Source organism: Bufo gargarizans, chromosome 1, assembly GCF_014858855.1.
Source record: "Bufo gargarizans isolate SCDJY-AF-19 chromosome 1, ASM1485885v1, whole genome shotgun sequence".
NCBI classification, from domain to species: Eukaryota; Metazoa; Chordata; class Amphibia; order Anura; family Bufonidae; genus Bufo; species Bufo gargarizans.
Window position 1 is genome coordinate 378,654,781 of NC_058080.1, and position 104,600 is coordinate 378,759,380.

At 43.2% G+C, this 104,600-nt stretch overlaps 1 protein-coding gene across 4 annotated transcripts; it reads left to right on the forward strand.

The window, feature by feature from the left end:
• Window positions 1-388: 388 nt before the first annotated feature.
• On the forward strand, window positions 389-104,193 carry USE1 (unconventional SNARE in the ER 1). 4 transcript variants are annotated; one of them, XM_044285097.1, is made up of 8 exons: window positions 389-550; window positions 4,814-4,863; window positions 38,068-38,149; window positions 86,457-86,609; window positions 93,325-93,343; window positions 95,953-95,983; window positions 103,652-103,814; window positions 103,939-104,193. In XM_044285097.1, the coding sequence occupies exons 1-8, from the start codon at window positions 449-451 to the stop codon at window positions 104,119-104,121; spliced, it is 783 nt and encodes a 260-aa protein (XP_044141032.1). In that variant the 5' UTR covers window positions 389-448; the 3' UTR covers window positions 104,122-104,193. The 4 variants fall into 4 exon arrangements, with proteins under 4 accessions (XP_044141032.1, XP_044141041.1, XP_044141051.1 ...); XM_044285106.1 differs by having other exon boundaries at window positions 38,071-38,149; XM_044285116.1 differs by having other exon boundaries at window positions 434-502.
• The last annotated feature ends 407 nt before the right edge of the window (window positions 104,194-104,600 follow it).

A 104,600-nucleotide genomic window follows, 5' to 3' on the forward strand; every position in this document is an offset into this window, starting at 1 on the left:
GAGTGGCTTGCCATACACCGCTTACAATACATCTGTTCTGACAATATTGCACACATGCATATTCGAACCCCTGAGCAGTGCAAATATGTACGATACCAGTATGTCAAATTTCACAGTAAAGTAACTGCAAATGACAATCTACAAAGCAGAGTTTATTGTGGCTCATGAGCAGCCTAACAATAAGAGTGATGCGTTTTCGGTGCGGAAAAAAAAACACTGTAGGGATCTTTTGACATCGTACACTCAAACGTAAAATCCTAAACCTAGAGTGTACAGGCTCCTGGGAGGATGTCACGTGGAGCGAATCGGTCACGTCCTAAAGCGTATGACGTCACCTGTGCGTCCTGAGGAGTTCCACTTGAATAATACTGCCTCCTCCAAGATGGCGTACCCGTCAGGATATGATGTGGCTTTCCCTGCGTCTCTACTTCCGGCACAGCTCATAGCCATGGCGAAGTCCAGGCTGGAGCTGAATTTTGTGCGGCTTCTGTCTCGGTGTGAGGTAATGGCATCTGAACGGAGAGAGCAGGGAGAATGGAGGCTGGAGAAGGTGAGAGGGGCTATGCTGGGATGTACTGCAGTGTGCCACCTTGTCCCTTCCCTCTCTCCGTAGTACGTGTTCGGGCATGGATGATCAATCCATGTGTATGTGGTACCCTCAGCTGTAGGCATGGTAACACTGTCATCTCAGTATTGGAATAAAGCGTATTTAAGGCAACTTTCTAAGACCTGTGCTTGCTGTCAGCGAGAACAATTAGTGGTAGTTCCAGCCATGGACATCAGACATAAATCTTGAATTTAAAAGTGAATAAAAGAATAAAAAAAAGTAAGAGTTTTGTTAAGATCTAAAATGTCCCCTTTATCCACAGGATCGACCGTAATAGCTGATCTGTGGGGGTCGGACTGCTATGAATCCCAGCAGTCTCAATAACTGGGGGTCCTGTTACCCCCCCCCCCCAATGAATCAAGCAGGGGGTCCAACATGTATGTCCCTTTGTCTTTGAGAGCAAAGCAGTCCTATAGAGACTAGAGTGGTGGCTGGCATGTGTGACCTGCTTCTTCATGGTTGTGGAGGTCCTAGCGGATGGACCCCCACTAATCAGTGGGATAAGTGTAGAACTCTGCACAGCCCCTTTAAAAGACAAGGGGAGAGATTTAATAACACTGTCCTAAAGTTAGGGTAAAACTGGCCCAGTCAGGTAGAAGCTGCGTCAGATTTCTCGTAGTGGCCCATGCAGTATGATAACTCCCACATGCGACTAGATATTAGACGTTTTTCTGTATGCCGCCACTTGGCTGGCTTACACCAATATTAGTGCATGCCTTTCATAAGTATGGGGGACTGGCCATAGACCCTACAGGAGTGCAGACCAGAGCCCCCCTCATGGCCGCCAGACACGTACATAGAGGTCTGATGCTCTTAATGTTGGAGCATCAGGTACTTATAAACCTGACTAACTGAATTCAACTGTACCGCAATCCTCAGGGCGGTGATACAGGTGAATACTGTGGAGAGGGTGACATTTTGTACAGCACTGTGGTAAGTTTATGATGGAATTCTCATTATGAAGGACATATTTGTATCAATTTATAGGGTACTGCTATACTGAGTAGATACCTGTGGTTTTCAGTACAAAGGAAGATCGTGTGGCATTGCTTTCAGAACTTTATCCTTAGCTAGCTCTCTGGAAAATAAAAGAAATAGGCAGCATGACTACACCCACTTAAAGGGATTCTGTCAGTCAAAAAAATAAGGTGCCCAAGGGGATGTCAATGGATGCAAGGTGCCAGCCGCACCCGCCGCCGTTCGTCCCCAGCGCCGCCTTTCCAGACTTCTGCGCTTGCGCACAGGGCTCTGCCTGATGCGCCCGTGCGGACTTCTCCATTTGGTTTCATACAGCGAAATGCGCATGCGCCGTCGCTTCGCTCAACACCGGTATGCGCAAGATCTTACAGCAGGAGGGAGGGAGAGCGAGAGGCGGCACAGAGGATTAGGAGGCGGCGCAGAAGTCTGGAAAGGCGGCGATGGGCATGAACGGCGGCGGGTGCGGCCGGCACCTTGCATCCCTTGACATCCCCTTGGGCACCTTATTTCTTTGAGTGACAGGTTAGTAATAGCTGTTTTTTTTTAGCAAAATAAGCCTACAGATGACATTTATGAGCCCACATTAGGAATCTTGAAGATGCCCTGAACATCAGCATATTTTTATCTGACGGGTGAAACCTGGTGACAGAATCCCTTTAAAGGGGATGTCGCATCTTACTAAAGGCAAGATGATACTAAATTCTGTCCAACGCTAGCCCAGAACCGGCGGAGTGGGCCGGTGCCATGAAAAAAAGCATAGCTTGCCATGCTACGCTGTTTTGCCTAGTTCCTGCGCACTGCAATGGGGGCTAGGGGAACAGTAAAGCGCTGACCCACTCTATTTCCAGGCCACCTAGTGGACAGGGTTTAGTCTCCTCTCACCTTAGCAATGGAGAGATGAGAAAACCCCTTGGTCTTGGGCACGTGACTCTTGGTAGGTTTCTGGAGGAGGTTTTTCAGCCAAAGCCAGAAGTGGATTTTTAAGGAACTGAAAGTATAAAGGAAGGATTTCTACTTCCCCTTCCTGCTGGATCCAGTTCTGCCTTAAATTTCTGCTACGGATTTGCCTTGGTGCATGTTGTGGATCAGTGGATTTAACCCCATTGAAAATCACAACAATAATATGATCTGTCAATAGTTTGGGTTTTTGGTTTGTTTTCTGTGGCGGGGGTTCCCATTAAAATTGATGGGATGCTTGACCTGTCAGGAAGATGATTTTTGGTACCCCATCTGATGTTGTATATGATTAGGGTATTCACTGAGAATAAACAAAGGAATGTTGTATGCACAACTACATAGTGTACCAATTCCCAGAAAACGTGCGCTTTATCTTAAAGGGGTTAGGCTACTTTCCGATCTGGGGCACTGAGATCCAGCTGCCAGTTCTGGCAGAGAGTGCTGGGCATCGACCGGACACAAACCGCAGCATGTCTGGCCAATTCTCAGAATTTTTGCTGGAGTACTGCCGGATCTCGTTGGACCTCATATTTTATGGGGCCGTCAGGCATTCCATTTGAGATCCGGAGAATTCCGGCAGGCTGTTTCAGGAGAGAGCAATACATGCCGCAGATGGGAAAGTATCCTGATGCTGTCTTCAGCCCTATGGAAGAAAAACTGTTTAGGCTACTTTCACATTTTTGTTTTTTCTGGATCCGTCATTGATCTGCATAAACGCTTCCGTTACAATAATACAACCGCATGCATCCATCATTGAAAGTCAATGTGGGACGGATCCATTTTCTATTGTCAGAGAAAACAGTTCTTTTATTATATTTCTAAAATACCCCTTTGTTCTGGCGCTGTGTCCGCTGTTCTTTGGTGCCTCATATGTTAATTTCGACCATCAGAACAGGGAGGAGGAGACGCCAGGGTTTCTCAATGGGCGTCTCCTTCTCCCTGGCTGTAGTGCGGTCCAGTCGCAGCCGGGGAGAAAACACAGCTCACCTACTCCCTGGCTCTCCGCTGCGATTGGATCGTGATGAAGTTAGGAAGCGCAGCATCTCCTTTCCCAGTAGAAGTCAATGGGAAAATTGACTTCTTTTGTTTCTGAGATAGACCTGACAAAGTTGTGATGATTGCACCTGATTTGCGGCTGCTGATCACATGGGGTATACAGTTGAGTAGCCGCTTGCGTAGTATATGTTACGTGATTTACTCATCCCCTTAGCTTTTGCTTAATCCTTCTACTTCTGCACAGGCGCTGCATGCACAGATAAGGCAGCAGAAGCTCCTACAAACCTACACATTTTTTAGAAAGTTTGGGGCTGCTTACCTTGCTGATACATCTGGCTTTGGTCTCATTAACTCTTGAGTATTGATCAGAATTATTTTTTTCAATTTTCTTAAAGTAAATTTTTTATTTTTTTTTATCAGGATTTGGTTCCTTTTTAAGCACCCTTGCATGTGGTACCTAATGAAAGCATCGTAGTCTCATGCTTCCTGATGCTCCCTGGCTCCATTTTAATCCAGCCAGGGTACAGACGTGGTGATGTGCACCTCTGAAGCCAATGATGGGCCTCAGCAGTGACCTTTCCCAAAGTGGCATGTGGTCCAGCAGTGATGTACCGTTTGGGAACGTGTCCCTACTGGCGTTAGTCATTTGTTGCGGCGACACACTTCACCTCAACCAGAAGTTAACATTCCAGGGCCGGGTGATCACCAAACAGAGCCAGGGTGACAGACTGGAGCGGTGTGGAGCAGGTGAGTAATCTTTCATTAGGTACCACACACTAAGGAGGTTAATAAAAAAAAAAATAAAAAAAGGGACCAAATCCTGGAAAACAGCCAGAAATGGGAGTGGATCCTAAACACAGAAAAAAATATTGGAAATGTTAAAATTTCTTATTTTTTTTTATTTTTTTTATCCACTGCTGATCTTGGGTGAAAAAAAATAATCTGATAAAACATACTGAACACAGAAGTGGGAATGAGACCCAGTTAACCTTTTCTAAGTGGAAAAGTGGATCTCTGCATGATTATTTACTTGGTGCCTGCAGCCACCACTAGGGGGAGTACAGTGTACATGATTTTTTTTATATTTACCAGTGAATTCTATGGAAGTTGCCATAAAATATTTCGACTATTCGTTATTGATTACTTGAAGTTGTGAACTGTCCCTATAAAATATAGCTTTACTGTTTGTATTGCTGTGATAGTACAAACGGGGGTCATAAATATGAGAGCTGCCAAATACAATAATCCGTTTTTCTCCCCACTTCTTTCTCGCAGTTTGTTGGAGCACTGGAAGAAATGCTTACTTCAATTAAAAAAGACGGCAGGTAATTTTTTTTTCTATGTCATTTGTTTCATTTGATTTCACAGCTCAATGAATTGATGGGCTTTTACACTATTGTATACCCGGATGGCTATTCTTGATATGTTTCTTCTATATATGCTTTTTTTATGAAATCAATAAAAGTATTGAATAAGAACGAACTGGGCTCCAGGTATGTGTCAGTTGTAATTTATGTACAGGTATTTATTTGTATGTTATTTGACCAGTGTTGTCTCAAGATGGGGCAAACCCTATCAGATCATAGGAATTTCAATGAAGATAGTCTGCTGTCCTGTTACAAGGGTTTTCTGAGAGATGTTTTACTGATGATCTATCTGACATCCGGGACTCCCGCCAATTAGCCGTTTAATGAGGGATCGGTGCTCTCAGAGGCGCCATGGCCTACTTTCAGCTTACGAAGCACAGCGTCGTACATTGTATAGCGGCTGCGCTTGGTGTCGCAGCTCAGTCCCATCCACTTCAATGTGGCTGAACTGATGAACGTGGCCTAGGGAAAGCTGAGAAAAGGCTGCGGCGGTCACAGGAGGGCCAGTGCCTTCTCAAACAGCTGATCAGCAGAGGTCTTGTGTGGGTGGAACCCCCACCGATTAGATATCCTCTTGTATCAGTTAAGAAAATATTAAAGGGGTTGTCTTAAAGAGCACCTGTCACCAGGATTTTGTGTATAGAGCTGAGGCCATGGGTTGCTAGATGGCCGCTAGCACATCCGCAATACCCAGCCCCCATAGCTCTGTGTGCTTTTATTTTAAAAAAAAACGGATTTGATACATATGCAAATTAACCTGAGATGAGTCCTGTCCCTGACTCATCTCACGTACAGGACTCGTCTCAGGTTAATTTGCATATGTATCAAATCCGTTTTTTTACACAATAAAAGCACACAGAGCTATGGGGGCTGGGTATTGCGGATGTGCTAGCGGCCATCTAGCAACCCATGTCCTCAGCTCTATACACAAAATCCTGGTGACAGGTTCCCTTTAAGCCTCATGTTAAACCATGTTATAAGGGAAAATAATAAAATCTACACAACACCGAATCCAAACCCAAACTTCTGTGAAGAAGTTCAGATCTGGGTACCAAACATGCAATTTTTTCTCACGCGCGTGCAAAACTCATTAAAACGCTTTGCACTCACTTGTAAAAATCGTGCATTTTCCCGCGATACCCCCCCATCCTATCCAGCTCTCACACGTGACGCCTGTGTGAAAGAGGCCTTACTTCAGCAAGTGGCATTTATCATGTAGAGAAAGTTAATACAAGGCAGTTACTAATGTACTGTGATTGTCCATATTGCCTCCTTTGCTGGCTGGATTTTCCATCACGTTATACACTGCTTGTTTCCATAGTTACGTCCACCCTGCAAAGCATCAGCAGCGGATCAGTGCCATGGGTGTTGCTGACAATAATATGTATGGGGGCAGAATGGAGGGCAGCTACAAGAGTAACCTGGTATTGCCTGCAGCTCATTGCGAGGGCTATTTTAGTAAAGTAAAAGTACCTTATTTTTAAGGTAATGCGGTTCTCTCAAATGTTTTCTCCTTAGTAATTAGGCTACTTGCCAACACAACTTTGTGAAGTTTTTATATCAGGATATTGCAGGAGACTTATCAAAACTGGTGTAAAGGGAAACAGTCAGATTCTACCTTTCATTTTCCTCTGGTTGCTATGGGCAACTAACCCATTTTTCCTTTACACCAGTTTTGATAAATCTCCCCTATTGTGTTTAAGTAAAATATACTAGCACATTTCTAACAAATAGGTTACACGTGACTGGTTTTAATTGATTACAGGCAAAATATTAACTTGCTTTTGAGTTGTTTTTTATATCCCTCTTTATTTGGAGAATTCCCATGCCCACAACAGCCCCAGTTCTACTTTTAAAGGGAGTCTTTCACGTAGATTCACCCTATTAACCTAATAAGTGTGTTATGTCCACAGCATCCCCCCTATGAAAACTGTGCTTACCGTTTGTTCCTTGCTATCATCGTTCTGCAGAAAAACACTTTTAATCCACATGCAAATGAGGCTGTGAAGGTGCCCAGGGGCGGCGTTACAACGGCCGGTGCCCAGGCCCCTGGGTCCTTTTCATACAAAGCCACTCCCCCTCCGCCCGCCCTTAGTCTCTGCTTTAACCTCCCTCCTCCCACCCGTAATCCCGTGCATGCAATGAACGCGATATCGGCGCGTGTGCATTGAATGAGCGCAGTCGGGCCGGGGCATCACAGTTTACCGTGCGCATGCGTGATGCTCCGGCCTGACTGTGCTCATTCAATGCGCACGTGCCGATATCTCGTTCATCGGCGCATGCGCGGGATTACGGACGGGGGGAGGGAGGTTAGAGCAGAGACTAAGGACGGGCAGACGCGGCAGAGGGGGAGTGGCTGGGCACCTTCACAGCCTCATTTGCATGTGGATTAAATGTTTTTCTGCAGAACAATGTTGGCAAGGAACAAACGGTAAGCACAGTTTTAATAGGGGTGGTGCCGTGGACATAACACTGTTATTAGGTTAATAGGGTGAATCTGTGTGAAAGACTCACTTGGACCGCCTAACACAGATCTGCGGTCCGGAGGCGGCAGCTGTGCGCTCAACGACGCATCGGCGCGTCATCTCGCGATTGCCGAGATTTCCTGTGAACGCGCGCACACAGGCACTGAAGGTAAGCGAGTGGATCTCCAGCCTGCCAGCGGCGATCGTTCGCTGGCAGGCTGGAGATGTTTTTTTTTTTTTTTTAACCCCTAACAGGTATATTAGACGCTGTTTTGATAACAGCGTCTAATATACCTGCTACCTGGTCCTCTGGTGGTCCATTTTGTTTGGATCGACCACCAGAGGACACAGGTAGCTGTGTAAAGTAGCACCAAACACCACCTACACTACACTACACCCCCCTGTCACTTATTAACCCCTTATGAACCCCTGATCACTTCATATAGACTCCCTGATCACCCCCCCGTCATTGATCGCCCCCCTTTCATTGATCACCCCCCTGTAAGGCTCCATTCAGACGTCCGTATGATTTTTACGGATCCATGGATACATGGATCGGATCCGCAAAACACATACGGACGTCTGAATCGAGCCTTACAGGGGGGTGATCAATGACAAGGGGGTGATCACGCATATAGACTTCCTGATCACTTCCCTGTCATTGATCACCCCCCTGTAAGGCTCCATTCAGACGTCCGTATGATTTTTACGGATACATGGATCGGATCCGCAAAACGTATACGGACGTCTGAATGGAGCCTTACAGGGGGGTGATCACCCATATAGACTTCCTGATCACCCATATAGACTTCCTGATCACCCCCCTGTAAGGCTCCATTCAGACGTCCGTATGCGTTTTGCGGATCCAATCCATGTATCCGTGGATCCGTAAAAATCATACAGACGTCTGAATGGAGCTTTACAGGGGGGTGATCAATGACAGGGTTGATCACCCCATATAGACTCCCTGATCACCCCCCTGTCATTGATCACCCCCTGTAAGGCTGCATTCAGACCTTTTTTTTGGCCCAAGTTAGCGGAATTTTTATTTATTTTTTCTCTCCCCTTACTAAGTCTCATATTCTACTAACTTGTGTCAAAAAATAAAATCTCACATGAACTCACCATACCCCTCAGGGGCGTAACTAGAGGTGAGTGGGCCCCACAGCAAATTTTTGTATGGGCCCCCCCCTGCCTCAATGGGGCTGTGTACATGATCAGTGATTTCCACGCATGACTTGTGCGTTGCATAAAAATCGCAGCATGCTCTATATTCTGCGTTTTTCACGTAGCGCAGGCACCACAGAAGTGAATGGGGCTGCTTGAAAATTGCATTGCATCCGCAAGCATTGTGGATGTAATGCGATTTTCACGGATGGTTGCTAGGAGATGATAGGGACCCGAACTTTATTATTTTCCCTTATAACATGGTTATAAGGGAAAATAATAGCATTCTTAATACAGAATGCTAAGTAACATGTGGCTTGAGGGGTTAAAAAATAATAAAATAATTAATTATTCACCTCATCCACTTGATCGCACAGCCCGGCTCGTCTTCTTTCAGGACCTGGCAGGAAAAGTACCTTTGGTGACGTCACCGCGCTCACAACGTGGTGAGTGTGGTGACGTCGGAGCAGGTCCTGCTGAATGAAGATAGAAATCTTCTATCTTCATTCAGCAGGACCTGCGCCGACGTCACCATGCTCACCACCAGGTTGCAAGGAGATATTGTTTGTAAACTTTTTTAGTTTTTTATCATGTGCATGAAAAACGCATCAAAACGCATTGCACCTGCGCAGAAAAAACTGAACGCAATCTTAGACAAAACTGACTGAACTTTCTTGAAAAATGGTGCGAGTTTCACTGAATGCACCCTGAACGCATCTGGAGCCAACCCGTATTGTTTGTGTGAAAGGGGCCAGCCATTCCCGTATTGATGACCGCATATGCGGATCAGCAATAAATGGGCACCCTTCCGTGTGCATTCCGCATCACGGATGCGGACTTTTTCACTTTAATGGGTCCGCAAATCCAGAGATGCAGAAGGGTGCGAAACGGAATCACGGAACGGAACACTATGTAAGCACTACGCAGGGCTTCCGTGGGGTTCCATTCCGCACTTCCGTTCCACCAAAAGATAGAACATTTCCTTTTTGCAGAATTGTGCTTTCCTGGGTAATATACCCGGAGGGGTGAACATGACATCACACTACACTGTATGTACAGTATGACCCCTGCTGTAGCATAGGCGCCCATTCTATGTATTGCTGCAGGGCTGACATCGACTGTAGTCTGTCCCCATGGTCTGAGCCCCTGGTAACCAGTCGAGTAGCTAGAAATGACTGGGCCCCACAGCAAATTTTTAAACGGGTAGGCAGGCGTCATACAGTGGCTTTTGATTCTTTAACATACATGTGTTTTTACTGGACTATGACGTACACGATACAAAAATGCAGTACTCCACGTTCTTGTATTCTGCACAATCCGGTAAAAAAAAATAATATTTTTTTTTACAATGAAACTCTATGGTGAACGGATGTCACTGTCATGGCATCAGTATGAGGCATCCGAATATGTTTTTTTGTATACGTTAAACGGATGGGAAAAACGTGATGTGAACCCAGCCTTAACCACTTCAGCCCCGCTAGGTGAAACCCCCTTCATGACCAGGCCACTTTTTACACTTCGGCACTACACTCCTTTCACCGTTTATCGCTCGGTCATGCAACTTACCACCCAAATGAATTTTACCTCCTTTTCTTCTCACTAATAGAGCTTTCATTTGGTGGTATTTTATTGCTGCTGACATTTTTACTTTTTTTGTTATTAATCAAAATGTAACGATTTTTCTGCAAAAAAATGACATTTTTCACTTTCAGCTGTGAAATCTTGCAAAAAAAACGACATCCATATATAAATTTTTCGCTAAATTTATAGTTCTACATGTCTTTGATTAAAAAAAAAATGTTTGGGCAAAAAAAAAAATGGTTTGGGTAAAAGTTATAGCATTTACAAACTATGGTACAAATATGTGAATTTCCGCTTTTTGAAACGGCTCTGATTTTCTGAGCACCTGTCATGTTTCCTGAGGTTCTACAATGCCCAAACAGTAGAAAACCCCCACAAATGACCCCATTTCGGAAAGTAGACACCCTAAGGTATTCGCTGATGGGCATAGTGAGTTCATAGAACTTTTTATTTTTTGTCACAAGTTAGCGGAAAATGATGATTTTTTTCTTTTTTTTTTTTTCTTACAAAGTCTCATATTGCACTAACTTGCGACAAAAAATAAAAAATTCTAGGAACTCACCATGCCCCTCACAGAATACCTTGGGGTGTCTTCTTTCCAAAATGGGGTCACTTGTGGGGTAGTTATACTGCCCTGGCAATTTAGGGGCCCAAATGTGTGAGAAGAACTTTGCAATCAAAATGTGTAAGAAATGACCGGTGAAATCCGAAAGGTGCACTTTGGAATATGCGCCCCTTTGCCCACCATGGCAGCAAAAAAGTGTCACACATGTGGTATCGCCGTACTCAGGAGAAGTTGGGCAATGTGTTTTGGGGTGTCATTTTACATATACCCATGCTGGGTGAGAGAAATATCTTGGCAAAAGACAACTTTTCCCATTTTTTTATACAAAGTTGGCATTTGACCAAGATATTTTTCTCACCCAGCATGGGTATATGTAAAATGACACCCCAAAACACATTCCCCAACTTCTCCTGAGTACGGCGATACCACATGTGTGACACTTTATTGCAGCCTAGGTGGGCAAAGGGGCGCATATTCCAAAGTGCACCTTTCGGATTTCACCGGTCATTTTTTACAGATTTTGATTGCAAAGTACTTCTCACACATATGGGCCCCTAAATTGCCAGGGCAGTATAACTACGCCACAAGTGACCCCATTTTGGAAAGAAGACATCCCAAGGTATTCCGTGAGGGGCACTGCGAGTTCCTAGAATTTTTTATTTTTTGTCACAAGTTAGCGGAAAATGATTTTTTTTATTTTTTATTTTTTTCTCTTTTTTCCTTACAAAGTCTCATATTCCACTAACTTGCGACAAAAAATTCTAGGAACTCGCCATGCCCCTCACGGAATACCTTGGGGTGTCTTCTTTCCAAAATGGGGTCACTTGTGGCGTAGTTATACTGCCCTGGCAATTTAGGGGCCCATATGTGTGAGAAGTACTTTGCAATCAAAATCTGTAAAAAATGACCGGTGAAATCCGAAAGGTGCACTTTGGAATATGCGCCCCTTTGCCCACCTTGGCATCAAAAAAGTGTCACACATCTGGTATCGCCGTACTCAGGAGAAGTTGGGGAATGTGTTTTGGGGTGTCATTTTACATATACCCATGCTGGGTGAGAGAAATATCTTGGCAAACGACAACTTTTCCCATTTTTATATACAAAGTTGGCATTTGACCAAGATATTTTTCTCACCCAGCATGGGTATATGTAATGACACCCCAAAACACATTCCCCAACTTCTCCTGAGTACGGCGATACCAGATGTGTCACACTTTTTTGCTGCCAAGGTGGGCAAAGGGGCACATATTCCTTTTAGGAGGGCATTTTTAGACATTTGGATCCCAGACTTCTTCTCACGCTTTAGGGCCCCTAAAAAGCCAGGGCAGTATAAATACCCCACATGTGACCCCACTTTAGAAAGAAGACACCCCAAGGTATCCAATGAGGGGCCTGGCAAGTTCATAGAATTTTTTTTTTTTCGCATAAGTTAGCGGAAATTGATTTTTTTTTTTGTTTTTTCTCACAAAGTCTCACTTTCCGCTAACTTAGGACAAAAATTTCAATCTTTCATGGACTCAATATGCCCCTCAGCAAATACCTTGGGGTGTCTTCTTTCCAAAATGGGGTCAGTTGTGGGGTGTTTGTACTGCCCTGGCATTTGAGGGTCTCCGCAATCATTACATGTATGGCCAGCATTAGGAGTTTCTGCTATCCTCCTTATATTAAGCATACAGGTAATGAGATTTTTTTTTCCGTTCAGCCTCTGGGCTGAAAGAAAAAAATGAACGGCACAGATTTCTTCATTCGCATCGATCAATGTGGATGAAAAAATCTCTGCCAAAAAAAAAAAATGGAGGGGAAAGGCGTCTGCCAGGACATAGGAGCTCCGCCCTACATCCATACCCACTTAGCTCGTATGCCCTGGCAAACCAGATTTCTCCATTCGCATCAATCGATGTGGATGAATAAATCATTGCCGGGATTTTTTTTAATATATATATATATATATATATATATATATATATGTACAAAGTGCTTGCCAAAGCATAGGAACGCCGCCTCCTCCTCAGCTCGTATGCCTCGGCAAACGTATCTGTCACTGCAGAGGAGAAAATCCCGTCTTGCAGCGCCGCATACACCGACTTGCGTGTAATCTGACAGCAGCGCAATGCTTCTGTCAGAATGCACATCGGTGCTGCAGCTGGTCGATCGGTTGGTCCACCTGGAAGGTAAAAAAACAAAAAAAAAAGAAAAAACCAGGCCACAACGCAATAATTTTATTAACTTTGGAACAGAACATGTAACTTTAACTTTTGGAACTAAACATTAACCTGTTTGCTTACCTGTTTTTTTTTTTTTTTGTTTTTTTACCTTTATAGAACAAACCTCTCCTTCCCCATGGGACAATGTGCAAAGCGCAAATCGCCCAAAGATGTGGCGAAGTGCGTTATGCACTTTGTCCCATGTGAAAGGAGACGTTTGCAGCAGCTGTGAGTGAATGGGCCCTAATAGCCCTGTGTGCCTATCCTGGTGAGATGATCCCTATGCTAATAGTGTACCTGTGAGTGGTACTTCCGGAAACACTCTCCAAAGCATAGGGCAGGGTGGTCCGGACAGTCAGGACAGAAATAGCGGGTGTCACTCCTTATTCCACTCCTGCTACAGACACGACATTTTTTTCGGGGTGGCGGTCGGTTTGAGGTACCAGCAACGACACTGGGGAAGTGTCGCTCGTGTAGACGGCTAACTACACTGGTGGATGGGGCCACGGAACCTCCTGGATACAGGAGGTTCGCGATGATCTCTTCCTGAAATTTGAGGAAGGATCCAGTTCTCCCAGCCTTACTGTAGAGAACAAAACTATTGTACAGAGCCAATTGAATTAAATATACAGACACCTTCTTATACCAGCGTCTGGTGCGTCGGGAAACTAAATACGGAGACAACATCTGGTCATTGAAGTCGACCCCTCCCATGTGGAGGTTATAGTCGTGGACTGAGAGGGGCTTTTCAATGACACGGGTTGCTCGCTCAATTTGTATTGTCGTGTCTGCGTGAATGGAGGAGAGCATGTAAACGTCACGCTTGTCTCTCCATTTCACCGCGAGCAGTTCTTCGTTACACAGTGCGGCCCTCTGCCCCCTTGCAAGACGGGTGCTAACGAGCCGTTGGGGGAAGCCCGCGCAACTAGTTCGCGCGGTACCACAGGCGCCAATCCGTTCTAGAAACAAATGCCTAAAGAGGGCCACACTTGTGTAGAAATTGTCCACTTAAAGATGGTACCCCTTGCCGAATAAGGGTGACACCAAGTCCCAAACTGTCTTCCCACTGCTCCCCAGGTAGTCAGGGCAACCGACCGGCTCCAGGGTCTGATCTTTTCCCTCATAGACCCGAAATTTGTGGGTATAGCCTGTGGCCCTTTCACAGAGCTTATACAATTTGACCCCATACCGGGCGCGCTTGCTTGGGATGTATTGTTTGAAGCCAAGGCGCCCGGTAAAATGTATAAGGGACTCGTCTACGCAGATGTTTTGCTCTGGGGTATAAATATCTGCAAATTTCAGGTTGAAATGGTCTATGAGGGGCCGAATTTTGTGGAGCCGGTCAAAAGCAGGGTGGCCCCTGGGATGGGAGGTGCTGTTATCACTAAAGTGCAGGAAACGCAGGATGGTCTCAAATCGTGTCCTGGACATAGCAGCAGAGAACATGGGCATGTGATGAATTGGGTTCGTGGACCAATATGACCGCAATTCATGCTTTTTTGTCAGGCCCATGTTGAGGAGGAGGCCCAGAAAAGTTTTAATTTCGGAAACTTGGACTGGTTTCCACCGGAAAGGCTGGGCATAAGAGTTTCCCGGGTTAGCGGTTATAAATTGTGTGGCATATCTGTTTGTTTCGGCCACAACTAAGTCTAAAAGCTCCGCAGTCAAGAACAGCTCAAAAAATCCCAGGGCCGAACCGATCTGAGCTGTCTCAACCCGAACTCCAGACTGGGCAGTGAAAGGGAAAACTACGGGTGCGGCTGAAGTTGGGGACTGCCAATCAGGGTTTGCCAGCACCTCTGGGATTCTAGGGGCTCTACGGGCACGTCTTTGCGGTGGCTGTGACGGGGTCACTACTGCACGTGCCACCGTACCAGCTTCAACTGCCCTTCTGGTGCTCGCTACTTCACCAGGTTGTACGGCAGTGCTGGTACTAGGTCCAGGAAGGGCTGGGCTGCTGGTGTATGCCTCACCACGTAATCCGACAGCACCAGCCCCACTCTGCTGCTCTTGAAGCGGATCCTGCGCAACCTGCGGTCTAGCGACACGGGGCCGGGTACGCCTGCTGCTATCAGGGACCTCAACCTCCTCGTCCGAACTTTGGGTCAGAGAGCCACTGCTTTCTACAGGTTCGTATTCTGACCCGCTGGATTCATCAGATGAGGGTTCCCACTCCTCATCCGACTGGGTCAGAAGCCTGTAGGCCTCTTCAGAGGAATACCCCCTGTTAGACATGTGGGCAACTAAATTTAGGGGTATTCCCTGAGACTACCGAAGAAAAAAAAGCAAGCCTGTCTTACAAAGGGGAGGCTAGCGAAGTACCGGAGGCCGCTGCGGTTGATAAAAAATATCAAAACTGATTTTTTTATCGCCGCAGTGCGTGTAAAGTGAATGTGCAGTGATCAAAAAAATAAAAAAATTTTGTCACTGCGGTGGGGCGGGCGTGGGCGAACGCACGTGTGGGCGACCGATCAGGCCTGATCGGGCAAACACTGCGTTTTGGGTGGAGGGCGAACTAAAGTGACACTAGTACTATTATAGATCTGACCGTGATCAGTTTTGATCACTTTCAGATACTATAAAAGTACAAATGCTGATTAGCGATACGCTAATCAGCGAATAACGGACTGCGGTGCGGTGGGCTGGGCGCTAACTGATCGCTAACTACCTAACCAAGGGACCTAAACTATACCTAAAACCTAACGGTCAATACCAGTGAAAAAAAAAAAAAGTGACAGTTTGCACTGATCACTTTTTTTCCTTTTCACTAGTGATTGACAGGGGCAAGAAGGGGTGATCAAAGGGTTAATTGGGTGCTGGGAGGTGATCTGGGGGCTAAGTGTACTGTAGTGGGTACTCACAGTGATGATGTGCTCCTCTGCTCCTCTCCTGGAACCAACCGACCAAAAGAAGGAGCAGAGGAGCACAGCAGCCATATAACCCCATCATATTTACTAATATGTGGGGTTAAATGGCTGCTGATTGGATTTTTTGAAAATCATCAACCTGCCAGCCAATGATCGTGGCCGGCAGGTTGATGACGAACTTCTTCTTTGAATTTTGCCGGCCCGCGATGCGCATGCGCGGGCCGGCATACCCGGAAATCTCGCGAGAGGACGCACCGGCGCGTCCACTCAGAAGAGCACGACCGCCGCGAAGACGCAATCCTGCGTACGGCGGTCGTGAGGAAGTTAAAGGGGTTGTCTGGGTTCAGAGCTGAACCCGGACAGCCCTCCATTTTCACCCCGGCAGCGCCCCTGACATGAGCATCGCAGCAGTTCATGCTCTGATGCTCTCCTTTGCCCTGCGCTAAATTGTGCAGGGCAAAGGCATTTTTTGGAGATCTGGTGACGTACCGGGGCTCTCCATGGGGCTGCCAGGAACCCCGGTGACGTCACTGGCACTGATGGGCTGGACTTAGCTCTGCCCTAGCCAGTAAAACGGCTAGGGCAGAGCGAAAGCCCGCCCCTCAGAGCCGGTGACGTCACCGAACACACTGCCGGGCGGAAACAAAAGAGCCCGTGCCCTGCGCGATTTAGCACAGAGCAAAGGAGTGCATCGGAGCATAAGATGCTCCGATGCTAGCCTCAGGGGGGCTGTCTGGGTGAAAATAAGGATATGTCCGGGTTCAGCTCTGAACCCGGACAACCCCTTTAAATGTTGGACAAAAATGTGATGTGAACTAGTGGTGCATTGTACAGTTGTGGAAAAAAACCATACTCGCCTGCTCCACGCCGCTCCGTGATCTTCCAGTCCCCATTCTGGCCTCATACTGGTGTCCCCAAGCTGCACTAGGGCGCCCAGAGGAGTGTGGCATCAGATGGATAGGGGGCCTAGAGGGCAGGGCATCAGATAAGTAGGGGGCCCACAGGACAGAACTGGGGGGGGTGGGGGGCTTCTGAAAGGACAGCAGATGAATGCAGCTGGGGAGGCTACATGAGATGCAGGACAGCTAGGGTTGACAGGCATAAGCCTGGAATGTATGGGCTCCTGATAGTGACACAGCATCTTCATTCTGCAGCACTTCCAGTGTCACTATTCAGTCTCCCCTCTCCCTCCTATTACTGCCGACTACAGAGCAGTCTCTGTAGCAGGAGCTGGGCTGTACTAATAGTTAGGAGAGGGAGGGGAGACAGGATCTCCCTGTAGCACACTGTCCTGAGCCCTGGCTGCACTATTAAGCAGCCAGGCTCCTCTATTAATGGTCTGTGCTGATGGGCGGGGCTTAGCTCCCTGCTCTGCTCCGAGGATATTCCAAGCAGCAGTGAAGTGAGTGTAGAGGGGGTGTGGCCAGTCTGTTTACTACTGCTCCGGGCCCCTTGTCAGCCCGGGCCCCGAAGCAGCTGCTTCCCCTGCTTCCCTGGTAGGTACGCCACTGATACCCCTCACGGAATCCAAATGCATAACATTTTTTAGACATTTATATTCCAGACTTCTTCTCACGCTTTCGGGCCCCTAAAATGCCAGGGCAGTATAAATACCCCACATGTGACCCCATTTCGTAAAGAAGACACCCCAAGGTATTCCATGAGGGGCATATTGAGTCCATGAAAGATTGAAATTTTTGTCCCAAGTTAGCGGAAAGGGAGACTTTGTGAGAAAAATAAAAATAAAAATCAATTTCCGCTAACTTGTGCCCAAAAAAAAAAATTCTATGAACTCGCCATGCCCCTCATTGAATACCTTGGGGTGTCTTCTTTCCAAAATGGGGTCACATGTGGGGTATTTATACTGCCCTGGATTTTTAGGGGCCCGAAAGCGTGAGAAGAAGTCTGGGATCCAAATGTCTAAAAATGCCCTCCTAAAAGGAATTTGGGCCGCTTTGCGCATCTAGGCTGCAAAAAAGTGTCACACATCTGGTATCGCCGTACTCAGGAGAAGTTGGGCAATGTGTCATTTTACATATACCCATGTGTGGGTGAGAGGGCATGGCGAGTTCCTAGAATTTTTTATTTTTTGTCACAAGTTAGCGGAAAATGTGGATTTTTTTTTTTTGATTTTATTTTTATTAATTTTTTTCTTACAAAGTCTCATATTCCAGTAACTTGTGACAAAAAAAAAATAATTCTAGGAACTTGCCATGCCCCTCACGGAATACCTTGGGGTGTCTTCTTTCCAAAATGGGGGTAGTTATACTGCCCTGGCAATTTAGGGGCCCTAATGTGTGGTAAGTAGTTTGAAATCAAAATCTGTAAAAAATGGCTGGTGAAATCCTAAAGGTGCTCTTTGGAATGTGTGCCCCTTTGCCCACCTAGGCTGCAAAAAAGTGTCACACATCTGGTATCGCTGTACTCAGGAGAAGTTGGGGAATGTGTTTTGGGGTGTCATTTTACATATACCCATGCTGGGTGAGAAAAATATCTTGGCAAAAGACAACATTTCCCTTTTTTTTTTTAATACAAAGTTGGCATTTGACCAAGATATTTATCTCACCCAGCATGGGTATATGTAAAATGACACCCCAAAACACATTACCCAACTTCTCCTCCTGAGTACGGCGATACCAGATGTGTGACACTTTTTTGCAGCCTAGGTGGGCAAAGGGGCACACATTCCAAAGAGCACCTTTCGGATTTCACCGGTCATTTTTTACAGATTTTGATTGCAAACTACTTCTCATGCATATGGGCCCCTTAAATGCCAGGGCAGTATAACTACCCCACAAGTGACCCCATTTTGGAAAGAAGACACCTCAGGGTATTCCGTGAGGGGCATGGCGAGTTCCTAGATTTTATTTTTTTTTTTTCACAAGTTAGTGGAATATGAGACTTTGTAAGAAAAAAATAAAATAAAAAATAAATCATAATTTTCCGCTAACTTGTGACAAAAAATAAAAAGTTCTATGAACTCACTATGCCCATCAGTGAATACCTTAGGGTGTCTACTTTCCGAAATGGGGTCATTTGTGGGGTGTTTGTACTGTCTGGGCAGAACCTCAGGAAACATGACAGGTGCTCAGAAAGTCAGAGCTGTTTCAAAAAGCGGAAATTCACATTTTTGTACCATAGTTTGTAAATGCTATAACTTTTACCCAAACATTTTTTTTTAATCAAAGACATGTAGAACAATAAATTTAGTGAAAAATTTATATATGGATGTCGTTTTTTTTGCAAAATTTTACAACTTAAAGTGAAAAATGACATTTTTTTGGCCAAAAAAATCGTTAAATTTCGATTAATAACAAAAAAAGTAAAAATGTCAGCAGCAATGAAATACCACCAAAGGAAAGCTTTATTAGTGAGAAGAAAAGGAGGTAAAATTCATTTGGGTGGTAAGTTGCATGACCGAGCAATAAACGGTGAAAGTAGTGTAGTGCAGAAGTGTAAAAAGTGGCCTGGTCATTAAGGGGGTTTTAGCTAGCGGGGTTGAAGTGGTTAAAGAGAACCTGTCACCACGAAATACGGTGCAATTTGCAGGCAGCATGTGCAAGTGTGAATGCAGAGATGGCTATCAGTCTCTGTTAAGATGGCTTCCATGTACAACTAACTCAGAAAAGGCAGAGACTTAAAGGTTTTTTTCAGGATTTTGGTACTGATGACCTATCCTCAGCGCTGGTGCCTTCTCAAACAGCTGATTGGTGGGGTCCCCAATGTCTGACCCTAGCAATCAGATACACATAACCTATCCTGAGGATAGGTCATCAGTATCAAAATCCTGGGAAAACTTTAAAACAGTTGTCTGGGCTATAGATATTGATAACATTTACTCGGGATAGGTCTTCAATATCAGACTGGAGGGGGTCTGACTTGCGGCGAGTGATGTATCCTCTTCAGTGTCTATTTGCACACCCTCTTGTGGGGGCAGTGCAGGGTTATTACTGCTTCCTCTCCTGTTCAGTTGAATGGGAAGAACAGCTGTAACTAGAAAAGCTACAATTTCTGGGGAAGTTGTGTGAAGTGTTCTTGCCTCCACCAGTAGTCTACAACTGGAGTGGGCGGAGTAACTGGGTGGAGTGGCTTGAGTAACTGTGGGAAGGTTGGAGTAACTGTGGAAAAGTTTGACTGGGCAGAGTAACTTTATGGAATGGCTAGAGTAACTGTGGAGTGTTTGGAGTGAGTAAAGATAGTAAACAGTACACTAACCAATTGATTGATCAAATTTATAAAGTGCACATGGCAAGCTTGATAGAGTGAGAAATGCATTTCAATTTATATAGCACATTTAATTGCAATGTTGTTGCCCAAATTGCTTCACAGTTACATGAAAACATACATTTATAAAAACATTAGCAGCCGATTTATGTAGGTGGGCTTGAAAATGAGGAAATGGTGGCAGTTTAGAAATCATGTCCTGATTTTTCAGCTCACACTCTAGCTTTTGTCACTCTGCTGGCTGCTCACACACCTGGGTTCCTATGGCAACTCACTCTACAGCAAGGGCAGAGAAGAGCGGTTAAAAGCAAACTGCTCCACCTTACTCACTTCACTGGCGATTTCCATCTTCAAACGGTTGCAGTTTAAAAATATATAAATCCTACAAAGAAGAGCTTAATATTGTGAGAATCGCAAAACCCAGACCTACATTTTGATGCATACAAGTATGTCTCTGAAATATTAAAAATGAAGGCACAGTAGCGGTTTAGAAATTGCCCTTCAAATTTGAGGTGGCTATAGTGGAGTTTCAATGAAACAATGGGCGGCGTGAGTTGCAAACAAATGGTCATATTGTGAAAACTACCAGGAGTATGGCTTAGCCGTGGACATTTTTAGTGGCAGCAGGGATAGCTGAAAGTTTTTATATAAGATTTGTGTAGGTGGCCTTGAAAATGAGGGCGTGGTGGCAGTTTTGAAATCATGTCCTGATTTTTCAGCTCACACTCTAGATTTTGTCAGCTCCCACTCTAGTTTTGAACATTCCGCCATTCATTCCTATGGGACCAATTTCACCACAAAAACGCTGCTATTTCGTGAACCATTCAGCGAAACGTTCCAAAAAGTAATAGCTCACCAATCTGGAACAATCCACACATTTCGGTTTATAACGGTCTATGTAGTGTAAAAAGGAGGAGTTAGGGTGGTAAATTTGGCTATAATAATAAGAATATATATGTGAGATGCCACGCATAAACACTTAATTACCCTGCACTGCCGCTATAGTGGAGACGGTGTGCAGGTAAACCTATATATTTTAATTTTTTTTAAAGCGGTTTTCTTATGTAGTGTCATTTTTTGCGGGGTGAGGTGACTTTTTCTTGGTACCATTTTGTTTGATATACACCTTTTTGATCGCTTGGTGTTGCACTTTTTGTAATGTTAGGTGACAAAAATGGCTTTTTTTTTTACACAGTTTTTAAAAAAAAATTATGGTGTTTATCGGACAGGGTCGATCATGTGGTATATTTATAGAGACGGTCGTTACGGACGCTGTGATAACTAATGTGTGTTTTTTTTTTTTTTCCTTTTTTTATAGGAAAACGCAATTAATTTTTTTCAATTTAACATTTTTATTTATTTTTACTTTTATTATTTTCACATTTCTATTTTTTTTATCAAGTCCCTCTTGAATCTTGAAGATCCAGTGGGGCTGATGGCTGTACTATACTTTACAATGCTCTTGAATTGCAAAGTATAATAATATCAGATGCCCTGTAGGTGGCAACACTGGACGCTTTTGCAGCGCAGCAGCTCCTATGGTGGAGAGAGGGAGCCCCCTCCCTCTATTAACCCCATGGATGTCGCAGCATCTAAGGGGTTACAGCAGAATGTCATACAGCTGACACTCACTGCTGATGGCTCAGGAATGGAACCGCCGCCATCAAACAGCAGGGGGACTGCATCAGAGGCAGGGGGCAGTGCTGACTGGGGAAAGGGAGGGGTATGGCCAGCATTGAGGGAGGAAGCACAAATGGGGGCAGGAGGAATGTATGGGAAGGGGGCGGACCGCATCAGTGCAGGCTGCATGAATGTGGATGGGAGCGGGGGGAACTGCATCAGGGGCAGGCGGGGGGCTTGGAGGTGCACAGATCAGGGGGCACGAGGATACTACCTGATTTCAGGCTCTGATCTGCAGAGCGCAGATCAGAGCCTGGAACAGGCATTTTTTCACTGCCGCGATCCGATTGGTTAGTCTGCATAGACTAATTTGCTGCGCTTGGATTAAAGAGCTGCTTGACGTTTATACACGTGGTAGCTGCATGGGGCATGTGTAAATATCACGTACAGTTGCAGTAAAAAGTATGTGAACCCTTTGGAATAATATGGATTTCTGCACAAATTGGTCATAAAATGTGATCTGATCTTCATCTAAGTCACAACAATAGACAATCACAGTCTGCCTAAACTAATAAAACACAAATAATTAAATGTTACCATGTTTTTATTGAACACACCATGTAAACATTCACAGTGCAGGTGGAAAAGGTATGTGAACCCCTAAACTAATGACATCTCCAAGAGCTAATTGGAGTGAGGTCAGCCAACTGGAGTCCAGTCAATGAGATGAGATTGGAGGTGTTGGTTACAGCTGCCCTGCCCTATAAAAAACACACACCAGTTTAGGTTTGCTTTTCACAAGAAGCGTTGCCTGATGTAAATGATGACTCACACAAAAGAGCTCTCAGAAGACTTATGATTAAGAATTGTTGACTTGCATAAAGCTAGAAAGGGTTATAAAAGTATCTCCAAAAGCCTTGCTGTTCATCAGTCCACGGTAAGACAAATTGTCTATAAATGGAGAAAGTTCAGCACTGCTGCTACTCTCCTTAGGAATGGCCGTCCTGTAAAGATGACTGCAAGAGCACAGCGTAGACTGCTCAATGAGGTGAAGAAGAATCCTAGAGTGTCAGCTAAAGACTTACAAAAGTCTCTGGCATATGCTAACATCCCTGTTAGCGAATCTACGATACGTAAAACACTAAACAAGAATGGATTTCATGGGAGGATACCACAGAGGAAGCCACTGCTGTCCAAAAACAACAACATTGCTGCACGTTTACAGTTTGCACAAGAGCACCTGGATGTTCCACAGCAGTACTGGCAAAATATTCTGTGGACAGATGAAACAAAAGTTGAGTTGTTTGGAAGAAACACACAACACTATGTGTGGAGAAAAAGAGGCACAGCACACCAACATCAAAACCTCATCCCAACTGTGAAGTATGGTGGTGGGGGCATCATGGTTTGGGGCTGCTTTGCTGCATCAGGGCCTGGATGGATTGCTATCATCAAAGGGAAAATTAATTCCCAAGTTTATCAAGACATTTTTCAGGAGAACTTAAGGCCATCTATCCACCAGCTGAAGCTCAACAGAAGATAGGTGTTGCAACAGGACAGCAACCCAAAGCATAGAAGTAAATCATCAACAGAATGGCCTAAACAGAAAAAAATACGCCTTCTGGAGTGGCCCAGTCAGAGTTCTGACCTCAACCCGATTGAGATGCTGTGGCATGACCTCAAGAAAACGATTCACACCAGACATCCCAAGAATATTGCTGAACTGAAACAGTTCTGGAAAGAGAAATGGTCAAGAATTGCTCCTGACCGTTGTGCACGTCTGATCTGCAACTACAGGAAACGTTTGGTTGAAGTTATTAAATCCAAGGGTTCACATACATTTTCCACCTGCACTGTGAATGTTTACATAGTGTGTTCAATAAAAACATGGTAACATTTAATTATTTTTGTGTTATTAGATTAAGCAGACTGATTGTCTATTGTTGTGACATAGATGAAGATCAGAAAACATTTTATGACCAATTTGTGCAGAAATCCTTATCATTCCAAAGGGTTCTGTCGTGCATACTTTTTCTTGCAACTGTATATAAATGGATTGCAGTCGGGAAGGGGTTAATCTGCTCAGCTCCTGCTGCAGATTGCACTGCATTTCCTGGTGACAAGTTCTCTAGGTTCTTTAGGTCGCGGTCTAGTTTGGTACTTAAAGCAAATCTGTCACCAGCGAACTACCTATAAAACTGCTTTGCACACTCTTGGCATTCTCGTGATGAGCTTCAAGAGGTATTCACCTGAAATGGTCTTCCAACAGTCTTGAAGGAGTTCCCAGAGATGCTCTTGTTGGCCCTTTTGCCCTTTTCCCAGAAGAGCACTTGTTGGCCCTTTTGCCTTCACTCTGCGGTCCAGCTCACCCCAAACCATCTCGATTGGGTTAAGGTCCGGTGACTGTGGAGGCCAAGTCATCTGGCGCAGCACCCCATCACTCTCCTTCATGGTCAAATAGCCCTTACACAGCCTGGTGGTGTGTTTGGGGTCATTGTCCTGTTGAAAAATAAATAATGGTCCAACTAAACGCAAACCGGATGGAATAGCATGCCGCTGCAAGATGCTGTGGTAGACATGCTGGTTCAGTATGCCTTCAATTTTGAATAAATCCCCAACAGTGTCACCAGCAAAGCACCCCAACACCATCACACCTCCTCCTCCATGCTTCACGGTGGCAACCAGGCATGTAGAGTCCATCCGTTCACCTTTTCTGCGTCGCACAAAGACACGGTGGTTGGAACCAAACATCTCAAATTTGGACTCATCAGACCAAAGCACAGATTTACACTGGTCTAATGTCCATTCCTTGTGTTCTTTAGCCCAAATAAGTCTCTTCTGAATTAATAGACTGTTTTCCTTTATAAAAACTCATCAGACATCCTGCCATCAGTCCCCAACACCCTTCGTTCTCCCCTGTGCGATCAGCCCAAGTGCATCAGTCCCCCCCCCAGGGCCGTCGGCTCCCCTATCCCCCAGGGCCGTCGGCTCCCCTATCCCCCAGGGCCGTCGGCTCCCCTATCCCCCATCCGAAGTCGATTTGCATAAAACTTTGTTTCAATACTGTACAGAGCGGGAGCTCCATACAGTATTAGAATGTATTTGCTCCGATGAGCTTGTTATTACCTCGCAAAGTCTTGCGAGACTTTGGGTAATAACTTAAAATATTAATTTCTACTGTAAAAACCCGAGTTCGGTAAAAGGTTTCTTACAGTAGAAATTAATTTCTGAAGTTATTACCCGAAGTCTTGTGAGAATTCACGAAATAATAACTTTGGCTCTTATGAGCTAATACATTCTAACAAAGTTTTATGCAAATCTCATCCCTAGATATATGGGGGTCAAAATATGGTCTAAATAATGTAATACAAAAGAATTGCCCCCCCCCCCCCAAAAGAAAATTAAATATATACATTTTTTAAAACTTAAAATTTGTTATGCACACGTTAAATAAAAAATAAAATACAGTATCTCACAAGTGAGCACATCTGTCACATTTTTGTAAATATTTTATTATATCTTTTCATGGGACAACAATGAACATATGACACTTTGACACAATGTAAAGTAGTCAGTGTACAGCTTGTAAAACAGTGTAAATCTGGTGTGCCCTCAAAATAACTCAACTCGCAGCCATAAAAGTCTAAACCACTGCCAACAAAAGTGAGTTCACCCCTAAGTGTCAACATGCAACAAGAATAAATGGGAGTGAGACAAAACATTTTTTGAGCATTCAATTAATTGAAAATAACGATTAAACTGAAACAGGCTGTTTTTCAGCTGATCCAAATTTTAGGACCACATAGAAACATAGAAACATAGAATGTGTCGGCAGATGAGAACCATTTGGCCCATCTAGTCTGCCCAATAAGATTCCTTTAAAAGGCCAAATCTGTGCAAAGATGTGGATTTATTGTCATTTTCTGTCAGGTAGTCACACGTTGTGAAGGCAAAAAAACTCCCTTTTTGAACGTGGTCGGGTTGTTGAACTGCATAAGCAGGGTCTCTCACAGCGCGCCATCGCTGCTGAGGTGGGACGCAGTAAGACAGTCATTTGGAATTTCTTAAATTCTTAAATGATCCTGAGGGTTATGGAACAAAAAAGTCAAGTGTAAGACCCCAAAAAATGTCATCAGCACAGAGCCGGAGGATCCAATTGGCTGTCCGTCAAGACACTGGACGATCCTCGACCCAAATTAAGGCTCTTACTGGTGCTGACTACAGCCCCATAACCATCAGACGGCATCTGAGACTGAAGGGCTTCAAAAACAAAAAACTTCTTCAAAGACCTCATCCCCTTGAACGCCACAGAACTGCTGTTTTGGACTTTGCAAGAGAGCACCAAACGGGACATTTAAAGGTGGAAGAAAGTTTTATTCTCTGATGAGAAAAAATGTAACCTTGATGGTCCTGATGGTTTCCAACGTTACTGGCATGACAAGCAGATCCCACCTGAGATGTTTTCTATGCGCCACAGTGGAAGGGGCGCACAGTGGAGGGGTGCTTTTTCCTTCAGTGGAACAATGGAGCTTCAGGAAGTGCAGGGGCGTCAAACGGCCGCAGGCTATGTCCAGATGTTGCAGAGAGCATTCTTCATGACTAAGGACCCTCGTCTGTGTGGTAACGACTGGGTTTTTCAACAGGACATCACTCTTTTGGCCCATCCTGCGTGTTCCCCTGATCTAAATCCATACGGGGGGGGGGGGCCTCACATACATTGTCGGCTCCAGAAGGATGACTCATCCACATGAACGAGCACGCAAGGACTGAGCTCTCAGGGTGAGTCATGAGGAGGCGTGGCCGGCCTTCACTCAACTGCCGGAGCCAAACCAGGAAGTTATCAGGACATTTACTGCTGGTAAGATTGAAAAAGCAAAGTGGGACAACCCCTTTAAGATCCAGCCATGCTAAATATGATATGTTTTGCCATTTTTCAAGTGGTGTTGAACTTTTGATCAGGACTGTATGTCTATTTTGAAAAGGCAACCTCTGAATATGATGCTGAGCACGTGTACTATACTTCTTTCGTCGACCATAATAAGGGCCTGTTCTGATTGGAACCTGTCTTGTTAAACCACTGTATGGTCTTGGTCACGGTGCTGCAGCTCAGTTTCAGGGTGTTGGCAATCTGCTTATGGCAAACATTGAGACCTTGTAAGGCTCCTTTCACACCTGCGTTAGGTGCGGACCCGTCTGGTATCTGCACAGATGGATCCGCACCTATAATGCAAACGCTTGTATCCATTCACGGATCAGTTTGCATTACCATGAAAAAAATAAAAATGATGGATATATATATATATATATATATATATATATATCTATATCTATCTTTTTTTTTTTTTGTTCATGATAATGCAAACGGATTCGTTTTGACTTACACTGAAAGTCAATGGGAGGCGGATCCATTTTCAATTGCACCATATTGTGTCAGTAAAAACGTATCCGTTCCCATTGACTTACATTGTAAGTCAGGACGGATCTGTTTGGCTCCGCATCGTCAGGCTGCAAGCAGCATTTTGGTGTCCGCCTCCAGAGCGGAATGGAGGCTGAACGGAGGCAAACTGATGCATTCTGAACGGATCCTTATCCATTCAGAATGCATTGGGGCTAAACTGATCCGTTTTGGACCGCTTGTGAGAGCTATGAAACTTTACAGTTTACTATGGCTGCTGAAATGCAGGGGAAGAAAAAAACGAAAGCATTTTGCTGACCGTTAAGGGGTTAAAGCTGTACCCCGATGTTTACTATTTTGAGTGGATTAAGTACAAAGGTTCCATTAATTTCTCATATTGTGTATGCATGAAAATGTCCTTGTAAATCCATCCTTCCTAGATACCGCTCACATAGGGCCACTATTGTCTAGCTTTATTTATCTGGAAATAAAAGCCTTGTTTTGGTGTAATATTACGTCTCCAAGAGCCATAGGCTTGACTTTTATATGGGCTACAGGAAGAATGGTAAAAATAGAACAAATAATGGTTTCCTGAGCAACAGGGGGCAAATATACAGCACTGATATTGACGTATTTAAGTGCGTTTAAAAACGGTTCCTGCTTCCTATTGTTCACGCAATTAATTGAGAGGGTGGAGTAAGAAGATTGGGGTCGCTGATTAGGTGTGCCTCCAAGTCATTCGTCGACTGTTCTAAAATGGAATTATCGGTTACATCTTCGTATGCAGAAAAACTGGTTTTTATTTTAACCGTTTATTACCGTAACAAGAACACATCCAAGAAAACATTATGAATAGGGAATGGTTCAAAGGTTATCATAAGCGGAAAGTGGATTTGAGCAAGTTCTAGTAAATGTGACTGCAGCAGTCGTCTCAGAAATGGCGTGTAAATAGCTTATGTCCTTACAGACTGTCCTGGAACAGGATTTCCCTTCTGTTTATTCTCATGATACAAGTGTGTCACAGTTACCAGGATGCCGTCTGCTGCTAGGTGGAAAGGAAAAAGAAAACGTGCGCTTCTGGCTTTTACCCCCACCTTTTCTATTCTTTGCTCCATGTCGGTATTCCTTGTAGCCACATGCTCAAATTTTTATCAACGTTATAACCATTTCTAATGAATGGGGCTTTCTGACCTCTGGATAGGTCATCTAGTACCTGGACCCCTGACGATCAGCTGTTCGAGAAGGCAGTGGTGCTTGCAGTAGCGCTGCGGCCTTCTCACAGCTTTTTCTAGGCCAATGACGTCACATGGCCTAGGCACAGCTAAGCCCCATTCAAGTGAATGTGGCTGAGCTGCGATGCCACGCACAGCCACTATACAATGTACAACATTGTGCTTGGTGAGCTGTGAGAAGGCTGTGGCACTCACAGGAGCGCTGGTGTCTTGAAACAACTGATCGGCGATCAGATACTGGTGACCTATCCTCCCCATGGTAGTACAGCTGCATTGACGTTAATCACCAGCTACAGCAGTGACATGTCACCGACGCAGCACATCACTGGGTCACCACTGCGTTTAATGATTGGATACAGCAGTCACTTGGTGCCCATCAACAGAATGTTGATGCCAGAGCATTGCAGAGCTGCGAAAGCAGACGAGGAGCAATGGAGCCAGAACCCAGCGGCCAGAACCAGGTAAGTATGAACCCTCTGAAGTCTTTTATATATGAGCCCTTCTTTGAGATGACTTGAACGACTTCCTTATCCATTAAACTTGTAAGTCCATTTATTTTATTAGAGGATGCCAGTACTGCCTCCCAGAGCTGATATTTTGAGTTATACTGATCTTCAGTTATACTGAGTTAGGGTCCATTCACACGACCGTATTATTTGTTTCCGTGTCCGATCCGTTCCGTATTTTGCGGCATAAAATCGGCCCCGTTCATTCCTATGGGTGAGTTAAATTAGCGGACAACATTCAGTATGTTGTCCGCCACCGTGTTTCCGATTTTATCCACCACAAAAATATGAAGCATGTCCTATTATTGTCCGTAGAAATCGGTCCGCTCCCCCATAGAAGTTAATGGATCCGCAAATATCGGATGACATACGGAATGGTTTCCGTATGTCATCCGATTTTTGCGGATCCGTTTCCGTTTTTTTATTTAAATATTTTAATGAAGGCTCTGCCCTCAGGGTTTTTTTTTATACTCATCCGTTTTTTGTGGACCGTTTTTTGTGGATGACATACGGAAGCCACTCTTCCATTTTTTGCGGACATGCGGATCCGTTATTTGCGGATCCGCAAAACGGAACGGATTACATACGGTCGTGTGAATGTAGCCTTATACTGATCTTCAGTTATACTGAGTTAGGCCTCATGCACACGACAGTTTATTTTCACGGTCCGCAAAAACGGGGTCCGTAGGTCCGTGATCCGTGACCGTTTTTTCGTCCGTGGGTCTTCCTTGATTTTTGGAGGATCCACGGACATGAAAAAAAAGTCGTTTTGGTGTCCGCCTGGCCGTGCGGAGCCAAACGGATCCGTCCTGAATTACAATGCAAGTCAATGGGGACGGATCCGTTTGACATTGACACAATATGGTGCAATTGCAAACGGATCCGTCCCCATTGACTTTCAATGTAAAGTCAGGAGTCCCTTTACTTTCACACTTGCGTTCATATAATGCAGACGGTGGCTCCGTTCAGAGCGGATCCGTCTGCATTATATTGTTAAAACATTTCTAAGTGTGAAAGTAGCCTCAGACGGATCCGTCCAGACTTTACATTGAAAGTCAATGGGGGACGGATCCGTTTGAAAATTGAGCCACAGTGTGTCATCTTCAAACGGATCCGTCCCCATTGACTTACATTGTAAGTCTGGACGGATCCGCTTGCCTCCGCACGGCCAGGCGGACACCCGAACATAACTTGAAGCGTCCCCATCACCATGGGAACGCCTCTATGTTAGAATATACTGTCGGATATGAGCTACATCGTGAAACTCAGATCCGACAGTATATTCTAACACAGAGGCGTTCCCATGGTGATGGGGACGCTTCAGGTTAGAATATACTGAAAAACTGTGTACATGACTGCCCCCTGCTGCCTGGCAGCACTCGATCTCTTACAGGGGGCCGTGATCAGCACAATTAACTCCTCAGGTGCCGCACCTGAAGGGGTTAATTGTACTATCATATCAGGGCTGCCAGGCAGCAGGGGGCAGACCCCCCCCCCCCCAGTTTGAATATCATTGGTGGCCAGTGCGGCCTGCCCCCTCCCTCCCTCTATTGTAATAAATCGTTGGTGGCACAGTGTGCGCCCCCCCCTCCCTCCCTCTATTGTAATAAATCGTTGGTGGCACAGTGTGCGCCCACCATCGGCCCCCCCTCCCTCTATAGCAGTAACAACATTGGTGGCAGTGTGCGGCCTCCCATCTCTCCCCCCCCCCCCCCCCGATCATTGGTGGCAGCGTAGTTCCAATCGGAGTCCCAGTTTAATCGCTGGGGCTCCGATCGGTAACCATGGCAACCAGGAAGCTACTGCAGCCCTGGTTGCCATGGTTACTTAGCAATAGTAGAAGATTCATACTTACCTGCTTGCTGCTGCGATGTCTGTGACCGGCCGGGAGCTCCTCCTACTGGTAAGTGACAGTTCTTTAGCAATGCGCCGCACAGACCTGTCACTTACCAGTAGGTGGAGCTCCCGGCCGGACACGAACATCGCAGCAGCAAGCAGGTAACTATGAATCTTCTACTATTGCTAAGTAACCATGGCAACCAGTACTGCAGTAGCGTCCTGGTTGCCATGGTTACCGATCAGAGCCCCAGCGATTAAACTGGGACTCCGATCGGAACTCCGCTGCCACCAATGATGGGGGGGGGGGGGGGGGAGATGGGAGGCCGCACACTGGCCACCAATGTTGTTACTGCTATAGAGGGAGGGGGGGCGCACACTGTGCCACCAACGATTTATTACAATCGAGAGAGGGAGGGGGGGGCCGATGGGGGCGCACACTGGGCCACCAATGATTTATTACAATAGAGGGAGGGATGGGGGGCGCACACTGGGCCACCAACGATTTATTACAATAGAGGGAGGGGGGGGGCCGCACTGGCCACCAATGATATTCAAACTGGGGAGGGGGGGTCTGCCCCCTGCTGCCTGGCAGCCCTGATCTCTTACAGGGGGATATGATAGTACAATTAACTCCTTCAGGTGCCGCACCTGAAGGGGTTAATTGTGCTGATCACGGCCACCTGTAAGAGATCGGGTGCTGCCAGGCAGCAGGGGGCAGTCTTGTACACAGTTTGTAGTGTATTCTAACTAGAAGCGTCCCCATCACCATGGGAACGCCTCTATGTTAGAATATACTGTCGGATATGAGTTTTCACGAAGTGAAAACAGATCTGAAAAAGCTTTTATGCAGACGGATCTTCGGATCCGTCTGTATGAAAGCAACCTACGGCCACGGATCACTGACACGGATGCCAATCTTGTGTGCATCCGTGTTCTTTCACGGACCCATTGACTTGAATGGGTCCGTGAACCGTTGTCCGTCAAAAAAATAGGACAGGTCATATTTTTTTGACGGACAGGATACACGGATCACGGCCTCGGCTGCAAAACGGTGCATTTTCAGATTTTTCCACGGACCCATTGAAAGTCAATGGGTCCGCGAAAAAAAACTGAAAACGGCACAACGGCCACGGATGCACACTGATCTTCCATTTATAGAGGTTGTCCGAGATCAAAATTATTTTTTTTTTAAACTGTTAACTCACTATTACTAGCAGAGTCAAGGTTCCCCAGATGTATTTAGGTAGTTTTTACACTGCTGCATGGCTCCTACGGTCCCCAACAGATTGTTGACATAGTTGTTTATCTGTCTGATGACTTCCTGCCACACTGCTCTGTGGGTCCCAGCGCAGTGCTGCATCTCCCGGTTTCTACAGTCTAACATCTTGTCCCTGCACCCGCCCCCCTCATACCTATTCAGCCTCCTGCACATCGTCCACTCCTCCATCTATCCGCCCCCCCTCATAGAAATCTGCATGACCGGTGATGTCACCGGACCGGAGGGGCGTGGCTTAGCGCTATGTCGGGCAGCCTAGTTACCATCCCTTCCACTCTGCATAATTACTTAGGCTGCCTGTGACGTCACCGGGGCTCCCTGAGCATCTGGAAGAAGAGGCTGCAATCGCCTGCAAGGGACCCGGTACGTCACCGAGTCTAAGAAAACCATCACTTCTGGCTAATAATTTCATATATGAAAACTGGGCTTCAGAAATATCTGTGAAGTGTAGGGCATGCATGTATGTAATATGTATGTCACTATAGTACTATTGCAACCATGTCCCCAATCCCGGACAACCCCTTTAAGAATGCTCCACAGGTTCTCAGTAGGAGTGAGGTCAGAAGATGATGATGTTCGCCATGATTTCATCTCCTTTTATGCCCATAGAAGCCAAGGAGTCAGTGGTGTTTTTGCAGCACAGTTTACTACATTGTTTTGCAGGAAAATGTTTCAGAAGGCATGATTCTTCTTTATACACCATGGCAGAAAATTCTCATTTAGGAACGCCACATCATTCAGCATTCATTTAAACACCCTCAGGGATTCTAAAGGGGCATACTATCTCACTTCCCAATACTCCAGCCCAAATCATTACTATGCTACCACCTTGCTGACACTGAAATATTGTAGGAACAAGGTGGCCATTCAACAGGGATCCAGAACTATCTGGACCATTCATTGTAGCATGGCATTCATTGGTGGATAAAACTGTTTGAAACTTAGACTTCATGTATTTTGCAGCCCGCTACAATTGCTTCTCTTTGTGAGCTTTGGTTAGGGGTGGCCCTACTGCAGGTTTACGCACAACTGCCAGCCTGTGGCGGATCCTTCATCGAGAGGTTTGTGACACTCCGGAGACACCAGCAGCTTTAATACGTGTTTGCTGCTCATCAATCGTATTTTTACAGTTGCCCTTTTAATAAGATTCATTTATCTGACAGAAACCTTCCTTAATAAGCATTTATCAGAACGTATTCGCCTGTGCTGTTCACTCGCATATCTTTTCACAGTTCGATGAGCTCTTTAGTTTTCGTGAAATAGAAATTGTTTTCATGCCTTTTGCAAATCATCAAACTATTTCGCACTTTTCTTCTTTAGAAAGATAGTGTGACTTGCGTGGGGCCCAGGAACAATCTCTTTTAATTGGGTTGTCACAGTTCAGCAAGTGACATTTATCACGTAGACAAAGTTAATACGAGGCACTTACTAATTGTGATTGTCCTTATTGCCTCCTTTGCTCGCTGGATTCATTTTTCTATCACGTTATACACTGCTCGTTTCCATGGTTATGACCTACCTGCAATCCATCAGTGGTGGCCGTGCTTGCACCCTATAGAAAAAAAAAACGCTTGCCTATGTGAGCTTCCATGGTCCCGGCCACCAGAGAGACCGGCACTTTTTCCTATAGTGTACAAGCACGGCCACCACTGATGGATTGCAGAGTGGACATAATCATAGAAACAAGCAGTGTATAATGTGATGGAAAAACAAATCCAGCCAGCAAAAGAAGCAATATGGAAAATAACAATACATTAGTAAGTGTCTTGTATTAACTTTCTGTACATGATAAATGCCAGTTGCTAAATAACTTTCCCTTTAATCGAGATCACATGACAATCTAATTAACAAACCTGTCTGAGATTGATACTTTATTTTGAAAACTAAATGCTCATCTTACTAAAATTCTGTTGATATTTCACTTGCATCCTGGACAGTCCTTTAGATTACTTTTGGTTTGATTTGCTTGATAGGCCCTGAAAAAGAGCTATAATCTATTTGTCTGTGTACCACCTTCTGCCTTTTTCCTGAATCCTGACTTCATGCCACCTGACTTGACCCATGCCTGTTCACTGTACAGACCATGAGCCACCTTCCCTGACCTTTTGGATTGTTGTTTTTAATGGATTTGCATGAACTCTGCTTGTCCTGACCTTGGCCTGTTTTCTAACTATAAGTATTGCCTGATCGCCCAAGGCCCGGGACTGGTTTCTTTCACCTCAGTGGGTTAGCAGCTAACCACACCAGGGCTATTCCAAGAGGTAGCGGCCTGGTGGCTTCCTCTGCAGTAAAGGCCATCTCCCTGTATAGGGATTAAAGGGTGAAAACGAGGGAACCGCCCGGATAAGACCTTCAGTGCCTGCCCAGAGTCAAACCGGTTGGTTAGTACAGTGGGTCCACTCTCGCCTCCAACAGATTACACAGGCCATGGATCCCGCTGACCCACCTAGGTTGATTTTACCCATGATATGGCAGGAGCTGGCTCTACAGTTTTACCGCCATGAGCGGCTGCTGGATTTGGTGTACGATATGTCCACCTTTGCCTCAGCAGCAGTTTCACCTCTGCCTCAAGTTTTGTCTGCTGGGTTGGGGGATCTGGTTTAGGCCTCTTTCACACTTGCGTTGTCCGGATCCGGCGTGTACTCCACTTGCCGGAATTACACGCCGGATCCGGAAAAACACAAGTGTACTGAAAGCATTTGAAGAGTGATCCGTCTTCAAAATGCTTTCAGTGTTACTATGGCACCCAGGACGCTATTAAAGTCCTGGTTGCCATAGTAGGAGCGGGGGAGCGGTATACTTACAGTCCGCGCAGCTCCCGGGGCGCTCCAGAGTGACGTCAGAGCGCCCCATGCGCATGGATGACGTGCCATGCGATCATGTGATCCATGCGCTTGGGGCGCCCTGACGTCACTCTGGAGCGCCTCGGGAGCCGCACGGATGGTAAGTATACTGCTCCCCCGCTCCCCTTTACCATGGCTGCCAGGACTTTAGCGTCTTGGCAGCCATGGTAACCATTGAGAAAAAGCTAAACGTCGCATCCGGCAATGCGCCGAAACGACGTTTAGCTTAAGGCCGGATCCGGATCAATGCCTTTCAATGGGCATTAATTCCGGATCCGGCCTTGCGGCAAGTCTTCAGGATTTTTGGCCGGAGCAAAAAGCGCAGCATGCTGCGGTATTTTCTCCGGCCAAAAAACGTTCCGTTCCGGAACTGAAGACATCCTGATGCATCCTGGACGGATTTCACTCCATTCAGAATGCATTAGGATAATCCTGATCAGGATTCTTCCGGCATAGAGCCTCGACGATGGAACTCTATGCCGGAAGAAAAGAACGCAAGTGTAAAAGAGCCCTAACTCCTGTCGCTGCCAACTTGCTATCATTGAGATCTCAAGCTGTGTCATGAATTCCTCAACCAGGGCAGTATTCATTTTGAACTGCAGGACACTGGTTTATTCTGACCGGGCCAAGGTGGGATTTGTGATTTTGCTCCTGTCTGGCGAGTACCTCACCTGGGTTAATCCATTATGGGAGAGAGAGGATCTTGTGACCAGTAATCTAAATTAGTTTCTAACCACCTTCTGCACAGAAAAACCCAGACGTACCTCTTTTGCCATCTTCTCCCTTTTGGAATTTCACCAGGGCAATCTTTCTGTTGGGCAGTATGCCATACAATTTCATATCCTGTGCTCTGAGGTGACCTGGAACAATGATGCTTTGGTGACAGCATTCTGGGAGGGCATGTCAACTCATATTAAGGATGAACTGGTGTGTCATGAAGTCCTGGCTACTTGGGAGGGTTTAATCTCCCTTTCTGTAGGCATTGGTCTCCGGTACCAGGAACGTGCCAAGGAAGCAGTCTATAAGGGAAGTCCAGTTGATGCCTTGTTTCCTAAGATCTGATTCCTTCTTCTACCTCTTCTTCGCCTACACCAGAACCCATACAAGTGTCTAGATTCAAGTAGGCAATTCAATATTTTATGCCTGTATTTTGGTGCCAAGGGACGCTATGGTTGCACTTGTCCTCACAAGGCGGAGTTCCTGTGTCTAGGGACCATAGGAGAGATGACCCTAGGTAAAGACCAGCTCTCTCCAAACTTGAATTTACCTGTATCTTTGTCTTGTGTAGTTGCACAACTTACTATTCAGGCTTTCCTAGACTCTACAGAAAGCTTCCTGCATCAGGCCTTGGTAAACCAGTACTGTATAACCATTTAGTGCCTGGAGAAACCCTCGATGGTGAAATGTCTCAGTGTGAGACCATTCAGTATGTCACTGAGCACTTGCAGCCTCAAGTAGGCGTGCTGCATTCAGATAAAACTTTCCTGTTTGTTCTGCCTGTGTCAACTTGTTCACATCTGCTGGGACTGCCTTAGTTCCTGGCTGTGACGCTCTCCGATTTGATTGGATCGCGGCACAGCCAGGGAGAAGGAGACACCCATTGAGAAACCCTGGCTTCTCCTCCTCCCTGTTCCGATGCTCAGTATTTACATACTAAGCGCAAAATCTTCAGGAAGGCACAGCGGGGCGAAGGAGCAATGTTTACAAAAAAAAGGGTGGCAGCATCAGCCTCAAGTACAGATATTTAGCTCCTATAAGTAAAACAGATGAAAGGTCCTCTTTAACATCCAGATACAAGTCGCACCTTCATTACACTCTCTCAACAACATCCAAGATACCTCATAATATTGCACATATGTTCCGGTGAGCGATATATTGCATACACACAACCACTTCATAAAATCCAAAGTTTAACAGAAAAATGTATCATTCATCATCTGACCACCTCCCCTCCAGGAGGAGATCAGGAGTGATGTCCGTCTTGGCATCCCTCATGTTCCTGTATAACTTTGGATTTTATGTAGTAATAAAGACTTTGAAGGTTATTCACCTGTGGTTGAGTATGGAATATATTACTTACTGCAATATACGTACAATATTATGAGGTATCTTGGATATGCAAGTCTTTGTTTTTGAGAGACTATTAGTGCCGGGTGGAGTTCTTGGTGCGGACTTGTGGTTCATTCAGATGGCTGACTGCCACTTTAATATACCTTAATTACACTCTCCTGTCTCTGCCTGGACCATTTCCAGGTGCTTAGAACAAGGAAATTTGGTGTCAAAGCGCCCGTTACATTGTCCTACCGTTGACAACTAGCCACCATTACCTCAGTTTTGTCAAACTGGATCTGGATCATCTTTAGCGACTAATTCAGGTTCTGTTTGGGATCTGACGAGGGTTGTTTGGCAGGATTTCCATCTGCCATTTTTCAGAAGGATAAAGCTCCCCCACACACACCTGGGGTTTCCAAAGAATGTCTCCTCCAGACTGCAACACTTTCTTGGTCACCAGATTTATCGCTAATCGAGCATTTGTTTGACCAACTGAGATCTCAGATTTGGCATCCTTCCGTTGTGCAGTATCTACAGGCCCAGCTGCAACATATGTGGTCAAATGTGCTGTGCCACATGATACCATACAGAAGCACTATGCCGCTATGCCCAAACATGTCTCATAATGTATCCTGGCTAGAGACAGCCCAACCAGAGCTTCCTTTCATTCTTCCTAACATTCTTTAGGTCTAATATTGTAACTACTTAAGTAAATAATTTCATTCACATATAAATGTTCATCTAATTCCAAGAAACTCCTTTTTGGTCTATTGCGTATACATACATAAAAGGAGTATATGTACCTTCTTTTGGTGTGTTGAGTATACATCCGTATGTGTGTGTGCGTATATGTATATAAGATAATGAGCTGAGGTCTGCGATGACATTCATTTCACTACATAGGGCTCAGGCACATGCGTTGTACTAGGACCGTACTAAACATGCGTCATCCAACAGTGACAACCTCGTAGTCTTCCGAGCAGCATCAGTAGATGTCCATGCCAATGCTCTGTCAATTGATGAGGCCCGAAAGTGAGAAGACCTCTTAACAGGAAGAACATTAATTGCCTGGAAAGGAGCTCAAGTGACTGGACTGCAGTCAGAGGAATCTGACATGGCAGAGGGCACGTATGGTCATTTTAGATTTTGGTATACAAAACCCCTTTAATCTCTGTTATGCACAACAGGACTACGAGTATTCTTTTCCAAAATTTAGAGGTTGCATGGAGGAAAATAGACTCATGCTGTTATAATGTGGATTAGGCTGGGAGTTGAATTTTTTTCATGCAGAATTGTAAAATATGTAAAAATTGTTTTTTTTTTCAGCAGCAAGCCTTCTCCTGAACTACTGATTGAATACTGCAGAAAAGTAGACTTCCTGAAGGGTCTGTTAGAAGCTGAAAAATTGGTAAGATCTGTAACTGGGGCTGTATGAAATGTGGTGTTAATTTCCGTTTTTTGTTTAACACGTTAAGAACCTAGGACGAGTATACTCGTCCTGGAGCACTGATACTTAGCGCTCCAGGACGAGTATACTCGTCCTGGCATTAAACTTTCACCATGGTGACAGCGCTGAGTGCCGGCTGTTACACACAGCCAGGCACCCAGGGTCAATGCCGAGGGGGGGTTCTGTGACCCCCCCCCCCGTATCGGCGATCGCTGAAAACCTCAGGTCAATTCAGACCTGCGGTTTGCAGCACTTTCTGTAGTTTCTAATCCCTGCGGTCCCTGACCACGGAGATCAGAAACTTTAAAATGGCCAAACTAAAATATTTTTAACCCTAACCCCCCCCCCCCCCCCCCGTACCCCTGAATGATTTTATGTCGGCGGGGTGCAAGGGGGGGCGGTTTGCGGGCGGTACGGATCTGTTCAGACAAAGTGTAAGTAAAACACTATATAGTGTATTGTACTGTATTATACAGACATCAGACCAACTGGATCTTCAAGAACCAAGTGGGTCTGGGTCAAAAAAAGTTAAAAAAAAAAAAAAAATGTGAAAAAAGTAAAGATGAAAAAAAACACATTTATCACTGAATAAAAATTTTAAAAATAAAATACACTACACATATTAGGTATCGCCGCGTCCGTAACGACCTAATCTATAAAACGGTCATGTTACTTTCCCCGCACGGTGAACGCCAAAAAAATAAAAGCTATCAGGAAATTTAAATTTTGCCCACCTTACTTCCCAAAAAAGGTAATAAAAGTGATGAAAAAAGTCGCATGTACGCCGAAATAGTACCAATCAAACAGTCACCTCATCCCGCAAAAAAATTGCCCCTACATGAGACAATGGCCCAAAAAATAAAAACTATAGGGACACTATAACATGATTTTTTCTTTTGTTTCAAAAATATTATTGTGTAAAACTTAAATAAAAAAAGTATACATATTAGGTATCGCCACGTCCGTATCGACCAGCTCTATAATATCACATGACCTAACCCCTCAGATGAACACCGTAAAAAATAAAAACTGTGCTAGATAAAAAAAAATTGTCACCTTACATCACAAAAAGTGTAATAGCATGCGATCAAAGAGTAATATGCATCCCAAAATAGTGCCAATCAAACCGTCATCTCATTCCGCAAAAATCATACCCTATCCAAGATAATCGCCCACAAACTGAAAAAACTATGGCTCTTAGACTATGGAAACACTAAAACATGATTTCTTTTTTGTTTCAAAAATGAAATCCTTGTGTAAAACTTACATAAATAAAAAAAATGTATACATATTGGATATCGCTGCGTCCGTGACAACCTGCTCTATAAAAATACCACATGATCTAACCTGTCAGATGAATGTTGTAAATAACAAAAAAAAAGTGCCAAAAAAGCTATTTCTTGTTACCTTGCCTTACAAAAAGTGTAATATAGAGCAACCAAAAATCATATGTACCCTAAACTAGTACCAACAAAACTTCCACCCTATCCTGTAGTTTCTAAAATGGGGTCACTTTTTTGGAGTTTCTACTCTAGGGGTGAATCAGGGGGGCTTCAAATGGGACATGGTGTCCAAAAAAACTGTCTTGCAAAATCTGCCTTCCAAAAACCGTATGGCATTCCTTTCCTTCTGCGCCCTGCCATGTGCCTGTACAGCAGTTTACGACCACATATGGGGTGTTTCTGTAAACTACAGAATCAGGGCCATAAATAATGAGTTTTGTTTGGCTGTTAACCCTTGCTTTGTAACTGGAAAAAAAATAGTAAAATGGAAAATTTGCCCAAAAATTTAAATTCTGAAATTTCATCTCTATTTGCCAATAACTCTCGTGGAACACCTAATGGGTTAACAACGTTTGTATTTCAAGATTTGCTTCTAAACTTCTAAGCCTTGTAACATCCCCACAAAATAAAATGTCATTCCCAAAATGATCCAAACATGAAGTAGACATATGGGAAATGTAAAGTAATAACTATTTTTGTAGGTATTACTGTGTATTATAGAAGTAGAGAAATTGAAACTTGGAAACTTGCAATTTTTTAAAACATTTTGGGTAATTTTGGTATTTTTTTTATAAATAAAAATTTATTTATTTTTTACATTTTACCAGTGTCATGAAGTACAATATGTGCCGAAAAAACAATCTCGGAATGCCCTGGATAAGTCAGTGTTTTAAAGATATCACCACATAAAGTGACACTGGTCAGATTTGCAAAAAATGGCCTGGTCCTTAACCCTTTCATGAGCAAGGGTCATTGATGCCCCAGTGTCCAGGTCAAAATTTAAAAATCTGACATGTGTCACTTTATGTGGTAATAGCTTTGGAACACTTTTACTTATCCACGCCATTCTGAGATTGTTTTCTCGTGACACATTGTACTTCATGATAGTCATATATTTGAGTCAATATATTTCACCTTTTATTTATGAAAAAATCCCAAATTTACAAAAAAATTAAAAAATTCACAATTTTCCAAATGTCAATTTCTCTGCTTCTAAAACAGAAAGTCATACCTAATAAAATATTTATTACTTAACATTCCCCATGTGTCTACTTTATGTTGGCATCATTTTGGAAATGTCATTTTAATTTTTTTAGGACGTTAGAAGGCTTAGAAGTTTAGAAGCTATTTTTACAATCTGTTGGTTAGGATACATGCCAGTTCGTTTGCCAAATAAAAATATGCCAGGGTATATCCAATAACCAGTGGTGATAGTTTATTCACATGTACCCTTTTTAGCACATTCATAAAATGGATGTAGTATTTTTTTTTATTGTATACTTCATTAAACAGAACATGATAAATATAATTGAACTGTCTGTCCAACTTTGCACTTTTTGCAGTAAGATTTTAGTTTTTAGTTTTTTTCTTCATTTTTTAACCAAAGAAAAAGTTTATATAAATTAAAAAGAAGCCTGGTATTTTGAGCCAAAATGATAGTGAGAAACTTCACTGTATGAGTAATAAGAAGTGACAAATAAAAACTTAGCCTATGGGGTGGACATTTGAAAGAATTTATAATGGATACCTTATATTAAAAGATAGAGGGGGATGAGAAAAAATATATTTATTCTAGGTTTACAGTTCTATAAAAGGAAGCTGTCACGTTAAAGTATAACTGTCGTATATATATTTTTTTGGAGTATTGGATTGTGGTGATTAATATCTCCTTGGTGGCCCTATTTAACCGCCTCCGGACCGCCTAACGCAGATGTGCGGTCCGGAGGCGGCAGCCCTGCGCAGAGTGACGCATATACGCGTCATCTCGCGAGGGCTGAGATTTCCTGTGAACGCGCGCACACAGGAAAAGAAGGTAAGCGAGTGGATCTCCAGCCTGCCAGCGGCGATCGCTCGCTGGCAGGCTGGAGATGTGATTTTTTTTTTTAACCCCTAACAGGTATATTAGACGCTGTTTTGATAACAGCGTCTAATATACCTGCTACCTGGTCCTCTGGTGGTCCCTTTTGTTAGGATCGACCACCAGAGGACACAGGTAGCTCAGTAAAGTCGCACCAAACACCACACTACACCCCCCCCCCCTGTCACTTATTAACCCCTTATGAACCCCTGATCACCCATGATCACCCCATATAAACTCCCTGATCACCCCCCTGTCATTGATCACCCCCCTGTCAGGCTCCGTTCAGACGTCCGTATGATTTTTACGGATCCACGGATACATGGATCGGATCCGCAAAACACATGCGGACGTCTGAATGGAGCCTTACAGGGGGGTGATCAATGACAGGCGGGTGATCACCCATATACACTCCCTGATCACCCCCTGTCATTGATCACCCCCCTGTAAGGCTCCATTCAGACGTCCGCATGTGTTTTGCGGAACCGATCCATGTATCCATGTATCCGTAAAAATCATACAGACGTCTGAATGGAGCCTTACCAGGGGGGTGATCACCCATATACACTCCCTGATCACCCCCTGTCATTGATCACCCCCCTGTAAGGCTCCATTCAGACGTCCGCATGTGTTTTGCGGATCCGATCCATGGATCCGTAAAAATCATACGGACGTCTGAATGGAGCCTTACCAGGGGGGTGATCAATGACAGGGGGGTGATCACCCATATACACTCCCTGATCACCCCCTGTCATTGATCACCCCCCTGTAAGGCTCCATTCAGACGTCCGCATGTGTTTTGCGGATCCGATCCATGGATCCGTAAAAATCACCTTTTGATCACCCCCCCTGTAAGGCTCCATTCAGACATTTTTTTGGCCCAAGTTAGCGGAAATATATATATTTTTTTTTGTTTGTTTTTTCTTACTAAGTCTCATATTCCACTAACTTGTGTCAAAAAATAAAATCTCACATGAACTCACCATACCCCTCACGGAATCCAAATGCGTGAACATTTTTAGACATTTATATTCCAGACTTCTTCTCACGCTTTAGGGCCCCTAAAAAGCCAGGGCAGTATAAATACCCCACATGTGACCCCATTTCGGAAAGAAGACACCCCAAGGTATTCCGTGAGGGGCATATTGAGTCCATGAAAGATTGACATTTTTGTCCTAAGTTAGCGGAAAGTGAGACTTTGTGAGAAAAAAACAAAAAAAAAAAATCAATTTCCGCTAACTTATGCAAAAAAAAAAAAAATTCTATGAACTCGCCAGGCCCCTCATTGAATACCTTGGGGTGTCTTCTTTCCAAAGTGGGGTCACATGTGGGGTATTTATACTGCCCTGGCTTTTTAGGGGCCCGAAAGTGTGAGAAGAAGTCTGGGATCCAAATGTCTAAAAATGCCCTCCTAAAAGCAATTTGGGCACCTTTGCGCATCTAGGCTGCAAAAAGTGTCACACATCTGGTATCGCCGTACTCAGGAGAAGTTGGGGAATGTGTTTTGGGGTGTCATTTTACATATACCCATGCTGGGTGAGAAAAATATCTTGGTCAAATGCCAACTTTGTATAAAAAAAATTGGAAAAGTTGTCTTTTGCCAAGATATTTCTCTCACCCAGCATGGATATATGTAAAATGACACCCCAAAACACATTGCCCTACTTCTCCTGAGTACGGCAATACCAGATGTGTGACACTTTTTTGCAGCCAAGGTGGGCAAAGGGGCACATATTCCAAAGTGCACCTTTCAGATTTCGCAGGCCATTTTTTACACATTTTGATTGCAAAGTTCTTCTCACACATTTGGGCCCCTAAATTGCCAGGGCAGTATAACTACCCCACAAGTGACCCCATTTTGGAAAGAAGACACCCCAAGGTATTCCATGAGGGGCACGGCGAGTTCCTAGAATTTTTTTTTTTTTTGTCGCAAGTTAGTGGAATATGAGACTTTGTAAGGAAAAATAAAATAAAAATAAAAATAAAAATCATCATTTTCCGCTAACTTGTGACAAAAAATAAAAAGTTCTATGAACTTACTATGCCCATCAGCGAATACCTTAGGGTGTCTACTTTCCGAAATGGGGTCATTTGTGGGTTTTTTCTACTGTTTGGGCATTGTAGAACCTCAGGAAACATGACAGGTGCTCAGAAAGTCAGAGCTGCTTCAAAAAGCGGAAATTCACATTTTTGTACCATAGTTTGTAAACGCTATAACTTTTACCCAAACCATTTTTTTTTTTGCCCAAACATTTTTTTTTTATCAAAGACTACAATAAAGAACAATAAATTTAGCGAAAAATTTATATATGGATGTCGTTTTTTTTGCAAAATTTTACAGCTGAAAGTGAAAAATGTCATTTTTTTGCAAAAAAATCGTTACATTTCGATTAATAACAAAAAAAGTTAAAATGGCAGCAGCAATAAAATACCACCAAATGAAAGCTTTATTAGTGAGAAGAAAAGAAGGTAAAATTCATTTGGGTGGTAAGTTGCATGACCGAGCAATAAACGGTGAAAGTAGTGTAGTGCAGAAGTGTAAAAAGTGGCCTGGTCATGAAGGGGGTTTTAGCTAGCGGGGTTGAAGTGGTTAAACTTTTCACTGTGTATTCAATTACCCCTTAATTCCACAGTTTTGTTCCCTGTACTGCCTACTTTTACCTGTGCTTAAAATAAGGTTGCTAGGCATGGTCCGTCCTCTGTGTTGAAGGACGGAGGACGCAGAAGCACGCAGCGTGCAGGGTCACATTACAGACAGCCAGGGACTGTAAGTAAATGATTAAAGCCAGGTCCTCCCCAGCAGCTTGTGAGGAATGTGGATTAATATTTACTGTCAGCCATGTCCTCACACCCCCATTTGCTGACAGATAGCAGAGGTAAGGAACTCCACTGGAGGGCCCTGCTTCAAAGCCCCCAGCCCTGATTGTAATTTGATGCACCTCTTGGCATGGTCAGTGTACATGCAAAATGGGTTTCCACCTCCCCCCCCCCCCCCCCCCAGCCATCTGAGTGTCAGTTGGCCAGGAAGACAGCCCCCAGGGGGTCCAAGCTTCAAGGAGAAGTTCACACCTCAGAGCACCAGTTTGGAGCCACTTGAATCCTGCAGGAAAACCCTCAGCATGGGGTATCCGCTCTTGCCCAGGATCAATGAGACCTCCCAGACATGTTGGCACCTACCTTTCATAAGGAATTATGAATCGCCTGGCCATCGCAGGCGCAAACCGGATACATAATTGTGGCCACGAGGTACGTTCCCATGGTCTTTGTTTACTGGGACGAGGTCAGGATAGGGAGCTATTCATATCTCCCCATAGAAACCACATAACGGTACCAGGTTTGGGCTCTACTTGTAGCCGGAACCCAGGCAGGTCCGTTAGTCGCAGAACCATCTCCCTGTGACCCTCTGGTCTGGAGCTATGAACCCTAAAGGGTTTTGTGGGTCATTTGCTGCCAGCCCAGAAGAGGAGGAGTGGACCCCTCCCTGAGGCAGGGAGGGGATGGGCCGGCTACAGGTTAAAAGCCAGCAAGTAGGCGCGTCTTTCTCTGAAGAGGGGTCACATCCTACACATGTATTTAGAGGGACCCAGGAAATAGCTGAGTTCATGGCCCTTCATGTGGACTCCAGCAAAGAACATCTCAAAGGAACTTTCATCATACTCTGTAACTGACTTTTACACTGCTTAACCCTGTTGTAACCATATAACCTGTATCTGTAACCTCAGACCACTGTATATATTGTCTGTGTGTATTGTGTTATATCTAGTGTGTTCTTACGGCAATTAAATCTATAATTTAATCTTGTGCTATCTTGTATCTCGATCACGAATCCCCACGTCCGTGTTTTGGCCTAGTTATAAGCTACCGCGGGTTGGTTTCTGACCCTATATAATCCCGTTAGCGGACCGGGCTTATATCAAACGAGAAACTGGTGGCAGTTACCCGAGCTGAGGGCGTGCTGTTTTCACTGCGGCAGTGAAAAGGCTCTCTCAGCTTGTTGCCTCTCTGTGCCCGCGCGGACAGGAGGTGGGTGTGTAAACTATACCAGCCTGACCTTACGTGCTCCTCTGGAGGGCGTAACTTCACGTTTTTGGTAAACCCTGTGATCATACCAGGGGCTATTGTTACTGGCTAGTGAGGGCAGGCGGGATTAGCCTCAGGGTGAGGGCAGTGGCGGCCATCTTAACTGAATAGTGAAAATGCAGTTTTTATGCAGACTGGTTGCTAAGGGCTGAATCTTATTGAATATGGGGTAAGTTAGTCTAATAGTAACTGATTCTGGAATATCATGTTATTAGTAACTACATATATGAAAATTGAAATTAGGGTCTAAGTGTGAGAGTTATCCACACATGCAGTTAGATCTGAAGGTACGCTGTTATATAGCAGGATGAGCTGAGTAAACGGATTTATACACTATTGGAAGATAAAAAAAGAATACCTGGAAAACTTAGTGGGATTGAGCTGAGACTGTGATTCTTGGTCAATGATCACACAACCAAGGTGGTGCACTCTTTATCTTGGGTTCTGCAGCATGGTATATGTTGAGGCGGGATCACATTAATACTGGGTGGCATCTCCCCTTTGCTATCATACAGGCGGCCACTTTGGCATGGTAAAGGTCATCCTGTAGTATGTCATTATCACCTGTTTCAATTTCGACCTGAAGTTCAACCAAGGTGGTTGTTGGCTGCTGTTCATGGAGAGATCTGGCGATCAAGTGTAAAGGGGAGCTGCTGGACACCCTGAGGAGCACATTGTCTAGTGCAGGCATTATCCTGTTGGAACACTACATCTCCTGTGTCAAAAAAGGGCAGTTAGACTTGTTCCATGATGTCTTGATAAACCGATGGCTGGTCATTGTTCCCTCCACGAATACCAGATAGGAATGGGCAAGGTAGCAAATGGCGCTCCACACCATGACACCTGGTGTTGGTCCTGTATGTCTCCACACTATGCATTATGGCAGTAGGTTCTCCTCAGCCCTTCTGTGAACTCTGATGAGGGCTATTCATGGAGACTGCAGGAGATAGCAGAATCCAAGTGCTGAGCACAAGCACAGGAGCTGAATGGAGCTGCAGCGTGCATGAATGACCACCACTTCAAGTGACGGAACACAGGGCTCCAATTTTTGTGATCGGCCAGGGGCCTCAGTGTTCAGATCCAGCAGATCAAATGCTTATTTCTTATCCAAGGATAAATGTCATATGTTTGTCTTAAGTGACATAATTTTATTCTGCGGGTCAGTACGATTATGCTAATGCCAAATTTATATTATTTTTTTTCTGCTTTTGCACAATAACAAGTTAGGCTGAGTTCACACGAGCGTGACAGATTTGGTCCGGATGCGTTCAGGGTGCGTTCAGTTAAACTCGCACCATTTTGCAAGCAAGTTCAGTCAGTTTTGGCTGCGATTGCGTTTAGTTGTGCAGTTTTTTCCGCGCGGGTGCACTGCGTTTTGATGCTTTTTTCACGCGCGTGATAAAAAACTGAAGGTTTACAAACAACATCTCCTAGCAACCATCAGTGAAAAACGCATTGCACCCGCACTTGCTTGCAGATGCAATGCGTTATTAACGCAGCCCCATTCACTTCTATGGGGCCAGGGCTGCGTGAAAAACGCAGAATATAGAACATGCTGCGATTTTAAAGCATTGCAGAAGTGATGCATGAAAAAAAATGCTCATGTGCACAGCCCCATTGAAATGAATGGGTCAGGATTCAGTGCAGGTGCAATGCGTTCACCTACTGCATTGCACCCGCGCGGAAATCTCGCCCGTGTTAACTCAGCCTTAAACAAAACGTTGCATTTAAAGTCCTTGAACATTTCTATTTTTCCATTGCAAAGACTTGTTTTTACTGGACAAGTTGTATGCTTGTGAAGGTTCTCATTCATGCAGGTCTTGGTATATTGGTGGAAAGTCAGAGCAACTGGACTTGTATTTTTTTCCCTTCCTTGAAGAATCTGATATTAAATACTGGTGACTCGTCAACACAGTCAAGGACCTCACGAGTTGTAGTTTTCATTGGTACCATTTTGGAATACAAGACTGTTTCATTACTTTTTAATTGCATTTTTAGGAGGTGGAATCTTTATTTGTTGCGAAGTTCACCTTACAGGGTAAAACAGTTTTATTGTATGGGTCATTATGAAACACAGTGATACCAATTATGTTCATTTTTATTTTTTTTTTTACTATAAAAATTGACAATGTCTATTTGGCTTAAATGCCTTTTGTAGTGGTAAACAGGTACATGGCAAGCCTGCCAAAGCAATTTCTTGACACCTCACAACCACTTAGATGCCATAGCATTTACAGGCTTAGACTTCCCGGCTTGAGAGTAAACTCCAATCCTGTAAGAGCAAGGTGCCAACTGTATAATAAAGCCAGCACCCACTAGTGATGGTATGAGCAAAGCTCCTGAGACTGTATCCGGAGCCATGCTATTACATTTCTTCACATAAGTGAAGTCACGAATAATATGGAGAAGTGTTTAACCCTTAGAGGACCAGGTGTTTTTGCGTGTTTTTTTTTTTTAACTCCCCACCCAGAGTCATAACTTTTTTTATTTTTCCGCTCACATAGCCTTATGACTGCTTATTTTTTGTGGAGCAAGTTGTACTTTGTAATGGCACCATTTACGGTTGCATACAATATAGTGGGAAGCGGGATGGAATTGGAAAAAATTCTCTACCCTAATCTGTTTTTTAACAATGGCAGACATACTGTTATATGTCATACATATGAACACATCTAGTATATATATTCAGCAGCTCACTACCAATGTGCAGGCCCAGAGTATTGCCCAAATGTAGTGTGAACTAAGCCTAACTTGATTTCCTCAAGCCTTAAAGCTGTTGGCCACTATCTGTTACTAAATGCAAATGTGCTGAAAACGGCCCACATATGCTGCTAGTAATAGTTTTTATTAAGCTACCTGCTTCGATGGTTTAAAATGTCCAATTCAAGTTTACTTTCAGATCTGTGTACCTGCTGCTGATGGAGGGTTCTGTCCATCAGTGGGAAGTAAACATAAATTGGGCATCGGCGCTGATGTTTTAATAATGTCCATTACTAGCTGCATGTATGTTCTGGTCCCAGCACTTATTCAGCTAGTAGATAGTGGCCAACCCCATTAACAGCATCAGTTGAAGTTCACACGCTGCAATTTATCACCATAGATTAGTACTGAAGTAGGTAAAATCCATACAGACATTTCGGTCATGCGTCATTTTTGAATATACTAAGATCTGTAAAGTTAATTTTTTTGGAAAGTGTGAATGGAATTTTGTAAAAAGACATTTATGTAAGTAGATACATTTTCATTGTGGAATATTTCCACCTTGACAATACACACCCTTTCAGCAATATGTGAACTTTTGCCTTATTTTGTCCTGCATTTAATGAAACCTTGATTTCTGCATGTCTTAGGAAGTAACTTACTATATTTTTCAAGGTTTCCTGTCTCCAGGATAGGTGTGACCTTCTCCTTTTTGGTTCATGCTTGAGTTTGAGGAAATCCCATTAGTATTAAGCAATTCAAGAAGTAGTCCAGGACTCCATTCGCCCTTAAAATCTGTTTATTTAAAGAAAATGAAAACTGCATACAGCATATCTGCATATGAGTTTTAGGCTTCAAGAGCTTCATACGAGTTTTCATAGCTTGGTTATAACAAACACAGATTGAGATGGTATCTAGTATTGGTGGGTGATCAATAAACACAGGACATCAATCTCTTGAATTACAAACCCATGCAAGAATATTCACAATTAGCAGCAGAATTAACCCTAGTAAACCATAGCACCTAGTAGGGTTGACCCCGCTAATTAAAAGCATACCTATCTGAGGGATTGGCTCTCCCCTGCCACTTCCACCATGGATTTCCTAATTGCCCAGCTACATCAACTCTTCAGTCTGGACCAACTCACTACCATCTGGCGTAAAGAAGCTTTGACAGCCAAATTCTTCCAGAAATGGAGGCCTTTTATTATCAAATTTTTGACTGCGGTGGAGATCCAGTCCCTAAGGGAACCCATTAAATTCACCTAATCCTATTTAACTAAACACTTAAAGGGGTTGTCTCATCATGGACAATGGGGGCATATTGCTAGGATATGCCCCTATTGTCTTATAGGTGCAGGTCCCACGGTGGGACCTGCACCTATATCGACAACGGAGCACCACAAGCTGGTGGCTGGAGGACTCCAGTCCGGCCACCACCAAGTCGGCTCCCATAGAAGTGGATGGAAGAGTGTACCGCGCATGTGCAGACCCCAGCTCCCATTCATTCCTATGGGGCCGACGGAAATAGCTTGGATATTTTCGCCAGCCCCATAGAAAATGAATAGAGGGCGGCTGCACATGCGGGGCTTCGTTCTCAATATAGGTGCGGGTCCTAGCCGTGGGACCTGCACCTATAAGACAATGGGGGCATATCCTAGCGATATGCCCCCATTGTCCATGATGAGACAACCCCTTTAAAGGGAGGCTTGGGGCCTTTGCTCTACCACAGCTGAATTTCCGGGGCTGGAAGAGGGGATGGGGCTAGTCCTCTCATAGCCCATCTTCGTTATATTACAGTCATCATTCTTCAGGGCATGGCTAATTTAATATTTTTCTGCGCCACCTGGATGGAAAAATAGAACTTTACACGTCAGTGATATTGCTATTAATATTTATTTTCTTTGTGCTACTGCAATTCCTGTTTTGATGATATTGCGCCTTTAATTTTTCCTTTCATGTGATTGCTATGTAACTCATACTTGTTTTCTATAATAATACTTTCAAACAAAAAAACTAAATGTGTTTGTAAAAAAAAAAAGTATACTTTTGTTATGCTGATTCATTGCACCGTTATGTTAATATGTGTTTTAATTCATATGCAAATGAAAGCTTAAAGGGGTTTTCCTCAATTTCTATTTACTGATGACCTATCCAGTATCTGTTCGGTGGGGGTCCAATACCCGTGACCCCTGCTGATCAGCTGTTGTAAGGAAGCAGCGCTCCTGTGAGTGTTGTGGCCTTCTCTCTGCTTTTCCTAGGACAGGGACGACGTGTTCATCGATCACGTGACCTAGGAGCCGCTTAGTCCCATTCAAGTGAATGGGGTTGAGCTGCAATACCAAGCACAGCTGCTGTACAATGTATAGTACTGTGCCTGGTAAGCTGCGAGAATGCCGCTGTTCTCACAGGAGTGCCAACTGCCTTCTCAAAACAGCTGATCACTGGAGGTTCCGGGTGTCGGACCCCCACCAATCAGATACTGATGACCTATCCAGAGAATAGGTCCCCAATAATCAATAATCAAATATGTCACCAAAAATGTAATCTGCCGGTTAAAACCAGATAGCAACACCTATCCTTTTTTTCTAATCTAATCTATTTTCTGATTACTGATTTTCCTGAACATTATTATGGGTGCGGACATCTTGCCTGAGCTGTGATTTATACATTTATATCTTTGTTTTTCTACTTCCTGTGAACAGCATCGGTACAGGAGGGAGGAGTTATCAGTGATTGATAGCAAGTTTGCATTTAGAGATAGCTGTTGGAAAAATGAAGAAAAATCCAGCTCCAGAATAGCGAAAAATCGTAGCTTTATTAGTGGTTTTTAAAATCTTCTAAATACAGGATAAGTTCAGTTATGTGTTTCAGACCATAGGTAATTTGCGGTCCTTCCTCATGACACATTAAACTTGCACCATATATGCCATTTTCACACCTGGCCATGTAATCAGAAGATCACATGGCCAAAACACAGCACCACCTTTATTTTTTGCCAATCTGACCAGTGTCACTTTATGTGGTGATAACTTTAAAACGCTTTGACTTATCCAGGCCATTCTGAGATTGTTTTTTTTTCGTCACATATTGTACTTCATGACACTAATAAAATGAAGTCAATTTGTTTTTAAAATAAAAACAAAAAATTAAAACAAAACAAAAAATTGCAAATTTCCAAGTTTCAATTTCTCTACTTCTATAATGCATAGTAATACCTACACAAATAGTTATTACTTTATATTCCCCATATGTTTACTTCATGTTTGGATCTTTTTGGGAATGACATTTTATGTTGTGGGGATGTTACAAGGCTTTGAAGTTTAGAAGCAAATCTCGAAATTTTTAAGAAATTTTCTAAAACCCACTTTTTAAGGACCAGTTCAGGTCTGAAGTCACTTTGTGAGGCTTACATAATAGAAACCACCCAAAACTGACCCCATTCTAGAAACTACACCCCTCAAGATATTCAAAACTGATTTTACAACAGTCGTTAACCCTTTAGGTGTTCCACAAGAAATAATGGAAAATAGAGATACAATTTCAAAATTTCACTTTTTTTGGCAGATTTTCCATTTTTATATATTTTTCCCAGTTACAAAGCAAGGGTTAACAGCCAAACAAAACTCATTATTTATGGCCCTGATTCAGTAGTTTACAGAAACACCCCATATGTGGTCGTAAACTGCTGTACGGGCACACGGCAGGGCGCAGAAGGAAAGGAATGCCATACGTTTTTTGGAAGGCAGATTTTGCTAGACTGTTTTTTGGACACCATGTCCCATTTGAAGCCCCCCTGATGCACCCCTAGAGTAGAAACTCCAAAAAAGTGACCCCATTTTAAAAACTACGGGATAGGGTGGAAGTTTTGTTGGTACTAGTTTAGGGTACATATGATTTTTGGTTGCTCTATATTACACATTTTGGGAGGCAAGGTAACAAGAAATAGCTTTTTTGGCACAGTTGTTTTTTATATTTTTTTTGTTATTTACAACATTCATCTGACAGGCTAGATCATGTGGTATTTTTATAGAGCAGGTTGTCACGGATGCGGCGATACCTAATATGTATACAATTTTTTTTATTTATGTAAGTTTTACACAATGATTTCATTTTTGAAACAAGAAAATCATGTTTTAGTGTCTCCATAGTCTGAGAGCCATAGTTTTTTCAGTTTTTGGCCGATTATCTTGGGTAGGGTATGATTTTTGAGGGATGAGATGACTGTTTGATTGACCCTATTTTGGGGTGCATATGACTTTTTGATCGCTTGCTATTACACTTTTTGTGATGTAAGGTGACAAAATTCTTTAGCACAGTTTTTATTTTTTACTGCGTTCATCTGAGGGGTTAGGTCATGTGATATTATTATAGAGCTGGTCGATACGGACGCAGTGATACCTAATATGTATACTTTTTTTTTTATTTATGTAAGTTTTGCACAATAATATCATTTTTGAAACCACAAAAATCATGTTATAGTGTCTCCATAGTCTGAGACCCATAGTTTTTTATTTTTTGGACCATTGTCTCATGTAGGGGCTCATTTTTTGCGGGATAAGGTGACTGATTGGTACTATTTTGGCGTACATGCAACTTTTTTGATCACTTTTATTACCTTTTTTGGGAAGTAAGGTGGACAAAATTTCTATTTCCTCATAGTTTTTATTTTTTTATTTTTATGGCGTTCACCGTGCTGGGAAAGTAACATGACGTTTTATAGATCAGGACGTTACGGACGCTGCAATACCTAATGTGTAGTGTATTTTATTTTTTTTATTTTTTATTCAGTGATAAATGTTTTTTTTTATCTTTTACTTTTTTTTACATTTTGACCCAGACCCACTTGGTTCTTGAAGATCCAGTGGGTCTGATATCTGTATAATACAGTACAGTACACTATATAGTGTATTGTGCCTTTAGCACAGATCTGTTCAGCATCATGGACAGCAGGATGCCTGAGAAGGCGTCCTGTTGCCATGGGAACCTTCCCCCGTCTGCCACAACTGAGCAGACGGGGAAGGGGAAGGAGGGGGGGGGGGCTCCCTCCCTCTGTGACACCATCCTGTCTGGGGGCTGCAAAGGCACAGCAGCCCCCGATGGGAGAGGGAGGGAGCACCCTGACTGTTAACCTTTTCCATACAGCGGTCTGTACGGACCGCGGTATGGCAAGGGTTAAACGGCTGACATCACAGCACAGATGTCAGCCGTTTATCCCAGAGTGTCAGCACTCTGGTATACCCACTGGACACCAATGAATATTCAAGAGGAGTATTCAACTGCCTCCCGCACAACCTGCAAACCCCCCCTACACCACCCGCCGGCATAAAATCATTCAGGGACCGCGGGGATCAGAAACTGCAGAAAGCGCTGCAAACCGCAGGTCTGAGTTGACCTGCGGTTTGCAGCGATCGCCGATACAGGGGGGAAAGGGGGGGGTCACAGGACCCCCCTCGGCATTGACCCTGGGTGCCTGGCTGTGTGTAACAGCCGGGGTCTCAGCGCTGTCACCATGTCTGCAGACATGGTGACAGTTTAATGCCATGACGAGTATACTCTTCATGGAGCGCTAAGTAGCAGTGCTCCATGACGAGTATACTCGTCATAGGTCCTGAACGAGTTAAACCAAAAACTTACTAACTCCATTAGTAAAATAGTGATGGAGGGGTTAAAAAAATAATATATATATTTTTTTAATAAACTCTCCTTAATCCACTTGAACGCTCAGCCTGCCATGTCTTCTTTATTTTTTGATGAAAAGGACCTGTGATGACATCACTGCTCTCATCACATGGTCCATCACCATGGTGATGGACCATGTGATGAGCGCGGTGACTTCATTAAAGGTCATTTAGCCAGGTCTAGAAGAAAGTAGAAAGAAGAGGAGATCCGCTACGCGATCAAGTCGATGGGGTGAGTTAAATTAGTTTATTTAACCCCTTAATGGACATTTTAGTAAGCATTCTGTATTAAGAATGCTATTATTTTCCCTTTATAACCATGTTATAAGGGAAAATATTAAAATCTACACAACACCTAACCCGAACTTCTGTGAAGAAGTCTGGGTACCAAACATGCCAATTTTTCTCACGCGCGTGTAAAACACATTAAACGCTTTGCACTTGCGCTGAGAAATTGCAATGCACCCGCATCTTGTCCGGCCCTCACACACGACGCCCGTGTGAAAGAGGCCTTACTCTTCGCGTTTGTGTAATTATTATGGGGCTGAGAGCAATACCAAGCACAGTCACTATACAATGTACGGCACTGTGCTTTGTGAGCTGTGAGAAGGCAGGGGTGTTCACAAGAGTGTCGGTGCCTACTCAAAATAGCTCATTGGTGGAGGTCCCAGGTGTCAGACCCCCACTGATAAATGACCTATCCTGAGGATGGCTCACCAGTATAAAAATATTGGAAAACCTTTTTAACTAGCAAACTAGGAACCTAAGCTAAGGCAAGGAGTGAAACGGCAGTCTACCATTTATAGCAGAAGCTGATATAATGAGCAGCTGCTGTTACCTGAGCAGCACTGACACTGACCATACATGCACCATTTACATCTGGGTACACCCAGAATTGTTGTGGCAGGTGTTCATATCTCACTATTATTTTTTCCTCTTTAGATCTTTATTTTATGTTATTCAGGTACTCTCTTTTTGGTGGTAGTGTCACTGACTGTGCTGTTACATTTATTTATGGCAGTCAGGATTTCCTCTAACAAGAGTCCAAAGGAACTAGCAGTTTGATTCTATTATTTATGATTGTTTTAGCAGATTTAACTCTATCACTGCTGCTATTTGTTTCCCGTTTGAATGTAAGTATTTTTCCAAATTGCCTCTTTAGCAGAAGATGCAAATGGCTTTAACTTATGATGTCACAATGAAATCTAATGGGTTACAGTCAAGTTTTATGTGAAAATATCTTCTTATATAATAATCATGTACTCGATGTCAGTTATGTCTTATGATGTCACTATCATGAAATTCATGATTAAGAAAAAGATTCCTAAAAGCTTCACATTCTTGTATGCACCATCCCAGTCTCTGATGCACATTACCACCATGCATTATTCCGTACAATGAGATGCCTTTTCATTAACACACATATACACACAGGCATGCACTGCACCCAGGCATCAAACAGGTTAAACACTACTAGAAAGGTTATGGATTCTTTTAGCACATACAAGGACTAAACATATAAACGTTTTGAGCTCTCATAGAATAAGGCGCAGTACCTTCAAGTATAAATGGAAAACAAGCCAGTTATAAAATAAGGCCTCCGCAAATTGCGGATCCGCGTATACCGGCTGTGTGCATTACGCATTTTGCAGAGCATATTGTCCAGCCCTGTCCGGGGAATGGATATGCAGATGTAGACAGCACACGGAGTGCCGTCCATATTTTTTGTGGCCCCTTTGAAGTAATTGAGTCCGCATCCGACCCAGCTCTGATGCGGATCCAAACTACGGTTGTGTGCATGTGGTCTAAAAGGGAGAAAAAAAGGAGTCCTTACACTTACAAGTTCTGCTGATAATAGGAGGAACACTCTATTCAGGCCTCAGTCCTTGGTTCAGACTTTAGAACTTCCTATTAATTTAAAAGGCAAAAGTGCAGGTTATTTCTGTAAGTAGGTAATATAGGGGGAAGGACCACAAATACGTTGTGAATTGTAAATTTTTCTCGTAATTGTTCCCACTGTAGTAGATGAGGGAATGTCAAACAGATGTCCCTTTGCCCCTTCTTTGAAACATATGCAAACCAGACTTTTACAGAGGTTTTACATTTCACACTTTATGTTGAGAAAGACACATTCACGCCCAGGTTTATTACCTTTTCTCCAGAAATTAACTATTTTGTGGCCAGTGACTTGTCGCCTTTTCATTATATTCACCATGTACTACCTTCCATTTTGGTCTCCTCTCCTTTTGTAACCTGTTCCCAACCGGCTTATGACTATATAGCTCAGCGGTCGGGACGTTAAATATGGTGTCCGCTCATGAATGCAGCGGGCGCCATAGCCACGCTGGTGCCTGCTGTTTTTAAACAGCAGACACCCAGGGCTAATGTATGCAATTGATGATAACGTTGATAGCATACATTTAACCGTTCAGATGCCATGGTCAAATGTGCATTGGAGTCTATGAGAGAAGTAATATAATGATTGCTTGTTACAGTTGCCTAGGGGAACATTTAAAAAGTGTAAAGAAAAAGAAAAAAGTTTTTAAAAATATAGAGTCCCATGTAAATACCATCTCTCCAGCCCCCTCCAATATACAGTCCCATGTAAATAACATCCCTCTCTATCTACAGCCCCCTCCAAAATAGTCAAAATACAGTAAATAACATCACCCCATCCCCAGCCAGCTTCAACATACAGTCCCATGTAAATAACATCACCCCTCAATATTCAGTCCCATGTAAATAACATCACTCCACCCTACTGTCCTGCGTAAATAACTTCCGCTCTAACGTAGTCCCATTTAAATAACTACAACTCTCAACATTGCTCTGCCTCTCACACTGAGTAATCTACCCATTCACTTACCTCTCCTTTTATATAGCAGACCTTGCCAAAGCTTCTTCCCAGGACTTCTCTTCACTGCTGAGCCGTCCTCTCCTGCACTGGTCACATGATGGTGACATCATCCCAGGTCCTTCCGCTCTTGCAAGGCATTAGATTCAATTGTATTGCCGTCCTGAGGATTGAGGGCTCAATGTAGCTGGACTTTTCTGGACTAATTTGCTCAGTATGACTACTACAATTGGTACAGAGCTTTTATGAAAAAGAAATCTTGAAGTCCTTTCTCCATCCTATCATAAAATCTGACTTTGTAGGAATACAGTGGCATGCAAAAGTTTGGGTTCCCCTGGTCAAAATGACTGTTTAAAGTGAACAGTTAAACAAGTTGAAGATTAAATGATCTCCAAAAGGCATAACGTTAAAGATGAAACACATTTTTCAACATTTTAAGCACTATCCATGTATTATTTTGGTTTTGTACGATTTTAGAGTGGAAAAAAATAAAGGAGTACCTTGCAAAAGTATGGGAACCCAAGGAGACTTGAGCAGACCTTAAATGGCCTGTAAGGCCTCTTTCAAACGGGCGTTGCGGGAAAAGGTGCGGGTGCATTGCGGGAACATGCGCAATTTTTCCACGCGAGTGCAAAACGTTGTAATGCGTTTTGCACGCACGTGAGAAAAATCGGCATGTTTGGTACCCAAACCCAAACTTTTTCACAGAAGTTCGGGCTTGGGATCGGTGTTCTGTAGATTGTATTATTTTCCCTTATAACATGGTTATAATGGAAAATAATAGCATTCTGAATAAAGAATGCATAGTACAATAGCGCTGGAGGGGTTAAAAAAAATAATTTAACTCACCTTAATCCACTTGCTCGCGCAGCCCGGCTTCTCTTCTGTCTTCTTTTTTGCTGTGTGCAGGAAAAGGACCTGTGGTGATGTCACTCCGGTCATCACATGGTCCGTCACATGATCTTTTACCATGGTGATGGATCATGTGATGACCTGTGTGACGTCACCACAGGTCCTTTTCCTGCACACAGCAAAAAAGACAGAAGAGATGCCGGGCTGCGCAATCAAGTGGCGATAGAATGAGCAGTGATTGAGAATGAGGAAATTCAATGATTGCTGCCCCCCCCCCCCCCTATTGTACTATGCATTCTGTATTCAGAATGCTATTATTTTCCCTTATAACCATGTTATAAGGGAAAATAATAATGATCGGGTCCCTATCCCGATCGTCACCTAGCAACCGTGCGTGAAAAACGCACAAAGAGGAGCATGCTGCGATTTTCACGAAACGCACAAGTGATGCGTGAAAATCACCGCTCGTGTGCACAGCCCCATAGAAATGAATGGGTCAGGATTCAGTGCGGGTGCAATGCATTCAACTCACGCATTGCACCCCCGCAGAAAACTTGCCCGTGTGAAAGGGGCCTTAGTGGTAAGGCTTGTTCACAATCATCATTAGGAAAAGCAAGGTGATGCAAATTTCAAAGCTTTATAAATACCCAGACTCCTCTAACCTAAAAAACAGCAGCCATGGGTTCTTCTAAGCAGCTGCCTAACACTCTGAAAATGAAAATGTTTGAGGCCCACAAAGCAGGAGAAGGTTATAAGAAAATAGCAAAGCGTTTTCAGATTGCCATTTCCTCAGTTCGAAATATAATTAATAAATGGCAGTTAACATGAACAGTTGCTCAAGAGAACGTCTGGAAGACCAAGAAAAATCAAACAAAGACATTCAGCAAGATTTAGCAGACTCTGGAGTTGTGGTACATTGTTCTACGTTTCAGTGACACTTGCACAAATATGGCCGTCATGGAAGAGTCATCAGCAGAAAACCTCTCCTGGGTCCTCACCACGAAATTCAGAGTGAGAAGTTTGCAAAAGAATATCTAAAAAAGCCTGGTGCCTTTTGGAAACAAGTCCTGTGGACCGATGAGGTTAAAATTGAACTTTTTTGGCCACAATGAGCAAGGTATACTTGGAGAGAAAAAAAAGAGCGCAGAAGTTCATGAAAAGAACACCTCTCCAACTATTAAGCATGGGGGGTGGGTCAATCATGCTTTGGGGTTGTGTTGCAGCCAGTGGAACGGGAAAATGTCACCAGTAGAGGGATGAATGGATTCAATGAAATTCCAGAAAATTCTGGAGGGAAATGTAACACCAACTTAAAAAAACCTAAAGTTGAAAAGAAGATCCTAAACACACCTCAAAATCCACAATAGACTACCTCAAAAGGCGCAAGCTGAAAGTTTTACCATGGCCCTCACAGTCCCCTGATGTGAACATCATTGAAAATCTGTAGATAGACCTCAAAGTAACAGTGCATGTAAGACGGCCCAGGAATCTCGCATAACTAGAAGACTTTTGTAAGGAAGAATGTATGAAAATCCATCAAACAAAAATTGAAAGGCTGTTGGCTGGCTGCAAAAAGCGTTTACAAGCTGTGATACTTTCCAAAGGGGGATGCTACTAGTTACTAACCATGCAGGTTGCCCAAAGTTTAGCTTCGGGCACTTTTCCTTTTTTGTGTTTTTGAAAATGTAAAATAATAAAATCAAAAATCGTTTGCTTAACCCCTTCAGCCACCCTGACGTACTAGTACATCATGGCGGCTGAGGTAATGTATGGATCCAGCTGCTGCAGTGAGCCCGCTTCATATGTGGTGGGTGCTGGCTGTGTAATCTGGCCGCAATGAAAGGAGAGGGCAATTGTGCTAAACCTCGTCATTTAACCCCACAGATGCAGCTATTAAGACCGGCCGCGAACTCTGTGAGGTAAGGCAGACAGAGGGATGCAGCTCCCTCTACCTTAACCCCTTCCCGACCGCAATCTGTATATATACGTGATGGCTGCACATACCACGTATATAAACATTCTGGCAGCTCTTTAATTCAAGCGCTGCAAAGCGCTTGGATTAAAGCTTCTGCCCCTGCCCTGTATGCTGTCACGGACAGCATACAGTGCAGTAATGCCGGCAAGGGACCAATCAGAGTGGCCCCTTGCCGGCAATCGGTCCGATTGGTTAGTCTGTGCAGACTAGCCAATCGGATCGCGGCAGTGAAAAAATGCCGGTTTCAGGCTCTGATCTGCGCTCTGCAGATCAGAGCCTGAAAGCCGATAGTGTTCCTCATGCCCCCCGATCTGTGCCGCCCTTGGTGCCCCTCTGTGCCCCCCCAATCTGTGCCCCGCCGATCTGTGCCCCTCTCCTGCGCTCATCTCTTGCCTGATGGCATGCGCTCCGCCCCCTCCCCGCCCCATGCATTGATTTTCTAGCCGCCCCCTAACCCGCCCCATTCATTGATTTTCTAGCCACCCCTCCTGCCCCATTATAGTCAGTACCCCCCGACCCCCCCCCCCTTTTCCTGCACTGCCCCCGATCACCCTATGTCCCTATGCTGACACTCTCCTGTAACCCCATAGATGCCGCGGTTGCGGCATCCATGGGGTTAACAGAGGGAGGGAGCTCCCTCTCTCCACCATCGGGGCTGCAGCGCTGTGATTGCAGCACCCGATGGTTGCCATGGCAACCGGACGCTTTGCAAAAGCATCCGGTTGCCATGGCAAAGGCGTCCAGTGCTGCCACCTACAGTAAATCTGGAAGTATTATACTTTGGAATGCAAGAGCATTGCAAAGTATAGTACAACTATCAGCCCCACTGGATCTTCAAGATCCAAGAGGGAACTGATAAAAAAAAAGTGAAAATAATAAAAGTAAAAATAAATAAATATAAATAAAAATGTAAATAAATAAAAAAAGAAATTGCCTTTTCCTATAAAAAAAAATAAAAAAATACACATATTAGGTGTCACCGCGTCCGTAACGACCGTCTCTATAAATATCACGTGATAGACCCCGTCCGATAAACACCATAAAAATTAAATTAAAAAAACTGTGCCAAAAAAGCTATTTTTGTCACCTTACATCACAAAAAGTGCAACAGCAAGCGATCAAAAAGGCTTATGTCCCCCAAAATACCAGTACCAATCAAACCGTCACCTCGTCCCGCAAAAAATGATATCCTATTTAAGACTATCGCCCCAAAAATTAAAAAGCTATGGCTCTCGGACTATAGAGACACTAAAACATCATCTTTTTTTGGTTTCAGAAATGCTATTATTGTGTAAAACTTAAATAAATAAGAAAAAGTATACATATTAGGTATTGCCACTTCCGTAACGATCTTCTCTATAAAACTATCACATGACCTAACTCCTCAGATGAACGCTGTAAAAATAAATAAATGAAAACTGTTCCAAAACAGCCAATTTTTGGGTCACCTTGCCCCATAAAGTGTAATAATGAATGATCAAAAAATCCTATGTACCCAAAAATGGTACCAATAAAAACCTCAACACTTTCTGCAAAAAATGAGCCCCTGCACAAGACGATCGGCAGAAAAATAAAAAACATATGGCGTTCAGAAAACCAATCCAGCACAATCTACCTTCCAAAAACCGTATGGCATTCCTTTCCTTCTGCGCCCTGCCGTGTGCCCATACAGCAGTTTACGACCACATGTGGGGTGTTTATGTAAACCGCGGAATCAGGGTAATAAATATTGAGTTTTGTTTGGCTGTTAACGCTCAATGTGTTAAAGAAAAAAAAATTATAAATGGAAAATCTGCCCAAAAAGTGAAATTTTGAAATTTCATCTCCATTTTCCTTTATTTCTTGTGGAACGCCTAAAGGGTTAACAAAGTTTGTAAAATCAGTTTTGAGTAACTTGAGGGGTGTCGTTTCTACAATGGGGTCATTTATGGGGGTTTCCACTATGTAAGCCCCACAAAGTGACTTCAGACCTGAACTGGTCCTTTAAAAAGTGGGTTTTGGAAATTTTCTTAAGAATTGCTTCTAAGCCTTCTAACGTCCTAAAAAAATAAAATGACATTTCCAAAATGATGCCAACATAAAGTAGACATGTGGGGAATGTTAAGTAATAAATATTTTATTAGGTATGACTTTCTGTTTTAGAAGCAGAGAAATTGAAATTTGGAAAATTGAGAATTTTTCCAAATTGTTTGCAAATTTGGGATTTTTTCATAAATAAAGGTGAAATATATTGACTCAAATATATGACTATCATGAAGTACAATGTGTCACGAGAAAACAATCTCAGAATGGCATGGATAAGTAAAAGTGTTCCAAAGCTATTACCACATAAAGTGACGCATGTCAGATTTGTAAATTTTGACCTGGACACGGGGGCATCAATGACCCTTGGTCATGAAAGGGTTAAGATCGGAGCCCCTGCAGTCGCAAAGCTCCGATTGGTTACCATGGCAGCCTGGACGCTTCTGAAGCTTCCCCGGCCTGCTATGGTAAGCACCCTGCTAAGTTGTGCGTAGAGAGTCATAATCCCCTTCACCCTAATAGATCTCCATTAAGGTTAATGGGACAAGGTTCTAGCCCCCAAGGGGGTTAAAAGTAATTATTCTAAAATAAAAAATATATTTAAAAAAAGGTTAAAAGTATAAATCCTACCCATTTCCCAATTTTAGATATAAAAATATATAAACAACAAAAAAACATATTAAGTATTGCTGTATCTCAAAATGTCTGAACTAATAAAATATATAAAAACATTTACCATTTTATAGTCATCTTGTCCCCCCCCCCCCAAAAAAAAGTCAATAACAGTGATCAAAAAGTCATAGATACCACAAAAAAGGTACCAATAAAAACTACAGTTCGTTCTGCAAAAAGCCCTCATACAGATCTATGGACAGAAATATACAAAACTTATGGCTGTCAGAATATGTTTTGATTTTTTTCAAAGATTTTTACTTAGAAGTAATAACTATACAAGTTTAGTATAGCCATATTCAAATTGAGCCACTAAATAAGGACGCCATGTCATTTTTAGTACACAGTGAACACCGTGATGTCAAAACCCCCAAAAAACTTTGGAGGAATTGTGTTTTTTGTGTGTTTATTTTTATTTATTTATTTATTTAACCCCACAAAGAATTTTTTCCCCATTTACCAATAACAGACATGGTAAATTAAATGGTGCCCTTAAAAAATACAACTTGTGCTGCAAAAATAAGCCCTCATATGGAATATGAGCCATATGAAATATGGCTGAATGGAAAATTAAAAAAGTTATGGCTATTGGAACGTGAGGAGGCAAAAAGAAAAATGCTAAACCAAAAATGGGTCCCATTACGTATCTGATGCAAAAGCTCCTGGAGTTACTGAAGCAGCATAGCTTGATTGATCCGTTATTTGTGTAACTCGCATTCACTGCAATGCTGCTCGGCTGTTTCCATAAGGCTAGCTACCCAGGGAAACGGCGAGATGGGACAACTACCTCATTTGTTATATGTTCCAAGAATAGAATGGGCTGTGACACATAAAAGGGGTTGTCCGCGTTCAGAGCTGGACCTGGACATAAGCTCCCCTTAACTCATTTAGCATGTATGAGTGGAACATCGGAGCATTTCTAGCTCCGATGCTTCCCTTTGCCCTGCGCTGCATAGTGCAGAACAAGGGCTGTTTATTTACAGCCGATGATGTACCCGGCTTTTTCTGAATATTATAGGCGGAGGCTTCTACCTAGCAGTGATCCTAGTGACATCACCGACACTAATGGGGCTGTCTTTAGCGCTGCCCTAGCCTGTGAAACACTGACATTGAAGAAAAGGCCCTTGCCCTGTGTGAGGCAGCGCAGGGCAAGGGGCAGCATCGGAGCAAGAAATGCTCTGATCTTTCACTCATACAGGCTAAATGAGTGAAGGGAAGCTTATGTCTGGGTTTAGCTCTGAACCCAGACAACCCCTTCAAGTTTATAGTAAAACACATTAGAATTCCCTGAGAATAGACATATCTGTATTAAAAGATGATTCCAGAGATTTGACAGAAACAGGTCATCAGCATACAATCCAATGACATGAGTCCAAGCACCCACTACCACCCAATGGACATCAGGTGAAGTCCTGAGCTTTTCTGCTAAGAGACTATTGTAAAAGCAAAAGTATGAGGCAACAGCAGGAATCACTGACCTGTGACATCCGAGACATGAAGCCAGAAGCTAAAACTGTATTTGTAAGGGTGGTATACAGTCCCATCCCTACATTGCCACCCCAATACAAATCCCACCTAGTCTGGGAAAAGTAAGGAAATAAGAATGCCTGGAGTGGAAAAGCAATTATTTTAGAATATAGCTTAAGATTGTTATTTAGTAATAATACCTGTCAGAAGTTAGGAGGAGAATCAGCTAGTTTCCCTGGTTTGGAAAGTGTTCTCTGGTTGTCCACCAACAGCCTCCATCCAAACTGACAGAGCTTGAGAGGATGTAGTGCCACCTCCTCTTCAAACAGCTGATTGTCAGGAGTGCTGGGTGTCTGACACCCACCGTTCAGATATTGATGACCTATCATCGGTACACAATGCACTGGCACCGACCGTGGGGCAGTCGCATGCGGATTGTGGACCCATTTACTTGCATGGGGTCGGCGATCCACATCCAACGGTCCGCACTGCTAAAAAGTAGTGCATGCACAATATTTTTGCCGTGCGCTGGCACGGACAGAAAACCCACAGAAGCACTCTGTAGTGCTTCCGTGGGCTTCCGATCTATGCCTAAGTTCCACACCGCATCTCCCGGATTGCGTACCCATTCAAGTGCAGGAGTTTGTGTGCGGGGTGCACACGGCCGGTGCCACTGTATTGCGGGCCGCAATATGTCCACGGCCGGGCAACGGCCATGTGTATTAGTCCTTAGTCTGTTTCCAAAGTCTTGTACAGGTATCTTTGTTTTTACTTTGATGTTGAATTTCCAAATCAGAATGAAGTTAATAAATCAGATAGCATTAACAATAAAGTTGAGACATACCAAGTCATGCATGAAGAATGTCTGGCAAAAGCACTGGAAGATGAGAAGTTAACAACAACAATTATTAACAGATCGTGTATCTTTATGGAAAAATACGGGAATTAAGAATTTTTGAGTAGTGTGTGTAAAGTCCGCTATTTTGTACTGCTTTCTTAACTTAAAGAGAACTTGGCACCACAAAATGAAGTGCAGCATGTTATAGAGCAGGAGGAGCTGAGCAGATTGATATATTTATTTACAGCTAAGACTATAACCTGCCAGAAGGTCTAATCCACATAAATGGTGCATGAATAAACTACTCACAGATTGCCACCATTAAAACATAGCCTTTAATCTAGTTATATTAAAATAACCCACAGGTAAACAAATAAATAAAGAAAAATAAATTGTGACAAAAATATCCAAAAGTTAATAATGATAATTGGGGGAGTGATTAGGCACGGGTGTTGACTGGTTGATATCTGGGATTCTGTTCCTAAGTCTCAGCCTATAATCCATACCCTGCCTACAAAACGGAATAGCTGCCCCGATAGGGGTGATTCCATATCAGGAACCTCCTATACACCCTAGAATGGCCCTGATAAAGGGATGGAAAGCCAACTAATATAAGTTGGCATATAGCAAAATTAGTAAGTAGACTACCATAAGTGCCAAAAATAATAAAAATAAATGTATACCTCAAGAAATATAATCTACCAAAGATACAGCGTATCAACTCCTTATGTAGAATTCATCACAAGCATCACACATGATGCCTTGCAAAGATGTAAAATTATTCTTAATAATACTGTCCCTGTGCCAATGCCCATTCAATCACAGGGCTCATCAGGCGACACCTTTGGCTTAGTGGGAGAACATGAACAAAAATGTCTCCAGATAGATTGATAGTTATCCTTAGAGTGGAATAAATATGTAAAGAATATATCAAAAAGGGGTTGTAGTGAGAGAGACAAAACAAAATGAGATATATATAAAATGCCAACTTTTTGAAAGTATAAATACATAGAGTGCCAACTTATCCCCCCCCCCCCCCCCCAGTATAGATCACATTAGATTACTGTGCAAACAGATGGTATTTATCCATGTATACTTGCGTGCCCAACAAAAGGGTAGTTAGAAAAGGGGGGGCTCGGTGGCCTGAAGATAGTTTAAAGTGGCTGACTCATCAGGAGAGGGGTCCGGATCGATCTGGCATCTGCGGTGGTATTGCAAATGTGAGCAAGCGGAACGCTCAGTTTATACTACCCACCAGAAGAACAGCGTGTCACGTGACACACACGGTCATGTGTCGGCAGTCACGTGAAAACTATGCCGGCAAGAAGGTCGCATAGGAAGCACACCCATATGTTTAGTAAGGGCAAAGCATAAGATCACGTGAAGGAAAAGAGGCGATCACATGACATGTATACTAGACATATTCAAATGAATAAATAGAAAACAAGAGGGGGGGGGGAAGATAGACAGGCATCACTAGTACTAGAACGATACTGCAAAAAAGTTGATATAAAATATTCATGTAAAATGTAACATTGGTGGTAGAAAAATAAGCTATATAAATATATAGATCAAGATTATGGAGCTATTTGTTTATTTAATGAGGGCCACTTTTATCTATTTCTATGGGAGCTAGCTAGAAACTCCCGATATTAAATTTTTTTAAAATACACAATAATATTAAAAGTAGATAAAAGAAAAAAAGGGCCCACATAAACAGATGATGGACTGGTCAATTATAGGAGTATAGATCAATCTTGACTCTTTTTTTCTTTTAAGATTCTGTCAAGCTCACCGCCTCTAATGGAGCTTTTAATTGTTTCGATCATGGAGAAACCTACTGATTTGGTGTAACCAGCGTGGCATAGCCATGCATGTCTTGCAAGTGGTTTATCCCGTTTATTATGATCGAGAATTATTTTCTTAAACATTCTGCATGTCTTCTCCATGCATTTTAGTCTGCATTCACATTGTGCAAGGTAGACAACTCCTATAGGGTTGCAATTTGCAAAGGTACGAGCTCTGTATGTTTTATTTTCAGAGCTCTTGGTAAAAGTATCGCCCACAGCAATGAAGGAGCATGCTTTGCATTTACCACATTTTAAAATAACCCGTCTTTCTATTAGCCATGTGTTTTTCTCAGGGGTCTCAAAGTGACTATGTACAAGTGTATCTCCTACACTACGTCCTAGTCTGAATGTAATTTCCGGATTATCCGGAAGAAATTTTTCCAGGTTTGGATGATTTTAATTAGTGACAAATTCCGTCCTAGACTCACAGATCTGTTGAGATTAAGTATCATAAGTTCCAATATTTCTAATCACTCTTCTTTTTAGGCTGAAGTAGAGAGGATCAATCTAAGGAATTAGCAGCATTCCATGCTTCATAGAGGCATGAGTTGGGGTATCCTCTTTGATTGAAGTGGTAAAAAAGTTTGGATGCTTCCTGCGTAAAATCCCCTTGATCCGAGCAGTTTCTACGAACTCTTAGAAACTGCCCCTTTGGTATACCTTTTTTAAGTGATCTGGGGTGAAAACTATCCCAACTTAAAGGCTATTAGTTGATGTTTTCTTTCGATACAAAGTTGTCTTTATGGAATTGTTCTCCCCCCTTTCAATACGCGTATCCAAAAATGTTAAGGAATCTTGTTGAAGTTCGGATGTAAAATACAGACCTATGTGATTTTAGAATTCAATTCACCCATAAAGAGTTTGAAATTGGTTTCTGTTCCAGACCACAAAAATAGTATATCGTCTATGAATCTAGGTAATGTATCTTGTACAATGGGTTAGGGAGTCTAAGAATACTACAGTGTCTTCCCACCAGCACAGGAGCAAATTAGCATAGGTTGGTGCACAAGGGCTACCCATCGCGGTGCCCTGAACTGGTGGTTAACCCGATTATCAAACACAAAATAATTATGAGTGAGTGTAAAATTGAGTAATTGAATCACGAAATGGTTATGATCACAGAGATCATTGGATCTGGAATCCAGAAAGTATTTGACTGCTGCCAGGTCTTTATTGTGGGGGATGGATGTATATGACTCCATGTCAATTGAAGCCAACCACGTATTTGGTTCAATGGTTATACAGTCGAGTGGTTTAAGAACGTCGGTAGTGTCTCGTAGATACGAGGGTAAGGCTTCAACAAAAGGACAAAGTATCTGATCGATATACAGTACAGACCAAAAGTTTGGACACACCTCATTCAAACTGTTTTCTTTATTTTCATGACTATGAAAATTGTCGATTCACCCTGAAGGCATCAAAACTATGAATTAACACATGTGGAATTATATACATAACAATAAAGTTTGAAACAACTTAAAATATATCATATTATAGGTTCTTCATTGTAGCCACCTTTTGCTTTGATTACTGCTTTGCACACTCTTGGCATTCTCTTGATGAGCTTCAAGAGGTAGTCACCTGAAATGGTCTTCCAACAGTCTTGAAGGAGTTCCCAGAGATGCTTAGCACTTGTTGGCCCTTTTGCCTTCACTCTGCGGTCCAGCTCACCCCAAACCATCTCGATTGGGTTCAGGTCCGGTGACTGTGGAGGCCAGGTCATCTGGCGCAGCACCCCATCACTCTCCTTCATGGTCAAATAGCCCTTACACAGTCTGGAGGTGTGTTTGGGGTCATTGTCCTGTTAAAAAATAAATGATGGTCCAACTAAACGCAAACCGGATGGAATAGCATGCCGCTGCAAGATGCTGTGGTAGCCATGCTGGTTCAGTATGCCTTCAATTTTGAATAAATCCCCAACAGTGTCACCAGCAAAGCACCCCCACACCATCACACCTCCTCCTCCATGCTTCACGGTGGGGACCAGGCATGTAGAGTCCATCCGTTCACCTTTTCTGCGTCGCACAAAGACACGGTGGTTGGAACCAAAGATCTCAAATTTGGACTCATCAGACCAAAGCACAGATTTCCACTGGTCTAATGTCCATTCCTTGTGTTCTTTAGCCCAAACAAGTTTCTTCTGCTTGTTGCCTGTCCTTAGCAGTGGTTTCCTAGCAGATATTCTACAATGAAGGCCTGATTCACACAGTTTCCTCTTAACAGTTGTTCTAGAGATGTGTCTGCTGCTAGACTCTGTGTGGCATTGACCTGGTCTCTAATCTGAGCTGCTGTTAACTTGCGATTTCTGAGGCTGGTGACTCGGGTGAACTCATCTTCCGCGGCAGAGGTGACTCTTGGTCTTCCTTTCCTGGGGCGGTCCGCATGTGAGCCAGTTTCTTTGTAGCGCTTGATGGTTTTTGTGACTTCACTTGGGGACACTTTCAAAGTTTTCCCAATTTTTCAGACTGACGGACCTTCATTTCTTAAAGTAATGATAGCCACTCGTTTAGCTGATTTTTTTCTTGCCATAATACAAATTCTAACAGTCTATTCACTAGGACTATCAGCTGTGTATCCACCTGACTTCTCCATAACGCAACTGCTGGTCCCAACCCTATTTTAAGGCAAGAAATCCCACTTATTAAACCTGACAGGGCACACCTGTGAAGTGAAAAACATTTCAGGTGACTACCTCTTGAAGCTCATCAAGAGAATGCCAAGAGTGTGCAAAGCAGTAATTAAAGCAAAAGGTGGCTACTTTGAAGAACCTAGAATATGACATATTTTCAGTTGTTTCACACACTTTTGTTATGTATATAATTCCACATGTGTTAATTCATAGTTTTGATGCCTTCAGTTTGAATCTACAATTTTCATGGTCATGAAAATAAAGAAAACTCTTTGAATGAGAAGGTGTGTCCAAACTTTTGGTCTGTACTGTATGTACCAACCATCCCCTTTAATCTTTTTGCATGGGTAAAGGATCTTCATCTTTTTACTAGAAAATTGCGGTGGCATAAGATCTTTCTTCATCTGATAAAAAAAAGATGCTTTGAGCTAGGATTGGAATTAAGTGATCTACAGGGCTTTGATGATCCTGTACAACTACTTGATGAAAGCAATCATCCTAAGGGACAGGGTTCATTTACAACTTTTAGAAAGAAGATTACTAAAATGCACTACGAAGACATTGGGGAGGCCAATATTGACTTACAAACCGGATTCCCAAAAAGTTGGGACACTATACAAATCGTGAATAAAAACTGAATGCAATGATGTGGAGGTGCCAACTTCTAATATTTTATTCAGAATAGAACATAAATCACAAAAGTTTAAACTGAGAAAATGTACCATTTTAAGGGGAAAAATATGTTGAATCAGAATTTCATGGTGTCAACAAATCCCCCAAAAGTTGGGACAAGGCCATTTTCACCACTGTGTGGCATCTCCCCTTCTTACAACACTCAACAGACATCTGGGGACAGAGGAGACCAGTTTCTCAAGTTTAGAAATAGGAATGCTCTCCCATTCTTGTTTAATACAGGCCTCTAACTGTTCAATCGTCTTGGGCCTTCTTTGTTGCACCTTCCTCTTTATGATGCGCCAAATGTTCTCTATAGGTAAAAGATCTGGACTGCAGACTGGCCATTTCAGTACCTGGATCCTTCTCCTATGCAGCCATGATGTTGTGATTGATGCAGAATGTGGTCTGGCATTATCTTGTTGAAAAATGCAGGGTCTTCCCTGAAAGAGATGACGTCTGGATGGGAGCATATGTTGTTCTAGAACCTGAATATATTTTTCTGCATTGATGGTGCCTTTCCAGACATGCAAGCTGCCCATGCCACACACACTCATGCAACCCCATACTATCAGAGATGCAGGCTTCTTTTTTTAATAGTATCTTTTTATTAATTGATTTAACAAAAAGCATAACAGCACATCAATACAGACAATCATCAATCGAGTCCAGTACAAATCATAGACATGGGAACAATCATGACCGCTCCTCATGACCCACAATCGGGTCTGAAGAAAATATCAGGTTGAGGAGAAACCATACCCAACACATTATGTATTTTTTAAGGATAGTAAGAGGTACTGCTCACTCACACACTCAGTCACACACACCTTCATTGGTCGGAAACAAACAGTCCATCATTGTTGAGGAAGGGTTGAGACGTATGCATATATATCCATGCATGCCTGCAAACACGTGCGGGCATGTATGGTATATATGTGCATACATTAACCACAGCATCATGGGACGATGTGCGCAGATGTGCCCAGCATCTGCGCACGTCTGCCCTGGGATCCCAGGGCTCATGATGGCCCCTGTGGGAAATATGTGCCTCCTTTAGACCGTGCCCCTTATAATATATATATGGCTGTGGCCCCTTATGACATATATATATATATATATATATATATAGCCCACTTATATATGTGTATATATATTATCAGGAGGACATATATATGTATCTGCCCCTTCTTTGATATATATGGGCCCCTTTATATGGCCAATAGGGATATATATTTCCTGTATGGCCAGTGGGGACATATGTATGTCCCCTGTATGTGATGCCCCAGGTATATGAGAGTGTGTGTGTATATATAGATATGTGTGTATGTATTTGCACACATGTCTTTATGTATATACACTGGTGACTGCATGACAGTATGTATGTGGGCTTATTGCTGCCCATTCATACCCCCGGTTTTGTATGTGTATGTGTTTATAGATGTGGATATATATATGTACTATGTATATGTGTATAATTGTGCATATGTGCGTATATACATATATATACATATATATATTGGCCCTGTATGGCCAGAGGGGGGAAGGTCATAGTGTTATGTCTGTATATGTGGATATGTCTGTATGCTGCACACATGTCCATTTATACTTACATTAGAGTTGGGTATATATAGATATGCCCCAATTGTCTTATATGCATGTGGCCAGTTATGTCCCCCAGCCATGGAGCCCCCCCCCCCCCCAGCCTATTTACTATGCGGCCCCACCTTGTGTTTGTGACATGGCTGGGCGTGTGGTGCTGTGAGCCTCAGGGGGCCAGCCAGTTGTCTGCTGCAATCTGAGTGCATGCATTCCGTCACACGCACACGATGATGTCACACCCCTGGAAAGGGGGGGGGGGGGTGAGAGTGACTTATATATCAGTCCAAGACAAAGGAACAGGTCTCGCTTGGCAACCAGACTAGATCCAGAGACACATGAGGACTGCTGCCTGAAGGAAGAGAGGCCCATTTGGCCCTGGAGATGGCTGAGTATACGCTGGCATGGCATTGTACCTCCCTTGCAGTGCCAACCATATTCACCCCCCTTATTTCCCTACCACTATCCTAACCCTTTGTATCCCAGACCCCATGCTGCCCCTTGTTACCCCTGATTAACCCTACTGTTTAACCTCTTCCCTGCCACCCCAGCTCCCCTGCTGGTCTCATACCCCTGAGTGTTTAACCCCTTCCCTGCCAGGACCCTGGTGGCCCTGATTCTGTGCCCCTGATGTCCCTAATCCATTAACCCCTGCTTAAACCCTGCCACCCCCCCCCCCCTCACTGTACACTTGCAGGGTATTTATCCCCTGCATTGCTGTACAGTTCTGATATCACCACCCCATTGTTAATCCTTAGTGTTTGTGGTTGGCTTACACCCCTGTAAGACCACCGTCTACCCTTGTCGCACCCCATAGGGATAGAATTAGTCAGGTGGGGTGGGTTGTTAATATTACTTGTATGTGTGTATTGTATAGTTAGTTTGTGGGTGGAATTTGGGAACGTGTAGTGTAGTTATTGTATATGTGTAGTGCTGTGTATTGTTAGTGTATTGCGTGCTTAGTGTGTTAAATAAATACCGTTATATTTGTACCCTTTGTGTAGCGTGTACTTGTTAGCGGTAGCGAGTTAGTAAGGCGCATGCAGCTAGCATTAGTGATTAGTGTAAAGCATAGCAAAAGTATTGTGTTGTTATTATATAAAGGCATAAATAGGCGGAGTCATCACTAGACGGCTCCTCCTATTTATGAATATTAATTATCGATATTCGCATAATATTGGTGATTATTATTCCCCCTTTACAATCATCTATGGTACCAAAGTTTGAGCACCAATCCACGGGTCCCATATCTCCATAAAGCGGTCAGGGGTCCCTCTTTTCTCATACACAAATTTATATAGTTCGAGATCAGCATTAACTAAGCGCACCCATTGTTGCACCGTAGGAAACTTAGGATGTTTCCAGTTAAGAAGGATAACCTTCCTAGCATAATATAAGAGTACTCTATACAGCTTTCTGCCAAATTTAGTGGGAACGATCTCATTAACTACCCCCAACAAACCAGTGAGCTCAGTACAAACATTAGGAAAGCCCAGTTTATCATTCAAGTATTTATGAACCTCCTCCCAGAAGCCATGAATAATCGGACACTGCCAAACCATATGTAAAAAACAACCATTTTCATGTCCACATCTAGTGCAGTGAGGGTTTGGCAATTTCCCCATTTTAAATAACCTTGCAGGAGTATAATAGATCCTATGAAGCCACTTAACCTGAATCAATTGATCCCTAGCACTTACCACTGTAGATCTCCATGTACAGCTAAATTCTTTAACATGTGCATCTTCTAGATTTCCAATATCCCTTTTCCATCTAACAAATGCCCTATCTATGGGGGAGTCCTGCAACGACATCAGGGACGCATACAGGGTCGACACCGGTTTGACCAAAAGAACCCTCCTAATCGCCGCCTCAATGGGACTACACTTCAGATTTAAAGGTTCTCTACCAAACTGAGCCTGACAGGCATGCCTGAGTTGAAAATATCTGAATAAACAGCACTGGGGCAAATTAAATTCTTGTTTCAAACTAGCAAAGGTTCTAAAGAGGCCCTTGTCATACAGCTGGGTAAGGTAACGCACCCCCCTCTGAGGCCAAAACTCAAACTCCATTAAGGAGAACAGCTCCGGAAGCACTCCATTTCTCCACAGAGGCAAATATGGTGACCAAATGATATCCTTCTCTTCAGGGTTACACCTCTGACCCCATTTTACCCACATCTGCACCACAGCAGCCATCGATTGTGTGTAATGCCCTGTAGATCTAGCCCCCCTCCTATACACCAGGTTCGTAAGTGCCTCATAAGACCCCAACAAAGCTGCCTCTAAGACTACCGCCGGATTACCCGAGTCAGCCCTTACCCACCACGCCGCATAACTCAGCTGAACCGCCACATAATACATATACAGGTTTGGTAAGGCAAGCCCTCCCCGCAGGCAAGACGCCTGGAGGGTAGATCTCGCTATTCTGGGAGAAGACTTATTCCAAAGAAAGGGAGCAATCACACTATCTAAAGTAGCAAAATGTCTCTTGGGGAGCAACACTGGGGCAGCCCTATATAAATGCAATAGTTTTGGGAGAAGAATCATTTTTACAACATTGATACGCCCGATCAGAGTTAAAGGAAGGTTTTCCCAAGCCTCTAACTTTCGCGTAACAGATTGCACCGTTGGAACAACGTTCAAATCATAGAATTTTCCCACCTCCTTATGAACAATAATCCCCAAATAGGTAAATTGCTCCACAACTTAAAGCTTATTGTTCACCGATATGCGAGCTGGGTCAACGTCATCAACCAGACAGAGACTAGACTTAGCCCAATTTACTCGGAGGCCTGAAAAGCTACCAAAATGATCAACAACCTTCAAAAGGGTGTCCAAGGACTTCCCTGAGTCGGCCAGGTAAACAAACATGTCATCCGCATACAATGACAGCTTTTCTGATATTCCAGCTATTTCCCAACCTTCTATACCTGAGTTAGAGGAAATGAGTATTGACAAAGGCTCCATGATTAGTGCAAATAGCAGGGGGGAGAGAGGGCAACCCTGTCTAGTGCCTCTACCCAAGGGGAAGGAGTCCGATGTATACCCATTTACCCTGACTCTCGCCGAAGGGGACCTATAGAGCAGTTGTAACCAGCACATAAATTTCTCTGGAAAGCCCATTCTAGACAGCACTGCCCACATAAATTCCCATTCCACTGAATCGAAGGCTTTTTCGTTGTCTAAGGACGCAAGAGCCCTCATACCTCTGTTATGCTTGACCTGGAGGTTAGTGAACAATCTCCTTAAATTAATATCCGTGGTTTTCCCTGGCATAAAACCTGATTGATCAACCCCAACCAAGGAGAGAACTACTCCCCTCAACCTTAACGCCAATACCTTCGCAAAGATCTTGACATCAAGATTTAAAAGCGAGATAGGTCGATAAGAGCTACACTGCTCAGGTGGTTTCCCCGACTTGTGAATCACTACTATCGTTGCCTCCAGAAAGGACGGAGGCAGCGAGCCGCTCTCCAGCGCATACCTCAACAGCTTTCCAAATCTGCTAACCAGGTCTTTGGAAAACCGTTTATACCACTCTGCGGGAAATCCATCAGGCCCCGGGGTTTTCTTAGTCGCTAAGGAACTAATGGCCATCTCAATCTCTAGGTCGGATATGTCTGCCGCCAGGGCCCCTCTATTATCACTATCTAAAGAAGGAATATTAATACCTGCTAAGAAATCAGCAATTTCTTCTGGAGTGCACAAGATCTTGGGAGCATATAGTGTCTCATAATAGGAGGCAAACTGTCGGCAGACATCTCTAGGCTCCCTCAATAAGAGCCCCTGATCATCCAGAATTCCCGCCACTACCGTTTGTTGAGTCTCCGATCTAGACAAGTATGCCAATGCCCTGCCACATTTATCACCATCTGAGAAAATAGACTGCTTCTGGTTTAAAAGTTTCTTCTCAGTATACTCAGTTAAATGCAAAGTAAACCTCCGTTGAGCCTCCAGCCATAGAGTCTGACTCAGAGCACGGATCTAGTATATATGACCTCTCCTTATCAGCTAGCTCCACCTCTAGTTTTATCCGCTTAATATTCAGTTCCTTCCTATGCGTTGCAATAGCCGCAATCAATACCCCCCTCATTACTGACTTAAAAGCATCCCATTCCACCAGAGGATTTGTAGACCCTTCATTTTCTACCCAATAGTTCCCCACTGCATCCAGGCACTCACTCGCCACGGGTAGCACCTCGAGCCACATCGGGTTTAGCCGCCACTGCTTATCAGTCGAAGCCAGTGGCTGTGACAGAATCAGAAGGAGGGGGGCATGATCTGAAACTCCTCTCGGTAGATATTCACTGGACCTAATATAGTGAGATAAATCTCTGCTAACAAAGGCTAGATCTATACGAGAGAGTGAGCCCGTAGACACCGAATAACAAGAGAACTGTGCATCTGTGGGGTGGAAATAGCGCCACGTCTCCACTAAATCATAAGTACCAGCCCAATGCGATAGTACACTGTTGTGCGAGGCCTGGGGAACCCTTCTATCTCTTATAGGATCTAGAGTGGCATTATAGTCACCCATGATAATATAGGGCAGTGTAGGAAATCCTGCTATTTTAGCAGTGATTAGGTCTAGGACCTCTCTGCGGAATGGCGGAGGAATATAAAGTCCCACAATTAGGTACTGTAGGCCTCTGACACAGGCATGCAAAATCACATATCTCCCATAAGGATCCAGTTGTACAGACAGTATTTGAAACGGAAGACTCTTAGCAACTAAAATAGACACGCCTCTAGCATGGTTTGAGTACACCGCATGATATGTGGGACCTATCCATGGGCGCCGCAGAGCTAGAACTTTCTGGCCCTGCAGGTGCGTTTCTTGTAACAACATTATGTCAGGATTATATCTCTTCAGATAATTAAACACCAAAGATCGCTTAATCTTATCATTCAGACCTCGAACATTCCACGAAAGTAGCTTAATTACCGCCATTTATCCTTCCAGCGATAGCAACTCCATGCTCTCCGACCAATGAAGGCACAATCACACACACACACAAACCGCATCCAAGAACCCCCCATCCATAGAACTCTCTTCCTCCCACCCACCCCCCACCTCCCCAACCCACCCTGCCCAATGCTACTGAACACGGTTGAGCCTGATTCCCCAAACTACCAACTCTTGGGTACGAGAACCTACCCTAACTCATTAGAACATACATACCCTATAGGTACTTTAGTGATAGAAAGGAAGTATAGAAATCTAACTACAACAGTGCATAGTCAAACAGGGTGCTGTCACCCGGCATAGCAATATGAAATGAAACATCTGGTCAATAGATAACATCAAAGAGTAGGGAATTAAACAAGAGAAGTAATGGTGCATTTACATCAGCTTCTCCCCCCCTCCCCCAACCATCTTTACCAGCAGAACAATTCAACATGTAATCAGGTAATATTTGCTCCAGCTGCCATCACTATACTATAGACCCTCAACGGCGAGGCCCTGCATTTAGATGTCTCTCAATCCATTCAGAAGCCTCTTCAGGAGTATTAAAAAAACGGACTGTTTCACCATCTTGAACCCTCAAGCGAGAAGGGTAAATCATGGCGTATTTCAAGTTTTTTTCCCTCAACCTCGCTCGAACTTCAGCAAACTGCTTCCTTTACTTTTGAACCTCTGCAGTAAAGTCCGGATAAAAGGACAAACGGGCATTCTCATAGCTGACATTCCCCTTCAGCCAAGCAGCTAGCAAAATAGCGTCTCTGTCCCTGTAGTTCAGGATCGTCATGATGAAAGGTCTAGCAGGGGAGCCCGGCGGTAAGGGCCTGGTTGGTATTCGATGGGCCCTTTCTATAACAAAGCAACTGGAAAGTGAGATGGGGTGTAACACTTCTTTTATGAGCTGTTCCGCAAAAGTCTCTGGGGTAGATCCCTCTGCTCGCTCCGGCAAGCCCAGGATACGAACGTTGTTGCGTCTATTGCGGTTCTCAGCGTCCTCCGCCCTGGCCTGCAGCATCTGTACCTGTTGCAGCAGCTGCCTGGTATCATTCCCAACCGCTCTGGATGCATCCTCCACATCACTAACTCTCTGCTCCACTGCAGAGGTCCTCTCACGTATTTTGTCAAAATCATGTCGCAAACAGCTGAGGTCAGACTGTAAATGATCTATTTTTGATGTAAGAGCAGCTTGACATGCAGCTATGGCTTTCATAATTTGAGAGGCTTCAGCAGAGGCACCTGGGACAGGAGACCCCTCACTCTCCTGTTCTGTCTGGCTCATGGCGTCCATGACACGCTTAACAGATGATGGAGCCACAGAAGAAGTTTTGCGGCCCATAGAAATAGTCCACCAGTACTGTAAAACTCTGCTGGGGTTCAACACTCGAGCAACAATCCAGGATAAGCCTTTATTACATTCAGCAGGACCTGCTACTCAGCCAAGTAATCTGCTAGATATGGTCACAGTCCTCAGGGGGAGATAAGTGCACCAGCACCCCCACTAAACTGTCATAGAGACTGCAGTGAACTTTGCGGCTGTCATGAATAGGAGACCCTAACAGGGTTATCTCCGCAGGGCCCAGGAGACCAGTGGGAGCAGTATCGGAGGGAGACACAGATCGTTCCGTCCACTCCGTGAACTGATACAGAGAGGAGCGTCCCTGCACACACTGTGCACAAGATGGCGCCCGCCGCGCGGCTCCTTCACGCCGCGACTGTCCGACCCAAGACCTCAGCGGGAATCGGCAGCAGTCTCAGGTAGGCAGTCCGCCACAGTTAGCCAGCCGTACCTGCACCTCAAGCCTTGCAGCGTAACACGTCTCTGCCCCGCTCCACACTCTCCTCAGCTCGCGCCCGTCCGCTCCTCTCCTTCAATCTGTCGGCATCCACAGCGCTTCAGCCAGCATACCACAGACCAGCCGCCGTCAGAGTGTCCCTGAGTATGGGGGGGATCCAAGGTGTAATGAATGAGCTCAAAATATTCCGATGATGCCAGGTGAATGTAGGATTTTTCACAGGATTCTGCAGGAGCACTGTGATCTTGCGTCCTCACTCCATGCTGGTCCGGCCACGCCCCCCAGAGATGCAGGCTTCTGAACTGAGCGTTGATAACAACTTGGGTTGTCCTTGTCCTCTTTGGTCTGGATGACATGGCGTCCCAGATTTCCAAAAAGAACTTTGAATCGTGACTCGTCTGACCACAGAACAGTCTTCCATTTTGCCACATTCCATTTTAAATGATCCCTGGCCCTGTGAAAACGCCTGAGCTTGTGGATCTTGCTTAGAAATGGCTTCTTCTTTGCACTGTAGAGTTTCAGCTGGCAACGGCGGATGGCACGGTGGATTGTGTTCACTGACAATGGTTTCTGGAAGTATTCCTGAGCCCATTCTGTGATTTCCTTTACAGTAGCATTCCTGTTTGTGGCGCAGTGTCGTTTAAGGGCCCGGAGATCACGGGCATCCAGTATTGTTTTTACGGCCTTGACCCTTACGCACAGAGATTGTTCCAGATTCTCTGAATCTTCGGATGATGTTATGCACAGTTGATGATAGATGCAAAGTCTTTGCAATTTTTCGCTGGGTAACACCTTTCTGATATTGCTCCACTATCTTTCTGCGCAACATTGTGGGAATTGGTGATCCTCTACCCATCTTGGCTTCTGAGAGACACTGCCACTCTGAGAAGCTCTTTTTATACCCAATCATGTTGCCAATTGACCTAATTAGTGTTAATTGGTCTTCCAGCTCTTCATTATGCTCAAATTTACTTTTTCCAGCCTCTTATTGCTACTTGTCCCAACTTTTTGGGGATTTGTTGACACCGTGAAAATTTGAATCAACGTATTTTTCCTTTAAAATGATACATTTACTCGGATTAAACGTTTGATCTGTCATCTACGTTCTATTACAAATAAAATATTGACATTTGCCATCTCCACATCATTGCATTCAGTTTTTATTCACAATTTGTTTAGTGTCCCAACATTTTTGGAATCCGGTTTGTATTTTTAAGGTCAGTGATCAGAGATCTGGAACGGAATGAACCAACTCGAGTCCAGAAAAACTATACTTCTGCAGAAATGGATGCTCTACAACAAAGTAGGAATTAAAACATTGTGATTAAGCCCTCGGACAAGGGAGGTAATATAGTTGACCTTACTCTCCAATGATATAGGGACATGTGTTTATCCCTCTTATCTGATAGCAGGAGCTATGAGCTACTCAAAATGGTCCCTACAAAAAAAAATTCTCTTGAATTATCCCAGATACTGCAGGAAGCCCTTAAGGGTAAATTGATTGATCGGAAGGAATTTGACTATCTTGCACTTTCCCGAAAATGGCTACCTTTTATGCTCTTCCAAAGATTCACAAGGGATTAAATCCTCTCAAGGGACGTCCGCTAGTGTGAGGAATAGTCTGACCCAACATGCTGGTACATATATCGATCAGATACTTTGTCCTTTTGTTGAAGCCTTACCCTCGTATCTACGAGACACTACCGATCTTCTTAAACTACTCGAGGGTATAATCATTGAACCAAATATGTGGTTAGCTTCAATTGACGTGGAGTCTCTATATACATCCATCCCCCACAATAAAGGCTTGGCACAGTTAAATACTTTCTGGATTCCAAATCCAATAATCTCTGTTATCATAACCATTTCGTTATTCAATTACTCAATTTTATACTCACTCATAATTATTTAGTTTGATCGGTTTTACCACCAGCTCAGGGGCACCGCGATGGTTAGCCCTTGTGCAACAACCTACGCTAATTTGCTCCTGGGCTGGTGGGAAGACACTGTAGTTTTCTCAGACTCCTTAACCCATTGTACCAGATACATTCATTACCTTATGGTCTAGATTCATAGACGATATACTACTTTTGTGGTCTGGGACGGAAACAGATTTCAAACTCTTTATGGGTGAATTGAATTCTAATCACATAGGTCTGTAAAAAAAAGGTATACCAAAGGGGCAGTTTCTGAGAGTTCGTAGAAACTGCTCGGATCAAGGGGATTTTACACAGGAAGCAAACTTTTTTACCGCATCAAACAAAGAGGTTACCCCAACTCATGCCTCTATGAAGCATGGAATGCTGCTAATTCTATAGATCAATCCTCTCTACTTCAACCTAAAAAGAAGAGTGATGCACTAGAAGTGATTAGAATTATTGGAACTTATGATACAGAATCTCAACATATCCGTAAGATTCTAGGACGGTATTGGTCAGTAATTAAATCCAATCCAGATCTGGAAAAATTTCTCCCGGATAATCCGTCAATTACATTCAGACGAGGACGTAGTGTAGGAGATACATTTGTACATAGTCACTTTGAGACCCCCGAGAAAAACACCTGGCTATCTAATAGAAAGATGGGTACTTTTAAATGTGGCGAATGCAAAGCATTCTCCTTCATTTCTGTGGGTGATACTTTTACCAAGAGCTCTGAAAATAAAATATACAGAGCTCGTACCTTTGCAAATTGCAACACTATAGGAGTTGTCTACCTTGTGAATGCGGACTAAAATGCGTGGGAAAGACATGCAGAATTTTTAAGAAAATAATTCTCGAACATATTAGCGATATACGCAATAAACGGGATAAACCACTTGCAAGACATGCATGGCTATGCCACGCTGGTTACACCAAATCAGTATGTTTCTACATGATCAAAACAATTAAAAGCTCCATTAGAGGCGGTGAGCTTGACAGAATGTTGAAACAAAGAGTCAAGATGGATCTATACCAGGCATATCCAAACTGTGGCCCTCCAGCTGTTTCAAAACTACAACTCCCAGCATGCCTGGATAGCTTACAGCTATTAGGGCATGCTGGGAGTTGTAGTTTTGCAACAGCTGGAGGGCCGCAGTTTGGACATGCCTGATCTATACTCTTAACACTATAACACTCTTGGGACTTAATGAATGTGTTGAATTTACGTGCTTCATATTATTGTGTATTTTTATTTTTTTTTATGAAAAAATCGTGAGTTTCTAGCCAGCTCATTAAATAAACATATAAATAGCTCCGAAATCTTGATCTATATATTTATCCAGCCTTTTTTTCTACCACTAATGTTGCATTTTACATTAATATTTTATATCTACTTTTTTGCAGTGTCATTCTGATGCCTGTCTTTTTTTTCCCCCTCCTCTTCTTTTCTATTTATTCATTTGAATATGTCTAGTATACATGTCATGTGATCTCCTCTTTTCCTTCACGTGATCTTATGCTTTGCCCTTACTAACATATGGGCGTGCTTCTTACTTGACCTTCTTGCCGGCATAGTTTTCCCGTTACGTGGATTCCGGTCACGTGACGGCCGACACGCCCCCACGTGACCTGGATAACATGACCACGTGTGTCACGTGACGCTCTGTTCTTCTGGCGGGTACTGTAAACTGAGCGTTTCGCTTGCTCACATTTGCGATACCGACGCCAGATTGATCCGGACCCCACTCCTGATGAGTCAGCCACTTTTAAACTTTCCTCAGGCCACGAGCCCCCCTTTTCTAACTACCCTTTTGTTGGGCACGCAAGTATACATGGATAAATACCACCTGTTTGCATAGTAATCTAACATGTGATCTATTCCGGGGGAGGGGGCGAATAAAGTTGGCAGGTGGGTACAAGCAGATGTTTTAAATTAAGTATTTTAGAAATTTGCTAATTACATTATTCTGTATTAAATAAAATTGTGACTTTCTCTTTTACTAAAGTTGGAAATGACATGATTTGACTGCTGTACTTTTTTCCGTTCTTTGCTTTTGGCACAGTGCTAGTAAAGCCTAGAAATGAACAGTGGAGTCATGTCTGGCTGTCTAAGTGCTTTGGCTTTCTAGTTAGCACCCTGTTAGCAGGCAGCCACAACTTGGAGACGTTAGTTGTTATACTGTATGGCAGTGTTGGAGCACTGTCCGCCGGGGCAGCAGCCACAAGGAGACATTACAGTATGGGGCAGCAGCCACAAGGAGACATTACAGTATGGGGGCAGCAGCCACAAGGAGACATTACAGTATGGGGGCAGCAGCCACAAGGAGACATTACAGTATGGGGGCAGCAGCCACAAGGAGACATTACAGTATGGGAACAGCAGCCACAACACCACAACAGGAGACATTACAGTCTTCCATGTCTTATGGCCACCTGTGTGACCTGCCTGCCACCACCATAAAGTAATTCCTTTTGTTGGTCATGTCATGGGGGAGGGAGGGACTCATGATGGTTCATTCCCTGCCTCCTTGCTGCTATTTCAATGTGTAGTGCGGTCCGTGCAGCTAGTTGCATGCAGGAAGGCATGAAGGACTCAGTAGGCCAGTGTCGGACAGGGCTGCAGGTCATCTGATGGACAGAGACATTACACCTTTAATCACGGCCGGGGCCAGCCCGTCCAGCAGCTGTAATATATAGGGTCTCTCTCCACAGGCGAAGTGAATTCTGTGGGGGTCGGACGGAGTGGGACTAAGTTCAGAGACTTTCCCGCCAATCGCTCCTGTACTGCGCTGCTCAGCCTCAGCGGCCTCGCCCGGGTGTCATCTGATTCCGACGTTAGACGTCGGTGGGCGGAGACTGCACCATGGGAGCCAGCGAGGAGGAGCCTGGGCGGCTGCTGCGGGCAGCAATTGGCATGTAATTATGCAGGGAGGGTCAGCGCACATGACCGCTTCGATGATGTAAAAAAATACTGCGGTTATTAGGAAACGGCGATATCGCCATATCGCTGTTTCTTAATATCGCGGTATACCGCCAACACCGGTATATCGCCCAACCCTAATATGTATCCCATATATAGCCCATCCCTCAAAAAATAAAAATAAGACCTCACAGTTAAATTGATAAAAAAAAAAAAAATTCTAGTATATGGCGATGCAAAATATGCAATGACTTTATAGTTTCATAAAAATCCTTTTTAAATAAAAAAAAGTGATTATATGCTGCAAAAGTAGTAGATAATGAAAAAAAAAAGACCCTTAGATTAGAACTCCATGCCAGACCCCCAGTATACTTCAGATCGGACCTCCATGCCAGACCCCCATCACATCTCCATGCCATACCCCATCAGACCTCCATGGCAGATGTCAGATCAGACTTCCATGCCAGACCCCCATTAGACCTCAGATCAGACCTTTAAATAAGTAACTTCACTTACCTCTTCTGCTCCACTGCGCCTCTCCAGGCCGGTGGTCTCTGCAGCAGTTATGCTCCCTTGACTTCTTCGTCCTGTGCTGCACTGTAACCTGACTGCATCATCTGACCCACAGAATAAAATTATTATATCATATATACCACATGGAGAACCCTATAAAAACACAGACAGAATTGCAATTTTTGCCCACCTCACTTCCTAAAGATGGTATAAAAAGCTATTTAAAAGTTATTTATACCCCAAAAGGGTACCAAAAGCACTACAGCTTGGCCAGCAACAAACAAGCCCTCACACAGCTCAGTCAACAAAACAATAAAACTGTTATGGCCTCTTAAAAACAATTCCATGTTAGAAAATCCATATGCCACTCCTTCCCTTCTGAATGCTACCATGTACCCAAACAGCAGTTTATGACCACATATGGGATGGTGTATTCAGGAAAAATGCATAACAAATTGTAGGGTGCATTTTCTTCTGTTACCCTTTGTGAAAATGATAACTTTGGGGCTAAGGGTACTTTCACACCTGCGTTTAGGTGCGGACCCGTCTGGTATCTGCACAGACGGATCCGCACCTATAATGCAAACTCTTATATCTGTTCAGAACGGATCAGTTTGCATTACCATGAACCCCCCAAAATTATTTTTTTTGTTCATGATCATGCAAACGGATCAGTGTTGACTTACATTGAAAGTCAATGGGAGGCGGATCCGTTTTCAATTGCACCATATTGTGTTACTAAAAACGGATCCGTCCCCATTGACTTGCATTGTAAGTCAGGACGGATCCGTTTGGCTCAGTTTCGTCAGACGGACATCAAAACGCTGCAAGCAGCATTTTGGTGTCCGCCTCCAGAGCGGAATGGAGGCTGAACGGAAGCAAACTGATGCATTCTGAGCGGATCCTTATCCATTCAGAATGCATTGGGGCTGAACTGATCCATTTGGGCCGCTTGTGAGAGCCTTGAAACGGATCTCACAGGCAGACCCTGAAACGGCAGTGTGAAAGTAGCCTTAGGGTACTTTCACACTTGCGGCAGGACGGATCCGGCAGGCTGTTCACCCTGTTGGATCCGTCCTTCCGCTGTTTTGCAGTGCCGCTGGACCGCCGCTCCGTCCCCATTGACTATAATGGGGACGGGGGCGGCCGTCCGGCGCAGCACAGCGAAAGCTAAAAGTCCTGCATGTCCGACTTTTTAGTCCGGCGGCCTCTGACCATGAACTGCCGTACAGCTGCGGCACGGCGAAACAGCGGAAGGACGGATCCGACAGGGTGAACAGCCTGCCGGATCCGTCCTGCCGCAAGTGTGAAAGTACCCTAAAGCAACATTTTATTGGAAATAAAATGTAATTTTCATTTTCAAATCAACCAAGTGTTTCTAAATTCTATGAAATGTTTGTTGGGTCAAAGCATTCACTGCACCCCTTGATCAATTACTTGAGGGGTGTAGTTTCCAAAATTGGTCATTTTTTGAGGATTTCCTTTCTAGGGATACCTAACAGTCTTTTCAAATGTGACATGGCACCCTAAAACCATTCAAGCAAAATCTGCCCTTCAAAAACAATATTGTGCACCTTTCCTTCTGAGCCCTGCCGTGTGACCATGAAGAGATTTGCAATCACATATGGGGTATTTATGAAAAAACTGCAGAATTAGGTTAATAGATTGAGGTTTTTATTGTTAACCCTTGATTAGGGCTCATGCACACGACCGTATGCCCTCCGAGACATACGGTCTGTGAGCGGGCCATATGTCCCGGAGTGGCATACATCGTGCGCACGGGAACGCACAGCATCCTAGGTTGCTAGGATGCTGTGCGCATCGGGCCGTCCACGGGGCTATTGTCCCACACTCATATGATATTATGAGTGCGGGATAATAGCCCCGGCGCAATGTATGCCGCTCCAGGACATATGGCCCGCTCACGGACCGTATGTCTCGGAGGGCATACAGTCGTGTGCATGAGCCCTTACAGGAACAAATGGATTAGAATGGAAAATCTGCAGAAAAAATAAAAATATATATATTTTTTTTATTCCTGTGGAACACCTTGAGGGTTAAGGCCCCATTCACACAACTGTATTACTGGTCCTCATCCAATCCGTATTTTTTCAGATTGCACACAGACCCATCTATTTCTATCTGTGTGCAAAAAAACAATAACATCTGTATGTCTGTTCCGCAGTCCCGCAAAAAAGATAGAATATGTCCTATTCTTGGCCATTTTGTGGGGTAAAATACATACAGTTGTGTGACTGCACCCTAACAAAGTTTCAAAAATTAGTTTTGAATAATTTAGAGGATATGTAGTGGCTTCAAGAACTGAATTGGTCCTTAAAGTCGTTTAGAATTTTGGAAGCTTTTTTTTTTTTTTTTTTTTTATGTCCCAATAACATAAAATGACATTTACAAAATGATACCAGCATAAAGTAGACATATGGGGAATGTTGATAATTATTTTGCAAGAAATCACTCACTAACTGTCTTAAAAGCAGAGAAATTCAAATTTAGAAAATTTCTAAATTTTCTGTACATTTAGCATTTTTTAATACATAAATGTAAAATATATTGACTTAAATTCACCACTAACATGAAGTGTCACAGGAAAACTGTCTCAGAATTGCTTGGATAAATAAAAGTGCTCCAAAGTTATTACCATATGAAGTGACATGTCGGATATGAAAAATGGGGATTCTGCATTTGGTCCAAACTAGCTGTTGCTGGAAGGGGGTAAATAAAACCCAGCTTAAATATATATATTTTTTTCCATACATTTACTACTTGTGTCTTTGATTATTAGATTCTCTGTATTATTACGAGTGTGGCTAACCGGGGAGAATAGATTGTGCACTGATTTATTAGATTAGGGCTCATTCAGTAATCACATGTGTTCTTTGTCTGCAGCCCTCACCTACTGAAAAAGCCTTGGCTAATCAGTTTCTTGCTCCGGGGCGCACACCTACAATCAGCAAAGAACGAACACCAGTGACCAAGACTGTCCATCTTCAGACACAAGCACGTTACACTGGGGAGATGAGGAACGAGCTGTTGGAAAAGGTAAGAGCTAGGATGCTCGTAGCAATGCCTGATGACAGGAAGTATCTCCTAAACACGCATTAGCAATGATTGGTATTTAGGTCTCAACACATGTAATTAGTTGTATGTGCTGCGCCATCCATCTGGATAATCTAGAGCTAATCTCATTTCTTGGTGTGATGTCTTTTTACCTCATCAACTTGAAAATGTGAATATAAATGTATTAGATCAGCCTGTTTGCCTATAGGCACATCTTGCAAACATGGCCTTATGTAGTCTGCACAGAAACCAAGTGCTAAGCAATGTACAGGTACAAGTCTAACCTTTAATAGAATTCGTTACATAAAAGTAATCCAAATCACAAATTATAATTCAGGATGTGCTTTTACTGAATCACTGAACATCTATGTGTGCATTTGCATATAATATTCAAATAATATCATTTTCATGGCATTTAATATGGCGCCATATGTAGCATTCCCTTCTGTGGCACATCTAGGTGGGCAGAACCACAAAGCCTTCTTGACTCCGAGTCTCTGTAAGGGCTGACTCACATGACTGTGGTCAGCCTGGAAAATACGGTCTATGTGTCCGCCTAATCTCCCAGGCCGACAACGGCTCCCCAGACCCAAACTGACTGCATCATAATAGTTTATGATACAGTCAGTCTTTGTCTGATAGAGGGGCTATTGCAGTATACTCGCATCATCCTAATTCAGGTCTTCAGGTAGGTGTATTTTTATCCTGATATTCACATTCCTAGAGCAGTAACCTTTTTATTTTTCCATTGACATATTTGTATAAGGGCTTGTTTTTATCACATATAGTTATGTCTTGGGGACTTGAAGCTGTGAGCACTTCACTGCATATATAAAGCTTTGGAATACTTAATACCTATTACTTCTAGCAGGCTTGGGGACCTTTGTTAAAGCTTTTTCTTCCTGTACGATAACGAATGAGGGCCGGGCGCCAGTGGGCTGGCAGATGGCGAATTCACCCTCCTTAACCACTTCACGACTTGTGCTATACATGTACGGTGCGAGTCAGGGCTTTAAAGATGCCTCCCGCTCAGCTGCCAGCTGTTTTACATAGTAGACACCTGGAGGCATTGTCCATGATCAGTGAGAACGCTAATCATAGACATTTAACCCTTTAGATGATGAGGCCAATTCCAACTATGGCTTTGATCAAGTGGAGCCATTCAGTTGCTATCGCAGCTTCAGGCCTATGGAAGTGCAGTGGCAGGGCTCCATAGGAACATAGTGAAACTCCCATAGGCTGTAATGTTAAATCATTGCAGTCAATGAGAGAAGCGATCAGGTGATCACAAGTTAAAGTCCCCAAGTTGGACTTAAAAAATGTGTGTAAAAAAAAAATAAGTTTTCAAAAAGATTAGAATTTTTATATTTATTACTTAATCATCCCTATCTATATTAAAAATAAAATAATCCTCATGAGCATCACCATGGCCCAAAACGCTGAACTATAAAAATATTTATTCTGTATGGTGAATGCTCTGAGTCTAACAGAAAAAGTAATGGCTGATTTGCAATTTTTTTCACCTCCCCAAAAAAATGAATAAAAAGTGATCAAAAAGGCATACTCACTCCTAAGGCTAGTTTCACACTAGCGTTCGGCTGTCCGCTCGTGAGCTCCGTTTGAAGGGGCTCACGAGCGGACCCGAACGCTTCCGTCCAGCCCTGATACAGTCTGAATGGATGCGGATCCGCTCAGAATGCATCAGTCTGGCGGCGTTCAGCCTCCGCTCAGCAGGCGGACACCTGAACGCTGCTTGCAGCGTTCGGGTGTCCGCCTGGCCGTGCGGATCCGTCCAGACTTACAATGTAAGTCAACGGGGACGGATCCGTTTGAAGATGCCACAATATGGCTCAATCTTCAAACTGATCCGTCCCCCATTGACTTTCAATGTAAAAGTCTGGACGGATCCCCTCAGGCTAATTTCACACTAGCTTTTTTTTTTTTGCCAATATAATGCAGACGGATCCGTTCTGAACGGAGCCACTGTCTGCATTATTATGAGCGGATCCGTTCAGAACGGATCAGATCGAACGCTAGTGTGAAAGTAGCCTAAATAGTATCAATACAAACTACAGATCAACCCACAAAAAATTATTCTTCACACAGGCAAGAAAAACTATAAAAAAAAAAAGTTGTATAGCTGTAATTTTATTTCTAGCATCCCTCCACATTCTATACAGTTTTTCTGAATGGTAATAGATTTCTAAAGATACTACTGTATGAAATTTCCCTTGCAGCATATAGGAAAAAATATGAAAATACTGGTGCGAAGAGTCCAGTGGGCACTGCCAATCACAATATGATTCATGCAGTACTAGCTTGATTGGCACCCCACAGGCCTTATTAGATCATTACATCATTAGGCAAGAGCTACATGACGACACTGGTCACGCGTCATGCCCAGTTCAATTATCGGCACATACGCACGGACACGCAGCCCTGAGCACGCACACAGGGCTTTTATTATTATGGATTATCGACACGCGCACGGACACGCAGCCCTGAGCACACACACAGGGCTTTTATTATTATGGATTATCGACACGCGCACGGACACGCAGCCCTGAGCACACACACAGGGCTTTTATTATTATGGATTATCGACACGCGCACGGACACGCAGCCCTGAGCACACACACAGGGCTTTTATTATTATGGATTATCGACACACGCACGGACACGCAGCCCTGAGCACGCACACAGGGCTTTTATTATTATGGATGGATGAAGTCCAGGACATTTCCATTTCTACCAATGGAAGTTTCATTAAATACTTCTACCAGAACTCCATTTTGCCTACTTAGTCTCCTCATAGTGAATGTATATCAGGAAGCCATCTTCAATGTGACAAAATGGAAATCGACCTGGTTTAAAAAGCATAATAAATATGTGACAAGTGTTTTCTTAAATGCCCGTGTTTACAAGAAATACATTTACTTTGGGAGTTAACATGTCTTATCTCATATTTGCCCTAGATTGTAGCATTTTGTCTATTTAGTCTCTATAAACTAGCTAATAAAACAATGGCACTATTGTTAAAAATTATTCTCTAAGTAATCAAGGTCAAAGCTGCTTAGTAAACAGAACGTTATTGAGAAGTCTAACTTTTCCCATGATTAAATATGGTCTGTTAGACAGCCTTGAATAGCAGGCAAGGTTTTCTTATAGTTGCCTTGAGGAGGATCAGAGACTGAGATATGTGCAGCATTTGGAGAAACTTATCAAAAAATACATTGGACCTTATGCAAAAATATGAAACAAAAATGTTTGTTGCCCACACTAAACAATGTCCATTGTGTAGCAGATCTGACAGAGCTCTCTGTGTCTTCTATTGTAAATGGACCCCCCCAAGGCAGATGTGAACAGGGTCCAGTCGTCAGTATGTAGGCTGACCTCCATTTCATTACCATGAAGAATATAAAGCTGCTCAAGCAGGTGCTTAAAGGAGTATGCCACTGTTATTTCCCAGAATGTGTCCAGTACATAAGTATCTTACTAATTTAATGTATTGAGAACATCTGTGCTGCTTCCCTGCTTTCAACATAACTGCTTACACTAGTCCCCATCCCTGGCTGTGCCGCATTCTAGTCCCAACATGACCGGTCATGGAGGGACATGTGAGCTGATTGGTTCATCAACGGCCTATATTGACTAGTATTGGAGCATGGCACGGAAAACTAGCACCTGTGCAATGCTGTGTATAACATATTGTATTGCTGTTTTCAATGGGTATGCTAGCTGCTGGGTTGCTGCTGTTTTAAGCAGCATACACCCAGGGTTAATGTCTGTGATCGTTGAACGCCGATTGTATTCATTTAACTGCTCAGATGACATGCTCTAATGTGACCACAGCATCTGAGAGTGGAAAACTAAGGAGCGTTATGCTCCCCCAGCGGTGATCGGGAGACCCATTCACTGTCTACGATAGCATGGGGCTTTTGGAAAAAAAACATGCTATTGCAGTTTTGGATCCTGCGAAACACTATAGGTTGCAGGGCTCCATAGGAACATAGCAAATCTGAAATGAATTCCATAATTACAATGTAAGGGAGAAGCAATCTAATAATTGCTTTTTACGGTCACCCTGGGTGACAGAAAAAAGAAAAAAAAAATGTTTTCAAAGATATAGTAAAACTTACCCTTTCTCAATAATTATAAAGGGTAATTAAGCATTACTGTTTCCAAAAATGTCAGAAATATTAAAATATAAATGTATTTATCCAGTACGGTGAATGCCATAATGAAAAAAAATAAAAATGGCCATTTTTTTTTTTTCTCGTTTTACCGTCTGAAAAATATTGAATAAAAAGTTTTCCGGCTCCCCACTACATTGTATGCGATATTATATGATACCATGACCAAGTACACATGGGCCCGCAAAAGAAAACAGCCCCCATATGGCTATGTGAAGAGAAAAAGGTGATGGATCTGGGAAGGCAGGGAGTAAAAAATTGAAACGCAAAAATGGAAAATCCTCCGAGCCTGAAAGAGCTAAATTTATTCCAATAAATGAATAATGGATGGACTGGCACTCAACCATAGGTGACTCGCATGGATACACGTAGATTTATTATGGTATTCAAAACTACATATAAAACAGCTGATTTGTGCAGCTAAAATATAACTAAAATATTACACACTAAAAACAAAAGGATAGAACCATAAAACCATAAAAACACGCATGGATGTACCCGAATATAGAAAGGTATGTGAACCACAAAGTCACTCCACATATGTTCCGTGTTTTCATAAAAGTGTATAGGTATTTCAGTAGATCCAGTTGTAGAAAGTTCATATGTAAACCAGGATATTCTAGTGAGATCAGTTGTACACAGTTCATATCAGGCAATTCTGCTATATGGGGCTCATATGTAGAACAAAGATGTGGCTTAGGCTTTCAATTTTGATATCGATATTTGTATATAACCTAAATGGATCAGTACCCGCTTGAATGGTTACTTACAGTTCAGTCGGTCAGCCCGTTGTGTCGTCCCACTACTGTGGGCTTACGTGACCCTGTATGTCGCCTTTGCTGTGATCGATATTGTCGAATTAGAAAGTCGCGTTTTCAGCATGGAGTTACAGCCTATGGTGCAATGGTGTGCAATCTTGGCCTCTCACGCTGTGCCTCGGCGTTTCACACTGTTTTTGTTGTTGGCGGTTCACGTGACTCTCCTCACAACTCGCGGGAAAATTCAGATTCTCGTCAATATTCGATTTTTATGTATCCGATTTATTTTTTATTTTATTTTTTTTGCATCCGATTTTTTATTATTTTTTTTCATCCGCATATTGCGAAAAATCGGAAGCGCTTCCGACTTATTTTTGCATATATTCGGACATTGAATATAGTCTTGGCAGTTCCCAGACGCGTTTCGGGGAGTACTGTCCCCTTCTTCAGTGGCTATATTCAATGTTTCCGGATCCGATCTTTTATATCCTGTTTGAGCTCCCATCAAAGCCTGGTTTGGATTTCAGTGTCTTACAGATTTCTTTGCAGTTCGATATATAAGCATTTTAAAGTTTTCTTGTTTGTTTATACTTGCAAATTGGTAATGGAATATTTATCACACAATTTTCAAATATATCGATTAGTGGTTCGACTTCCTTTGAAAATTTATTGAATTCTCATGTTTTGATCTCTATGTGGTTTCCATGCGGTATGCATGCGTTTTTTCATGTATTTATGCGTTTTTTTGCCTATGCTTGCAAGATGGTGATTTATATCCTCCCTATAGGTTAAAAAAAAAATGATGCTAGCACAATAAAAGATAAAATTGTAATGCAGTCCATGAAATTAATAAAATCCAAATAGTCCCTCAAATCTTCTAATTTACCCATTTCTATATATTGTCCCTCCATTCCACTGTATAAAGATGTGTTTAAAACATTCTAATATAAAAATATATAGATATATGAATATATAAATAAATATGTAAAATATAAAAACATATAGGAAATATATACGTACATGTCTCACTCTAAGTGACATAGTGCAGAATTTGTTAATTGTTGTGTGGAGAATGTTATGTGATGTTTTATACATCGTTTTTAATACCATAATAAATCTACGTGTATCCATGTGAGTCACCTATGGTTGAGTGCCAGTTCATCCATTATTCATTTATTGTACTACTTATCATTGGAAGGGTGAGTCAATTGGACTAGAGCACCTACCTTGGTATATGGTAGAGTGAGCCATTGCCTTGTACCAGCATAAATTCATTCCAGCCTAACCAAAAATGTTACAATAATAGAATAAGAATTTCAAATAGATCAATACAGGCTTTTTCCTTAAAGGGAACCTGTCACCGGGATTTTGTGTATAGAGCTGAGGACATGGGTTGCTAGGTGGCCGCTAGCACATCCGCAATACCCAGTCCCCATAGCTCTGTGTGCTTTTATTGTGTAAAAAAAACCGATTTGATACATGTGCAAATTAAACTGAGATGAGTCCTGTCCCTGACTCATCTCACATACAGGACTCATCTCAGGTTAATTAGTATATGTATCAAATTGTTTTTTTTACACAATAAAAGCATAGAGAGCTATGGGGACTGGGTATTGCGGATGTGCTAGCGGCCACCTAGCAACCCATGTCCTCAGCTCTATACACAAAATCCCGTTGACGGGTTCCTTTTAAGATATAAACTAGTGTGCTTTTAATGACAAGTCTCTTCTTTTTTTCCCCTTGCAGACTGCATTGTCACAAAATAGTAAGTATTTGTGTAAGAAATCACTGCCTATTGCACTATAGTGACATCATCTATTCTGATTTAGAAAACGCATATGACGTTTTTCTTTACCTTGAATGTATGAAGTTTTTACATCTAGATCTCTTTAACATATATTATCTTTTAAAGTAGCTCTGACATCAGGACCTATTAAAACAAACATACTGGCTGATAGGGCTCATCATGCTGATTAAAATTATACCTTTCTTTTGTCTGTATGCTAAACAGCTGCAGAGAAATCTGTGTTATTTTTTATATGCAAATGAGAAGTTTGAGCACTAGGAGGCAAGGCTGAATCCTTGGAGCACTGATTTATAACACCCCATCTGCTCTGCATACTCCTCCCTCCCCTTGATTGACAGGGCTAGACACGGTGAGGGCAAAGCTGTGTCCTGGCGTCTACATATCATACACCCTATGTACTATAGCTTAACTACAATGAGATCGTCTCTGAAAGCTATTCTACATATTACTACTTTATTCACAAGCACAATATTTGATTAGAAAGACAGCAGTAATATGTATCATAGATCCCAAGTCGATTTGTTCAAAAGGTTTGTTGTTAATGCTGTTTCTGTAAAGCATTAAAATGTATTGGCTCTGTGGAGCCAAACTTCATCTCGGCTAAAGTTGCGCATGACTTCAGTGAATTACTTCAGTATTCCTATCTGCGTATTTAAAAACATTTTAAAATAGGAATCCAAATTGGGCTTTGGATTTCTACTTTAAAATGTTTTAAAATATGCAGATAGGAATACTGAAGTAATTCACCAAAGTCTCTCACAACTTCGGCCAAGATGAAGTTTGGCTCCACGGAGCCAATACATTTTAAAGCTGTACAGAAACAGCATTAACAACAAAGTTTTTAAACAAATCTCTACATGCTTCACAGCTAAAGCCTACTCATAAGCATAGAAAATATGCATCACTATGTGGTAATGCTATAGCTTATTGGTAAGTTGTCTGTCATGCATGTAGAGATCCCAAGTTCAAGTCCCTGGAGAGACTTATATAAACTTTGCTTTTTTTCCCCCCCTCCTTTATTTAACCCATAATAAAATGCTATACTATAATAAATAATATATAATCATATAATAAAAAGGCCTTACTATACTGAGAAAAGTGTTTTTTTTCTTAGAAACCTGAAACCTAAGAATACATTAGCAATTCTGAGGATAATGTACATATTTGTGTAGTGCGGGTCGATACGGACGCAGTGATACCACTGCCTCTGTCGCCGCTTACATGCGGTGGGCAACATGTAAGCTGATAAGCAGCCCGGATCGTCACTCCTGCTGGTCCGGGCTGTTGGAGCAGGAGCACGGCTCTCATGTGAGAACCGAGTCCCTGCTCTCCGCTGCACGGGGGACCTGTGCAGCGCTTAGAGCAGGCCGCAGTGAAAAGACGGCGGTCCAGCCTAAGGCACGTTAGTGACTGCCGTAAAAAGGCGTAGGGGTCGTCACTAAGGGGTTAATATTTCTTAGCTTTAGCATATTAATGGTGTCTTTCTAATCATATAGTGTGCTTGGGATTAAAGCAGTAATATGTATTTAGCTTTCTGAGCATATCTCAGTGTGGTAAAGCTATAGTACATAGTGTTTATGATATTTACATGCTAGGACACAGCTCTGCCCTCAGCCTGCTGTCTAGCCCTGTCAATATAGGGGAATGGGGAGTGTGCAGAGCACAGGGGGTGTTATAAAGCAGTGCTCAAACGATTCGGTTCTGTCTCCTGATGCTCCAATTGCTCATTTGCATATGAATAAAAAGGTAGCTATCTCTGCAGCTGTTAAGCCTACAGACAAAAGAAAGGCATAGTTTTATTCAGCATGATGAGCCCTACCAACCAGTATATTTAGTTTAATAGAGTTGATCCTGGTGACAGAGCAGCTTTAAGGCTAGTTTCATACTAGAATTAAAATGATCCGGCAGGCTGTTCTAACAGAGGAACACCCTGCCGGAGTTCATAGCATCTGGATTAGCCGGAAGGGCTAAATGGGATGGCCGTACAAATACCGCTGCAAGCAGTGCTTTTTTGTCTGGCTATTGATGCTGGAAACAGGCAGTGTCCCCGCCGGGTCCCATTAAAGTCAATGAGCTCCAGTATGGTAAACTAGTATCCGTCAACGCCAGATACGATGAACTCCGGCAGGCTGTTTCTCTACCAGAGTAGCCTGTTGGGTCATTTTAACGCTATTTTGAAACTGCCTAATAAATGAGCCAGCATCTTTTGGAGCAGAACTGTATGGGCTATGATTTTATGAAGTATATTAATGAACACAAACTCATCCACAGAATCCCCTGCGCAGCCCATTCAGTACTGATCCCCCCAGATCTTGGTTGCCACTCTTTTTTTTTTTTTACATTTTAAGAAGTTTAAAATGCCATGGTGGGGTCGAAATGAGTTTTTATTTTATTTCATGGTATCAAATTTTAATGTTCAAGATTATAGTTTATATAGCAAAAGCTAAACAACTCAAATAAGGCTGAGATTGTAATTTTCATGTTTGAGTTTGGTTTTATTACAATTACCATTATCTATCATTAGTTAATTTTTTATTAACTGCTTGCACTTCTTTTGTATTTGCTAGGTTCTGGGGATTTATATCCAAGAAAAAGGAAGTGAGTAGTGGTATAAATATTACCCAAACTTTTATTTAATTAGAAAATTGCAAACCTACCGTATTCAAAAAGTTGATAAATCAGTGAATTAAGTAGGAAATGTTGGGCAGTTATTACCAGGTCTGTGGCGTGGCAAGGCAAATTTCTCACTCCTGTATTTTACCATACTCTGACACCTTCATAAAAAGCTCCTGTAAAACAATTATCATTGCTTTTGGAAAAATTATAGACTTACACTGATGGAACTTATTGAGCATATATTTATACAATGGACGCCGGCGCCCACATGATTGTGCTTATACACAAAGCCTGATGAAGGGCTACATATAGCCCCAAACATTGCCTGAATTTACTACATACCATTATGTCCAGCTGAATAAAAATCACTGACTATTTCACCTTCAATTTTGGAGTGCTGTCTAATTTATTACCTATATTGGAGAAAGTGTTCCTGAGGTGGAGCTGGGAACCAACCTAGGCGAGCACCCAGAGCAAGCCAGTAAATAGATGTGTGCTATGATCATTTGAATTGCCCCATTATAGTCAAAGGGGCCAAAGCGGACTTCCAGCGGCAGCACAGATTCGGCAGGCTGTTCCCCCACTGGAACAGCCTGCTGGAGAAGGCTGTCGCTAATGTAAAAGTAGCTTAGGGCTCTTTCACACTTGCGTTCTTTTCTTCCGGCATAGAGTTCCATCGTCGGGGCTCTATGCCGGAAGAATCCTGATCAGTTTTATCCTAATGCATTCTGAATGGAGAGAAATACGTTCAGGATGTCTTCAGTTCCGGAACGGAACGTTTTTTGGCCGGAGAAAATACTGCAGCATGCTGCGCTTTTTGCTCTGGCCAAAAATCCTGAAGACTTGCCGCAAGGCCGGATCCGGAATTAATGCCCATTGAAAGGCATTGATCCGGATCCGGCCTTAAGCTAAACGTCGTTTCGGCGCATTGCCTGATCCGACGTTTAGCTTTTTCTGAATGGTTACCATGGCTGCCGGGACGCTAAAGTAGTGGCAGCCATGGTAAAGTGTAGCGGGGAGCGGGGGAGCAGCATACTTACCGTCCGTGCGGCTCCCGGGGCGCTCCAGAGTGACATCAGGGCGCCCCACACGCATGGATGACGTGATCGCATGGCACGTCATCCATGCGCACGGGGCGCTCTGACGTCACTCTGGAGCGCCCTGGGAGCCGCGCGGACTGTAAGTATACCGCTCCCCTGCTCCTACTATGGCAACCAGGACTTTAATAGCGTCCTGGGTGCCATAGTAACACTGAAAGCATTTTGAAGACGGATCCGTCTTCAAATGCTTTAAGTACACTTGCGTTTTTCCGGATCCGGCGTGTAATTCCGGCAAGTGGAGTACACGCCGGATCCGGAAAACGCAAGTGTGAAAGAGGCCTTAATCTGTATTTAAAGAGGACATGTCACCTCTCATGATGTCTGTTTTAATAAATCATGTACTTTATCTGAATCCTGTTCTTGATCCATACTAATGTCTGAGGGTCTTCTCTTGAGGGCTTGTCACTGCTGTTCCCTTGTCTATATATTTGCGTTTGACTTAAAGGGATTCTGTCACCTCTTTTTTCCCTATTGAGATGCGGACATGCACGGCTAGATCGCGGCTAGCATGTCCGCAATATACCTGTCCTATAGTGCTGTGTGCTTTTATTGTGTTTAAAAAATGATTTTATAGATATGTAAATGAGCCTGGTACGGAGCCCAAGGGGCTGTACTAACCTTCTTGGAGCCCAACCATGCCTCCCTGTGAAGGAGCCCAGCACCGCCGGTATCCACAAATCTCCTCCTTGCTCACAGTTAGATCGCACATGACAGTTCCTTCCCTTAGGCTGATGCCAGCACAGGGAAGGAACACTATGCCGCCAGTGCGCATGCTATCACCAGGAAAAAAAAAATATGGCTCCCAGAAAATGGCGACTCAAAACATAATTTTTTTTTCTTTTAAAATCAGTACCCAGTAGAACCTACTTAACAATTTAAAGGGTGTGCTTGGCGCAACATATTGGGCACTGAAATGCATGTCTGTGGAAAACTTGCAATTTTCATTTTGCAGAGTCATCTGCTCATTCATTTCTGCAAAAGGTGCAGTCCACCCGTGGATAAATATCTTGAGGGATGTAGTTTCCAAAATTGGGTATATTATAGGGTGCTTTCCACTGTAAAGGTACCTCAGGGGCTCTTCAAAAGTAATGTAGCACCTGAAAATCATTCTAGCGAAATCAGTGTTCCAAAAGCCAAATGGTGCTCCTTCCTTTCTGAGCCCTGCTGTCTATCCATACAGCAGCTTACATCCACATTTATGGCATTTCTGTACCCAGTAGAATCAGCCTATCAATTCAAGTAGTGTGCTGTGATTTTCAGATGGCACCAGCTGGGCACAACATATTAGGAACTGAAATGCCATATCTCTGGAAAACGTGCTATTTTCACTTTGCATGGTCCGCTCACGGAGTTTCTAAAATGAGTTCACTTCTTTTGTGTTTCCATTTATTATTACATCCCAGAGCTTCTACAGTTCTTGGCACAAGTGGTGTAAGGCCCCATTCTCACGACTGTATTTTTTTTCCGAGTCCGTTCCCAATTTTTTTTTTTTGTGTGGATCAGAAGCAGACTCCAATAGGGCTGCAAAAGTTGTGGACAGTACCATTGTGTGCTGTCTGCATCTGTATGTCCATTCTGCAACCCCGCAAAGAAAATAGAACATGTCATATTCTTGTCTGTTTTATGCACAAGAATAGGCATTTGTAACATAGTGCGGGACCTGTGCAAGGGGAAACGGGGAATACACACGGCTGGTGTCCATGTTTTGCAGTGTGAACGTGCATAAATCACCACATTGCGCATTAAATGCGCATGGTGCTCTTTTACTCCTGATGAGCGATACTGCCTTGTTCAAAACTTCAGATGAATGCTATATGGAGATCCATCTCTGTTCTTGCAGCATTAAAATGTACGGGTGCCGATGAGCCGAAGTCCGTTATTTGCGAGGTTGCACGAGACTTTGTTGAATAACTTCGGTAGTTGATTTTTAAAGTGGAAGACCACTTTAAAACTTGAAACCGAACTCTGCTTTGGTTACGACTGTCATCTTGGAAGGTGTAGCATCCAAAACTTGCTTCGCTCATAATTACTTTTCAGCCCTGTTGTATGCCGAGGCAAAAGATTAGGGCTACTTGTAGGGTGTTTAGAAAACCAGTAAACACGGTATAATAACAAATTGTGAGGTCTCTTTTCTCCTGTTTACTTTTTGTGAAAATGAAAAATCTGGGTCTAAAGCAACATTTTATTGGAAAAAATGTTATATTACATTTTCACAGCATATTGCTTCTAAATTCTGTGAAATGTCTGTAGAATCAAAGCACTCAGTACTCCGCTCGATAAATTCCTTTAGTTTGTAGTTTGTCACCTTACCCAACAAAAATTTTACTAGCAAGCAATGAAAAAGTCCTATAGCCCCTAAAATAGTGCCAATAAAAGTCCTCTCATCCCGCAAAAAATGAGCCCCTACATAAGATAATCGGCAAAAAAAAAAAAAAATACTCAGACTTTAGAGATACAAAAACCTTTTTTTGTATCAAAGATGATAATATAGTCTAAAACCTAAATAATTGTAATTGACTTATTAGGTATCTCCACGTCCGTAAGAATCTCCTCTATAAAAATACCCCATGACCTAACCCCCCAGATTAACATGGTAAAAAAAAACACAAAAAAACGGTGCCAAAACAGCTATTTTTGGCACTTTTCCATTTCAATCAGTTTTTTCCGGTAACAAAGCAAGGGTTAACAACAAAACAAAACTTAATATTTATTACCCTGATATATGGCCTTTTTTATTGACACTGTAACGGATCTCCTGGCACCCCGACCGGGTACCTCCGTCGATAGATGCTCCTAGTGCTTTCCGAGGACTCCAAGCACTCCACTTGACACCATACGCACTGCAGACCCCACACAAAATCCTCCCCTCTGCCCATGATAGAATTACCTCACACTGGGTTGATGCAATCATCACAGGCAGGCGAATACACAATATCTTCTGTCCTGGAGATAACCGAGAAGTAATTCATTTATCTCTCAGGACAAAGGACATCGCCAATACACACAGAGAGACAATGGAACAGACCTCACTACTGAACGTGTACAATGTCCCACCCTTTTCAATACACATAGAACATCCCAAAATGGCACGAATTAGACCAGGGGTTCAAGTTAGTCCAAGTCCTTTGTGAACAAAGGAGGCCTGGCTGATGAGAGGGCCCACAATCCTAGGGAAGGAGGCTGGCAAACAGCCCCCTCCAAAACACTGTGGCGAAGTGGCTTTCACCACAGACACCATGTCCCTTTTGAAGCCCCCCTAGAGTAAAAACTCCACAAAAGTGACCCATCTATGAAACTACACCCCTCAAGGTATTCAAAACTGATTTTACAAACTTTATTAACCCTTTTAGGTGATCCTCAACAGTTAATGTCAATTGGAGATGAAATTTCAGAATTTAAATTTTTGGTAACCTTGCCTCACAAAAATGTAATATAGACTGAGCAACCAAAAATCATATGTACCCTAAAAATAATCCCAACAAAACTGCCACCTTATCCTGTAGTTTCCAAAATGGGGTCACTTTTAGGGAGTTTCTACTCCAGGAGGGTTGAAACAGGACACAGTGTAAATAAACCGGTCCATAAAAATCAGCCCTCCAAAAACCAAACGGCGCACCTTTCACTCTACGGCCACATGTAGTTTACGGCCACATATGGGGTGTTTCTGTAAACGGCAGAGTCAGGGTAATAAGGATACAGTCTTGTTTGGCTGTTCACCCTTGTTTTGTTAGTGGAAAAAATGGGTTAAAATGGAAAATTAGACAAAAAAATGACATTTTCTAATTTCATCCCCATTTGCCAATAACTTGTGCAACACCTGAAGGGTTAACGACGTTTGTAAAATCAGTTTTAAATACCTTGAGGGGTGTAGTTTATAGAATGGGGTCAATTTTGGGTGGTTTCTATTATATAAGCCTCGCAAAGTGACTTCAGACCTGAACTGGTCCTTAAAAATTGTTTTTTTTGAAAAGTTCAGAACAATTTCAAGATTTGCTTCCAAACTTCTAAGCCTTGTAACATCCCCAAAATATAAAATGTCATTCCCAAAATGATGCAAACATGAAGTAGACATATGGGGAATGTAAAGTAATAACTATGTTTGGAGGTATTACTATGTATTATAGAAGTAGAGTAATTGAAACTTGGAAATTAGCAATATTTTTTACAAATTTTTGCTAAATTTGGTATTTTTTAATAAATAAAAATGATTTTTTTTTTTACTTCATTTTACCAGTGTCATGAAGTACAATATGTGACGAAAAAACAATATCGAAACGGCCTGGAGAAGTCAAAGCGTTTTAAAGTTATCAGCACTTAAAGTGACACTGGTCAGATTTGCAAAAAATGGCCTGGTCCTTAAGGTGAAATAAGGCTGTGTCCTTAAGGAGTTAAAAGGAATCTGTCATCAACTTTATGCTGCTCGTACTAATGGCAGAATAAAGCAGAGACAGGCGAGTTGATTTCAGCGGTCTGTCATTTAAAAGTTAAAAGTAAGTGGTTGCCAGGAACCAACATCACAATCATTGCAGACTGGGCCTGGAAAAGAGTCCTGGCCACCTGAGAAGAGTCATGGTTATCCATGACTTCCTGCTCTCCTGCCCACCTGCTGATGACTGACAGTCTTCTACCTAGTTTTCTCCCTATCTCTCTAGGAGAGAACTGCCAACCATCAGCAGATGGGTGGGGAGTGCAGGAGATGATGTATAACCAGGACTCTTCTCAAGGCCTGGGCTGCAATGATTATGATGCTGGTTCTCAGCAACCACTTACTTTTAGCTGATGAGTGACACACCAATGACATCAGCATTTGTCACCTCAGTGAGGTCAGCATAAAGTTGATGACCGGTTCCCTTTAAGTTTGTAACCTGCTCCTGGTTTTCTTATGTGGATGTGTCCTTTCAGTTGCTGTGTATCCAGGATGCTGCTGCCCTCCCCTTACAAACTACCTTATGTGTGCTTTTCTCCTTATGTAAAACCTGTGTGAGCTGGCTACATTGGATCCCGTCTTTCCTCTCCACACATCTGCCGTGAACAAACTCCTGCTGCTACCCGTAAGGCTTTATTCACATGTCAATGTTTTGCTAAGTGATTTCCATCAGTGACTGTGAGCCAAAACCAGGATTGGAGCCTCCACAGAGATGAGGTCTAAGGGAAAGATCTGCTCCTGTTCTGTGTTTAGATCGTCACTTGGTCTTGGCTTAAAATCACCAACGGCAACCACTGATAAAACACTGACTGTGGGAATAAGGCCTAACACTGAAAATACAGAGGGGGAGAGCAGAGAGAGGCATCAGACCCAGGTCAGATACTGCAGCTAGGGGAAGGACTTGCACACACTCTGTACAAGAAAAACAATAGAAATGTATAACGAACATTTTTAAAGTTGTTTTAATTAGCAATTGGGAAGCAAATTAACAAAAAAAAAACTCAGTACAAATGTGTCCATGGCCTTTTTAAAGTAATGCTGTTGTCATTAGTATAAACTTAAAGAGGACATTTAATGGGTCCAGACATTATAAACTAAGTATCAGGATACGTAGGGCATAGTGTGGGGATTTAACTGCACTTATTATTTTTTCTGGGCACTGCTCCGTTCGCCCGCTGTGGCCCCCGTTGTATTCTCCCACCTGGTATGCAAATTTTAGCATCGGAGCAATGAGGAGGAGACTGAGTCCTTCTCCGTGGGCGTCTCCTTCTCCCCTGGCTGTAGCGCTGTCCAATCGCAGCACAAAGAGTCACAGCCAGGGAGAAGGAGAGTTATTTTTTCTCCCTGGCTGTGACGCTTTCCGCTGCGATTGGACAGCGCTACAGCCAGCGTAGAAGGAGACGCCCACGGAGAAGGACTCAGTCTCCTCCTCATTGCTCCGATGCTAAAATTTGCATACCAGGTGGGAGAATACAACGGGGGCCACAGCGGGCGAACGGAGCAGTGCCCAGAAAAAATAGTAAGTGCAGTTAGATCCCTGCACTATGCCCTACGTATCCTGATACTTAGTTTTTAATGTCTGGACCCATGAAAGGTCCTCCTTAAAGGTAACGTCCAGAAGGCCTGTAAATCTAATCTGCAGTGGTCCAAAACCCAGCACCGTGCTGGTAACTGCAGCTCTGCTCCCAATAAAATGATATGTATCAGTGCTGCAGTTACCAGCTCCGTCCACTAAACAGTACTGTGTAGTTCCAGCCCAGGAGGAGCTAATCTGAAAGAGCTGAACACCGCGGTGCAGGGTGTCAGACCCCCGCTAATCAAATATTGATGGCTTATCCCGAGGATAGGCCTTCAATATGAAAGTTCTCAAATACCCTTTTAAAGGGGTTGCCCAGGATGAGAAAAACATGGCTGCTTCCATTCTGATACACAACCAGACCTGTCTATGGCTTGTGTCTGGTATTGCAGCTTAGTTCCCGTAAAGTAAATGGAGCTGCAATGCCACAGCCAACTTGTGGACAGGTGTGGCATTGTTTTTGAAAAAAAAGCAAACATGTTTTTTTGATCCTGGACAACAACTTTTATACTTTTAAATGTCAGAATATTAATTGATACATCTTGCAGGGGCTCCACATCGGATGACAAACAGACTTCAGCAGAGCTTGATGCAATGCTACAGCATCACAACAACATGCAAGAGAAGCTAGCTGAGGAGATGTTGCGTCTTACTCAGAATCTTAAGAATAACACCTTAGCGGTACAGAATGTTATTAAACAGGACAACCAGGTAAAAAAAACTTGTTGAAGAATGCAATAAATGTCTTGAAATAAATCTGCTTAAACATGAGCACATATTTAGGGATGTGTAGGTAAAAACACAACTTATTTAATTTATCTTTTTGTTCATCTAGACGCTTAACCAATCTTTGAAACTGGCGGACCAGAACTTTGAGAAGCTGAAGACTGAATCAGACCGTCTGGAGCAGCATGCGAAGAAATCTGTCAATTGGCTTCTATGGATCATGCTCATTTTTGTCTGCTGCACATTTATCAGCATGATACTCTTCATAAGACTCTTTCCACGGCTGCGGTGACAACCCATTCTCACAATTATATTCTCTCCATTTTGCCTGTAAAATCTATGCATCTAAAAAGACACGCATGGATTATATTTGTTTTCCACTTCAGTTTTTGCCGTTTACTTAAGAGTTATTTCACAACATCCGAACAAAGTATTTCAGCTCCTTGTGAAATGTGGTTTTAATTGTGCGCGGGGAATCAGATTAGTATTTCTGTGGCTAAGGCTGGGTTCACATCTGCACTCTGATCTCCAGCAGAGGAACAGACTACCGCAATTCACTGTATCCGGCTTAGCTGGATACCACCGTGCATCCCCGGATCCCCATTTACTGTAATGTGCGTCTGGTTGAAGACCCGCTGAAAACCCCTAGAGTAGAAACACCAAAATAAAAAATACATTTTTGAAAAAAATATATATAAAAGTTTAAATCCACCCCCTTTCCGTATAATTACAAAATAAATACCTAAATAAATAAAAACATCATGGGTATCA

Excerpts from the sequence above, each read along its gene's own strand:
- USE1 (XM_044285097.1), top strand. The coding sequence starts at position 449 with ATGGCGAAGTCCAGGCTGGAGCTGAATTTTGTGCGGCTTCTGTCTCGG. Across the intron at positions 4,864-38,067 it reads TCAATTAAAAAAGACGGCAG|CAGCAAGCCTTCTCCTGAAC; the intron begins GTAATTTTTTTT and ends TTTTTTTTTCAG. Across the intron at positions 95,984-103,651 it reads TTATATCCAAGAAAAAGGAA|GGGCTCCACATCGGATGACA; the intron begins GTGAGTAGTGGT and ends TACATCTTGCAG.